At 44.5% G+C, this 144179-nt stretch overlaps 1 protein-coding gene across 5 annotated transcripts; it reads right to left on the bottom strand.

Moving 5' to 3' along the window:
- Positions 1–33017: 33017 nt before the first annotated feature.
- Positions 33018–112895, bottom strand: LOC129514475 (E3 ubiquitin-protein ligase RNF152). 5 transcript variants are annotated; one of them, XM_055333045.1, is made up of 3 exons: positions 112696–112895; positions 89335–89458; positions 33018–40767 (listed from the first exon to the last, which is right to left on the bottom strand). In XM_055333045.1, the coding sequence occupies exon 3, from the start codon at positions 40598–40600 to the stop codon at positions 39989–39991; it is 612 nt and encodes a 203-aa protein (XP_055189020.1). In that variant the 5' UTR covers positions 40601–40767; positions 89335–89458; positions 112696–112895; the 3' UTR covers positions 33018–39988. The 5 variants fall into 5 exon arrangements, with proteins under 5 accessions (XP_055189020.1, XP_055189019.1, XP_055189018.1 ...); XM_055333044.1 differs by lacking the exon at positions 112696–112895 and adding an exon at positions 89919–90094; XM_055333043.1 differs by lacking the exon at positions 89335–89458.
- Positions 112896–144179: the final 31284 nt, after the last annotated feature.

The following is a 144179-nucleotide window of genomic DNA, read 5'->3' as shown; positions in this document are numbered from 1 at the left end:
CTTTTCCCCTTTTTATCCTCCATGTACATGGTAAGAGACATGCGGATGGACTAGTGATGCCCCCAGGTGTTAGGGGTCTCTGGCAATAGGAGCACCTGAGAAAGAGCCCTTACCTTATCCATGGCTATTGCTGTGCTCAACCTCAATGTCCCAGAAGACCCAGAGGACCACTGTCGGTGGCCCCAATCCAATTTCTCCCAAGGGCACCCATGCTGAGCCCTGTGGTTCTCAGGCTCCTCCCCCATGCTTACTGCCTCCTCAATGCTTTTCTCACCCTTGCAATTATAAAGCTGAAGACTAGCAGGTCTACAGTGTCCCCTACATTGTGGCAATTGCCCTCACTCACCTGCCATGTACCGTAAAATGTTCTGAAGATGGGGGAATGAGGCTGTGACCCAAGGAACGTGAGCAGCCTCTGGTACCTGCCAAAGGCAGCAAAACCAGATTCTCCCCTAGAGCCTCCAGAAGGAACACAGCCCCACCGATGTCTTCATTTTAGCCCATGTTGGACTTCTGATCCCAGAACTGTTTGTGTTGTTTGAAGCCACTAAGTTTGTGGCACTGTGTCACAGCAGCTATGGTGAACTACGTACCACCTTCTCTGCTGCCTTCTGACTTGTCCACATTTTTTTTAAGATTCTGTTTGAGAGAGACAGACAGACAGACAGACAGAACGGGGGGGGCAGAGGGAGAGGGAGAAGCAGACTCCCTACTGAGCAGGGAGCTCCACACGAGGCTTGATCCCAGGACCCTGAGATCATGAACTGAAGGCAGACGCCTAACTGACTGAGCCACCTGTCTTGCCCACATTTTTAATGTTTCTTTTTCTTTACTTTCTAGACTTCTTTGTGATTATGTTTCAATCATTACATTTTCTTCTCTATAGTTTGGAGGTTCTATACTTTCTATTCTTTTTGTGGTTACTAAAGAACCCTAGGGGCAGCCCGGGTGGCTCAGCAGTTTGGTGCCGCCTTCGGCCCAGGGCGTGATCCTGGAGTCCCGGGATCGAGTCCCATGTCGGGCTCCCTGCATGGAGCCTGCTTCTCCCTCTGCCTGTGTCTCTCTCTCTCAATCTCTCTCTGTGTGTCTCTAATAAATAAATAAAATCTTTAAAAAAAAGAATCAGATTATTCTATTCATTAACTTTACACTCATAATAAATAATGTAAGAAACATAAAACCACCATACAGCATCACCTCCCTCCCAAATCATGTGCTACTACTAAGTAGTATTTTAATTCTACAGTTCAACCCCCCAGATTAAACACTACCATTTTTTCTTTATATAATTAATAATTGTTTCATCTATGCAAATATCTGCCATTTGCTTATTATTCCTTACTGCACCTCAGACTTTTTGTGTAAGATTACTTTCCTTCTAGCCAAAGTAAGTCTTTCTTTAGTCAAGGATTGTTGTGGCAAATTCAGCTCTCTTTTTTTTTCTTTCTTTTTTGATTTATTTTTGGTCTTAAAATGTTTTTCTTGCCTTGTTCTTTTTTTCTGTTTACTACTTGGTTAGGATAGGATTTCAGTACAGCAAATTGCCCGTATTTAGAATGTACGATTTGACGAGTCCAGGAGATGTAAAAACCTGCGAAACCAGCACCACAATCAAGACACAGAACATTTCCATCACCCCCAAGGTCACTTCATGTCCTTGGCCCTCCCTGTCTCTGGGCAACCACTTTGTTTACTGTAACTATAGAGGAGTTTCTTTTTTTCTGGAGTCTTTAATAAGTGAAATAATTCAGTAAATAGTTATTTGGATCTGGCTCCTTTGGCCCAGCATAATTATTTTGAGATTGATTCATGTCATTGCATTTATCAACAGTTCCATTTTATTATTGAGCGGTGTTCAATTTTATAAATATGCCACAGTTTATTATCGCTTCCTTTGCAATGGGTATTGGGTTATCCTGAGTGTTTTGACCACTATCAATATGCTGTGGCCCTTTATGTACACATCTTTGTGCAAACACGTTTTCTTTTTTTTTTTCCAAACACGTTTTCATTTCTTTTGCATAAATACTGAAGACTGGAATGACATCTAATAAGTGTATTATTTAACTATTTAAGAACGGCCAAACCGTTTTCCAAAATGTGTGTGCCATATTAGATCCCACCAGTAGTTCCAAGTGCCCCCTATTTTTGCTAACATTGACAATGCATTTTTAAAAATTCTGGCCATTTTAGTAGATGTGTAGCGGTATCTCATTCAGTTTTGATGTGCACCTCACTGATGACTCATGTAGGCAGTCTCTAAGATGGCCTTTAACATTCGTCACCTCCTGGCATTCACACACGTGTGTAATTGTGTAATGGACTGAACTTAGTGAATTGCTCCTAATGGAGAGCAGACTGCAACACTGGCAGGTTCTCACTCCAGCAACGAGGTTACTACCATCAGACTGGCTTCCATCTTGGGCTTCTTCTCTCTGGAAAAGCAAGCCACTGAGATAAGTTCTCAGACGTTATCTTTCCAGGCATTTCCTTGGTCCCTTTTTTTCCCTCTTCCCTTTCTGGAACTCAAACGAGATGAAATTAGAACTTCTTCCTCTCACTTCTGTGCATCTTAACTTCTTTAGATATTTTCCATCTCTTTTTTTCCTGTGCTGTATTCTAGATCATTCTTTCGAATCTGTCTCCTGGTTCATGCTCCCTCCTTGGTTGTGTGTACTCTGCTATGAAACATAAGAGTGTTTTTCATTAGGAGGGCTTTCATTACTAAGGTTCTACAGGCTCTTTTTCATTTTTCATTTCTTACTCTTTGAGCATGCTTTTAATCCATTCTTTTATTTCTTTAAATATTCGGCAAACTTATTTTCTGTATCCAAAGGAGTTTTATATCTGCTTCTGCTGTCTGTTATTCCTGCTACCTTGCATTTGTGCTTTGTTTCCTTATTATTTTGTAATTTTTCACTGTGTACTCATATTCCTTAGAACTTCATCTTTGAGAATTCTTGGGGCCTGCTTTGAAAATGATTTCCTTGAGAGAGGATTTCTATTTCTTTTGTCAGATGCCTGCAGCACCAACCTATCCTAAGCTACTTTAACCTATTCTTGCCTTAAGGTTTTAGGAATCACGAAGTACGGTAAATTTTGGCAACAAATATGCATGAAGGGAGTCTTATAATTTTGAATTCCCAAGAAACATTTGTTTTCCGCTACTCCAAGATTCAAGAGAGGCAGTTTTCTTGCATCCCCTCCCCTTCCTTAACATAGGTACAGATTTATTTCCAATTCATTATTATCCTCAGGAAACAGTCTTCTGAGTCTCAGCTTTATGCAAGGGACCTATAATTAGACACTCCATGGGCAGTCTTGGCTTTTGTCAAATGTCACTGTCCCCACAAGGCTTTGAGAGCCAAGCTCAAGTTCACTGGATTTCAGTAAGGACACTCAAGGCAAAAGGTTGATTTAGTGCCTTACCTACTTCCATAGGTTAAAGCTTCTACTTAGCTTGTGGCATCAGGGTATTTCTACTTTCTTGCTAGTTCATTGATGCATTTGAAAATAATTTTTAAATAGTTTCGGAGGCAGAGTTATCAAGTCCAGTGTGCTGCCAGAAATGGAAAGGTTCCTTTTAATTTTTACAGGTTTCTAATGAAGTGTGAATTAATTTAACAATGTTCAACCATGCATCTAGTAAAATAATTCAAAGCACTTTGCCTTAGCCATTTCAAGCTGCTGTAACGGAATACCATAGACTTGGTGGCTTAAACAACATAATTTATTTCTCAGTTCAGAGGCTGGGAAGTCGAAGATCAAGGTGTAGGCAGATCCAGTGACTGGTGAGAGCCCACTTCCTGGTTTGCAGATGGCCATCTTCTTGCTGTGTCCTTACATGGTGAAAAGCAGAGAGCAATCATCTCTCTCAAGTCTCTTCTCATAAAGGCACTAATCATATTCATGAGACTCTACTCTCGTGAGTTAATCACCTCCCAAAGATTCCAACCCCAACCCCCATCACATTGGAGATTAGGGCTTCACTATGAATTTGGGGAGAACATAAACATTCCATACATAGCAGGCTTATTGTTTTCCATGGAACTTTATAGTTTGATCTAGCAGCTGCATATGTAGCTTTAAGTCAAGATGTGAAAGGTCGAAAGGAGGACAGTTGTGTTTTCTTGTCATCTTAAGTAAATTTTCCACCAAGATACCAGTCCTACTCCTCAACTTCATCCCAAGTCCCTCCCCACATGGAAGGGCTATTAAAATATTTTTGGACATCCCTAACATGGACGGAATGACCTTGAATCCCTCTGTTTCACAGAAAGTGAATTTATGTAGGAAAATATAAAAGATATTAGTCTAAACCTCTTTGGACAGCTTTTTAAGAAACCTAGCTATCCAAACCACCCTCATAAGGCCCTTTTAGGCTGTGGAATCATGGAGGTCTAGAGCCGGAGGTCATTACTCCAACATCTCATTCAACAGTTAAGGAAGCTGAAGTCCTAAGACCTCAGCCGAGGCTAATCCTGTGCCTTGTACATTGCCTTGCTCAGAGGAAGCAGCTGAGTTTGATTCAAGGGGCCTGAATCCTGGTCCTGAACTCTTTCCTCCAAGCTTCACTGCTAATAGTATTATTTGCAAAATCCAAGACTTGCTCTTTCATTTTATTTTAAGATTTTATTTATTTATTCATGAGAGACACACAGAGAGAAAGGCAGAGACACAGAGGAAGAAGCAGGCTCCATGCAGGGAGCTGGATGAGGGACTCAATCCCCAGACCTGGGATTATACCCTGAGCCAAAGGTAGAGGCTCAACAACTGAGCCACCCAGGCATCCCAAGATTTGCTCTTTCAATCTTAGGGGTTTTGTAGTGCAAGCACCCTACTACTCCCCCATAACCTTCTTTCCTTAGCCTAATAAAACATGTGGAAGCATTGTTAATTTAAGATTTAACATGGATTTCAGCTTCTAATAAGTGACATCTTCAATTGGCCACTCATAATTTTTATGTGTTATTTGTGCACTGTATAGCCCATTGGAAGCCTGTTGTAATGTACACAGTACATTTATGCCCAATTTGTTTCATTACTATTTTAATTAATCGAAGAGGTTAATAGTTTTGTATATTTGATTTTATGGCACATATTTTGCATATCCACTACACATTCGATATTGCATTCTGGATCAGAAATGTAACCCCTAATTGTAACATGGTTCCCATGAGAGAATATAGCTTGCTTTATGACTGACAGTCACTTTATGACAATTTCTAGAAATGAATTATGGTCTACATATAATCTGTAGCATCAAATTTACGAGTAATGGAATTAGAACATGTGATCTGCATGCTTTAATTTGAGGAGCACTGTCAATGGCAGCAGGAATCTTGACAATTTTCCATGGAAAACCACCATTACTTCAATATTATGATTTTATGATAACCTATAGAGGAGAAGGGATGGAAAATAAAGCATTTAAAGAGATATTATACATTATTAACTAATATGACATAAAATGTTCCCATCCCACTAATAAAAAATGCTGAATTTGTTATTTTATAGCAGGCTGTCTCCTAGAGAATAGCAATATTGGTAATATTTTTTTCACGGGGGAACTGGAACTTTTTGGTTACTTACATGATTTACAAGACTACTTTAGGAAAGGAACAATAACCACTCAGATGTGGGTTTGCCCTAAACTAGAGTAGTTACATTAGAGATTTAGAATGGTGGAAAACGTAAAACCCACACATCCTCACAGAAAAGGAGGCAATATGAAAATAAGGAGAATCATAATTTGTTTAATGGAATTCAGTCAAAGGGGGACTTAGCATTAAATACTTCCAGAGATCTGTATTTGATTTTGCTTCTTTTGTTGTACCCACACTCGTAGCAAAGACTTCTGTTACCATTTAATGTTAACAAATCATTTCTCAAACATAGTGGCTTGTTATGGTAATCCACGTTTGCTTAGTCAGCTGCAAAGTCCTTAACATGAATCATGTCCAAGAGTAGGTGGTTACGGATGAGGTAAGTTCCTCAAGAAGGAACTTGGACTCAAATAGTGGTAAGCTTAATCTGATAACATTGGCAGCTGGTCATCATTGCAACATGAATGATTAAAACCCATTCTGAACACCTAATTATTCCTTTTTCTTTTTTCAATATTTTATTTATTTATTCATGAGAGAGAGGGAGGGAGGCAGAGACCTAGGCAGAGGGAGAAGCAGGCTCCATGCAGAGATCCCAATGTGGGACTTGATCCTGGGACTCCAGGATCATGCCCTGAGCCAAAGGCAGATGCTCAAACGCTGAGCCACCTAGGTGTCCCCTAATTATTCCTTAATCTGATTATCACCACTCACCACATTCCTAAAAACGTCCTATGAGACGTTCTCATTTAAACCTAGTTGACAGCTAACTTTCATTATCAATAAGGTGGCCAAATAACTTTATCTGCATCTTTGAGATCATGAGCTGCCCAGTGATGGAAGTATTCAAAAAGGAGCCAGAAGATCTCTAGGATCACTTTCAAGACTCTGCCTCCCATTATGTGAGGGAACGTGTACATGACAATGACGTGCTGGGAGATGTTGAGATGGCTGGAGAGTATGGGACACAAAAAGCCATCAGGGTTGTGATTGCCACTCCGAGTTGAAGCAAATTTGACCTGAAATTGCTGATTATACCAGCGAAACATTCACCCACGTGGTATAAAAAGAAAAGCAATGGTTTAAAGTCAGGAGTTCTGAATTCAACCCACAGCTCTGCCACTAAATAATTGCCATGTTCTCTTAGTGCCTGGGTGGTTCAGTTGGTTGGGCAACCAATTCTTGGTTTTGGCTTGAGTGGGGGTCTTAACGGTTATGGAATCAGACCCCACGATGGGCTCCACACTCAGTGAGGAATCTGCTTAGGATTCTCTTCCTCTCTCTCTGCTTCTCCCCCCTCCCCATTCTCTCTCTCTCTCATTCTCTCTCCCTCTCAAATAAATAAATACATCTTTAAAAAGAATAATTGTATGCTCTCCAGCAAGTTTCTTCACCTTTCTGGGCTGACGTAGGACTCACTAGCCAGCCTCAACCTTTTGCTTATTACTTGCCTGTTTAAGCCAACTTATTTCCATTCTCAAGGAGATGGTTGCCCACCTCAAGGCTCACCACCTCTCTCAGCTGTCCCAGGTATAGCAGAGAATGTAGGGAAGATATTAAGAGATATGGGACCTGCATTGAAGAACTTTATAATCCAGCCCAAAGGTCAGCTGGTTTTCACCCACAGGGAAGGGAGGGTTAACCTGCAAAATGTTAGGTATAATAACTGCTGGGAGAATATGGAGCAATGGAGATGACTTTGTCAAAGCACAGAAGGCATACGGCTTGGATAACACTTGGGCTGGACACTCTTGGATCGACAGAGTTTGCTCAGGCTGAGAGCACAGGGAAGTTTATTTGAAACTGGGTGAGCAGCATGAATGGAGCCAGGGAGGCAAGAACAAGCATGGCATGTGGAAGAAATGGTGATTTGCTTAAATGAGGGAAAGGAGAGCATGGGACATAAGGCTGATTGGAAAGATAACAATGAACCTGATTATGAGGACATTGAAAAGTAACTCCAAGGGATCCCTGGGTGGCTCAGCGGTTTGGTGCCTGCCTTTGGCCCAGGGTGCGATCCTGGAGACCCGGGATCGGGCTCCCGGTGCATGGAGCCTGTTTGTGTCTCTGCCTCTCTCTCTGTGTGTGTCTCTCATGAATAAGTAAATAAAATCTTTTTAAATTTTTTTTAAAAAAATAAAAATGGCAAAGATGGTCACTTTTTCAAAAAAAAAAAAAAAAGAAGTGATCTTCCTTAGTGCAAGGCTCTGGATCCCATCATCCCCAGCCTTCTCAGGGGCTTCATTTCGCTTGCCATCCTATTTCTTTCTCTCTCTCCTTCACCCTCAAGCCCTCCCTTTCTCTCTCTCTCTCTCTGTCAACTCTTTCTAGTCAATATTCTTCAAATATTCTTCAAATATGTTGTAGAATCTACCTTTCACTCTTCAGCCACTACCTTCAGACAAGATCTGAAGATCTGATCAGACAAGTGGTCAACAATCTGCTTCTAAAATTAAACTCCTACTTCTTTAGTCCTTACCTGGCTGGACCCCCAAGCAAGAGATTATCCTGTTGACCTCCTCCTCTTTCAAATTATTTCTGCCCTTCTTCTGTCCCACCAAACTCCCCATTTATCTGCCACCTTTGGAGTCACTCCCTGATTCCCATTCAGGTTTCTTCATGGTCACTCTTCCTGTGTGCACAGTGCTGGGCGCCCCTGTTCCATCTTAGATTCTCTTTTATCTTTTTTATCTTCACACTCTTTGAGTGATCATATCCACTCTTTGGCCTCAGGTACCATCATATGTTGACGATGCCTAAGTCAACATGTACAGTAGAGATCTCCAGTACTTTCCATGGTCACTGGCCTTCTGGACATCCCCACTTGGATGCCCCACATACATTTCAAACTCAGCATGTCCAAACTTGAACTCATTCTGGCTTCTCCCCACCACACACATACCAACTTCTCCTCTAATGTGCCATGTGCTGAAATGATAGAATTACCATTAAAAACCCACACCAGGAATCCTGGGTGGCTCAGCGGTTTGGCACCTGCCTTCGGCCCAGGGCATGATCCTGGAATCCTGGGATCGAGGCCCACGTCAGGCTTCCTGCATGGAGCCTGCTTGTCCCTCTGCCTGTGTCTCTGCCTCTCTCTCTCTCTCTCTCTCTCTCTCTCTCTGTCTCTCATGAATAAATAAATAAAATCTTAAAAAATAATATAAATAAATAAATACCCACACCAGAAAGTTCACATCATCTTCCACTTTCTCCCTTTCTCTCATGCCCAGTTCCATCACTTACAATCCTGTCAATTATACAGATCCTGGGAAACCAGAAAATTCCCAGGTAGATCTGTGCTCTGAGCAGAGACTTACAGTGCCCTTCCCATCTACGGGGCCATTGGAAAGCTTCAAGTGTCAAAAAGAAATATTTTAATGATAGTTTGATCTCTGTGTTAGGAAAAAAGGATTTGAATTTTCAGATAAGTTGACTTTCATTACTAGTAAATGTTCTGGGATGTTGTAGTAACCCTGGGTTTGGGCATACTCTTTAAAGGCTGCTTTTGAGGCATTTGAACTGCATTTGTCGTAAAACCATTTAATATCAGCAAATGTGATAAGCTACTTATAGAGGAACCAGGAACAACATCTGTTGTTAGAGGATAAGGCATCAGTTTTCATGCCTCAAAGCCCTGTTGAGCAGCGAGAAGGCAGTCAAGCTGGAATTCGCCTGGGAGGGATGGTTGAAGGAGACCCTATCTCCCCTCCCAAAGCCAGTTGGAAGTTGATCTAGATTTCCAGAGCCCCCTCAAAGTTCAAACTTTGGCTCGCTCACTTCAAATGGGAAGCTACATCATCCTACCTGCCAGGACCCTCCTTCCCACACCACCTGGAAGGAGAAGGCATCTGCGGGGTGATGGCAATTAACACTCATGAAAGTGAAACAACACTGTTGGCTACTGTACTGTCTTCGCTGTGCTTGAAATCTCACAAAGGGTGTTGTAGATCCACTGTGTTTCCCCTCCAAAATATGTTCAAGTCCTAATCCCTGGTACCTGTGAACGTGACCTTATCTAGAAATGGTCCTTGTAGATGAAATCAATTTAAGATCAGGCCATTGGATTAGGTCCTAATCCGGTGACTGGTTTCCCTACAAGAAGAGAGTAATTTGGACTCACAGAGACACAGGCAAGAACACGAAGTCAAGACAGGCAGCAACTGGAGTGATGTGTTTATAAGTCAAGGAATGTCAAGGGTTGCTGTAAGCTACTGTAAATTAGGAAGGACACGTGGCACAAATTCTTCCCTAAAACCTCAGTGGGAGTCTTGGTTTTGGACTTCTAGCCACCAGAGCTCTGAGAGAATAAATTTCTATTCTTCTGAGCCACTCAGCCCATGCTTTTTTGCCACAACAGCCCTAGGAAAAGATAACGATGGGGAATTCTGGATGAGATAGAACCAAGAACCAGGAGGGAGGCCTCCAGAATGTTCGCCCCAGGCTTAAATGGCAGCCAGTCAACACACTGTGTCTTAAACAGCTCTCAGATCTGCCCACTTCTCCAAACTAGGCCCCCAAGCCAGCCCTCTTGCCTGGCTTCCCCAGGGGTCTCCTAACTGGTCTCTCCACTCCAGTCTTACACAAGGGTAGGGGAAACCTAAGGCTACCCACAGTCACGTTATCCAGAACTCTGTTCTCAACATGGTCAGAAGCAGCTGGCGTGCTGTATAAACGTGCAGGCACACTCCTAATGAGGATCCTCATCTCCTTTTAACTAAATCTTGACAGTAGTTCTGTGATGAGTAATACTATAAATCCCATTTTGGGGCATAGAGAGACTGCAGCCCAGGAACATTGAGTAATTAGCCGGAGGTCACACAGCTACCATTTGAGCTCAGGCCTGGCGAGCTCAGCACTCTTTCCTGGGTTTCTGTACTGCCTGGGGAAGAGGATGGCAAGCCACGGCTCAGGGCTCGAGGAGCACGCAGGGCCCCAAAAGAGGCGGAGTGCTCATCTTGAGACAGTCCTTTAAAACTGGGATGAGGTATCATCATTATTTCTCAGGGGAGACACTGAAATCTGAGAAACCCCAGTCTGGGCTGGGAGTAGGGCCCAAAGAACCTCCCGATCTGAGCAGGTGCTGTTCACCACAAACTCCTGGGTGAGCCAAGGCTGAGGCTTGCTTGCTCACAGCTAGTGCCTTACCAGTGACTTGCCCAAGAGCGCAGTGAGAGTTAATGTTTAGAAAGTGCTCTGAAAGCCTCTGATAAAAGACATTAAATGGCATTAATAGAACACATTCTGCAGGCCCCGTGTCTCACTCAGGCTTGATTGATATGCATCCCTCTTGCGCAGTAGGTGGACTCTTTACTTCAGATGAATTGAGCTCATTAATTAGGATCCTGTGTGCAGTTTATTGTGAAGGATGCTCGGTTATTACCGTAATTAGGACCCTGAGCCAACCCCAGACTATCTCACTGTAAACATATGGGGGAGGGGGACTGTCTGCTTGAACCCATTGTGCACATAGTTGCTAAATTCGAGCCCATTATCTTGCACAGACAGGCACCCGAGGCTCTAATAAAATAGAGCGTCACTGATTTCAATGGGGCTCTTTCTTAGATGATTCTCCGGTAAGCACGTGATTGATGCATTGTTTAATAGTGATTCTCTATTTCCAGACATGAGCTCAACTCTGGTTCTGTAACACCTCTATTCATCATCTCCACTCAGCAGCAGATAGGCATTTTGAAGCAAAATCAAGCTTCTTTACCCATTTGCAATCAAGGGGCTCCTCCTATTAGCCAGAAAGGTGGCAGTAGTGCCCTTAACGCAAGTGTTCACAAACCCAGTTGCACATTAGAAGCCTCTGGGGAGCTTTAAGCAAATCTCAATGCCCAGACCCCAGCCTTAGAAATCCTGATTCTGATCCATGCTGGGGACTAGGCATCAATGCGTGTGTGTGCGGTGTGTGTGTGTGTGTGTGTGTTAGCATCTTTCTTTTTCTCTTCTTTCTTTTAATTAACAGACTATCTTTTTTAGAGCAGTTTCACATTTACAGAAAAATTGAGGCCAGTCCAGAGAGTCCCCATATACCCACACACATATACCATATAGAATATACACAGATTTTTAATGACCTGAGTGATTCAAATGTGGGGGCAGAGCTAAGAATTCAGTTTTTGTTCAATCATTACCTGCACAACTGGAACTCAACAGCTTTTTGCAAAATAATATCTGATTAAGCCACAGCCCAAACTGTTTCAGGTTTCCTCAAAACTTGTCCCTAGTGCAGCAGCCCAAGCTTGAGAACGGACTGGCGTTTATTCAAATAGAGATGACTCTGTTCATCATCGTGGTTTATGCCTTGTACAAAATGAATGGCCTTGTCAATTATTAGAAGCCTTGGAGGATTCTCTTCCTTGTTAGATTAAAAAGAATAGAAATAGAAATAATACAAGTTGTGGCGATCTAGACCTCTTTGGAATGGTTGATGATTTGCAGAACTTAAGGAAAATTAATATATTACTTCGAAAAAAAGTTATTTATTTTTGGTATTAGTAGTCTTGCTGTAAAGATAAGTAGAACAAAAGAAGTGATCTGTTTGATAGAGAACAGGAAATATGGGGCAGGGCAGGGGGAGGTGTGGTTTTTCATAATAGCCAAAAGGGAGCTACATACGCAAGCAAGTGTTTTGGGTCCATAACCATTCTTCATTAAACAAATTTTTATCGAGAATTTATTATGTTTCAGGTTCTAGGTGCTGTGGATAAACAGGAAATCAAACAGGCAATAGTGCTGCTCTTATAGGATTTATACTCTGGAGGCATATAAAAATATGTACTCTCCCACTTATCCAAATGCTATTGGCATTGGCTAACTAATAACAGTTGGATGCTTCTGGAAATGTGAAATATTATTTAAATTGTAAATACTATTGACACCACTACGGCTTTTCATTAGACTGGCATCAAGATAAAAGGAAACTCAAATTCACATGAAATACAATTAATTACGAACTTTTGACTTGAAAGAAAGTTGGTGTGTTGTAACAATTGAATTGTTGAAGTATAAATCATGAATCACATATAAAATATAGAAAAGAAATGAATTCGGGGCACCTGGATGGCACAGTCCATTAGGCATCCGATTCCTGTTTTCCACTCAGGTCGTGATCTCAGGGTTGTGGGATCAAGCCCCACATCAGGCTCCACACTCAGCACAGCGTCTGCTTGTCCCTCTCCCTCTGGTCCTCTCCCTGCTTGCGTGGTCATTCTCGCTTTCTCAAATAAATAAATAAATCTTTTTTAAAAAAGAAAGGAATTCAAGTTCCTTTCATAAGGTTAACAGCTTATGGGTATGTTGGGTCTATTTCAGTTAGTCATGTTTTAGAATTTTGTTAGGAGCAAATGGTATCTTTATCGAAGGGCACTGGTATCTATCACTTAGCTTATGATGCATAACAAACTTCTCTGAAATAGAGGACCATAAAACAACCCAATTTAGCTTTTATTTAGCTCGAGATTCTGTAATAGGCTGGAAGCCTATTCTGGACTGGCTCAGCTGAGCTCTGCTGGGGTCTCTTGAGTGCTATGGCTAGCTGATGAGATGGCCTCACCCCCTGATGGGTGGTCTAGTGCCCCCGCCCACCCCCACCCCAGGGATGGTTCATCTCTTCTCCATGTGGCCTCTCATCCTTCAGTCTCCTCCTGGTCTCCTTCACATGGTGACTGCAGGGTTCCAAAACACAAAGAGAGCAAGTTCCAATGCTCAACTAGTTTCCAAGTCTGTGATTAGGCCACATTTGCTATCATCCCCTTGACAAAAGCAACTCTCAGGGCCAAGCCCAGAGCCGGTATGGGAGGGCACTACTCAAGAGCAGAGAAGGAAATGATAGTGGCATTTGTGCAAACGATTCATTCCTCTATCCCATTGCTAGGTTTGGGTTTTCAGGTGAGACTCTCCTAGAAATTGCTATTTTATGAGAAGTTCTCCCTCTGATCGTGGGCCCCATATACACGCAGCTGGAACTGTGCGCAGTGACTACAGCCCAGGGAAGACGACGCCTTGCTGCCTCACTTCCTGCAGTCTGGGATCTGGAGTTGTGCACTCCTTCCCCTGGACCATGCTAGTTTCCACCTCTGGGGTGGCTTAACGTGGCTCAAATTAAAGTGGCTTCATAGATTTCCTATGCACCCCTAATTTCCACACAGACCACACCCCGGAATCTTTAAGAGAAGAGCAAGACATTTGTGACAGTGAATGTGCCGTGAATATCTCTCTCCCAAGACTTACACTCAAACTATCTTCCTCTTCCTTAAGCCAAAAGTATCAATGAATCATTGTTAGAACCACATGTCAGAGATTGGAGACCGAATTCACCAGACGTGGGCAAGAAAGAGGCTCAGGAAAGAGAGACTATACCTCCCTGGGGGGCAGCGGGGAGGGTATCTCAGATTGGACTCCCCCTCAGAAGTACAATAAAGGAAGTACAATAAAGAGAGGAAAGTCGGGGATCCCTGGGTGGCTCAGCGGTTGAGTGTCTGCCTTCGGCCCAGGGCTTGATCCTAGAGACCCAGGATCGAGTCCCACATGGGGCTCCCAGTGTGGGGCCTGCTTCTCCCGCTGCCTGTATCTCTGCCTCTCTCTTTCTCTCTGTCTCTCATGAATAAAGAAAATCTTTAAAATAAAAAAAAAAGAGAGAGAGAAAAGCCAGAACAGGTCTTATGGCACCTTATTTGGAATTTCATAAAATTCATTAAAAATTTTGTTTCAAGTTTGAATATAATTGCCGTGAGTAGCCCCTGTGGCGGTGCAAGAGGTAGTATAGACCAGTGGTTAGGAGAGCAGGCTTCCCTCAAGCCTTGCTTCCATCACTACTACCCGTGTGACCTTGAACGAGTTAGCCTAGGTTAGCCTCACTTGTTCCCTCTGTAGTGGTCACGGTTCTCCCAAGAAACAGAACCGATAGACAGAGATGGAGGCGGAGATCAATTTTAAGGAATTGGCTCCCTGAGTTGCAGGGCCTGGCGAGTCTGACGTCTGTAGGACAGGCAAGAACTCTGATAGTTGTTGACGTTGCAGTGTAGAGTCAGAGCTCCACAGAGCACAGGCTGGAAACTCACGCAGGGTTTCTATGTCGCACGCCTGAGGATAATTCCTATTTCTGGGGGTGGGGGGCATCAGTCTTTGCTCTTGATGCCTTCAAATGGTTGGATGAGGCTTCCCCAAATTATAGGGCATCATCTACTTTACTCAGAGGGCGCACTCATTTAAATGTTAATCATATCTTAAAAAAAAAAAACCTTCATGACACTAGATGAGTGTTCGGCATCATCGCCTAAGCCAGGTTGAGGTGTAAAATTAACTATCACACTATCCATTAAAGGGAAACAAATAGTATATATGTCATAGAATTGTAATGCAATGAAGCAGACGAAGCAGGGAGGAGGGCTCCCAGCATTAATCTTGGTTATCATTATTCCTACCCATACCCTGCAGAACCAGTAAAGGCTGGTCATCCACGTAAATTAGGGCTATCTAGTTTGGGGAAGCAGAAGGTTTGGTGGATTTATGGCAGATAAGTGGTTTTATTCCTTATAGAACCAGAGCGGGGCATCTGGGGTTAGTTTTAAATTGATGTTTGTTTTCAAAAGAAAAGGAATTTTAAAAGAGCTCTGATCCTTTAAGACTGAACCATTGCTTTGGAGACCCATCACCTAGCAACAGGAAGATAATACCTTCTCTCCTCCAACAGGTAAACCTCTGGCTTATCTAATTGAAATTTCAGGCTTCCTGCCACACTCCTGAAAAACCATCACTTTAAAGGGATCAAACTGTACAAGCCAAACAAAGTCAAATTTGAATGTGCTGGTTTTCAAATGGCAGGCTAATGAGATTTTCATTGGGAGAAGAGATTTGAAGCTTTACAGCTCATCATTTAAGTAGCTTTGTTCTATTGGCATTCATCGAATTTCACAAAAAGACGGCAGTAAAATTCCCTTTTTTTTTTTGACTCCTGTCTGGGGATCAAAGATAAGTGTTAGAAGCAGAAACAAAGTGTAAATTGTAAGAAAATAAAGAATTATCTAGACTTTTCACCAGGTGGAGTTATCTTTTATTCTTCCCTCCCTGTTCCCTGACCCTCCCTTCCCATGTTCGTTACACATGCTATCCATCCTACTTCTGCGATGACTGCTCATTCCATGCTTTTCCGTTTCACCGACACTGCCCTTTACAGTGCTCCTGATTGATCTCCCTGACCACACTGTCTAATCCATTCTTTATAGCATTGACCAGTTTATTTCTTTTAAGACACAGCCTTTCCTCCTTCTATTCTCTGCTCAAAAGTTTCAATAACTACTATTGCTTTCCTTTCAACAGAGTTCAAACTCCTCTGCTTGGCATTTAAGACCTTCTGTGATACGACCTCACATTATCTTTCCAAGATTCTGTCCATAACTCTATGCGCCAATTCTAGCCGAACACAAATTTCTGGCCCTGAGCCTTTTTGACTCCACACGTCTATTTATACTACCACCTCTTCAAGTGCCATCTGCTTGAATCCCAGTAGTTCACCTAGGCCCAGGTATGCCACTTCCTCCAAGAAGCCTTCCTTGATTTCCCTTCTCCCAGGCAGTAATAGATTCTCACCTTCAATCACATCTCTCTTGTGTATTTATCACATTTAGAGAAGTCAGTAGGACGTAGTCGTTAGGTGCCCAATTTTGGAGGCAGAGAACTGGGTGTGAGGCCCAGCTCTCCTGCTTCTTATCTGTGTTTCCTTGGACAAATTGCTTACATTCTGGGAGTCATAGCTTATGTTTGTCTTTTTGAAAAATGAGATAGCCAGTGGTTGGTGAAAGTTAAATAAGTTAAATCATGGAACGTGCCTGGCATGTCGCTGACAGTCAGTAAACATTAACTCTTACTTTTAAAAAATCACATTTAACCTTTATTATAGTCTATATAGTCCCCATCTCATTCCTCCCTTAGGAAATCCTTTGGGGATAGAATCTGTCATAAGCCCACTGTGTTCCTCTCCCCACAGTGCCTGACATGTATTAATATTTGAAAAAAAATTGTATACAAAATCAAGCTCGTGGTGGCCTTTCCTGGGTAGCCTTCCTAAAATGCCCCCTCCACCCCCACCAGTGCACCCCAGTCACATGGTGTCTCTTTACTAGACCTTATTTTGACATGACACTAATTCTCATTGAAGTTAGAGCATATGCCTGTTGTTTTTGTCATACATATATCTTATTGTCTTACCCTCCCCCCCAAAAAAATGCACTCTCAAAAAGACAAGGACTTTTGTGTGTTTTGATTATTGCTGAATCCCAGCACCTGGATCAGTGTGCAGAGTGGGCATTCAACAAATATTTGCTGAACACATGAATGAATGGGGATCTCCCTTCTCCCCACCCGCTCCCCCAAGTGGTATATCTAAATAAAGTGATGATGCCTATTGCCAATTCCTCAAAGCTAGGTTTATAAAGAACAATTAGACTTACAGCCAGATGATTTTGGTATAGAAGTGTCAGGGGAAGAAACCTGTGATTGGAAATGTGAGGTAGCAATGTCTACTGCTTACCCATTTCTTCTCTGCCTCTCCTGTGGGGCATGTGAGAAGAGAGCATGTCTCTGCTTCCCTTCCAGTTAGGCAGGACCATGTTCTAGAGCAGAAGTGAAGCAGGTCACTTCCAGACCAAAGCATTTAATTATCAGCGTGAGACCCTCTTTCTCTGCCTTGTTACCTAAGGAGATCACATGTTCCAAGAGGTACAGCCACGGGATGGTGGTCCCCCTGTTCAGCCTGGATCCTGCAATAGTGCATAGACTGAGTCACCTAGACCCACAAACAACTTTGTAAGAGTGAGAAATAAGCTGGGTGGTGCTCAGCCATGAGACACAGGGGTCGTTTGTTACTATGCATAACCTAGCTACCCTGACTAATACAAACTGTATTACGGTGGATTGTATCAAAAGCCAGAAGGAGGGTCTTGGCATTTAGAAACAAACTTATCAATGCAAAGTAGTCTTTCACCGGAAATATTAAGTAACACAACATATGCTCTTTAGTTTATTTCGGTGACCATGAAAATGTCCTCTCATTTTCCTTGATTGTCCCTCATTCTTTGTAGATAAGGTGAATGTACCAACCTTTACTGGACTTCAGTGGGGTCCTTGCTTTGCATGCTACCATATTTACCAAAACCCATGCATCTCAGAACCATACAGTCATGATTCTAACATGAATGTGGATCAATTAATGCTGTACCGTGCAAAGCAAGGACTGCCTGAATTTGACTTTACTAGAAAGCACTGAGCTATAAAGGGACAACACTTTGAAACTCAATTTCCTTACAGTTTTCTTTGCTTTTATTTGTTTTCTTTCCAGAACAAGAATGTTTTTCCTATAAATTACTGTGACTTCTCAAGAACAATGAACTTCACGCACTGTATCTTAATATTGCTGATTGACATGGTCTTCCTTCTTCATATCCAAACCACCGTTCTTCCCATCACATAAGTAATACCAGTTATTGAGTTATAATCATTATTTCATCATTGATTCACTCAAAATATTGCAGAATTAGTTTAAAAACGAATAGCTGCCATTTTCTTTTCTAAAAATTCCTTTACTGTCTGAGAGACAGCCTCCTTGTGCAAAAATAATAAGGCTGGGGATGCCTGAGTGGCTCAGTGGTTGAGTGTCTGCCTTTGGCTCAAGGTGTGATTCTAGGACCCTGGGATCCAGTTCTGGATCAGGCTCTCCGCAGGGAGTCTGCTTCTCCCTCTGCTTATGTCTCTGCTTCTCTCTGTGTCTCTCATGCATAAATAAATAAAAATTTTAAATAATAATAATAATAATAATAATAATAATAATAATAATGTCAACCCAGGAGCCATGAATTCTTCCCCAGGACTTAGGGATGGATTTGCATCACTCTTTCTGTCCTTTGAGCAAGAACAGTTTGGCCAGAGGATGAGGATGATCCATGTCCACAGGATGGGACAAATGGATTGACTTTCCAAGGGATGAAGTCCATGTTGTTGGCTGCATTAGCACAATACTCTCCACAGCTGAACTCATGAGTCATCTGTTTTGTTTTGTTCTAAGATTTTATTTATTTATTCATGAGAGACACAGGCAGAAGGAGAAGCAGGCTCCATGCAAGGAGACCGATGTGGGACTCCATCCCGGGACTCTGGTATCAGGCCCTGAGCCAAAGGCAGATGCTCAACCACTGAGCCACCTGGGCATCCCGAGTCATCTGTATTCTTAAAGAGGTTCCCAAACCTACTGATTCATTTTTGACACCGACCGAACCCCTGCTGGTGCTAGGAAAATCAGATGTTTTAAGGCATAAAGTCTATGGACTATGTCTTACAATCTAGCTTGGGTCTTGAGTGACTGTATCTTCTAAAGTAGAAAGTGAGAGTAGTGCAAAACATTTACATTTGCTGTTTCAGAAAATCTGGAACTTTCTGTCATGTCCATATTACATATAAAAGATAATCCACGATAAGGGCCAAGGATTGTGTAGGCCCAGTAAGTGCTGTAGGAATGCAGAGCCTCCAAGAGAGGGGATCGGAGGACTGGGTAGGCAGTTTTATTGAGGAGATGAGACGAAGGGCAGGTGAGACCTGCATCTGAGACAGGAACTCAAATGCCCAGGGAGCCAAGCAGACAACATGAGCGAGGGCAGTAAGAATGGGAAGTACTGATGGCTGTGTACGAGCATGAGGCCATGTTCCCAGGCCTTCAGATTTTTCAAGAAAAGTCAGAAATCCATATTTGTAAGAAATGTCCAGATTTTAAAATATTGGCAACCCAGATAAACACAATTGCAAGTCAAATAAAACCGTTTCTGGCAGGATTGGACTGCTGCCTTGCAACTCTCGCCCCAGGTCATCCAGGCAGGAAGCTTGAGAAAAATTTTCTTCTGCTCTCAGCCGACCTTTTGCATTTCGGATAACTCCACTTCTACTGTGTGCAGAATATAGTTAGCGCTGATTAAATTGATATTAGATATAGTGCATTTACTTTGCATAATTCCTTAATTTTGAAGAGGAAATTTCTATTTCCCCCCCTCCACATACATAATTCTGCTCTGTCAACAGTAATTGTCCTGAGCCGCTGCCACACTGGGGAGAGCTGCTGAAGAGGCCTTGGCCGTGATTAATTAAATTCTATTTGCTGAGAGCAAATGGCAGAGTCCTCAATCACGCTTCACGCCTCTTCGGCTGCCTCCAGAGGAAGCTGTTGTCAGGATTATAAAACTGCAACTTTACTTATTTTATTTTTTATTGTGGTAATACATACCCAATATTTACCATTTCTAGCATTTTTAAGCATACCGCTCAGTGGTTCGTTGTAAGTGCATGGACAATGTTGTGCAACCACCACTGCCATCCGTTTCTAGAACCTTTTCATCATTCCAAACAGACACTGTTTACTCATTAAACAAGAACTCCCTGGTCTTCCCTCCCCACCAGCCCCTGGTAACCCCTATTCCACTTTCTGCCTCTGTGAATTTGCCTACTCCTCACACTTCATGTAAGTGAGATCACCCAAGAGTTGTCCTTCTGGGTCTGGCCCATTTCACGAAGCATAATGTTTCCAAGGTCTATCCATGTTGTGGCAAATATCCCATTTACTTTATTTTTTTGTTTGTTTGTTTATTTCCTCCATGTCTCCTCATCACTTTCCCTGCTTTAGTGGTAAATACATGCAAAAAAAGATGATACTTAAAGCATAAAAGCCACCTAAGGATGCATCATCCAGAGCTTTAATTCTCTTAAAAAGAAAGGATCCTAATTTGTCCAAATCTCTGGCTTTCAGACTGTCTGGATTTGAATCCTGCCACCATTAACTATTGTATGGCTCCAGGAATGTTATTCAACCTCCCTGTGCCCTGGAATTCTCACATAAAAAAAAAACAGGATGATAATAATTCACATATATGCTAATATCCGATGTTAGGTATAATACAGAAGGAGCTACCTATACAGAGCAGCTTTAGTCATTTAATTTTTTGGAAACATAACCAGGGACTGATTGTATATCTCCGTGTGTGTGTGTGTGTGTGTGTGTGTGATCTAAATAATTTATTTAAATGAGTCCTTGGTAGTGAATGTGGCCTGTTTGCTCACCAGGTGCTGCTCAGGGATCCAGGACTATGAGTGATGGGAGGAGAAGCTGCCACAGAGCCTCTGCATGGTGGTCCTCACGACAGACCCCTGGTCAGGGGGGGTCCCATCCCCAGCCATCACACTGAAATTTGGGAGCAGAGGACACCCCACACAACAGGATAACAGTGGCAACTCTCAGTGGGGAAGTTGACCAAAATATTTGGAAGTTCTCTGAAAGAAGGAAAAGAGAAAAGAAGGAACAGACCAGGGGTGGGTGGAAAGGTGGGATCTAATCCATTGAACAAGCCCATTCGGCGTTGGCGCAGAAATCATGGCATACCTCCTTTTATCAGCCCCAAGACCATCAACTTTTCTGATAGTCAAGCACTGTTCAAGAAGCACAGGTGAAAGAAAAGATGCAAGTGAGAATGTTCTCTGCAGATCCTTTATGCAAAGGAACTAGGTAAGATCCCTCCCTAGAGGCAGATCACAATCAGGTAGGAGAGAGAGGTCTGTAAGTCAACGGGCTCTATGAGAGTTCCAAGCAGAAGAAGAAAGGTCCATAAGATACCAGGTAGCGCAGAGAAGGGAGTCATGAGCCCTCTCACGGACAAGCAGAAGCTTCCTGGCACATGTGGCATCAAGGTTAGAAAACTACGTAGTTTCTCAGTCCGACCAGAGGGAGGGAGAGACAGTGTATGGGCAGTTGCATTCTGGGAACGTTTAAAATTCTTGAACACTGGTGGAGTTTAACGATAAGCTGGAGAGGTAGGGAGGGGGAGGAACCAGGAGCCCCGTGTAAGATGCTAAGGTACAGGGACCCTGGTCTTATTGATGAGATGGACCCAGTAAAAGTTTTCATCAGCAGAGGGGCAGGCTCAGAGATCTGTGGTTTCTGAAAGAACACACGAGCCTTGGTCAAGAGGACAGTAAGTGGGTAGTGGAGATAAAGCAGAAGGCAGGGCCATTAGCCAAGAGTTGATTGGAGTTCCCTGATGAGCATCAAAACCAGGGGAGCGGCCAGAAGAATGTAGAAGAAAAATAAACAACCTTGATACTTCTTTTATTATTTTTTTAGTCTTTTTTTAAATTTTTTTTTTTCTGAGAAAGCATTTATTGGGAGCTATGAGAGACTCTTCTAGCGTTATTTTTAAAATATTTGTTTAAATTCAATTAATTAACATATAACGCATTCTTGGTTTCAAAGGTAGAGATCAGTGACTCATCAGTCTTATATAACACCCAGTGCTCATTACATCCCTTGCCCTCCTTAATGCCCATCACCCAGTTATCCCATCCTCCCCACCCTCACCCCTCCAGCAACCCAGGTTGTTTCCTATGATTAAGAGTCTCTTATGGTGGGATCCCTGGGTGGCGCAGCGGTTTGGCGCCTGCCTTTGGCCCAGGGCGCGATCCTGGAGACCCGGGATCGAATCCCACATCGGGCTCCCGGTGCATGGAGCCTGCTTCTCCCTCTGCCTGTGTCTCTGCCTCTCTCTCTCTCTCTGTGACTATCGTAAATAAAAAAAACAAAAACAAAAACAAAAAACCTTTAAAAAAAAAAAGTCTCTTATGGTTTGTCTCCCTCTCTAATTTCGTCTTGTTTTCTTTTTTCCTCTCTTTTCCTATGATCCTCTGTTTTGTGTCTTAAATTCCATGTATGAATGAGATCATATGATAATTGTCTTCCTCTGATTGACTTGTTTAGCTTAGCATAATATCCTCTAGTTCCATCCATGTTGTTGCAAATGGCAGGATTTCATTTTTGATGGCTGAGTAATATTCCATTGTATATATATATACCCCATCTTCTTTATCCATCCACCCGTTGATGGACATCTGGGCTCTCTCCATAGTTTGGCTATTGTGGACATGGCTGCTATAAACATTGGGGTGCAGGTGCCCCTTCAGATCACTACATTTGAATCTTTGAGGGAAATACCCAGTAGTACAATTGCTGGGTTGGAGGGTAGCTCTATTTTCAACTTTCTTTGGAACCTCCATACTGTTTTCTAGAGTGGCTGCACCAGTTTGCATTCCTACAAGCAGTGTAAGAAGGTTCCCCTTGCTCTGCATTCTCGCCAACATCTGCCGTTCCTTGACTTGTTAATTTTAGCCATTCTGACTGATGTGATTTGGTATTTCATTGTGGTTTTGATTTGTATTTTCCTGATGCCAAGTGATGTGGAGCATTTTTCATGTGTCTGTTGGCCATTTGTATGTCTTCTTTGGAGAAATGTCAATTCATGTCTTCTGCCCATTTCTTGATTGGACTATTTGTTCTTTGGATGTTGAGTTTGTTAAATTCTTTATAAATTTTGGGTAATAGCCTTTTATCTGATATGTTATTTGCAAATATCTTCTCCCATTCTGTTGGTTGTCTTGATTTTGTCAATGGTTTCAGAGTTGGAACAAATAATCCTAAAATTTGTGTGGAACCAGAATAGACCCCAAATAGCCAAAGGAATGTTGAAAAAGAAAACCAAAACTGGTGACATCACAATTCCGAACTTCAAGCTCTATTACAAAGCAGTAATCATCAAGACAGTATGGGACTGGCACAAAAACAGACATTGATCTATATCAATGGAACAGAATAGAGAACCCAGAAATGGACCTTCAACTCTATAGTTAACTAATCTTCAACAAAGCAGGAAAGAATCCAATGGAAAAAAGACAGTCTCTTCAACAAATGGTGGTAGGAAAACTGGAGAGCCACATGCAGAAGAATGAAACTGGACCATTTCCTCACACCATACACAAAAATAGACTCAAAATGGATGAAAGACCTAAATGTGAGACCCATCAAAATCCCAGGGGAGAACACAGGCAGCAACTTCTGTAGCCTCAGGCACAGCAGTTTCTTATTAGACACGTCTCCAAAAGAAAGGGAAACAAAGGCAAAAATGAACTATTAGGACTTCATCAAAATAAAAAGTTTTATATATATATTTTTAAATAATCTCTACATCCAATTTGAGGCTCAAACTAATGACCCTGAGATCAAGAGTCACGTGCTCCTCTGACTAAGCCAGCCAGGTGTCTTTAATTTTTTTGGCTATAAAGCCATTCATTTAATAGGTATTTAATGATCACTCACTGTTATCTGAAGCTTTTCATTATTACATGTTATATTTTTAAGCATTTTGAAACCTTTTCACAAGCATTTTTACCATGTTTGAGCCCCAGAGTAACTATGCAAGAGAGTTGGTTCTATCGTCCCCATTTTATAGATGCAGAAACCGAGGTCCAGAGAGGTGAACCGATTTTTCCCAAGGTGACACAGAGAACTAGCTGCAAAGCCTCAGCTGAAACCAAATCTTACCCCGAACCACATGTACTCTCTGCTCTCCACCCCATGACGTCAATAGCTCAAAACCATTTCCCTGTTTATGCATCCTCAGAAAATGAAAGTCTGTTGGGCAACGGGGTTATTGGTCAAGGGAATGGAAAATTTCAAAGAAAGCCAAAATTTTTAGTGAACTGTAGAATTCTTGGAGTCATCGATCTAGATACAAATGACCCAGCAAATGGGAAGGAATGCAGGGCTGTTTCTGGTTTGTTTTTGAATTAAGTGGGGAATCCACTTATCCATTCACCCAGCTCTGGCACAGTTAATAACAAGGATTTATGGGGTGCTTGACAGGATGCCTTTGCCTACCTCCCGGGGTAAAATCTGTAAAATCTCTGTGTTAGATAGAAAGGCGGATGGGGCCATGAAGACCTGTCTTGATTGCTAAGGAAAACCAAAAAGCATTTGGTGACCCATTTAGGCTTTAATTTGCTTTCAGACTTCTCCACCATCTGTGGATGCCGGGGGGTGAGCCTTGTTTAGCCCATGAACACACATGGCTTCTGTTTGGTGTCTCCATTCGCCTGTGTCCCAAACATGAGGCCTTCAAAAAGGCAAAGTCACCTCTTCTGTCTCTTGCTAAGTTCGTCAGGTATTTGTGGCTCCCAGACCTATTTGTTGAAAAACATTTTCCATTCAGAGTTAAATCTGGCTGATTCCACCACTGTATTTATATGGCTGTAAAAAGAGATTAGTCCTGCTGTAATAATTTTTTTCCACTTTGTGGGCAGAGAGGCCCATTCGAAGCCACAATGTTTCCCACTTTCATCAAACTCTAAAAATGACAGATAGGCTCTGGGCACAACCCCACAATCACCTGGTAGGGGGAACAGCCTTAAAGAAGGCGACGGTGGCAATCTTTTCCTGAACCCCCATGAGAGAGGTTGCCCACACCTCAAGTTTCAAACCAAATTAGAGTCAACCCAACTCATGGGAAAGGATTGGCTGGAGAAAGAACAGAAATCACCTTGGAAATCACCTAGAATAGTGATCATCAAGTTCATTTCTTCTGTAGAACTCTTTTTTTTTTTTTAAAGATTATTTATTTGTGAGACAGAGAGAGACAAGGAAAGCGAGAGAGCAAGGATGAGAGGGAGAAGCAGGCTCGCCACTGAGCAGGGAGCCTGATGCAGGACTCGATCCCAGGACCCTGGGATCATGATCTGAGCTGAAGGCAGATGCCCTAACGAACCAGACCTCCCCAGTAGAACTCCTTTTAACCAGGCAGAAATATATGAAGGACTGGTTGACACTGACCTACTGTCCTCCCCTTCCTGACCTCCCCTTAGCCGGGACCAGCATCTTTTCTTTTTTCGCCTTGAACCTAGGTTGAATGATCTGCCCCCAAGCCTTCCCCTTTGTGAATCACAAGAGACCTCCAGAGGACAGAGCCCAGGCCTTTGCCTAATGGTTGGGGGGCACCTCCCCTGCCTCTGGGACCCCCCTCACTGCCCTGCAAGGGGCACCTCTCCGCCCCATCTTCACCCAGGGACCTCTCTCTTCTTGTTGTGTATGTCAAAAAAAAAAAAAAAAGGCAAGCAATGTGAACATAAAATGTCAAGATCAGAGAAAACTGCAAGACCAACCTGCTTAATCAAGCATTTCTGGAAGGGAAGAGTCCTTTTGACTAATGTTTTCAGACGGTTTTCTCACTGTCCATTTATCACAGGTTCTTGTTTGCCAATCCCAAGCAGATCATTTATATGTGCCCAGAATCCCTGGGTAATGGGCATGCTGTAAAAATAAATAGAATAAATAAATTAGTTCCTGAGCTCCTCGAATAAATCCAGTTGAATTAAACGCACCTAAAGTCACTCAGTCTTGAAGAGCAAAGTGAAGACTGTAATGAAACAGGCTTTTTGTTTGGGAGAAAGGGAGACAAGGGGAAAAAAACTTCCCTCAAAGGCATGAAAAAATTTAAGAAACAAAGGGAGTCATATTTGCACAGAGAGGTAGTCATTGTTATTTCCTAGAGGCTTTGTCTCCCAATTGCCTTTTACCATAGGCTCAATTCACTTTGCATTTCTAGAACGTTCCATTGAAATTTGAATGCAGGTCTTTTCAAAAGTGGAGTCAGTGGCAGTCACCTGACAGTTATAGATACAGATATAGATGATATAGATATAGATATAGATATAGATATAGATATAGATATAGATATATCCAAAGAGCAGGTAAGATTGTTTACCTCAAAAAATTACCCCTCTGAAAGGAGGAAGTAGCCCAAATTTTCACATTCCTATTGTCTTTTATATTATGAGTTTTATATACTTTAAAATAACAAAGCTTTACTGGAATGTGCATGACATCCTCATCCTCGATTGAGACCTCACAGCATACCAGGCACTGTTCGAAGGCCTTTATTTCCATTAAATGTTTTAACCCTCACAACAACCCTGTAAATCATGTAATATTATGATCGTCTCCATTGAAAAATGAGGAAACTGCTAGTTTTAAGTTTTTATAGAGGTCACCTGATAGAATTTATTTTAGAAGGCAAATAGCGAAAACTCACCTAAGATTTAAAATATATTGTACAATTAAGGTAAATTATATTTAAAGCAGACATTTGACATCTATGCCTATAAAAGTTGATATATTCAAGTTGACTTAAACTGCTTTTTTTTTAAGATTTTCTCACTGGGAAGATAAAGTATCACCTTGTAATTTGGATTATTTTCTACTTGAGCATATGCAGTGTTTCCTGAGCCCCTACTGTGTGTGGAAGACTGTGTGACTGTTGGGGAAACCGATGTGTATCTGGTGCTACCTTAAATCCAGTTCCAGTCAGTACTCATCACCCTCACACACACTCACCTATGCACACTTTTGCTCACCCACACTCACATACTCATTCTCACAACCCCACTCTCACATAGTGATGTACACTCATGCTCATGCTCACACATCCATGCTCATGTTCACATACCCACAGTCACACACATATTCACACCCGTGCACTCACTGATGCACACACATGCTCACACACACACGCATGCTCATGCTCACACTCACATACACACACTCATACATCCATGCTCACACTCACCTATTCACACTCTCACACACACAGTCACACTCACACATATCCTCCCTTCCTCCTCTCAGAGCGGAGCCCAGGCCCAGGCGGCAGAGGCTGCTCAGAGCAATAGCCTCCTTACATGTCCCACCGCAGTGGCTTCACCTGTCTGTTCATACTCCCAGCCCTGTCCTCTTCCCTCCTCATGCACAAACACACACATGATAATTAAATACAACAAAATACAGCATGGTCCTGTAGGCCAGTGGACTATGGGGAATGCACGACATCTGTAGATAGTCAAGTGAGACGTGACATCAGTTAATTCTGATTAACAAGTGAAGTCACCAAAGCAGTCAGCCTCGAGCATGAACATTTTGAGGAAGAGGAAATGACTGTATTGCAGGAAGACAGCTGAACAGGAACAGCTCATTAAAATGGGCTTGATGGGCAGGAAAGAGAAAGCAAACTATTCCCCACAGCAGTAGCAAGAATCTAAGTGCAGAAAGTGATGAGATCTGCAAAGAAGAGAATCCCAACCCCGGGTATTCCAAAACTGGCAGTGCATCCGAACCTGACGGAGCTGAGATATCCCAGCAGACGAGCTGACTCACATCCTCATTCATTCAGCAAATACGCACTGAGCCTTGATCGCTCCTCTGAGTGCTGGGGGTGCAGTGGTGAATGCCAGGCACAGATAGGTCCTGGTCTATCAGGGGTAAATCCAGGGCAGGATTAACATGATCCTCGCTGTCAGTGGTACCATGCTCAAATTCTCTTGAGGGAGCCTTTTCCCATGTAATCCCACATCCACTAATTCTGCTTCTCCAACATTTACATATTCAGGCTATCCTTTTTTTTTTTTTTTTGAGATTTTACTTTTAAGTAATCTCTACATCCAACGTGGGGCTCGAACTTACAACCCCAAGATCATGAGTCACATGCTCTACTGACTGAGCCAGCCAAGCATCCCTATCTTTTTTTTTTCTTAAGCAGAACACCATTTTTCAGAATTATATAAACTGAAGTCATTCTGAAATTAATGATAATTTCCATAAAAATAAAAGCCACCAAGTATCTGCTTTGGAAAAGGCTAGAGGAGCTGGGATGAAATTTGAGAAAGTGCAAAGCTTCTACTTTGGAATGAAGATTACCCTTTTGATGGCTGGGGGATGAGACAGACTAGAATGGGGTAAAATAAAGACCATTTCTTGGTTGCCTGATGTAAATCTAGGAAGGAGGTTTGATTTGTCCTAAATGGTGAAGAGCAGGCGATGTAATTTAATAGGGAACTTAACTGCACAGTGGGCCCAATTGTATTTAAAGTATAAATAAACTGATAGAAATCCATAGAAGCATACATTGTCATTATATTGCTTATATATTGAGTATATTGAAAGTAATTATTACATGAGCGCCTGAATGGCTCAGTCTGTTGTGCGTCTGACTCTTGATATTGGCTCAGGTCATGATCTCAGGGCTGTGAGATTGAGCCCTGCATCAGGCTCCATGCTTAGCAGGAAGGCTGCTTGAGATTCTCACTCCCTCTCTGCCCCCTCTTCCCCAACACCCCCCCTCCATGCTCAAACACATGTGTACGTGCTCTCTAAACAAATAAATAAAATATTTTTAAAAAAGTGATTATTACAACTATTAATTTCATTCCATGAAATTTACATTTCTATTAAAATGATAAAATAATTATTTTTAATTTGTGTTTTGCATGTATTTGTAAATTCCTTTATTTGTTTGCCTAAATCCTCTATGCAGCAGTTCTCAAAGTATGGCCCTCTGCCTGCTGCAGGGCCAACAAATCCTCCCAACAGGTTGCCCTTGACAATCCTAAAACTTTTTCTTAAGTGCCTGAATGAGATCAACTCATTAATAACTGTCTACGTATGTTTTGCTACATTTGGCATTTGGTATTTTTAAACTAAATTAGTGCTTTTTTAGACTTTAGAGAATTTAGGTATGGCTCCAATTCAGTATTTTACTAACACTGCAGGCTCCAGTTGCATGTGTGCATATGCAAGTAGTTGGATTCCTACAATTTGGGGGAAGGATACATATTAATTATCAGTACTGCCTTGAATAATCATGTTTTTTTAATTGCTGCTCTTCTTGCTTCTTAATAGCAAATTATTGTTAGTTTTGTTCATAATTATCAATTTAGTTTGTTGTGAGTTGTTTTTAACCCCATAGCATGTAGTAATGAATATTTATGAATTTTTAGGCTATAATTTTCCAAAATTACTCTGGTATGTATGCACTGTGTTCAAGTGTGAATCATCCATTCCTTTATTACTAAAGCAGATGTACACATATTTCCCCCATAATTTGCTAATATGAGAAATTTCATCAGTAATGTGTGTAGTGCATGGAGTTTTAGCATGCAATTTACAATAAAACATGAAAGTAAATCTAATATGAGCATTGGGTTTACATTTACGTCTTAAAAAGGGGAACATATGAGTAATGATTTAATCTTATTACATAAAAATAAGCACTACATATGTATATATATATTTTGGGGGCATCTTTTGAATAACTAGAGTAAGACAAAATTGTGAATCATTATTCAAGGTCAATAGTCTCCAAATTGTGTTTTACCAGATGTTAATAGGTGTTATGCAAATGTGGATTCTTTAGTCACATAAATTGGGAGAAAGTGATATCTATTATGTTTTATTATGTTTCCTTTTTCCAGATTTGCAAAGCCCTTTAGCATATTGTGATGGTGAATTTTATGTGTCAACTGGGATAGGCCTTGATGCCTAGATATTTGGTCGAACACTGGTCGGGGTGTTGCTGTGAAGGTAAGTTTTAGATGAGATTAACAGTTAAATCAGTGGACTTTGAGAAAAGCTCATTGTTCTCCCTAATGTGGGTGAGTCCATGCAATAAGCTGAAGACTTGAAGAGACAGAAATGCCTTTGAGGATGAGGGTATCCTGCCAGCATTTTGCTTTGGACTCAAGCTGTAACATTAACCCTTCTCTGGGTCTACAGCCTATGGCCTGCTCTGAAGATTGCCAGCTTCTACAGTTACATGAGCCAATTCCTTAAAATAAATCCCTTTATAGATACATATATGAATATGATAGATTTATATAGCTATGTGTATAAAGATACATCCTATGGGCTCTGTTTCTCTAGAAGACATGCTACACATGCTAAAGCCTTTAAAAAGTTCTACAATTCAAAAAAAAAATCCTCATTTAACCCACCGTTTTCCTGGTTTATTTAGCCACAAAACATTTTCACATAATACTTACAACTATCTCAAACAGAGCTTGGGCAAGGCTATTCCCAAGACTTGACCTCCCACAGACCTGATCTGTAGCCTTTGTCGGCAATATCAGACCCTAAACCTGTTCGATGCAGAAACTAATAGCATAACTCTCAGAACAAAAGGCTGGACATGGCTTTTGCTTCCACACCTGGCCCGGAGGGAGGGAAATAGCCACATTTTGTGGGCACAGGGAGGTGAAATATTCATTGTGGAACTGGTTCCACATAACGGTGACACTTGATGGAAATAACTACTGGTGGAATAGACCTCATAGCTGTGCTTTTGTAAAATGCTCTATTGTGGATATTTCTGGGGATTGGCGAGTCATACCAAAATATCATCAATTACAGGGCAATGTGGCATAAGGCAGGGCACGAATGGCAGGGAGCCCGACAAGAAAAGCCGGCTCTGCCTCCCTAAAAGGCATCACGCCTCCTCTGTCTCTTATTGTTCCTTCTTAAATGTGTTTTCATAACTGGTCCTCACTGACCCCAATTTATCCTTCAGATCTTATTCTAGAAGCCATTGCCTTTTCTGACTAATCCCTTACCCTGGATCCACCAACCAGCCTGCCCTCTTCCCTGTTATATGCATTCAAACACCGTGTCCCCCCGCATTGGACATAAACAGTGTTTATTAATGCCTGTCTTCCTTACAGGACTGTGAGGGCCAACAGGACAGGGGCCATTCCCATCTCGTTCATCTGGGCAGCCCTAGTGCCTAGTGGGAATGCTGCATGAAGGAACGCATGACCTGTGGAGGCCTTCCCAGGTGAGTCTATATAAATTATCCTTCCTTTGTAGCCCAATGGGTGTACTTTACTTTGATTTACCTCCAAAGATCTTCACTCTTTCAACCTTTAAAAAAATCTGTGCCAAGAGTCCATGAAAGGTTCACATGTATGTGTGCACACACATAATACAGACATGTGCACGCACGCACACGCATGCACATCTCTACATTCACTTACTCTTGCAAATAATAATACATTCATTTATCAAGCAAAGTAGTGTGGAAGTGATGGGGAATGCCAGGAACAGGCAGGAAGAATGAGAGACTGAATCCAATTACAGCTATATTATTTTCTGGGTCAAGCAGAATTGTGCAAAAGTCTTCAAACCTATAAAAAGAAGAGCAGAGACTCAGTCTGATTCCAGGGCCAGTTCCTCCCCTCCCCCCCACCCAGCTGCCATTTACCCCAGCCTAGTGCTGCTACGCAGCCTAGTGCTGCTACGCCATGTACACCGAACATGGGTATTTCTTCAAGAATTGTTATTGGAAACAAAAGCGTTGAGGAAGAAAAATTAATGCATTGGCAGATAAACAGGCTTTCATCTCCAGAAATCAGGCCGAGTATTTGGAGGGGACACATATTCAACGACTGAGAATGAGGGTGGCACGTGGTGGACGCCAGGCCTGGTTCCAAGGACTCCCTGTGTAGCCTCCACCATCCCCTCTAGACCGTCAGTTACTCACACGCAATATCCTTTTGCTGAGAGGGGTTGGAATGGCAAAGACCTTGGAGCTGACATAGACCCTCCCACCCCCTACTTCTTGCAACCCTACACCCAGAGACAGAAAACGTGTGCTATCCAAACAGTCTCATCTGAAGAGGTTGCCAATGTGGGCACCCCCAGGCAAGATGTGCGAGCAGGACTCGCCTGTGGTTCCCTCCCATTCACCCTAATTCCCGCGATGTCTAAAGAGAAGTCTCTAGATAAGGTTATAGGTACACCCAGCCCTGACATGGGAGGAGCTGAGACCTAGAAAAGCTAAGGTAGGTATTTAATAAATGCTGTAAACGCCTTTAGCCTTTCCAGTTAACTCCTCCAGCTGAAAGAAAAGCTCAAGCACGAGGAAGCAGTTATAAGGGAATCCCTCCCCAACCCACACATGTGCCTATTTACCCCAGCACCGGGAAAATCCACACAAGAAATTCTAAAATATGCCAAATAAATTTCACATTTTCAAAAATCTGGACTCCCTAATACAAAACTTGCTTTTTTGGTACAAGAAATAGATTTTGAATTACAGTAATCGCACACTTTTAAAACTATGGGGATTATTTTTTAATTGCCAGACAGAGCCAGGTCATGCTTATACTAGCATTGCATGCATGATCAGATCATTGATAACCCTTTAATTAGGATTAGGCCACTAGCTAAACTGAATTGAAATTCATTGCTGTAATCCAGTTACTGAAAGACCGGTTGATTAAAAAAAAAAAAGTCTCTCCCACTCTGTCCCACTGATGAAAACACATATTGAAGGATACCTTTCCAGATTCAGAGCCAAGAGGCAGATCACACTGCCTCTCACTGCACAGGGGCCACTGTGAATTGTTCTACACGTAGTACAATGAGATGGTCCACCTGGGGTCTGACGCATCCAATGCCATTTCTAAACAGTAGAAGGAGAAAGGTAGGGCCACTGGAAGCCATGAAAACCCAAGTTGCAAAACCATGCTTGGGCTTACTCATTACAAATGCGTTCTTTGGCTTCTCAGAGAAGCCACTTGAAGGTCACCTCCACTTAAAATTCTTGGCTCGGGAGCTCCTTGTTGCTTTATTACCCAAGTCTATTAAAATTCTTAGAGTAGCTGATGATGAAAATTCTAGCCAATTTTTTTTTTCATGAAGAGGAAGGAAAAAAAAAACCAACGCGTGAGTCTATTTGAAATCGTTTTATGAATTTTAATCATAGCAAATGTGTTTTAACAGTAGTCATAAAATCAACATTACCACATATACAAAGGACAAGACACCAGTTTGGCATACAAAAATACCATATATTAAAATTGGGTTCATTGGAAAAACTCAGGACTTGCTAAGACACCATCTACAACAGAGAGAGCAAGCAAGAATGCTTTTAAGACATTCAGATTTATAAACAGCAGCTTAATATCCCCCTTACAAAGTCAATTATTTGGCAACATTTGAACAATATTTTCTACACAGCCCAGCAGCTCATTTATCTGTAGGGCTATTTGGCCCTTTAAAAGAAAAGCTCCTAAAATAAATAATCCACATACTTGTAAATGAAACATGTCAAGGACTTGAGTTAGCCTCTAGAGCAGCATTAATCTAGCCATTTGACTGGAGTATTAGTTATCAAGAGGGCCGGGGAACCCACCAGTGGGCCTGGAAGAAATGGCGGGAACCCTGTTCACCAGCTGCATGGCTTGGGTTGGGGAGTTTGTACCCACCCCAAGCTGAAACCAGCCTCCCCACCTGCAACTGTCAAGTGAGGCAAACAGGAATAAAGAAAATAGAAGAAATGACAACAACCAGGATTGAAAAACGAAAATATTCTTGAATGAGTCTTCCAATACTATTGACCTACTCAGTTGGGAAACATCCACAGGCAGGGGCACTGCATTTCACTGGTAAGAGGGTGGTATTAGTTTGTAATGACTCAGCAACCAACTCTAAAGCGTCTAGTGTGCAGAGAACGCTGGGGGGCCTCCTTGCATTCTCTCATCAGCTGAACCCATTTCCCTATGTCTTCAACTGAAACATCTGGAATGGAATTTGGCAGGCTGTTCTAGAAGGACCAATTGTGCTTGTCTACATTACTCCTAGTCATCCATGACAGCTCTTTAGCTCCTATACATTTTGTCTCGACTTGTGATCCCATTGTAGATTTCTCTCCTTTTTGGCAAGTATCTTCTTACTGTCTTGGGCACTCTGCCTATCTATTTTGCTCTAGACCTGAGGCCACATCTCCACTGCTCCCAGACAGAATTTTTCTCTCCAGTTGTTTTCTGAAGCTCGGTGCATGGCAGCAGCTATTCTTGTCCTCCCACGATTTAAATACAGATGACATAGATTGAGGTTGCTATTTGCTCCCCCTTTAAGGGGGCATTTTTTTTCCCTCTTATCTCCTCCTTCCTACTGCCCATGCTCCTTTACCACCCTCACATTCAATTATCTACTTCCAGATTCTCAAAAAGCAAATGTCAAATTAAAAATTGAACATTCCTTGGAACTCCTGTTAGAATAACCCAGTAACTCACAGGGAGAATACAGAAAACTTGCACATGGGCTACCAGCCCTACATCCCATGGTGATGAATTTAGAGCAGTGTTCTAGAAGAACAGGATAACTATAAGAGAGCACCCCAGAAAAACAAAGAAAATGCATGCTGTTGCAGACTTCAAGAGACTCCTCTGTACTCTGCCCCAAATATTACTGATTGTCCCTAAAAAGATCATAATATGAATAGTATCAAAAATCTTAGACTAGAATAATAAAGTCCAGCTAACGAGATGAGGGTTTTCAAGCACCACTACATCATAAGTGAGATATACATAGTGGGATACCCCAGGCAGTGAATCCTGAAAAAAAATACAACAACCCATTGGCCCAACTGTGCAAGGAAACTTGTGCAGAAAAATTGGAGCCATGTTGCAAGAGTTCAGGAATAACGGTACTCTACCCATGATGCTTGAGCAGAGTCAAAAAACAAGCCATTTGGAAAATGGAAATTAAATGCCCCACTTACTTATGCTCTTCAATCATCAATGGCTTTCCAATAAAATGTACACAGTAGAACCCACCTTTTCATATGTTTGAAGTCTCAAGAGTTTATTTATATAGACTTTCCCAAAGGTGGTTGGTTTGATATAATGTATGCAACCTATAGCATTTGTTAAGAAATTAACATCTAAAGTCAACATTATATAACCCACAAATTGGAAAACATGACTAACAACATTTTTTACTTGATATTTAAACTCCTGTTACAGCTAAGTCGTGTGTGTATCTACATGTCTATACCTATGTGAAGATATAGATATAGATCTCTATACAGGGAATCATGTCAGAAAAAAAAAAATCAATGGCTTGAATTTCCACTTCTTTTTTAGAAGTATTTCATGCTTAATAAAATTTAACTGATCTTCATTGCCTTTGAGATAGATTACTATTTTCAACAGTTACTGAATTATCTGGATTACTTTGTTCTTTTTTGGAGTTTCTCTTTTGGTGAGGGTTACCTTGTAAGTGATGTTTTACTGGGAATGACGGAAATGGCAAGGAACAGTCTCTTCTTCCAGGTCAAGGATGACAGATCAACTGACTCGTGACACTTCTTATGTGGAAACAAAACACTGATTGATTGGCAGCATCATTCTTTTAAGAGAAGATAGAAATTCAAACCTTTTCGATAGTACTCCTCTCATACCAATAACCTCTGGACCTCTAAATTCCTCCTGAGTCCAAAGAAAAACTACCATTTTGGCAAAAAAAATATTAATAGTAATTTCAAAAGACAAGCTAAAAAGGTCATGCCCACCGACAAGTTCTAGAAAAAAAATTTACTCAATTGGGCTAAATTGAAATGAATGCAATGTTTACCTTATATTCAGAAGCAATGAAAAACAGACCAGCCAATTTTGACACAGCACAGGATTTCAGATAAAGCAATGGGAACTCTTCAAACCAAAATCTAGACTAGAATACACACCATACAGTCAGGAAGAGTCTCATCTTTCTATGAAAATATATCACAAACCAAGTCTTCTGCTTTCCTTTACTCACTTAAAAAGCAGTTTTAGTAACTTTAATAACCCTGAAGTCTTTAAATTCCATGGGCAATGTTTTTTAAGCCAAAAAAAAAAAAAAAAGCTTCTGTGCAAGGCTGCAAATTTCCAATTCGTTCAGTGATAAAGGGATAAAAGGAAAAACCAAACAAGACTAAAACAGTGTCAAATCTCACTCTAAAAACAGTACCTATGTTATAGTCTGGCATCTGAAAAAGGATGCCCACATATGCCCACACCAAACACAATGACAAGCCAGCAGACTTCAAGGGCAAACAAAAACCCTCTATGAGCACTGCAAAACATGCCTGCTTTTACATTTCACACCTTACTGATGCAGTGATGAAGTCTGGGGAAGATGCTGGAAGCAAAGAGGAATTTCATTAGGCGCTTTTTTTTTTCTTTTTTTCTGTAACATTTACTTTTTGGCCATAAGACCCTAGACACAGTTTCACAGTACAGGTCATGCATAGCTTGCAAGTCAAACGTTTTACAGCTACTGTCTAACTACTATTTTTGGACAACAGATTCACATGCAGCTAATGATCCCAGAAACGGGGCTTCAGAAAGCGCTCTTTAAGTTTCACTGACCATTCTTTGACCCAAAGTATGTAAGTAATAACCCCAAAGGGCAACAATGAATTTTTATTGTCACACTTGAGATCATATACTTTTTAAGCCCAGAAAGGATTTTTCAGCCAACTGCATGTAACTAAACCACAAACCGTCTTCTTAGCCTTATTCCATTAACACTGATGCTAGATTCCCCTGCACAACCCTCCAGAATCCCATGGTCCAATATGGTAGCCACTAGCCATGTGAGCGACTATGTTTAAGTAACTTAAAATACAAAATCCACCTCCTCAGTCGTACTAACCCTGCTTCAGCTGCCCACTAGCCAATGTGGCCAGTGGCTACTATATTGGACAGCATAGGTTATAGAACATTTCCATCATCCGAGAAAGGTCTACTGAACAGACTAGATCTCGAAGGCTGCACCAGCACATGGGTTAACCTTCAAGGGACCTACTCTGAAGTCATGCAGAAGATTAAACTTAATTATATTCTCAAAGAAAGTACCTTTTAGCTTTCTAATCATAAAGTATGACTGAAACTGAGAACCAATTTGCCTTTTCATCACAACTTATGCCCCAGGTCATTATATGAAAATTTCCCAAAGACAACGCTTTTCGATAGCATACTTGGCTCAACTTAACATATTGAGCATTCTCTTGTTTATGTCAAGATCATTAATAAAGATGAAAATTCATGCTTCTTAAAGTTAACTATTTACACAACACTCATTGTCCTTTACATAAGGGGGGGGGAACCAATGGTGTGCGATTTTAAAAATTCAAATCACATCATTTTTATTAAATGTCTCTACTCGTCTTTTAATCAACCCTCCTTTCATTTCCCAGAGAGGTAGTGCTAACTAAAAGGAATATGTATATATATTAAAAACAACAACAACAACAACAAAAACCCACACAACCTAAAGCAATAGTTGAGTCAGTAAAGGAGTAAAGGGTATGCATCCACCCTCCAAAGGCTCACAGTCCGACAGAGATGTCAACAGGCATAAGAAGGAGCAAGAGAAACTCTAATGCAGTTCTCATCTCCCTTTTGTTGCAGAATTTCAAGGGGCCACCTACCTCTGTGGGCCTCCACGGGCTCATGTACGAAACAAATCCACTGGGGATTGCTTTCAGCTCTGACTCTGTGCTTTCAGTTGTGATTTTTTTCACTCATGTGCAACTGTGAATTCCGGTTGATTGGGTCACTGGACTTTTGTCACACGGGGTAGATGAGTTGTTCATGTTGTGAGGAAATGCCAGAAGAGGCCAGAGCAAGGGGATGCCAGCTAACAGTGAAACAGCCAGTCGACAAAAATTCTATCTGTAGGCTGAGGTATGACACGCACAAACACACGCGCACTTACACGTGTGCACAACGGTGCACCGTAAGAGGCAATGTACAGGTAACTGGAGGCAGAATGCATTTAAACAATATTTCTTAGGTCAGTAAGACTCACACAGGAAATTCTGATCTTGGTATTATTGTTACCTTAAATTGAAAAGTCAAGAATCTATCACAGAGCCGATTAATTTTGCACTCTCACCTGCAGCTCTAGCATGGGATTGTTTTTAAGTTACGTGGACATTTTTACTCTACTGCTTTGCACTAAGAAACACGGGGCTCTACGGCCACACGCATTAGTGTCTACATCTAACCTACTTAACACACAGAACTCGAGGACATACTACACTACAGGGCCAGTCACTTCATACTGTACATAAACAGATGCAGATATCATTCACAAAATTAACTCAAATATGGCCTGGCTGGAAATTGCAAAGGGGAAAGTCTATTTGAAATGTAGCATTCTTAATGCAACATTTTGGTGATTTTTTTTTTTTTCCCTCCAAGAGGAATAGAAATGAGGTCAGACATGCATCACGGCAGCCTGGCAGATTTTGAGAAGTTGACACTAACCCAACAGTATATTATGTTACATAATAGAGGATAGTATTCAGCTAATATGATACCTAAATTATTAATACCAAATAAATCCTAGATTATTTGTTGTATAATGCCCAATAGCTTACACAATAAAATGGCATTTTAACCTAATTTCTACTTTGAGCTTTCAAATATACTTGCTTCATGAATTCCATAAAAGAAATTGGAGAACTGTAAAAGCTCACAGCTATTTCTGAATGCACACACATTCAGGCACAGGAATTTACCGCTTAACGCCAGCAGATCTTTCTTCATGAGCATCTGTAGGCCACTACACATTTAAGAATATTTGAGAATTTATGATGAACTGATCCATTTAAATTGGGAATGTGAGTTGTTGGTTTACCTTGTCACTTTTCTCAATAAAAACATTTTGAAATACAAGAGATCGTCTCACTTATACCAGCAAGAGGAAACTAGAATCCTAAACGGTTTAATTCTCACAGCGCGACATCTTTTGAAAAGTAATCATGGACTGTCTATTAAAATGTCAGTCCGGGTTTGTCATCGACGAACAACACTCATATCTACTACGACTCCTCCAAACCAGGACAAAAGACAGAGTCTTCTGTTACTTTCCATTTGTGCCTCACAGAACACAGGACTTGAATACACAGAAGAGGAGCAAATGTTGGAAGTGACGAGTGGGTGACACTTCACAGAGCGGGTCCCGGTGCCCAAGAGGTGGCCACTGTGTCAGACCCTGGACTCATTCGGGCCAACAAAGTCTTACTCCTGGGATTCTTCTGAAAAGATTCAAAACCTGAGGTAAATCAAATGACACACACTCACACACACACAAATACACAATATTTACATTTAAAATCCTTATCTCATGAGATGGCTTGAGAAAAATTGGCATATAGGGTTCCTGTAGGATTAGGTATTTCTCATGATTACTCAGTTTATTGCTCCCCCGTTGGGCTTTCAGTTTAATAAACACGTAGCGAGCTCTAATTACAAGGGAAGAAAAATGAAGGTGCGTAACAAAACACAACACACCGGGAACACTTGTTCAAACATTTTCTTCAAAAAAAAAATGACAGTCCACTTCACTTACTTTAATTTGGGTGCCATTCAAAAGGTATAAAAAGCCTTAGCAACTAAACGAGACTGGATTTCCATTAAAAAGGGGAAAGAAACCAGCACTGCATGTCGTCGCTGAATTTTTACATGGATTCTCAGGTTTAATTCTACTTGTATACATAGCATCTTTGTTTTAATCTACCACATTTAGAGAAGATCACATTGTATGCACTTGCACGGTTTAACGTCTAAGTAGAATACGTCTATCTCGTAACATGATTTTGAAAAATCAGAAATTACAGTCCATTTAGTAAATGATTATGAGGATGCATGCAATCGTCTTCGAAGCTGTTGCCACCAACACTCAGAATGATTTGCCTGGTATCCTGTGGAGACCTCACGTCTGCCCTCCGCTAATCAAGTGGCAGCCCCGAGGCCAGCGCTGGCACCAAATGATCAGCGTCGGCCCCCTCCTTCTCGCTGCGATCCCATCACCAACACCTGCTCAACCCCTAGTTGGCACCCACGAGAGACTTCGGCAGGCCCGCTCAGCCACAGGATATCACAGTGAAGCGCTTAGAAATGCAAGACATGTTGTGCAGCACGATGCCCAGGAGGAAGACCAGGACGCAGGCCACAAGGATCACAGTGCACACCCCGGACCAGGTGGAGCTTTTCGCCGCGCCCCGCCTGTCTGGCTCCTCCTCCACCGCCTCCTGGGGCGGCCCCCCCTGCAGGGGCTGCTGTTCCCCGGGGATCGTCACCACCGTGACGGGCTTCTGCTGGCTCCCGGGCAGCAGGCGGCAGCCCAGGTCTCCGGGCAGCAGCGCTCGCTCCTTGGCGATGGGCAGGGGCAGCATGTAGCACCCATTGCTGGGAAGTTTGATGAAGACCGGGGTGTGCTCGGACGCGTGCGGGATGGCGATGACCGCCAGGACCTCGGGGTCGTCGGGGAGCTGCGACACGGAGAAGCCTGGGGGCAGCTTGGTGATGCCCCGGCACCACGGGCATCTCACGTCCTTCTGGCTCGTCCTCATCTGCTGGAGGCACACCGAGCAGCAGGTGTGTTTGCAGTCCAGCAGCTTGGGCCTTCGCCGGGGGCTGTAGTAATTGAAACAGATCTGACATTCCAGCAAAGAATCTTGGGAGAGCGTCTCCATCGTGGCCCGGTGGCGGGGAGGCCAAGGCCAAGGCCAAGGCCAAGGCCGGGCGGAGGAGCTTGTTCTCAGAGGCCGGCAGGCCCACGCCCTCCTCCTTCTGGTCTTTCCACGGTGGCCGGGTGACCCGGGAGCTCACAGGCACAGAGCATACTCAAGTGTGTTCATTTCTGAAGAAGACAAAAAAAAAAAAAATGCGGAAAAGTTAATTATTTCCAACAAGCTCAGATGTCAGCACATCTGATGGGAGTAGTTCAAAAGTCCTGATGCTGGGTTAAAAATAAATAAATAAATAAATAAATAAATAAATAAATAAATAAATAAATAAAAGTTTCCCACTCGAGATTACAGGATTCCCGCAGGTAATGCCCAGTGGAAGGTAGACGGGTTGTCTCAGGTGGCTTCTTATGGTAAATACTTGGTTTGTTTCTAAAGGGAATGACTTCGTGGGGGTACATAATGCCCCACAGTTCATAAAGAGGGAGTCTTGATTCTGTTTTACGTATTTTGGTGGACCCTGGCTTGTTCTAAAATCCACTGGGGAAATTCTCAAGCTTCTAAGATGCTTTGTAAAAAAAAAAAAAAAATTTTTTTTTAAATGCTTTGTAGCATCTCCTAAAAGTAAATTTCTTTCCTTAGACCCTCTGGTCTTCTTTTCCTGACTCAACTTACCCTCCTGTAAGCATTCATTGCCAGATTCAGGCAACGTCCCAAACCTAGGGATTCATAACGAACTAGTTCGCCCATTCTATACGGGTTAGGACTATTCCTCTCTCTCATCGGAAATTAAAACGGTGCTGCCCAAAGGAGCACGCACAGGCATCTGTTATTTTTTTCCGATCAAATCACTGAAACAGTAATTCTTATCATCTGGTTTTAAGCGACAAAAACTGGAAACGACAGCCTCAAAAGGCAGCAACTACAATGAGCCTTCAGGCAGCGGGGGTCACAAAGGCACACGAGGACCATTAGTATTTTTTCAGTCCTTTTAATCTCATTAATATTTAGGCTTGCACCAGATAATGGGACCATAAGCAAATACTATTCACTCACTAATCCTAATCAAGTGCGGTATAGCAAAAGGCTGCCAGAGAAGACCGGCAGGCAGACCCCACCATAAAACAGTAAGAGCAAAAATAACATGAGCCTCCAGGTATTGAAAGGCAGCAGAGTAACTCAGATGACTTAACCCGGGTTTGAGGAACCCCCTGGTGCTCTACTGTTTCAAGGAAGGCCGCCCAACCAACCTTTCAATGGTTTCCTATTGAAAGCATCCAAATTTACTCTCTCTGGATGGAGTCACGATACTTTGGAGAGAACTACCCAACCACTATTGTAGAAAAAATTCCTAGTCATTGAATACCAACCCACTCCCAGAGCCAGGAGCTAACATGGAAAAGAAGCTCCAACACATTTCTCTTAAAAAGCAAACCACCTTCTTCTAACTTCCTTTGTGAAATTACGAATGTACTCCTCGCCAATGATATGATTTGTTAAAATCAAAATTAGAAATGCAGGGGGCGCCTGGGTGGCTCAGTTGGTTAAGCAACTGCCTTCAGCTCAGGCCATGACCCGGGGTCCTGGGATCAAGCCCCACAGTCGGGCTCCCTGCTTCTCCCTCGCCCTCTGCCCACCACCCTACCACCCCACCACCTATACCCACTGCTCGTGTTCTCTGTCAAATAAATAAAATCTTTTAAAAAATTAGAAATGCAGCAAAGTTTAAAGTAAAAAATAATCATTGGCAAAAATTAACAATGACAGTCCAAAAGAGAAACACGGTGTCAAATATTTTAGCTGTAGTAAAGGTGCCTAAATTATCGAAAGTCAAATATAGTAATACAGCATTCAGAAAGTTCGTATCATAATCGACTGCTTATCTCTCTACTAATTCAAGAAGTGTTTGTTGAATAAATGAAATTTGGTAAAGGTAGAACTCAAATGTTTTCACTGGAAAAAAAAACATATGAGGTGATGGACATGTTATCAGCTGGAGGGGGTCCTTTCACAATGTACACGTAGCAAATCACCACCATGCACGCCTCAAATAATTTACAATTTTGTCAACTATACCTCAGTAAAGCCGAAAAAAAGTAAAAAATTAAAGACATAAGTATCTGTGGGGCATCAATCAGGCACAAAGCACAATGCTAGCTACTATAGGGCATAAAGATGAATCAGATCCAAATGCTACTCTTAGGTAATTTAAGGCTAGGTAAAAAAGAAAACGTGAATAGATTTCTTCTTCCATTCATTTATTCATTCCAGTTCTTATTGGACATCTGCCATGTGTCAGGCATGATGGTATTTGCTTTTGTCTCTTGTAACTAAGACCTTGTCACTGCCTATTAAGAGACTCCCAGCCTAGCCATAACCAGTTATGCATGCTAACAGTCGTAATATAAATATAGAGTGATACATGCCATACAGGAAGGGAGGAATCGGGGATGGCTCCATGAAAAATCTGGATTATGGAGAGGATTTAGACATGTAAAATTAGGGGGCACTTTTCTTTAGGTTCAGAAATCACTGTGAGCAAAGGAGAGAGGGTGAGTCATTACAGAATTACTTCTAGACTCTACCTGTGGCACTGGCCAGAGGATTGTTTTTTTCGTAATAAGAGAGTAACTCAAAAAAGCCCACCCTTCAGTTTCATAGTTTTAGCTTTTATCTTTAGGTCTTTGAAACGGATTCATGTTTTTAATTATCTTTTTTAAAGTTTTTATTTTTAAGTAATCTCTACACCCAACGTGGGGCCCAAACTTACATCCCCAAGATCAAGAGTCGCATGCCCCACGGACTGAACCAGCCAGGCGCCCCCAGATGCCTGCAAGCACCCTTCCCCTGGCCCAGCCGGGGAACCCAGTCCTGCAGGGAAGGAGAGAGAGGAGTGTGGCCAGGCCCAGACCACACACAACATAGAGAGCTTCGAGTGCCAGGCCAAGAATATGGGACTTTTTTTTTTTTTAATATTTTATTTGTTTATTCATGAGAGACACACACACACACACAGAGAGAGGCAGAGACACAGGCAGAGGAAGAAGCAGGCTCTATGCAGGGAGCCCGATGTGGGACTCGATCCCAGGACCCCAGGATCACGCCCTGGGTTGATGGCAGGGCTAAACTGCTGAGCCACCAGGGCTGCTTGGATGTGGGACTTTGTAATGGGCAATGGGTAGACCCCAGAGAGGGCAAGAGTATGGGAATGAGCAGCGCCTGGGTTGTTTACCTTCGGCTCAGGTCATGATCCTGGGGTCCTGGGATGGAGCCCCGCATCCGGGTCCCTGCTCAGCAGAGTCTGGTTTTCCCTCTCCCTCTGCCCCTTCCCTGGCTCATGCTTTCCCTCTCTCCTTCTGTCCAATAAGTAAATAAAAATCTTTAAAAAAAAAAGATTATGAGAATGACTCATTAGTCATATTCAAGATAGATTGGAAAGACCTGCTGAAAAGCTATTATAATATTAGACAAGAGGTAGCGAGTCGTTGAAGGAAAGACTGGCAACTGGGATGAAGATGAGAAGAGGAGGAGGGTGGGTGGCATCCCTAGGAGAAATGGGGATCCCGAGAGAGTGCCCCTGTCTGGGCCTTACTCCAGTTGAGATGTGAGGAAGATCCACGAAATGAGTTCTTCAGGGAGACATGGAAGAGCTGGACAAAGGCTGCAAGCGTGGAGCTGATGCTGCAGAGCAGAGTCGGGCTTGGACCTGAGAGCCAGGCGACGGCCACGGAAGGCCCATCGGCCGGACGACACAGAACAGAGGGACGGCTTGGGGAGCACACCGCTAAGTCCCCCCGAAAGGAAGAGCTGTGGCAAGGGAAGCCACCCCCGTGTCCCCGCGCGGCCCCGGCAGCAGGAGGCCAAGCAGCGGGAGGGCACGGAGGGGGCCGTGGGGCTCCGGGGACAGGTGTCCCTCAGGGCAATTCGGGTGGAGTAGGGGGTGCGATGGAGTGTGCGGGGCCCAGGATGTGGGCACCCGAGTCCCCACGAGGCAGTGGGGGGGCCACGGGGCAGGAGAAGGGAGGCAGGAGCGTCCAGGTCCCCCCAGGCCCAGGGGGCATGTGGGGCTGGGAAGGGGGCCCATAGGCCCGCGGAACGGAAATTCCCCGTGTCTTGGCAGCCAAGATAGAATCTTCTAGAATGGGGATGCCCGGGGGTGTGTGTGTGCAGGGGGGGCTCAGAGGTTGAGCACCTGCCTTCAGCCCAGGGCATGATCCTGGAGACCCAGGATCAAGTCCCATGTCGGGCTCCCTGCATGGAGCCTGCTTCTCCCTCTGCCTGTGTCTCTGCCTCTCTCTCTCTGTGTGTGTCTCATGAACAAATAAATAAAATCTTTAAAAAAACAAACAAAAAAAAGAAGCCCCTGGACAGAGTACCAGGGAACCCAGGGAGATGAGGGTGCGGCCGGGCGGGAGGGGGGCTCTGAGCTCTGGTGGTGGAAAGGATGAGATGGGGGATGGGTATGAGAAAAAGCACAGAGCCCTGCAACCCCTTCCTGAATTTGGAGACCACTTTCCTTCACAATGGCCCTCAGGACCACTACCTCCGAAGATATATGGAGCCGGGACATGTTTCCTGACCCCAGTACCGAAACAATGACCACCGATTTATTAACCTTCCTTCCTCCCTTATTATTTATCTTCTTTCCATATAAAAATGTGGGTAGCAGATTAGCAGAGTGGGAAGAGCAGGGACTTTGGCCTCCAAGAACCTTGGCTCAAAACCTTGCTCTATCACTACCAGCTGTGACCCTAGAACAGGTCATCCAGCCTCTGGAAGCCTGTGGATCACCAGCCAATGGGGCAAAATGGAAGTGTAGCTGAAGTCCGGTAAAGGGTGCAAGGAGCACAGGTTCTCTCTCTCTCCCTCCCTCCTGACTCCGCCTCCTCCCCGTGTGCCACCTGCCCAGAGAGCTCTTCCTGGCTCTCAAAGAACTGCCATGTTGAACAGCTTGGGAGGAAGAATGCAAGTGTTCTCCTTGGCCCTGCCCCAAGACTTGCCATGCCATCATTTTTCAACAAAACCAACATCCAATTTTATTCATGAATTTATGTTCCAAGTAATGTTCACTTAATTGGTGTTAAGCTCCCTTAAAACTACATTACAGTACTCAATTTCCAACTCTATCCAAGTAAGTCTAGGCCCTACAGTAGAGGCTGAACACAAATGCCAGATGGGAAAACAGTTCCTCTCTTCCTTGCTTAGCCACTCAAGCCGTCTTGACGGTGGCATCTCTCATTTATACATGGACTTGTTCTATCTTAAGCCAGCCTATACTGCATTCCAGTTTATTTTCTGTAGCATAATTAGTAAGGATGATGATTAGTTAGGTAAAGAGAAGGAAATTTATGAGCCTGTGGACCGAAGCTAATGATGAATCATCCCTTTTCCCTTTCTTCAGAATCTGGAAAGGTGTGAGTCAACCATAGAAGAAATGGTATGCGAACAAGGAAGGCCCACATAAGCTGAAAACAAACTCGGGTGCCCAGTCAAATGCATCATACACGAAGCACACGTTGGCAAGAGCCTCAGGAACCAGGGGTTGATGTTATTTCCTCACGGGAACAAGATACGGCATTCCACGGAAGCACTCGGGACACTTAAGGGGAAACGGCCCTTCGGTAGAATGTGTGCAAACAGGTGTATAGTTAAATACATTAGGATGATTTATTTTGAAAGAATCTGAAGATCAGAAAACATCAGAAGAAGAGGAAGAGCAGCTAAAGGAAGTTATTCAGGAAATAATTATGGCCTAGAAGACAGAACTTCTTTTCTTTTTTTTTTTTTTTTAAGATTTTATTTATTTATTCATGAGACGCAGAGAGAGAGGCACAGACACCGGCAGAGGGAGAAGCAGGCTCCATTCCATGTAGTGAGCCCAATGTGGGATTCGATCCTGGGTCTCCAGGACCACACCCTGGGCCGAAGGTGACGGCTAAACCGCTGAGCCACCCGGGTTGCCCCAGAACTTCTTTTCAAACATATTTTCATAAAATGGTATTTAGTTTCATAAATGATGTTAGTTGTACGATCAATGAACGAAGTAGTAATGCATGCCTGGGTTTAAAATGCCTTTTTAAAAAATATATATTTATTTATTTGAGAGAGCGAGAGAACGAGCAGGGGGATGGGCAGAGGGAAAGGGTAGGAATAGGAGCAGACTCCCCACTGAGCGTGGAACCCAATGTGGGGCTCAACAAGGGCTCAATCTCATGACCCTGAGACCATGACCTGAGCCAAAATCAGGCATCAGGCATCCAACCAACTGCACCACCCAGGTGTCCCTAAAACACTATTCTTGGTTTTGGCTCAGGTCGTGATCTCAAAGTTGTGAGATGGAGCTCCATATCGGGCTCTGTGATCCTCTGAGTGTGCTCAAGGTTTTCTCCCCCTTCCTTCCCCTTGTCCCCCTGCTCAGGTGCTCTCACTATCTCAAGTAAGTGAGTAAATAAATAAATAAATAAAACCTTAAACAAACAAACAAACAAGCAAACAAGAAATAGATTGAGATTTGTGTTAGTAGAGGGAGGCATGATTTGGGGAGGAAATGCCAAAAACTAGAGGCTTATGCATGTTGCTGTTGTTTGGGGGCAGTGGATATTTGATGCTTTCCAACACTGATATATTTTCACAATATAAAATTTTCCCCCTTTTTAAAAACCATGTAATTTTAAGCATCTTTATAAAAGTTGTGGGCATGATAAAGTGCTACTATGAATTTAGTGGGTGGTAAAACAAACAAACAAACAAACAAACACAGGTCTCCAATACTGAGTTTTTTATTTATATAAGTCCCAGTTGCTTTTAGAAGCCCAGGCATATGAGGATAAAAAAGTCAATGAAATAAATAATCCACATAGTTTTACTCTGCTTGTACTCTTAAGAAGTTTCATACATTCTGATTTAGATTTGTGACCGTGACATTAATTGGGAAGCCTCGCCTCAGAACCGTGGTATGAACTGATAGTTATTATATCTGGCTGACCTTGAACTGTTCCATCTGATGCTCCCCATCGTGATCTTAAATTTAATGATCATGTTGAGAAAGATCTCAAAGTCAGAGATTAAAGTAGACACTGTACTGGTGCTTTTCTTACTCTATTGAAATAGCATGTCTTTCTGATGCAGGTCATTTGCTTCAGTCTTCAAGAAAATGTAAATATTTGAAATGAGATTAAATGAAATAATTACAATTCCATTTAATGTGGTATTTCAGCGGCCAAGACCACTTAGTTACATTGGATCTTAGCAAACACTCTGATTAGTGGCAAGAATGGGAATTGCCTGGCAGTGACAGATGTGTCGCTGACTTCTGGTCCTCTGGTAGCCGAGAGCCATCCTTTCAGGACACGATTGCGTAACACATGCAGAGGCCAACTGGTGTTAACTACTATCTCTGATTTAATGGAGAAGGCAGTGGATTCTAGGACTCTGACAAGTTTTAAGTAAGAATTCCATCGGCCCAAACTCTAATGTTTGCATTGTCTCCTCCTATGAGCATCCCTGGTTTGCTGTATTTAATGATGTCAAGAATCTAGAAAGTGAAAGCTGTCACTAACGAGTCTTGGATGGCCAGGGCCATGCAGCAGGGAATGGGGACAGTCTAGACGCAGAGTGGCCTCGGTAGCAGGGCAGGCGGGGGGGACAGAGAGATCATGGCTAAACAGGCAGAGGGCAGCAGACCAGCCAGATTGCCATGGTCAGCCCCAAGGACATGCCACACAACCGAAGGACTAGCCCTGCCCACTGGGATAACTGCAGTCCCGACGGACTGGGCCACAGGACAGGTGCCAATTCTGCTACTCTGAAAACGCAACTAACCAAGCAGCTGAAGCTGAACCTTGGTCTCCAGAAAGATTATTTACTCAGAAGCATTTAAGTCAAGTTAGGAAAAAAAAAAATGAATGTGATCCATCCATAGTTTGGCAATGCATATTTAAAATCCAAATATATTGGAATCAAGACATTTTTAGGAATTCAAGTCAAATTTCAGAATGGCCATGAGTTGACAGTAACTGCTGGGTTTTGTGGGTTTGCTTCTTCGAATAGCTATTATATTAAACAATCATTGCTCTTAGGGGTCAGAAGATGAGGATTTTAGCTCTAATTCTGCCCTAACCAGATAGGCTGACCTGAAGCAAGTCCCCTCTCCACGAGCTGCAGCGTCCTCACCTATGAAGACACAGGACTAGATGGACCTCTAAAGTACCTTCCAGCAAACATAGCTCCTACCACGCGAACACAGTGCTGGGCTTCTGACAGCATGCCAGAGCTGTCCGGCTCTTTGTTCTGTGCTTATGATACCCGACAGATAATTTATAAGTATCACATTAACAATCTCACAACAATGTGCATCTATGTGCGAGAGTGGGCAGCTAAATAAACAGGAGCCCACTTACATTAGAAATTTCTTCCTTTGTGCCTCCGGTTCAACGAATGAGTCTAGGTAGAGCTAACGGGCTAACAGAAACAGCCACAATTTTGATTTGTAGCAACAACCCAAAGAATATCAATAACCTTAGATCAAGTAAGATATCGCTATTACCCAAACCTGTTATCAGGCGATGGTGGTCCCAACTTTCCCTTGAAAAGAAGCCGGCCCAGCTGTCCACCTCACACAGAGGTGAAATCACAAATCAGACACACCGCTTCACCTTCACTTCTTCTGATCGCCCAGTAATGGTGAAGAAAAAGTTGCAGATGCTCATAAAAGCAGGGGGAGCTAAAAAGGGCTGTCAAGGGACCCCCAGGCTCCCTGGAGAAAAGGGATAATAAAAGATGCCATCAGACAGACAGACAGGCAGGCAGGCAGAAGCGAGGGAAAATAATCAATTACCCCAAATCCTAGAATTCCGAGCACAGCCAAAGGAACTGACAAGTCAGGTATATAAGTAAAGCCAAAGAAATGAAAAACAAACAAAAATCCTAAGCCTTCCCACTGGCTGGACACCTACTGAGGCAAAACATGGGGTCGGTAAGCCAGTATTTATGGGGAATCCATCATGGGCCAAGCATCAGCCAAGACACGGAGACACGATGGCAAACTAGCGCCTTTGCCCTCAAGGAGCCTGGATGTGTTCCTGAGAGAGAAGCTAGGAGAAGGGAACCACAGAAGGGTTGGGGGGCAGTCAGAGCACTAAATGAGGGGCTTCTTCAAGCGATCCTGTGTGTTCAATCGATCATACACAGAGCTTAGACAGAACTAAGCAAACAACTAGCACTGCCCATGGGAGCCAGAGAAGATGCTAGAACTGAAGGCGGCTACCACCAGCTGGCCCACTGCTCTTTCTACTCCAATGACACTGCAGAACAGGAAAACTCAGAGGGAAGGACACCAACATTTCCTTTTACGATTAAGCATCACATCTGATCCATGCGGTCAGCACCCCAGACAGCAAGGTGGGCTCTGAGCCCACACACCCCAAGAGAAGCAGGAGTTGAGGGGGTCTATACCTCTAGGCAGTCTAAAGACAGCCCCAGGCCAGGGAGCACAACAGCTCTTCGCTGGAGAGAAGGGGCTGGAATCGTGCGTTCATGACTGTGAGGCTCCCAGTAGGCAAGCTCCCTGGAGGGCAAAGGCCCCTCTCTGCCGTGGGTCCCCACTGCCCTCCTCTTCCCCTGCAGGGTATAGGGGAACTCTGAAGGCCCCAGACAGACTTCCTATGTGTATATTTGCATTTCTATAATATGAGCCACGCATGTGCATTCCCCACTTGGTTTTTTCTTACCCAACCACCAATTCCAGCACAAAAAGAAACCTTCAGGTAATTTGTCTTTTAATTTTCCCATTATATTTTATCTGTATCAGGGACCCTCAACCTTCTTCTATAAAGAGGCTGATAAGTATATTAGGCTTTTAGGCTCTGTGAGTCATACAGCCGTGTTCACGAATACTCACCTCTGCAATCAAAGTGTGAAAGCAGTCATAGACAACAGACAAGGAACAGTGCCTTCACCAAAACAGGCTGAGGCTGGATTTGGCCAAGAGGCTATCATTGGCCGACCCCAGCTCTCCATCAGTTCCTCAGCTCTGCTCTTAAGCCCCTAAATCCAGTATTTTACTCCGGAGACATCCATTCCCATATCAGGGGTGGGTCCTTGCTCTAACATCTCACCTGCTGTCTTTCTGTTAAGCTCCAGAAGGCAAAATACTTTCATAGTCATTTAGGGGAGACAACAAGAGAATATTGGCTTTATAGATGCAACACCTTTTTAAATGACCATTTTCAGACCACAGGAAGAAAGAGAGGTGAGCAGAGAACATTGACAATGACCATCATACACTCATCTCAGCAACAGTAGGTACTATGACCATTCGTGAGAACATAAAGCTAGGGTTCCAAACTTCCTTCATACTTAGAAATATGGATCTATTAGTTTGACAAAATGGGCAGTAACTCTAGAATTTATTGTGACCACTCCAGGTTAAAGACAATCTCTAATTTGATGGAACTTCACAGACACAATGGTAATGCCACCTGTCTGAACTTTGGATACAATCCTGTGTTCATCTCCACAGTTATGGCAAGCCAAGACGTAGTGAATAAATGTAGATCTGGTCAGGTTAATCTCAGCTTTATGCTGCTATCCCATGGTGGTTCACCTTTATCAAGAAGGGACATGGAGATGGGGGAGGCACCTGGATGGCTCAGTCGATTAAGTGTCTGCCTTCAGCTCAGGTCATGATCTCAGGGTCCTGAGATCGATCCTCACAACGGGCTCCCTGTTCAGCAGGGAGTCTGCTTTTCCCTCTCCCTCTGCCCCCATTTTCTCTATCTCTCTCTATCTCAAATAAAATCTTTAAACAAAAAAAAAAAAGGAGAAGAAAAAAGGACATTAGGTAAATTTCCCAAACACATGAGAATTCCTTCAAAGTGCCACAGAATATGTATGATGATGAGAATCCCATTAATCTGAGGCACCCTGAGATAGAAGGAGGTATAAGACTGGAAAATCTTAGCTCAACTTTCTTTAAATTTTAAAGATTTATTTATTTATTTATTTATTTATTTATTTATTTATTTGAGAGAGAGAGAAAGTGCACGCACGCGCGCAAGTGAGCAAAAGAGCATAATGGGAGGAAGAGGTCCGAGGGAGAGGGTGAGAGAGAATCTCACTCAAGCAGACTCCACACTGAGCGTGGAGCCTGACATAGGGTTCGATCTCACAACTCACATCATGATCTGAGCTGAAACCAAGAGTCAGATGCTTAACCAACTGGGCTATCCAGGTGCCCCTTGGCTCAGTTTAAAAAAAAAAATCTAAATGTTAAAACTCATTTCCTTTTTGCACATTTAAAAAATACATATTTCTTCAGATTACCCAGAAAACCTAAATTAAACATTTGAAAAGAACAGCACATGAAAATCCTGGTGGGCTTTATGGATAGCTCTTTAAATAAATCTATTCAGAAGCCATTCATAAGATTATTTTCCTTGAGCAGAGAGTGTTTATTGCTGCAGTCTCCCCACCTAGCATCAATTTCAATGATTCATGACATAAGTGAAGTCTCAAACTGAAGTTGCAAAGGATCCCTACAGACACTGATACTAAACCAAACCCAAGAAGCGCCACGGGGAGCACGGGGGAGTCAGCTGTCCGTCTGCTTGTTACACTTCTGCTTTTTCTGATATCCAGCTGCAGTAACTCAACAAGACTTGATTTTCCACTGAGTCAAAGTAAGAAGAAAAAAGCACACCCCCTCCAAACTGGGTATCGAATGGTGGTACAACCAAACACCATCAACCATTAATCCATCTTTCCTAACCTAACAAGAAATCCAAAAGATCTCTCTTTTGCTTTCTTAGATTTATTTTTGAGTCAGCTCTGAAATTATATTTGACAATAAAATGCGCATATTTTAAACATACAGTTCAACGAGTTTTGACAAATATACACAGCTGTGTAACCACCATGCCAATCAAGCTATTTCCATCGCCCCAGAAGGTCCCTTTGTGCCTCATCCAGTCCACCCTCTCTGCCCCCTGCTCTGTTCTATCTTTGAATCTGTTTCTTTAAAAAGCTTAGCTGTAGGTATAGGCGTAGGGGAAGAGGCAACGTTCTGAGGGTACCTTCAGATGACCTAGGGCCATGTGTTGGGGAATAAGGCGTTGAATCAACCTCACATTCATATTTCCCAGAGAAAACCGTAGAGTAACAAATAGTACTCTGAATGCGTTCATTCAAATATGTACTGAGTACATGGCACTATTCTGGGTTTGGGGGATCCAAAAAGAAAAAGATGGGCCCCTCCCAGCAAAGATAACCATGTGATACGGTCTGGGCCTAATGCAAGGTAGGAGACAGCAATGGAAGAAAGAAGCCCCTGTGTCTGTCTGGGGAAGTCCGGAAAGATTTTTTTCAGGAAAAGGTGGCATTTAAACTTCAAGGATGAGGACACGGCATAAGCAAAGGCACAGAGCCCTAGATGGAGGCAGTACCAGTGGCTTGGAGCAGGGATCAGAACCTGTGGCCTCCAGCAGTACTCAAATGTCTGTAAAAGGTGGTAATAACAGCACCCACCTCATAGGTCGTTCAGATTCAAATGCGTTAGAACACACGTAAAAAGTCTAAGAACAGTGCCTGCCAGCCAGCTGGCTCTTCCCGGTATCGTCACTACCTGATGAGGAGGGAAAGGCGGGCATTGGGGTCTGAATAGTATTAACTCATCAATCAATTAAGTCCAGTGCTTCCCTCCAAGCTCTGAGCCCAATGGAGAGGCAGGCAAAGCAGCACGTGGGGGTTAAAATATAGCCGTGGCCACACTGCTCTAAAGCCAGACCGGAGGAAGGCCCCAAAGCCAAAATGGCACTTCCTGTTCCTCACATTCTGGTTCCAACGAACTCCGCAGCTGTCCCTGCTGAGGGAAAGGCCAACTCATGGGGGGGGGGCGGGGGGGCACAGGACATGCCCCAAGGAGGGCAAATAAGTCAGTGAGAGAGGAAGGGAAGAGAAAAAGAGCATGAGGAAGGAAAGAGGAAGGAGAGAAGAGGGGAAGGAGACAGAGGGCCCTTACCTCCTTCCAAACCCTCAGCGAGGGGCACTGAGAAACGCCCAGACCCCACTAACAGGCAGATTTTGTGGGAATCCAAGGAACAGAAGGGCAGGACCCTCCCCTTCTTATTTCTCAGGGTTTGGATTTGATCCTGGGAGTGACAGAGCTCGTGAAGACTCCAGTGGGGAGGAATATTACAATCATATCTGCACAATCTTTTTTTTTTCCTTCCTTTTTAACCACTTTAAAGTCCACCATTCAGTGGCATTAAGTGCAATCCTCATGTTGGGTAAGCATCATCACTACTTCCAGAAACTTTTTCATCATCCCAACCACAAACTCAAGTAGGGCCAAAGGCACCATGCTCCAAGATGGGCCACTTTGACATGAAGATTACTTTGCATTAAAAGCAATTCAAGGGCAGCCCAGGTGGCTCAGCGGTTCAGTGTCACCTTTGGCGCAGGGCCTGATCCTAGAGACCCGGGATCGAGTCCCACATTGGGTTCCCTGCATGGAGTCTGCTTCTCCCCCTGCCTGGGTCTCTGCCTTTCTCTCTCTCTCTCTCTCTCTCTCTCTCTCTCTCTCTTACGAATAAATTAAAAAAAAAAAAAAAGCAATCCAAACCCAGCAGATTCAGAAAAAGCTCTTTACCTCACCCTCAACTGTCTGCCTGTACCAGGAAAAGAGGTATTCAGAGACTTCTCTTTACCGAAGAAATTTCTCTGTATAACAGAGCAACCTTTGTTTTCCAAACATCTCCTCTCACCTCCCCACTAATGGTCTTTCTCCCCCTTTGAATCCTCAGAGTCTACCCTTCTCCTTAGCTCACCTAAGCCCCATGGCTCCTCACTGTCTTTGGGATTCCATGTCTGTGCAGATTCCCCATATGTATAAAACTACATTCGTTGTCTCCTGTTCATCTGTCTTGTCAACTTTTTTTAAAGATTTTATTTATTTATTTATTTATACATGAGATACACACAGAGAGAGAGGCAGAGACACAGGCAGAGGGAGAAGCAGGCTCCATGCAGGAAGCCTGATGTGGGACTGGATCCCGGGACTCCAGGATCATGACCTGAGCCAAAGGCAGACGCCTAACCTCTGAGTCACTCAGGCATCCCTGTCTCTTGTCAATTTGATGCTCAGTCCAGCTAGAAGGATCTTGAAGGGCAGAGGAATTTCTTCCTCCCCTACACTTGGTACTCCTGAGTAACAGTAGTAACTCCCCACAGCCCTTGGTAACCTCCATCCTGCTTTTGTTTCTCAAGGAATTTGCCTTATCCTGATGCCTCATGTAAGTGGAATCGTGTATTTGTCCTTTTATGCCTGGTCTATTTCACTAAGCATGTTTTCAAGGTTCACCCATGTTGGAATTTCATTCCTTTTTATCGCTGAGTAATATTCCATTGTGCATTATTTGTTAAAGCTCCTGGGGCAGCATCTTGGGGAATGAATGGGGAGGGGGAGGGGTCACTGCTGGAATGTAGGCAATGGGGATGAAGGGAAAGGGGAAAAGCAAAGAGAACTTGAGGCTTGTTAGAATTAGAGAGGAGTGTCAAGGAGCCCTCGTTCTCAACTATAGACCCCAACAGTGAAAACCAGACAGAGACAAGGCTGCTTAACTCATGCACTAACTGAAACCCATTATGCTTATTTCTTATCGCACTTCCTTGAGGTATTGACCACGCTGTTTTGCAATGACTGGAACTTTCTAACTGCCAGGCCAGAAAAGCCCAGATAGCAAGGTCATGCCTAGGAGACCACACCCTACAGGCCCCCTTCCGTGCCCATGATCATGTGCTGGAATACATACCAACCCCACCCGTGATCACATGCTCTCTGCCTGCTTTCTTGCACGTACCCTCCTGAGCCTCTTCTATAAAACTCTAGAGTCCATCTTGCAGGCATAGAGGCCGGCTATTCAGGTTTGAGCCTGCCACGTCCCCTGGCTTCCAGCACCCGAAAATAAATGTCTCCCCTTCTGTTTTCCATACCCTCATCTCTTGAGTGATTGGCTTGTCTTGCAACAAGTTTATCCAAGTTTGTTTGGCAACAGTGTTGGCCAACCCAGCCAGAAGCTACACTTTCAATTTGCCTGGCCTCTTTGGGTTCCCCGGAATGGAGCAGTTGGCCACAGCAGCGCCAAGGCTCATCTGTGGGTTTCCTGAACTAGTGACTGTGATAGATCATTTGGTAACATGAAGAAGGAGGGACAGATACCCAGGTTTCTGGTTCAGATGACTGGATGGAGATGAGATTTCTGAGGAGGGCTGCTTAATGAAATGCAGCCAGGGTCTGAGGATTCCAGAGATGGCCAATACATTCTGAATCTTGACATGTTCTAACCGCTCAAGTCCTGACTCTGGATGAAGTTAGGTAACCACTGGGGAAACCAGTATTACCACACACTTTTATTTCTATGAAGTTATATTTCACCAAGTCAATTATTAGACAACAAAGAAATGAGTATTTTCTTTTCTTTTCTTTTTGTTTTGTTTTAATTTTATCTATTTACTCATGAGAAACACACAGAGAGAGGCAGAGACACAGGCAGAGGGAGAAGCAGGCTTCCTGTGGGCGCCTAATGTAGGACTTGATCCCAGGACTCCAGGATCATGCCGTGAGCCCAAGACAGATGTTCTACGGCTGAGCCACCCAGGTGCCCCAGAAATGGGTATTTTCATTTCTAGGTCCTTTAGAAAAAACAAGAGAGGAGAAGTGACTGTGAACCACAAATGTTTAAGTTCACAGAGATTAAGCCTCAGCACTGTTCAAATTCTCATCTCTGCAAAGGCCCAGGGTAAAATACTTGTAAGAGGTTCTGTGGTGCAAGGCTAGAGCTATTAGGACATCACATTGTCAAATAATGACTGCCACCAGGCCTACAGCCATATTTTGTGTCTAAATTCCTCACTCTCTAAATCCTGGCTGTAGTGCGAAGAAATGCTCAGATTCACCACCTCTTTTTGTTGCTTATTCAGTCTGAGCTCCCCGCCACTCTTCAAACAGGCACAGCTTTACCGATTAATAAAGTTTGCCAAGTCCAGTAGATGGTATACAGTGGGTGCTCATTTATTAAGTAACACCCAGATAAAAGAGCATGTCTTCCTCTCACTGTCGTATTATCTCGATAATAAGAATATTCAACATCACAAGGAGCCCCAATCTGAAATGTGAGGTTATGGATCATCCAAATTTTTATAGCCAAGACCACACACAAAGTATTTAAGCTTTTAGAGAAAAAAATTAAGTAATTTTGGATGCCATGTTCACCCCCTACTCTAAGTACCCTTGAAGAAAAAAAAAAAAAACACTGTAAATTAAGCCTGTTTAATCTTCCAATTAACTTATTGAATTTCAGCTTTCATATCCTTTGTGAAAAAATTTCTCAGAACTTACCCAGAATAGTCACAAAACGTATCTAAAAGCAATAAGTTAATATTTTTATATTAACCCAATTCTACTTTTGAGTTTAAAACACAGAGCTGTAGCAAAATAGGAGTAAACCAACAAATACAGATTTAAATGAAAATAGATGTCTCACAGGCCATTAGCTAATGTAGGTCATGGGAATCAGATTATTTTGGTTTATTGAGACAGCCAGTCTATTTCAGAAAATAATTCTCTAATGCTCTCAAAGTTACTGAGTAACTTAGAATAAAACAAGGTCAAATTTAACCTACATTGAAAGGAGGGAAGAGGTAGCAAAGCCTCAAAGAAATTCCAATCTAAGGTGATTTACAGCATAGGCCCCGCCCAGCACCCCCACCCCTCCCCCACCCCACCCACAATCCAGTTCCACTCCTGTCCTTGGCTTTAACTGTCACAATCCCGCTGTGTTCCCATCAATGGAATACCAATGAGACCACAGAACCACAGACTCACACACAAATACAATTTCCTGAGGAAGTGATTCTAGAGCTAACATCACTGAACAAGAGGGCGGTCTGTTAGTCTCATCTGTTTGTTTTTCTTTAGCTGATGGGAAACATTCTAGGGTTCTCAAGGCCAAAGGGACTGTGCATTTTTTAAATGCCATCTATCCCTGAAGCTGGATTATAATAAGCAGATAAAGAGACAGAAACATCATGACAACAATTCGAAGAGGTTTTTCTTTTTGTGCATCAATCCAGAATGGGGCAATACATCATCCAGGTGACCCTTCCCAATTATGGCTACTTTCAAATCTGATAGCCATTTGCATTAAAAAAAAAATTCATCCACAAGATAAAATACCAAATACACTGGAACTACTGACTCCTTTTATTATGGGTGCAAAATGCTAATGCAAACCTGCTTTATTCCACAAATCAGCAAGTCATCATTCACACAATCAGCCATCCATTGAATTATTGAGTACCTACTCTCACCAGGCACTGGAGCAAATGATGTGGCCTTTGGTTATTTATCCAAGTACTTGCCATGCCCTGGCTTGAAATCCACCCTCCAGACACTCTGAGCCACTTGCACTTCTGTAAAAGCAACGTGCCTCTCTGCCTCTAAGCTTCTACACACACATCATTCTCTTAGCTTAGAACTGTCGTCCCCTTTCCTGGCCTGGAAAAATTCAGCCCAGATGTCCACCACCAATCTAAGAAAGCATCTCTTACCCCTCCAGCTAGGTTAGGTGCTACTCTTACATTATCATATTGTTTACTTGCGTCTCCCCCACTGGAAAGAGTGGAAGAAACCTACACACACAGTGTGTTTGACCAACTGAGGGGTTCAATGGATTCCTGTTTACCTGCATCTCCCCCAGCCAGAATGAATACCCAAGGACAGGGATTTGGCCTGTCTTCTAGTCTTTCATTAACAACTGCCATCCAGTAAGTGCTCAATAAATGCTTATAAAAACCATAATGGCTCTTAATCATAGGAAATGAATTGAGGGTTGCCGGAGGAGAGGGAGGTGGGGGGATGAGGTAACTGGGTGATGGACGTTAAGGAGGGCACGTGATGTAACAAGCAATGGGTGTTATATACACCGGATGAATCACCAACCTCTACCTCTGAAACTAGTAATACACTATATGTTAATTAATTGAATTTAAATTAAAAAAATAAATGCTTGTAGACTGAAAAACTAACTGAAATCAGGCCATTTTTTGAAAAATTAAGGACATGTGGGAACCAGTACTGTAGGCAATTCAGAAATCACAAACACAGTAAGATTCATGCATTAACAGTATGCTTTCATTTACCTCTTCCGAGAATGATACGTTAAAGGAAGGAGTTACTATGTAAATAAATGAACTCGGATGTTAAACTAGTGTTTCTATAAAATTATGTGAATCCATGCCTCATAATGTCCACTGAAGACTGAATAAATCGGTGCCTGGCAGTGGGGTCCCAATGTAAATATGTGCAAAAACCTCCCTGAATGATTGTCCTTCCTGTCAACTGAGGCTTGAGAGCCACTGATAATTCCTTACTCTAACTATGAAGGACTCTAACATCTACCCCACAACAGGCACTCTCACACACTGCTCTTGAGAGAACACAACAGCAGGAGGGAGAAGTGTCATTACCTAATAAACTGTATGTGATTTACCTGTCCACCGAGTAATTCCACTTCTAAGTATTCACTCCAGAAATACACCTCCATTCATACAAACTAAAACATTCACAAGTTAATGCACATCACCATCGTTTGCAACAGCCATATGCTGAGGAAAAAAAATATTTAAATTCTCATTCATAGAAGCTAATTGGTGTCTTATCCACTCAGTGCAGCAGTATGGGTATGTGGTCATACAAAAGAATGAGGAAGATGCTATGAACTGCTTTAAAATGACAGCCTCTGTGTGTGTCTCTCATGAATCAATAAATAAAATCTTTAAAAATAAAAATAAAAAATAAAAAGTAATTAAATCAAAAAGGATGAACAAAAATCAAACCCTGAAATTTAAATAAACAGAAACAACTGAATTGAGCTCGGATAGACAACATAACCATCATAACATCAACCAACATAATCAAAAGGGGGGAAATGCAGAACAAAAAGAGAAAGAGAGGAAGGGGCAGGGAGTTCTTTTTTAATGGAGAATCCCAAGTTGTATATGAAAAATGACAGATTGTTTTTAAAAAGATTTTATTTGAGAGAGAGAGAACACGAGCCCTGGGGAGGGGCAGAGGGAGAGGGAGAAGCAGACTCCCCACTAAGCAGGGAGTCAGATGTGGGGCTTGATCCTGGACCCCGGGATCGTGACCTGGGCCAAAGGCAAACGCTTAACGGCCTGAGCCACTCAGGCGCCCCAGCAGATTACATTTTTAAACCATCATTTTGCCATCTCCAATGTAGCGACTGATTTAGGCGAAGATCACTAATAAATGCCAAAATCACTGGGTGAAAGGTTGTGGAAGACAGCATAGTGTATCTATCTACTCTCCTCAAAAACCATTTCACACTGGGCAGCCTGGGTGGTTCAGTGGTTTAGTGCCGTCTTCAGTCCAGGGTGTGATCCTGGAGACCTGGGATCGAGTCCCATGTCAGGCTCCCTGCATAGAGCCTGCTTCTCCCTCTGCTTGTGTCTCTGCCTCTCTCTCTCTCTGTTTCTCATGAATAAATAAATAAAATATTTAAAAAAAACAGTTCACAGACTGCTTACTAACTGGTGAAGACAAAGTCCTCTCTACAATGGAGAAATCTGGCAGGTATCCCCTTGGCCAAGGATGTAGCTTAGCACCTCCCCATAATGGCACAGGCCAAGGGCACGTGCCTCCTGCAGGGTGCCCAGAAGAACCTAATTTTGCTTGTGAGGTACCATGCCAAAATGTTCATCTTGACTTTTGATCACAAGGAACAAGATGCGTTGGACTCCTAGGGCTCCTCAAAACTGGCAATGTTGTGGAAAGGAAACCAAAAGCAAGGAGACTGTTCTAGATTGTAAGAGACGGAGAAGATGCCTGAACCATGTTGGGATCCACAACTGGATGTGGGGGCAGCGGGGAATCTCTATGGTGATCAAGGGCGTTTTTAAATACGGACTATGTATTAGATGATATTCTTGAATTAATGGTGAATTTCTTGGGTGTGTTGATAGGATTCTGAAGGAGAATGTTCTCCTTGTTCTCAGGAGAATATGCCAGAATTATTCTGGCAGTGAAGTGTCATGACGCCTGAAAATGTGGTCAAGTGTGAAATTCATCTCCATTCCACCTGTTTAGTTATTCCTTCTATTTCTAAGACTATAGGTGAGAGGAAGCTAAATACAGCTATAGCAAGCCTCTTACGCTTTCTGAAAAGTTGCCTATCACCCTTCAAAAACATGTGAGGATTGATGAAAATAAAACCTCCTGACTGTTATGGGCTGAACTGTGCCCCCCATCCCATAATTCATACATTGAAGTCCTAACCCCAGGACCTCAGAATGTGACTGTATTTAGAGATACGGCCTTTAAAGAGGTGATTAAGCTAAAATGAGGTCACTAGAGTGGCCCTCATTCAATATATCCATGTCCTCATCAGGAGAAATTAGGGCACAGCCAGGTATTCCGAACACCACAGCAAGATACAGGGAGAAGGTGGACGTCGACTAGCCAAGGAGACAGGTCTCAGAAGAAGAAGCCAACCCTGCTGACACCTAGAGCTGAGACTTCTAGCCCCCAAAATGGTGAGAAAATAAACTTCTGTTGCTTAAGCCACCCAGTCCACGCCACTTTTGTTATAGCAGCCTAAGCAAACGAATACACTGACTTTGTGCTTTTTTTTTTTTATGATCCTTTTTTTAAGTAATCCCTACCCCCAATGTGGGACTTGAACCTACAACCGCAAGATCAAGAGTTGCATGCTCCACCAATGGAGCCAGCCAGGCACCCCTTGTGCTCTTCTTGATTAATTTTTCTATTTAGCCAGGCAAAGTGTCTAGCAGTGTTCCTGGCCCACAGCACCCAAATGCACTCTTTCCTTCAGATTTCACAAAAATGGTACCCGAGGTCCTTCAGTCCCATCCCCATTAATCACACAGCCTCCATGCCCGTCCCCCACTCTCTCCCCTAGGCCCCAGACACCCTCAAACTCCTGGTTCCTTGCCTTTGTGCCTTTCTTTTGTTATTTAAAGATTTTATTTATTTATTCATGATAGACACAGAGAGAGAGGAGGGTGGACAGAGACACAGGCAGAGGGAGAAGCAGGCCCCACACAACAGGGAGCCCGACGCGGGACTCGATCCCAGGACTCCAGGATCATGTCCTGGGCCAAAGGCAGGTGCTAAACCGCTGAGCCACCCAGGGATCCCTGCCTCTGTGCCTTTCTTTGAAGAAACACGCACCCTGTTCCTCCTGACCTGAAGGCTTCCCTCTACAGCCCTAACAAGGTTGGAGGTTGTCTCCTCCCTAGTTGCTCAGCTCTTTAGCAGCCCCTATGAAACCCCTTCCCATGTTGCCTTGTAACTAGTTGTTCATTCACAATTCTCCCCCAGCCTTGCCCCCAGATTTGATCACTCTAGGGCAAGAAATAAGTGTTCTTTATCTTTGTAAACCACAGCATTTAAGCACATGCTACACACCCATGTCTTTGGTGAATTAAATTAATTTGAAACATGAACAATCCTATATATTTGATTTTGGACTCCTAACTTTTCATGGACTTGGCATGTTCAAGGGAACAGAGAGAAGCAATCGCAAAAAGGACTCCACAAAGTTCAGCCCTATAACCAAAGGCAGAGGAGTAATACTTAAATCCTCACATTTCAGCCTGCGCTTGAAGCCAGCCTCATTTTCATTCCCATTAGCAGAAATGAATCTCAGAGAACCAAGATCAAATGAAATGTGCCTCGGTGTGAGCTTAAACCAACCTCTCTTTCTAGAATAAACTGTTGTAATCCTTCCTTAGTCCCTGGCAATCCACCTCTCCTGCCACCCCTCCCACCCAACTTGGCCGCAAAGCATCTACAAATAGCCACGGAGCATCCTCAGAGAGCATTAATATTCGTGGCTGGAGAGAGATGCAAGAGCCACCATGTACTAAGATGGCAGTGGAGGGTGGGCCAAGGACAGCACGGAGATCGACGCACGTCTGCTGTCCAAAGCCCCACTCAAGGTCCTCGCTTTCCCCTCCCCATCCAGATCAAAGTCTTACCTATCCTATTCTCATGACTCGCCTCCTTGCCTCCCACTAACTCCCTCCTGGGGGTCTTTCACCCTTTGTAGGTTGATGCTCCTTTATCTTAAACCACCTATACTTCCCATCTGTTCCTTTCTGGTCCCTACTGGTCCCTGCTTCTCTGCTAACAACATCAGCTGCAGACTTATTCTCAACCTTCCTCACCCATCATCTTCCACAACCTAACTATGATTACTCACTCGTAGGACCCCACTCTGTTGCAAAAAACAGCCTTCCCCATGACGTTTGATAGTAAGTTGCAGACCAGAGGTCCCATTATTGCTGTATGTTCAAAGTATTTCCTACCTAACTGCAGTACAACCATGAAAATCAGCAAATTTCGCCAAATGCCCCAACAATGCAAAGGGACGGGATCCAGGGTTACATGTTGTATTTACATGTCCTGATTCCTTATTCTTCTTCAGTCTGGAACATTCCCCAGTCTTCTCTTAATTGTATTATAACCCTGACGATTGGAAGATCACCAGGATAATGTCTGAACACCCCTCAGTCTGGGTTCGTCTGATGTTTTCTCATGAATAGATTCAGCTTATACATTTTATTTGGTGGGGAGAGGAGAGGGATTACAGAAGTACTTCTGGCAGGTGGTTATGTTACACTAAGTTGATCACTTGTCTCCCAGCTTTCTCCACGATAAAGTTACTCGTTAATCCCCCTCCTTTTGTATTTAACAAGCATTTCGTAGAAAGATATGTTGAGGCTATCTAAATCTTATTCCTTATGAAACTTCCATCCACCCATTTCAGTATGCTTTAAAATTTCTTGCATGAATTAACTATAACATGATGGTTGCCCGATGGTGATTTTTAATTCTGTCCTTTCTTCTACATTTATTAGCAATATTCTGTTGCAAGTAGACCACCATTTTTTCCTTATTTATTTTATTTATACTAGTATGGGCTCATTGATTTTATATTATTCAACCAGCTGTGACCCATTACTACTATATTATTTTGATGCTGTAAGTATTCTAGGTTTGGCTATCGGGGGCTCCTTCAGGCTGGTTCCTATGTCCCCATCACTCTTTGAGCACTTCGTGACACAGAAAGATATTTTATGCTCATCTGACACTTCCCTTGCCCCAGAATCAGCCACTTCTCCCAGGAGCCCATTTCTTTTACCTGCAGAAGGGCATTTAGAAATCAAGATCTTAAAAAAAAAAAAAATAGAAATCAAGATCTTAGTGGGGCGCCTGGCTGGTTGGGTCGGTAGAGCACACGACTCTTGATCTTGGGGTTGTGAACTTAAGCCCCATGTAGGGTGTAGAGATTACTTGAAAAAAAATTTTTTCTTAAGTCTTAAAAGAAAGAAACCAACATCTAGAAACCACAGGTTTCTAAGCATTATGGCCATCAGTGCTCCCAGGTCCTGTCAATAGACATAGCTAGGGCTGCGCTCCACTGGAGATGTCCAACATCTTGTTCTCATGCAGCAGACAAGCCTCAACATCAGTTAAATTGCCTAGGATCCTGCAACTTGGACCAATCTGCCTTTTCTTTATAGCCGACAACCCAAGGAGCTATGCCTACAAAATGGGAGTCCAATCCTGTTGCTCACAGCTCCCCCTCCTCTCCTAAAGTTTCATGCTCTGGTCTGGGAGCTTCTAGTCCTATCTGACTGTGTCTTCTTTGCTCTTTCCCCTTGTCGTACCACTCTGAGTGTTCACTTCTAACTTCTTGGCTTTCCATGGAGACTTTCAGAGTGCATGGATTCCAGGCAGCCCAAAGCCAGCCCTGCCCTGTGTACAGTCCATCCCAGATCCCAGAACCCCAGAAACATGTTTATTCCACAGGAGAATTCTCCCACTGAAAAACAGCACCAAAAAAATAATAATAAAATATTTACATTCTTCATGGTGATGATCCATCTTTCCCTACATTAACTTCTAATGGATTAAAGAAAAAAGACAAAAACATTTTAGATGGTATAGTAAAGTGATATGTACCCTTTTAGATTTGTGGAGGTGATATTTAGGTTCCAAAGTCAGGGCTACTCAGCTAGGCCTGCCTTTCTGAGCTTCTTCCCTTTCTCTACCTCTGACATCACAGTTTTTTCTAAAAGCACCATTATTATTCCTTCCTCTACTGCTCTGCTCAGCTTCCATCCCCAGAAATGTGTCCATCCAGGCAACCTGGAGATGAGGTATAAATCTTCTGATTCCTACAACCTACCGTAGTAGCCTAATCTGGGATGAGAAAGAGAATACACGAAGCAACACTCATGGGAAAGGCGATCAGAAGTCAGCCCCAGCCCGCTATACAGTCCATCTTCTGCTTTTTGGAAGTTTCTACAGGGTTCCATACATGATGGATATTTAATAACGTTGTCAGGCTAACTAGCAGTGATTTCTAGTGGCTATCCATAAGAAGTCACTAGAAAGGCCTATAATTTTGGACCTCAGAGCTTTCATTTTTCCAAATGGGATAGGCATGCAATAAATATCTCCAGAACCACAACGTGATATGACACTAGCTATTAAGGCTCAAGGAACCAATATCCATGAAACAGTCCCTTATCCATTAATAACAGTCACAAAATGTCATGCCCCACAGCTGTGCTGTGCTACAAATCTTATATTCTTTATTTAAGAATAGATAAATAAATAAGCAAGGGTTGGTCTGATGCTTCCGGGTGTAGGGAAGTGAGATCTTTGTAGTCATCACTTCAAACATGAATCCATGAGTTCTGAGTCAAGGCCTCCCTCTTCTAGACTAATGATTCTTTACTCTTAGGGGCTACAACCCTTCTGGGAAAGTGATAAAGGGCACAGACTCCTCTACGCCTGAGAGGGTAGAGGTGCAGAAAAACCCACATGTCTGCAAGCAGACGTGTGCCTATAACTGCATGGACTTCGATCACTGAGTCCCCAGCTGAAGAACTCCTGCCCTCAGCCAGTGTTTCTCAGACATTCATGTGCCAATAAATCACCAATGCTGCTTTGAGTGGCAAACTTCTAGAACAGAGGTCAGCATGCTTCTTCTGTACAGGGACAGATGGTAAATATTTTAGGCTTCATGGGCCACGCAGCATCTGCTAGAACTACTCGACTCCGCCATTGCAGTAGAAAGCAGCCACATACAATACCCAAGCATACGGATGTGCCTGGGTTCTAATAAAACTTTATTTACAGAAGCAGGAGACAGGCTGGATTTGACCTGAGGAATATGCTAGAAGGTATTACTTTAGACCCAGTAGAAGGACTATAATAGCAAATTACAAGACCAAACCCAATTCTGATCTTTTGAGGGCTCCCACTTATTTTTACTGCAAGTTTATCACATGTTCGCTTTGTTCTAAAACTTAACCAGCAACCCCCTTCACCACATTTTTTTTCCTACTGAACAATTTGTTATGAAGAAGCCATTGTTCTGTTTTGCAGGCGACACAGCAAGGGTCAGAATAACTCCACATTATAAACATTTCCTGAAAGACCCTCCTTGGCCTGCTTTTCTAACTCACAGCGCAGTTCTATTAATTGACAGCTGACCACACGCCAGACATAAAAGCAGAACACATTCTTTCGTGTTCCAAGCTGCCCGTTTCTCTTCTGAATCCTGCTGTCATTTTAACAAGCCTGGCAGCTGTCAGACTCAGGCCAACAGTCACAAGGGCTTTGTTTCCACAGAGACTTGTTTTCACAAAAATCAAGCCCTGCGCAAGGCTCTTCTCTGGCCTAACCCCGTCCTTTGTGGCAAAAGGGCAAATGCTGGACTATGGGGCATCTTCCTCCCAGGTAACCTGGAGCTACCCCGAATCCCTCCCCTGTCTCCTGACCACTGGTGGCAAGCCAAGGCCCTTCCACCGCAGCCACCCACCTCCCCAGAATGGAAGTGGCTTCGATGGGTTTGCCTCCCAAGGGTCCTGCACCTGTAGTTTGCACCTGGCCAGGTGCCTGCCCGCCGTGCTCTAGAGGAAGGTTTGCAGAATGACCTGTGTGAGTATGTGGCCATGTCCTTTTTTCTTTTCTTTTAAAGATTTAATTTATTTATTCATGAGAGACACACAGAAAGAGGCAGAGACGCAGGCAGAGGGAGAAGCAGGCCCCACGCAGGGAGCCCTATGTGGGACTCGACCCCAGGACCCGGGGATCATGCCCTGAGCTGAAGGCAGATGCCCAACCACTGAGCCCCCCAGGTGCCCCAGTGTGTAGCCATTTCCAAGTGACTGACAAAATGGTTTTCTTTTCAGCTCACGCACACCCTGACAGGAAAGGCAGCTCGAGCTAGAAATGATTTAGGTTCATGGGCATGTTTCTAGCCATTTTTGCTGGTTTCCCAAGGTAAGCCTTGCCAAATTAGATATTAACTTCTTCAGGATTGCCAGCTCTTGTCTAAACACCGAGAGCATGTAGGTGTCTAAACAGCACAAAGCATAAAACTCTACAAAGCACAAATGCTGGGGCAGCTGGCTGGCTCAATAGGTTAAGCATCTGCCTTCAGCTCAGGCCATGATCTCAAGGTCCTGGGATCGAGCCCCATACTGGGCTCCCTGCTCAGCGGGGAGTCTGCTTCTCCCTCTCCCTCTGCCTCTGCCCCTTCCCTGCTCATTCTCTCTCAAATAAATAAATAAAATCTTTAAAAAAAAAAACCCACAAACGATGCTTTTTCTTTTGCATGCAAGTCCAAGTCAAATCCCCAGCCTTTTGTAAAATCTCACACACTAATGGGAAATGAGTTATGAGTAACAGACCACTGGACATCATAAAAACAATATCCTGCTGCCCACCTCTCACTATGGCAAAGGACGTTCATCACCGGATCTGATGGAATAAGTCACAGTGGCTCTGGCGTTTCTCAGGTGTTTGTTATTGTTGTTTTTGTCTGAGAAAACACGTTTGGGACTGTAGGGCATTCACAGCAGCATTTCTTACCTGGAGGTCACACTCTCACTCTAAATCACTTGCACAGGCCGTCCCACAAGTTATTCATCTTGTGTCTACACGAGAACTCTACAGGTTAGCAGGGAATAAAAGTAATAATAACAGGAGTCTGTAGGTCATATGCACTTAAAACCTGTGTCTCCAATGAGGGCAGGGAATCTGATTTCTTAAGGGAATGAGCAAAATACATTTCACCTTAGTTTTTAGAGGCTGTGATGACCCTTAGCTCGTCACGGTGGCCTCGCAAAAAAGGCATTTATTCACCTACTCCCCTCGTGATGAACAATTTATGGAGGGCAAGTGACAAAGAGGCTACTTCGTTCACTTTATTCCCTGTTTCTCCTGGGGGCCATAAGTGGCTCCAAGGGCAGAAAAATGTTGGTGATGCTCTAGGATTTTTCTGAGTGAGGAAGCTGGGTTAAGAGGACTTGCTTAGTCTCTTGCAGAGGTGACAGTTTTGACTGTGCTGTATAAGAAGGGAAGGTTGGGGATCTCAGATAAAACCTAGTGAAACAAGGTAGGTGGCTGGAGTGCCAGACCTCCCACCAAGCCCACAGGCCTGCCCAGGGCAGCGGGGCACACAGCGCGTGCCCACCAAGCCACCTGCGAGCTTTGTTTTTTTTTTTTTTTTTTCACCTGCGAGCTTTGTGCTAGAAAACATCAACCTTCCATCCACGTAGGTGCTCAGGTGTGAAGCGGATAGTCGAAAAGGTTTCTTCCCTTACATCAGAGTTTTTCTTCTCTTTCATCTTACATGGGGTAGGTACATGGATCCTTTAAGACCCGGCCGGGTTTACGTGAGCACCCTCTAATGCACTCACTCCCCACCCAAGACACCAGCTGCCCAGCTGACATTCCTCCCAGTTAACACTGTCCTCCCAGTAACCACACTGAGAATAAACCCGCTCCAAATGCAGCCAAGCCCATGTGCTTGTTGCCTGGGCTTGCTCTTGTCTTTTTCCCAACCTTCCCCCAAATTATCTTTTTTTTTTTTTAAGTAGGTTCCATGCCCAGCATGAAGCCCAACGTCGGGGTTTGAGCTTATCACCTGGAGCTCAAGACCTGAGCTGATGGGCAGCCCCGGTGGCACAGCGGTTTAGTGCTGCCTGCGACACTTGGGGAACCGGGTTTGAGTCCCACATCGGGCTCCCTGCATGGAGCCTGCTTCTCCCTCTGCCTGTGTCTCTGCCTCTCTCTCTCTCTCTCTCTCTTTCTGTGTGTCTTGTGAATAAATAAGTTTAAAAAAAAAAAAAAAACAAAGAAAAGACCTGAGCTGAGGGGTGCCTGGGTGGCTCAGTCGGTAAAGCGTCTGCCTTCAGCTCAGGCCATGATCTCAGGGTCCGGGGATCCAGGCCCACATTGGGCTCCCTGCTCAGCGGGGAGTCTGCTCCCTCTCTCTCTGCTGCTCCCCCTGCTTGTGCTCTCTATGTCAAATAAATAAATAAAATCCTAAAAATAAATAAATAAGACCTGGCCTGAGAACACAAGTCAGGCCCTTAACCAACAGAGTCCCCCAGATGAGAACCCCCAGGGGTGATCTCAGATCTGTGACTGCTGTCGGTGTTTAAATGGCAATTATAAGGTTTCATTTTCAAATCATGTTACCCTCGGTGGCTGCCCCCAAAACTACCTTGAAGAGCAGCCATGGTATCATGAAATAGAAAGTCAAGAAATAGAAATACCGCAGTCGTTCAGGACTACAGAGCAGACCACTTCAGTCTACCCTAGACCCGCTTCTTTTCCCTCCCTGCTGCACCTGTGCAAGCCCCTCTAGCTGGTCTCAGCCCTGCGGCCTTTGCTGCCGCCGTGCCTGCTGCCAACAGCCTTCTTCCCACCTCCCTGGCTGGATAATTCTTTGGCTCAGAGGCTGCGGGGGGTAAAAGTGGTCCCCAACAGACCGATGCACACTCATGAAGCACCTGTCCCTTCCTCCTCACACTCTTCTCCCTCGTAATTCCTCACTTGAGGTGTGCTCCAGTAGAAGCCCTGGAGACTTGCTGCCCCCTGCCAACACCGAGCTCGCCACAGTAAACCTGTAGAAACATTTATGAAAGGGGCAGCAGGTGCGGAAATACGAGCGCTTCTTCATGGATAAGAAGGCCAAAGCAATGCACTCGCATGGAGAAGCACAACTGCCTGAAGGGAGGACTTTGCTTGGGCAGAGCAAAGGCCAGAGACCTTGGAAAGTCACTAACTGGAATCTCAACTCATCACCAATTAGCTACCGTGGCCTTCGGGCCAATCATTTAACCTCAGAGTTTCAATTTCCTCACCTGTCAGGCAAGAACAGTCAAACCTATCTCAAAATATTGTTTTTTGGATCAGAAGGGTACTTGGTAAGGTATCCAGCCCTCTACCCAGCACCTAATAGCTGCTCAGTAAACGCTAGTATTCTTTTCCCCTACTTGTGGTCTAACTTCACTTTGGGAGCAAACGTGACCTTGCCAGCAAGGAAACAGAATGTTCAGAAATAAATAAAAAGAAGTGGAGAGGAAAGCACCAGAACGAGGGAGCAGGATAATATTTAAAAGCAAAAAATAGATCTAGGAGGGCAGCAAAGTTTTAACACACAAGCAAACAGGAACTTTGCTAAATGTGCTATTTCCATTTGCATGAGGTCTGCTTCTGTGGCTGACTTGAGACCCTCACTGCATCGTGCCACCGCACACAGCTCTGCTCTAAAAAAGGTTTGGTGCAGTTATCGCAGGAGCTGGTAAAACAGTGCCAGAAGTCTCTTGGCTCAGAATAAATTCCCACAAGTGCCCTTGAATCTGTGAACGATGCAAAGACGGCTTTGCATCAATGGAAAATACAGGCTGTCTTAAGTCTCTCTCTCAAAATCACTATGGCCCATGGTAGAAACATCGCTTTTTCTTAAAACACACCTCAGAGAAAACCAGCCACCGAGGGTAACATAATTTGAAAATGCAACATTATAATTGCCATTTAAACACTGACAACAGTCACACATCTGAGGTCACCACTGGGGGTTCTCATAAGCTTCTCAGAGTTAACATGTCCAGGATGGAATTCTTGGTCTCCTCGCAACACACCCCAAAATCTGCTCTTCCCACAGTCCTCCCCATCTCAGTTACCGGCAACTCTATCCTTCCAGCAGCACAGGCCCAAACCCTCAGCATCACCCAGGCGTACCTCAACCTCATATCCTACCTACCCCATCAGTTTTGCTCTTTACAGGTGTCTGGAATCCCAGCACTTTTCCCTCCTCCCCTCCCACACCAGGGTCCTGGTCACCCCCTCTCCCCCCAGGAGCATTGACAATAGGGTGGTCGGGCTCCCCGCACCTCCTTTGCCCCCTACAGTCTACTCTTAGTACTGCATCCAGAGTGATGCTATTACAACAAAAATCAGAGCAGAGGACTCCTCCCCAAAGCCTAGGATAGCCACACATGGCTGAGAAGTAAAACCAAAGTTCTCACAATGGCCCGTGTGTGTGCCATCACACCCCCCCCCCCGGGGCCTCCCCTGGCTCACCCTTCCCAGGGCCTGCGACCTCTTCTCTCAGATACTGCTGTGTCTTTCCTCCTCGCCTCCTTCAAGTCTATGCTCAAATGCCACTTTCTTAAGAAGGCCTTCCTTGATTGCCTCTTTGCGAATTGCAACACCTCCCAGCATCCCCTCCCCTCTCCCTTTGGTTATCTTTCTCTAGACACAACATCCTCTAACACTGTAGGTAACTTACCTATTCTATTTTGCTTGGTGTCACCCCCTCAGTCCCCAGCACATGAGCTCCAGGTCTTATCTGGTGCTGCGTCTGCAGCATCTAGAACTGTGCCTGGCACATACCAGATGCTCCACTGAAAATCTGCCTCTGGGCCTCTATCACATCAGCCAACTAAAGCTCTATGGGGGGGGGGGCGGAGGCAGGAAGAACATGTTATCTTACTGACTCTGTTCTCTCTCTCTCTCTCTGCCACTACATCAAAGTTTTCTAGGTTTCCCAATATTTTTGCAGGAGACATCAGGCTTCTGTAATTATTCTGACCATTAATAATTACAACCACATGTTTGAATGATTCCCTAAAAAAGAAGTATGTATGTCAGATATGGTAAAAATTAAAAATAAAAATAAATTACTACCCTTCCTCTGCTATCACCTTCCTCTACTTAAACTGGAAGCTCGTAAGGGAATAGCAAGCAACACTCACATGCTTACCATTCTAATACACAGAGATCCAGTCTACATGACCTCAGCTGGACATTGCTACATTATTCTTGAGGGGTGTTGGAGGAGAGCTAAGGAAGGGACCATATGCAGGTCTGGGCAGGGGTGAGGGTCCTCTCCAGGCTGCCAGGGATTAGCGACAGAAGACCCAGAACTGAAAGGCAAGAGAAGGGAGCTGTCGCCACCATCCATATAAGCTTGAAGTTTTGGAATCTGGAAAATGGGCCTGCCCAACAGGAGCTGGGGGGAGAGGGGAGGGAAATGGGGCTCAGATGGAGAGGGATCATGGGTATGGGAAAGGGGAGGAGGGATCTGACTTCTCTCTTCTCTGGCCTACCATCTCCTGCCAGTAGTCAACCCCAACCTGAAGCCAAGAGGCAAGGGAGGCAGGGTGATGCAGCCCAACAAGGTCTGGGGAGACAGGAGATTGATCTGGAGGGAAGAATGGAGAATGTCCAGCACACCCGTTAGCCAGGGGAGATCCTGGATCTTAACCAGTCTGGGGAAGAACACAGAAGGGGAGGGGAGCCTGGATAGAGGTAGGAGCCTTCCTTACTTCCTGTTAGCTGTTGATCCAGGGAAATGCTGCCCTGGGTGGAAGGTTGGGGGGGGGGGTTAACAGCTCATAACCTAAACACTAAGTCCTCTGTCCAAAGCAAATGGTCTCTAGTACCCCACACACAAAAACTGAGATGCAACTGCTACGTAGTATGGCCAGAGGGTTTTTTTTTTTATAGAAAAGCTCCATTTCTGCTGCCTTGAAGTTGACCCTGAAGAATTTCCCTGGGCCTTTGACTAGTTTTGAGAATCCTGCTCTCTCTTCTAAAGTTCTTTCTAAAGCATAATAAGTAATCAATCACTGAGCAACTGCAGAGAACACAGACCAAGTTCTAGGTGCCCACTCCTCCCAACAGCCCCATAAAGGGAAGTATTCACCGCTGAGTTGGCAGTAATCTGCCCCAACAACCCACTGAGCAGATGCCAAAGCCTGTGCCATTTTCCAAAATATGAAAGAAGTTTTAGAATTTAATCCAAATTAAAAAATTCTCAAACTTCTGATTTCGGATGACCCATAACAAAATGGATCTCTCCTTCATCGATGTATTTGAATTGATGTAGGTGGTGTAATCAGTTAGGCTGAACGTTCTTCACTGGAAGAGTCTGAAGAGCCGCTGGTTCCGGATTAAGTTCTATCAATGATTTACTTTGTGACCTGAAGCAATACTCAATTTCTCAGCAGCTCAGTGTCTCTATCTTTTTAAATACAATGACCCTTCATCCAAACCTGTCAGGGACATAGGGAGGTGAAAGACTTAATAGACCCTTCCCATCTCTTCTAGAGGCTCTTCTTCACCACCCTCCTAATGTGGATTTTGCCCAAAGCAATAACACAGTAGCATAGAAAGCACATCTGTCAGACCCATCTGGAGTCACACAGTAGACCTTTCAGTGGTGAACCATTTGAACTTGGACAATTTATCCAACCTTGTTGTGCCCTAGTACTCTTCATCTGTAAAATGTGAACACTAAGAAAGCATGGGCTCACACAGTTGCCAGGTGATAAAAGGAGAATATGTGTGCAAAGCCCTCAGGGTAGTATCTGGAATAGAATAACCACTTGAAAGCAGAATGTAATCATTATCATCATTATAATCCTCATTATCATTTTTCATATGTGGTTCTAAGTAGCATTGGTGAAAATACAAAATTTCTTTGAGCATTCTCCAGAATTATTCTATGATCTTAAAATAATTCTCCTTTTCCGTCTTTACAAGCAGAATAGAAAATAACACAAATGGGGGGGTGAGGTGCATCTGGGTGGCCCAGTCAGTGAAGCGTCAGACTGATAGGTTTCCACTCAGGTCATGATTTCAAGGGTCATGAGACTTAGCCCTGTGATGGGCTCCACACTCAAGGGGGAATCTGCTTGAAGACTCTCTCCCTCTGTTCCCCTACTTGTGCACACACACAATCTCTCTCTAAAATAAGTAAATCTAAAAGAAAAAAGAAAGTAACACAAAGGGATATCATGATCACCACCAAACTTGATTAATAGCGCTCATCGAGAGTAAAACCCATGATACTGAAAAGCAGGATTAAGCTACAGAGACTTGGTTAAAGCACAAGCAATATGTCCTGAGGGAAATCTTGGGGACAGAGGATTTCATTTTGGACTACTCTCTATGAAAAAAGTCTAAATCCATGACAACAAAGTAAACCTGTTTGTGAATGAATGGTACCCAAAATTTGGGTTAAAAAAAGAAACAATTTCATGAACCACAAAATACCCCAAAATCTTCTTTGAGCTCATAGATGTGGTGCAAACTCCCTGAAGCTCCCACCCAGCATTCACTCTACGTAAGCACCCCACTCCTCAACTGTAAAGTCTTCTGATACTCAGGAAGCTCCACTCGCAGGGACCAGGCCCCCCAGGGCAGCTGGCACAGTGCCAAGCACACAGAAATGCCCAACCACCATGTTCGCTTTGATAAATGACTGATTCTGTAGCAAAATGGATCAGAGCCTTATCAGCTTCCCAGGGAACCACTCAGAACATCAGCAACACGCCAATGACCTTCCTCTGTTTGGTCCCCAAGACCATCTACTGTTACCCACAATTACGAAGAACATCTTCTGATCTGAGTCGGGTTGGTACAGATAAGCCACGTGAAGTCTTACATTTCTGATCTAACAGAACCAGACAGGCTTTACTCGCCCAAGTCCCTCCCCCATCACCACTTTGTATCAATATTTAAAATCAAATTTTTAAACCATTAAAGTTCTGGACCACAGCGTCTACTCTGCATTAATACTGTAGCCACGGTATAGTATCTAGTAGGTATCCAATAAACGTTTATTGAAGGGAGGAGAAAAGGAGGGAAGAAAGAAAGGTGGAAAAAACACTGACCCAAGCTCCTAAGCTGCCCCAGATTCAAGGGTGAGGAAGTGGACACACCTGGAAATGGTACCAAGTTTTCTATGGGCCTCACCTAATCCTTGCAACAGTCCTATGAGAAGGTATCCCGTTTACCCATTTTAAGGATACAGAAACTGAGGTACAGAGAGATTAAATAGTTTTCTGAGTGTCCCCCAGAGAGTAAGCTTCAGAGCCAAGATTTAAACTGAAACAATATCATCCACAGCTCCACTTGAGTCCTGCCCTACTGTCTGGATACCTAAATTCACCTAAGGCAGCCTGAAGAAAGCCAATCATTAATGTTTTCATTTATAGATAAGAAAATTAAACCCAACTGGTTAAATGACCAATAAAAAAATATATCACATACCATCTAGAGGTACCAGACAGTGCTTCTATTTGGTCACTACCTTAGAACCCAGAAAATAAGGACCCTCATCTATTTTTATACATGAATATAGTAAGTTTATGCTATGCGCTATCATCTTTTTAACTTCAACCCAGAATCCCCACTGATAATACAACAGCAACATTTGCATAGCATCTTGTGATTTATAAAAAACGATTTTATCTACGATACCCTCCCTGTGACATACACAATGCAGATGACTTCACCTGCTGTCAAAGACCAGGGCCATCTTAGCGACAGGCAGCCCAGAGAGGCCCTCAGCGACACGACTCAGCTCAAAGCACCCAGGAACACAGGGAGATAACTTTCAAAGACCACAGCTTCTACCAACAATGACTGCCAAGGAAGAAATTTCAAAATGATTACTTTTTCCTCCAGACTGGAAACTTAAGGATGCAAAATATGAATAAAAACAATATTTCTCAATCCTCATGGGGATCAATCATTTAAGGAAAAGCTCTCCACGTCTTTCTTCTCTCTGCCTCACTAATACTTTTTAAAACCTTTGGGCAATACAAGGAGAAAGGTATTTACTTACTGAAACTGTGTCTGCCATCGGGGCACACCAATCTGTTTGCCGAACATCTATCTCAAGAGTTGTTGGCTCACTCATACTTTTTGCCTTTCTTGCCAGAATTATACCATAGCTCATACATTGGGAAGTCAATATCATTGAAAGATGTAACCTACAGTCCTTGGAAGAGCATCTTCCCAAAAACTCAAAAGAACATCTGGATCATCAGACCTCAGAAGACGAATTTAAAATCTTACTTCAGCATACACAATACCTCTGCAGCGGGTCTCATTCTTGGCTGAACACTACCAAGCTTTTTAAAGCTTGGATGAGCTTTAAAAAATACCATTGCTCAAGTGCCACCTGCAGAGGTTCTGACTTAATTGTCCTGGGGTGAGGCCTGCACACTGGGACTTTTAAAAGCTCTGCCAGTGACTCCACAACATGCAAGGCTGAGACTCACAAATACCGAAAGGAAGGCATACACCTGCCGGATCAAAAAAAGTGACTCACTTTTGACCTAATGACCAGGAACAATTTCACAATTTAGAAATCTTTGATAACATGGGTTTTACATTTTTAGACCCAATCTGTTTGTTCACTGCATAATGGAAGCTGTCCTCTTGGTCTTCCTGACATAGCTAGCCCACCTTCACCTGGAAATCTAGATGAATATAAAAATGCATTTTGAAATTACTAACACTTATGCAGCACTTTGAGGTTTATAAATATATAAATACAAAGTCACATTTAATCATTACAAGAGCTGTGAGACACGCGTTTTCTATTGCTGCTGTAACAAATTATCCCAAGCTTAGTGGTCTAAACCACATGAATTTATTCTTATAGTTCTGGAGACCAGATGTCTGAAATCGGTCTCCCTAAGCTAAAGTCAAGGTGTGGGCATGGCTGGTTCCTTCTGGAGGCCCGGAAGGGAAAATCTATTTCCTTGCCTAGAGGCAGCCTGTGTTCCTTAAGCTATGGCTCCTTCCAAATATTCCTCTGCTGCCTCCCTCTTACAAGAAAGGACCCTTGTACTTACTTTGTACAGACCCAAATAATCCAGGATAATCTCTCCCATTTTCAGATCCCTAATCACTTCTACAAAGTTCCTTTTGCCATATAAGAGAACACTCACAGGTTCCAGGGATTAGGACAAGGACATCTTTGGGGGGCCATTACTCAGCCTGCCACAGAATAAAATAACTGTCACCACTATCACCATTATGCCCATTCTCCCTGCCCATCATCCTCATTTTTTCAATTAAAACTAGGCTCAGGGTTGCATGACTTAACCAGTTCCCATGTCTGAGACAAGGTTGAATTTAAAACTGACCTTATAACTCTAAGTCCCACTTTCCCTCTGCCACAAGTGTTGGTTCCCCACGATAAGGTGATGTCTGCAATATTACTTTCTTTTCCCAGTTTTCACCACATTGTTAACAATAAGTGTTTTCACTCAGCTTCAATCATTATTTCTGTTCCTCAGCCAATACAGGCCATGCACTACTACCCCTGGTAAACAGGCCTTGAGCCAGACCCGTTCTCTATGGTGCAGAAAAAGCAGCAAGCCTCCTGAGGCAGTAATTCGTTATACAGACTACAATGTCACAAGTATCTGAGCTGCACAAGAAGTACATGGGGAGAAAAAGCAAGCTCTCGGTTTGAAGAGAGCAAAGCGATCTGAACTTGCTAAGGCACACTTACACACAACCACCTAGAGAAAAATTTATAATCCGTGATGTCCTTATCCTGCCTACTTCAAACAACCTATTCAGAATTACTTTCTCTCTTCTTCTCAACTGAGGAGGAGGTAGTGTGTATTTAGAAGCTCGGATGGCGTTCTTCTAGAACGTGGTATTATTTTAGTGGGGGTCATCAGGAAGCAGTGGGTACAGCTTTCAACACAAAGAACATTCTAATATGATGGTCATACTTCCACTGATGCTTTGGGATTTCACATACCCCTCCTCCCAAGCACATCAGGGAGAGAAGAACCTGGTGCTGAATCACAGCCACTTCAACAATGGGAGAAGGTAAACAAGCCAAGCAAATCTCACTCCCAAGCTTATACCTTGCCTGAGTCTGTGTTCAACCTGATGTGAAAATGGTAGGGAAGGAGAACGAGGAGAAGGAGGGGAAGGGGGAGAAAGAGGAGGAGGAGGAGGAGGAGGAGGAGGAAGAAGAAGAAGAAGAAGAAGAAGAAGAAGAAGAAGAAGAAGAAGAAGAAGAAGAAGAAGAAGAAAGAAGAAAGAAGAAGAAGAAGAAGAAGAAGAAGAAGAAGAAGAAGAAGAAGAAGAAGAAATCCATACCCCATCAGAATGCAAGTGGTATAATATCAGAAAGTCACATGATTTTCCAGGATTAAGAGAACTCATTGACTCTGTCTCCAGAACTATAAAATAACAGCAAACAGGGTTTTAAAGGTCATGTGGAATAAGTCAAATAACCAAAATATTATATTTTAAATAAGCTAATGTGGCAGAGGAGAGGAGGAATGCTGGAATATATTCTGTGGCTTGTATTCATGCCAAATCCATGTTCTGAAGCTATCATTTTATAGGATTACAATGAATATTTGCAATGATTCTTGGGGGAACCAAGATTCCCCGCCATCTAAGAGTCAGCTTGGGCCACTAACTCAGAAAAGTAAGTCAATGCATTTTTAAAGCTTTACAACAAGGTAGCATTACACGGGAATTCTGGTTTAGCAGGAGCCAACCATAAACTTGTAATAAAATTAGGACATTCTAGGGCAGCCAGGGTGGCTCAGCGGTTTAGCGCCGCCGCCTTCAGCCCAGGGCACGATCCTGGAGACCCTGGATCGAGTCCCACGTTCGGCTCCCTGCATGGAGCCTGCTTCGCCCTCTGCCTGTGTCTCTGTCTCTCTCTATGTGTCATGAATAAATAAATAAATCTTTAAAATAAAATTAGGACATTCTAATCCACATAATTTGGATATAACCTAACTAAAAGAGAGCACATCTGCTAAGTATTCCTTACTCCATGTCTCCCTAGATCCAGGTAGTTCAAGAGCCCTGGGTTCCTGTCCTGGCTCTCCATTCATTCATCTGGACCAGTCACTCAGCTTCTCCGGGCCTGAGTTCTCATTGGTAGGCTGGACAAAATGACCTCTAAGGGCTCCTCCAATTCTGACTCTAGAAGCTTCCAAAAGATCTATTAACAAAGTTTACTGGCTGCTTTCTATTTGCAATTAGATTCCAGTTGAGCTGATGAATAAGTGAAGATCATGAAACTGATGGTTAAGACTCCAAACAACTAGAAGCTAGAGAAGACCCCTAAGCTGGAGAACAACATGATGAAATATTAAATGGGTCCCCCTCCTGGGGAAAGCCTCAAAGCCTAGGGGTCCCAAGAGTTTATTTCAAAGACTTCTGAGGGTCTTATACTTAACTACAGGAGGGTCCTGCACTTTCATGCCGCCTCCAGTACTCAGAGCCTCCCAAGCACAGGCACAGAAGGGATGGACGGGAATGGGGGGAGGTGGTCACTCTTGGGACGGGAATTCCACACAAAACATCATCAGAGCATCATCACTAGGGCCCTTCTGGCCACATAGGGTCCGGCAGAGCATTCAAGGTTAGTCTGATGCAGGGATGACTATTCATTTGAGCTGGAGACTGAGTAGTTGGAGATTTGCTACACCTCTTTATCTGGGGTGGAGATGGGGGACAGTAGAGCAATCTTCCTCCTCTTTGAGGGTCTGCAAAATTAGCCACAGCAAATGAAAAGTGGATTCACAGAGCTGCTGAGCTCTCTCAGGATTCAGATCCCTGAACAGCTAGTTCCATGAAACAAATGTGCTTGCCTAAGTGGGAGAGCCCAGAAAAAAACTGACAGGAAAATTGAAGACTTGCTATAAAACTCATCTTCAAAAAGCCATAATTATCACAATCGTGTCACCTAAGCATTATTTACAAACATCCTTCTGCACAATTTCTCCTCTCGGAACAGCCCTTGTCTAGATATGGCTCCATTACTCAGGGTAACATTTTAGATTAATTAAGTAGTAAAACACGGAAAAACAAGCATTTTTCCATCAAAATTCTGGAGTGAATTTAATTAAAATAAGATGCAGGGGGACAGGCATAAAATAGAGATTCTGACTTTTTACCTTTATGCTGATCATCCCCGCTTACCAGTTGAAGAATATGTCCATTACCAGTGCTGTGTACACTACTCAATGGATTACCCCCAACACTGGAAAAGAGAGTGTAAAAGAAATTTCCTACTTTGCAGATAAGAAAAACTAAGACTTTCAGGAAATTAAATGATTCATCCAGAGTCGACTCACAACAAAAACCCTGATCACCAAACTCCTAATTTCGATGCCTCCCTCAGGACATCAAACACGGTCTAGGGGATTTCATTTTCATGGGGAAACTAAAATAATTTTTACATCAAAAGCTGCCACATATTTTGTCCGGGCCTTGCTTTTGACCCTTTTGGGCTTCAGAATATTATGGTTTGGGTCCTGGCAAAATGAAGCCAATCTTCAACAGCCACACAAACAGGGTTTTCTCTCCAAGCAGAGACAGGGATGCTCCTCACGGTCTGTTACACGTTACTGCAGTTCTTCTCATAACCTACTATTCCTTTTTTCACATTTCTATAACGCAAGTATAACTGATATACGGTGTTATACTAGTTTCAGGTGTACAACATAGGGATTCGACAATTGTATACATTACGCACTGCTCATCACGATATGTGTCGTCCTCATACAACATTATCATTCCCTGCGCTGTACTTCTCATTCCCGTGACTTATTTGTTTTATAATCAAAAGTCTGTACCTCTTAACCCCCTTGTCCCTCCAGTTTGATCTCTGTTTTTATGACTATTTCTGTTTTTGCTTGTTTTATTTTTTGGAGTCCACGTCTAAGTGAAATATGGCACTTGTCTTTCTCTGACTTGTTTCACTTAGTCTAAGATCTTCTAGATCCATCCATGTTGTCCCCAGTGGCAAGATTTCATTCTTTTTTTTTTTTTTTACGAGTGAGTAATATTCCATTGTGTGTACAAATATTTCTTTTAAATGCCAGGCCTCATGGTTCATGGCCGCATTCTGCTTGGACCAGGTACAGAAGTAGCAAACAGATCACACGATTTTCACGTCTTCTAGGCCCTGGCCAGCAATCAAACATAGGCCTGGGTGGGGACGCTTTGTTCATTCTGTTTGGGGATGGCAATATTAAAACAAAACACTTCGCAGTCCCAGCTCCGTTCATCAATAGTCATTTTAGGTACATTTGTCATGAGGTATCTAAACATCTACGTTTGGGTGTTTTCCAAAATAATGCACTTGCCCCATGATTTTAAGGAAGGAGACAACTAAAACAGCAGCAGCAGCAGGAAAAACAACTCTAGCTTATGCTCAGGTGGTAGAGAGGAGTTAAGCTTTATTCTGGGATTTCTGCTACTGAGCCTACTAAGTCTACTCAAATAAATGAAGCAGGGAGGATGATGGCTCCATCCCAGAAGTGGTCTGTCTCAACCTGGGGTCCAGCTGCTCCAGCCCTCGTTTCTCACAAATGAATCCCTCCCACCTACACCAGTTTCTAGGACCAACCCTAACCCTAGTGGAGACATGTGGGGACTTTTGGGGCAACCCCCTGGGGCCCCACCCAAGTCTCCCCAGAATGCCAGCTTGGCTCTGACTTCCTGCCCCAGCTCCCCTACCTACACTTGCGTTCTTTCTTGTTCCTTAGCCCTCAGGTCTGAAGCTCACCGGACCCCTAGCTGCCTCTCCCTCCCCCAAGCACCTGGACCTACCATCCCTTAAACCCCATTCCCTAACACCAGGACTCTGTCCCTGATACTGCCACTTCTGGCAATATTCCCCAATTTTACCTCCTTCAACTTCCCATTGCAACCCATCACCCCAAGGGGACACCCCAAGCCCCCGGCCTTCCCTCGGCCCTTCCATCGTATCTGGCAGGCGGGCTCCCACCCAGGGCAAGTCTCTCGCACTCCTCCTGGGCCTGGCAGGGCCCTGAGATACAAGACCAGCAGCTCCTCAACCGACCCTCTGCATTTCAGACCATGTTCTTATTTAAACGCCCCCGTCTGAGCCTAAAATCCATTTACTGGTGGAGACAGAGCTAGTGAATGACTGTCCTCATGAACAACCCCTATTTCCTTGAGGTCGGCCAGCGGCTTGCACACAGCAACCCATTAATTGCCCTGCAGACATCATGATGCAGCAAATTTCACTCTTTTCACACAGAGATGAGACACCGAGGATCCTGCTCTGGTAAGAACCGGGCCTAAGTTCCCTTGGCAAGACGGGGGCAAAACGAGGACTAACTCAGTCTGCTGGCTTCGTCCTGACAGTATGAACCCCCCTGGGGGCAACCACGTTTCTCATGCCGAGTTATGTCAGGCACCCAGCCCGGGATGGCCGAGCCCCTCTTCTGGCCAAGCTGGAGCTCCCTGGGTCCCAGCCACCTGCGCGCACAACGCCGGAGCCCCCGCGTGCCCGGCCCCGTGCATACGAGGGGCCGCCGTATGCACTTGCCCAAATTCCCAACTCAGTACTTCTGATAAAACTGATCGTTTCAAATAAAACTGGAAGGGGGGATCCCTGGGTGGCTCAGCGGTTCAGCGCCGCCTTTGGCCCAGGGCACGATCCTGGGGTCCTGGGATCGAATCCCACATCGGGCCCCCTGCATGGAGCCTGCTTCTCCCTCTGCCTGTGTCTCTGCCTCTTTCTCTCTATCATAAATAAATAAATAAAATCTTAAAAAAAAAATGGAAGGCCTTTCGCACTTCCCACTGGTACCATCGAGGCTTCTTGGTTTCAGGCTCAGGAGACGCCAGTCGTCAACAGAGCGTGAGAGAGGGTGGTTTGGTGCTAATCCGACCTCTGAGCTGCTTCCGAGGTGCAGCGGTGCTCCCAAGGACACACAGCCAGCAGGTCTGGAAAGATCGGGGGGCTACCTCTCTGTCCAGGGTGGTGAATGCGGCCCTTCTGCAAAGGAGCTTAAAGCTGTGGTGTGAATGAGTAGCAATCCACCTGTGTGTGTGTGTGTGCACGCGCGTGTGTCTAGGGGTATCAAAGAGGGTCTCCATGGCAGCCCGGGTGGCTCAGTGGTTTAGCACCGCCTTCAGCCCAGGATGTGATCCTGGAGACCTGGGATCGAGTCCCAAGTCAGGCTTCCTGCATGTAGCCTGCTCCTCCCTCTGTCTGTGTCTCTGCCTCTAATGAATAAATAAATAAAATCTTTAAAAAGGGATGCCTAGGTGGCTCACTGGTTGAGCGTCTGCCTTTGGCTCAGGGCACATGATCCTGGGGTTCTGGGATGGAGTCCCATATCGTGCTCCCCGCAGGGAGCCTGCTTCTCCCTCTGCCTGTGTCTCTGTGTCTCTTGTGAATAAATAAATAGAATCTTTTAAAAATAAATAAAATAAAATCTTTAAAAACAAAACAAAAACAAAGAAAGTCTCCAAAAAGTGTATGCTCAGGTCCTAGTCCCCTGTACCTGAGACTGTGGCCTTGCTGGGAAGTAGGGCCAGTGTACAGGTAGTTTGCTAATACAAGGTCATACTACTGGGAGGGCCTTCAATCTACCACTCATGTGCTGTCAGGAGAAGAGGAGACACCTGAGGAAAGGGGGTCATAAGACGACACAGGCAGAGAGTAGGTACATCTGCAAGCCAAGGGCCGCCAGCAACACCAGGAGTTGGAAGAGGCAAGGAAGGTTCCTCCCCTACAGGTTTCGGGGGGGCGTCGCCTGCTGACACCTTGAATTCAGACGTACAGCTGCCAGAGCCATCAGAGAAATAAATTTCTGTTGTCCTAAGCTACGCGATTCCTTGTATTTTGTTAGGGCAGCCCTGGGAAATTAATATAAGGTAGAAATGAAGAACTGAGGAGTCACAAATACCTCCTCTTCTTTTAAAGATTTTATTTATTGGAATGCCGGGGTGGCTCAGCAGCTGAGCCCCTGCCTTTGGCTCAGGGCGTGATCCCCGTCCAGGGATCGAGTGCGCATCAGGTTTCCTACAAGGAGTCTGCTTCTCCCTCCAGGTCTCTGCCTCTCTGTGTCTCTCATGAACAAATAAATAAAATCTTAAAAAAAAAAAGATTTTATTTATTTATTTGACAGAGAGAGAGAGAGTGCAAGTGCAGGGGGAGCAGCAGAGGGAGAGGGAGCAGCAAACTCCCAGCTGAGCAGGGAGCCCATGGGGGGCTTGATCCCAGGACCCAGGATCATGACCTGAGCGAAAGGCAGATCCTTCACTGACTGAGCCACCCAGGAGCCCCACAAAAACCTCTTGATTTGGAAGCAGCACCAACTAAGAAAGAGAAAATATATGGCTGTGCTCCGTGAAACCTCTTCTGCCCACCTCATGGAAATGGAGGAAGAAAGACAAGGCCCTGAGTCCCTCAGAGAAACCTTCCCTCCCCTAAGAAGTAAGACCTAATCAGATCCTGAGGGGAGGTAGGAGGAAATCCTGTTTCCTCCATCCTGAGCCTTTTAGCACCTCTCTGCCTCCCATACTATAAAAGGTACTAGACAGGTGTTTTCACATCCATGATCTCATTTAATGGTCACGACCATCTGTGTGACGGAGAAAGAGGGCAGGTATTATCATCCCCATTTTACACACAAGAAAACTGAGGCTCAGGGATCCCTGGATGGCGCAGCGGTTTGGCGCCTGCCTTTGGCCCAGGGTGCGATCCTGGAGACCCGGGATCGAATCCCACATCGGGCTCCCGGTGCATGGAGCCTGCTTCTCCCTCTGCCTGTGTCTCTGCCTCTCTCTCTCTCTCTCTCTCTCTCTCTCTCTGTGACTGTCATAAATAAATAAAAGAAAAAAAAAAAAAAGAAAACTGAGGCTCAGATGAGGTCACGGGCTGCCCATGGACAGGATGACCCTTCCAAAAAAAACTTGAGTGGACAAAGCAGATTTTCAAAAGAGGTGAGATGGGGGTGAAATCCCATCTGAAAAACAACAACAACAACAACAACAACAGTAACAACAAGTTAAACAAAAGTGCTAGACACCTTCCGTGTCCAAACCAAATCAAAGGGGCCTTGAAGCGCAGCCCCTGTACCTTTTTCTGAAGGTAGCGGCATTCACGCAACGTGGATGGAGACACAATCTGCCAATTCTCTGGCCAGCTTTTGACATTCAAGTATCTTTGAGTAAAAAAAAAAAACAAAAAACAAACGAACAAACAAACAAAAACCAAACCAAACCTGAACGTGTCTTCCAGGCCCGGGATATAAGGAGTCTGCGCCCCTCTCCCCATGTGCTCTACACTCCTCAAGCACTTGCTGTGTCACCACGCGGCCCCCGCCCAGTGGTCACCTGCACCGGGATGTGCTCTCCTGGAGCTGGACTCGAGGGTCCGAGAGGCTGGAGCTCTCCCAGGCTGTGTTCAACGGCCCCGATGACCGAGTGGGCTATCCCAAGGGACGGCAGGTGTCCCGGAAGAGGACGGGACAGAGAGGGTTAAGCTGGAAAGCACTGGAGATAAGGACTCTGGGCGGAGAGCTGGGACTCTAATCAGCTGCCTTTTCCAAATATTTTAATCTTTCCCCTCTGGAAAACACCCAGTCGCTGGCCACCGAGAACACTCGATTTCTTCTTTGCAGCCAAGATCTCAGGCACACAGGCCCCGGGACCAGCCACCAACCCCTCCGGGGTGGGGACGCCAGGCCGCGGAATGCCAGTCCACATTTTGTCAGCTTGAAAATATTAAACACCACTGAACAAAATGTAAGGTTTCTTTTTCAGACTTAAACGTCTACTTATTTCAAAATGAATTAGTGGTTCTCTGGGTTTCATAATGTTTAATTCATTAATGATAACTACAGCTCGAGAATTTGAAAGGAAATTGCTTCCAGGATAAAATTAAATGCGAAACTCTAAGCAGTGATTCATGGCTGTTCCTATCTAAATTACTAATCCGTGTGACAAACCTGGTTGGCAGCACAAAAAAAGCAATACTATTTCCCCCCGTTGCCTTTATAGACTTTGCTGAATTGTTTTGCAAACTGCCTAAACCCAAGTCCTAGATAATCCCCTGCTGGCAGCCTCCATTCCAGAGTGGGGTTCCGTACCCAGAGTCCCCGCTGCCTCGGAGAGGCTCCTAATGGACTAATACTTTCGTGTCTCGGAAAAGAGTTTTCTCAACATTAGGGTTTAGACGTATAATCCAATGGATTTTAAAAGAAACTCATTTTAAATTAAAGGCAAATATCCCCATGATATCTGTCCGCATCTCCCCGAAGAAACCTGCATAAAACTAAAAATGGCAATTTTCTTTTAGTTTGCAAGGAAGCCTAGCCAGCTGAGATCCAATTACGTATCTCCCCGTTAGAACAACTGGGGCACTAGAGTCACCGTGTCGCCCAAAAGACAAGATAATAGAAGGCTTCTGAAGTTGCATCAAGCCCAAGCTCCTCAGCCTCCTGAAATTTCTCTCGTGTCTCTTCCTGCCACCACCGCCCAGCAGGCCAGGCTCACGACGTGGGGTACAGAGGAGAAGCAGGCAAAGATACTGCTGACCACACACAGCCCCCCTCCAAAAGAACTCAGGCGACCAGCATCCCCCAGGGCACATCTCTGCAAACTGCTGCCAGACTGTCACATAAAAGCCCTGCAAACCAGGTCCCCCGTCTCCTGGCTGTGTCACACGCCAACCATCCTGTGCGCTGCTCCTCCGTGGCAGGTCACATCCCCACCAGCCCTCAGGGGTGCGATTCTGTGCCAGGGATTTACATATGGTGACTCCTTTATCCTTGGGACAACTTGGGGAAGGTGTCCTCATTGTCCTCATATAGCAGAGCAAGAGATGGTGGCAAAGACGTTCAAAATACCTGCCCAAGTTCCAGAGCAAGTAGTTGGCAGAGCCAGGATTCACACCCACGCTTTCTGCCCAATTTCCCAGGCTTTGAGCCATCTGATGGGGCCACAGCACAGCTCAGAATATTCTACTCACTCCCTACTACCAAGGGAGCAGGGCCCACACGGCCACCAGGCTCTATGGGTCCTTTGGGGATTCGGCTACATTTCCAGCCTCGTCTCCAGCTACCTCCCATTCCAGCTTTTCCAATCTATGGCACATGCTCTTCCCTCCACCTCTTCTCCTGGGACAGCCGCCAAGTCTCCCTTTGGGGTCTCTACTCCCCGCCTTTATGCCCTGGAGTGCCAAGCTCATTCCTTCGGCTTCCTACTGACGCTGGGGGTGCACGTTCCTCTCCCAGCCACAGCTCTGGCTTTTCTCCGACCTGCCCCCTGGGTTCCCACAGCTCAGCAGGGCCACGGTGACGTTCTGGAACCTTTGGAACTAATGAATGTGCTACAGCAAATCAACAGCAACACCTAAGAAAGAAAAAAAAAAACCCAAGCAGCAGGCTCGGGGCTTGTCCCAAAATGACTCAGTTAGTTCCCTGATGAGTGAAGGCAAGGAGAAGGCAGGACTTTCGTGAACTTTGTAAAAGCATATTTTTTCCAATCAAGCATTCAAACGTTGCAACCACATGAAGGCTAGAAAACCTAGCTATCTGCTCACTAGCTAGTGGCTTTCCGAAACAAGCCTGTTTTGGATTTCAAACCAACAAGAGATAATCTTCAGAATGGGAACTCAAGAGTTACCCACGCAGGACAAAAGCAAGGAGATGGCAAACTGAATCCACGACTCAGACTGGTTTTTATGGTTGCTTCTGAGCAGCAGGAGGGGGAGTGAAGAGACGTGTGAATTTTTTAATTTTAAGGAAGGAGTGTGTGCAACCCCTGCAGCTCTTCTGTTGCCCCCACCATGGGGTGAAGGGATGTAAAGCGGGCTCGACTGCCCCTATTCAAGGTCTTACCAGGTGGGCACCCATTCCTGACCATGAACTGGGCTTCACACAAACCCCAATACCATCAGCAATGCAGCATGAAAAGCGAACAGTAACTCACAGCAATCATTTAAAATATAAAATAGGGCAGCCCCGGTGGCTCAGCGATTTAGCATCTGCCTTCTGCCCAGGGCCTGATCCTGGAGACCCTGGATCGAGTCCCACATCGGGCTCCCTGCATGGAACCTGCTTCTCCCTCTGCCTGTGTCTCTGCCTCTCTCTCTCTCTCTCTCTCTCTCTCTCTCTGTCTCTCATGAATAAATAAATAACATCTCTTAAAAATAATAATAAAATAAAATATAAAATAATACTCCTAAACCCCATACAATGCTTAGGAATGTCCAATGCACACAAACTCTCTGGGGAATCCTGCAGTACTGTGAAAATACACAAAATGCACATAAAAATACAACTCTACTGTTAGGTAAAATTAACCTAAAACTAATATGCTAGCTAAAACACAGTAAACATTAAATCAGTTTTGCTCACCTTCTTAGAACTCAATGGGCCCCAGGGGGTGGTGGCAGGTGTGAGATTTGGATGCGGGAGCCTCCTTAACAAAACCCAAGGAGATTCATGGTAATGGGTGGAGCTGGGTTTTTGTCATCTCTCCCCATTTCCCTTGTGGCCAGCACAGGTGTTCAGAGGGGGCCCGCTGACTACAGCGGGGGGGCTCCAAGTGTCACTGCAAGTGTACAACACTGGGTTCAGAGGTGTTTTCCTCCCAGGGAAAAGTTGTTTTAAGATTTTATTTATTTATTTGACAGAGAACAAGAGAGCACAAGCATGTGGAGTGGCAGAGGGAGAGGGCTGAGCAGGAAGCCCGACGCGGAACTCGATCCCAGGACCCCGGGATCATGGCCTGAGCCGAAGGCAGGCGCTTAACCGACTGAGCCACCCAGGAGCCCGGGGAAAAGCATTTTTAAAATATTTTCTAATATTTCTCTCTCCCCCCAGCTTATTCAAGGTCTCAGACCCCACAGCTGCCCAGTGTCAGCTCAGAGAACACAGGATGGAGGCGAGCAAAGCCCGATCACCATTAGCTGCCCCTGGAGGGCACTTAGCTGCCCTGGGCATCCGGAAAAGCCACTTCAGGTCACAAGGAAAGGTACAGGCTTTACAAGCAACTTCGAAGCTGTCCACTAAATGAGTGAAAAAGCATAAATCAGCATTGTGCCCTGTAGTGATGTGGAGGAAAGAGGCAGAGCAGGAAAGCGTGTAGGAAAGTCAGGAGCAGGCCTTACAAAAGCAGCTGCGTGAAAAGGTCAGTGATATACAGGAGGCTTCGCAGGTGACTTACAGCGGGTTGATAAAGGACTGCCTATACCTGAGGTTCTCAGGGTTCCCGCTCTATTTTGGTTTCCTAAATAGAGGAACCAAAAGTTTTCACTGTTTATAAAAAGGACAGGTCTTGCATAAGCATTTGAAATTTTAGAAAAGATTTTTTTTTTTTTAGAACATTCTAACACCTTGCAGGTAATCTTTAGTTCTTAAGTTCTCCATTTCTTTGTAAGTAGGACTAGCTAAAGGAAGCCCCGGTCTTCACCATTTCAACTACCACAAAATTCTAATTAGTGAAATCCGCAGAAATGGGAAATCTCGGTCTTCAAATTTTAACTGCTAACTATACCATAATGATAGCAAGACGAAATGAGAAAGTTTGTAAGCATAGGACTTCGAACAGGAAACCACGACAGTGACAGTGTAACCAGGGTTCACTAGAAGCATTTGTATTTTCTGGTAGAGACATGCGTGGAGCTTGTTGACTCTGAATTTAAACCACGGGGAAAAAAAAAAAAAAAGAGGGCAGCCCGGGTGGCTCAGTGGTTTAGCATCACCTTTAGCCCAGGGCGTGATCCTGGAGACCTGGGATCGAGTCCCACATGGGGACCATGGATCGAGTCCCAATGGAGCCTGCTTCTCCCTCTGCCTGTGTCTTCCATTCTCTCTCTCTCTGTCTCTCTAAAAAAAAAAAAAAAAAAAAAAGAAAGAAAAAAAAGAAAAGAAAAGAAACATGGGTAAGTCTATCAACCCAAGGAAGGCCTCATCGTGTATCTTGTCATCTCATATCTTTCCATTGCTCCTAAAAAACCTTGCCTGGTCTTGGAAATAATTTGGAAATACGGAAATATTGTTTTATTGGACCTCATCTGACACTAATCCCCTGCTTTTAGGATTATAAAGAGGCTGGAGTGGGGGAGTGGGGCTCAGAGCGCAGCGGGAAGCCCTGGGTGGCCAAATGTCATTGCAGCCATGGCTTGGCCTACACACTCCAAAAGAGAAAACAGGCTTTCCGGATCAGTGTCTGAGGATGGGATTTATCACCACAAATAAACTCACGGATGGCATTTTTAAAAATCTTCATGTCAGACATTTCATCTCCTCGTCTCCCACACCGCTTTTTTCTATGAAGTGACCTCACCTGCTCGGGTTTTCTTCTGCCCAAGGAAGAGAAGTGTGCAGTGTTCTCACGGTCAGGGCCCTCGGCCCCTGGCTCTCCACTGCCTGCTTGCTTCCCCTTCAGGAAAGACTTCCCAGCCCTGCCTTCTGCACGGCTCCAGAGCCCAGGCTGGGGTCTGTGGCTCAGCCGACGATGACCCCAACGCCACTACTCCCTGTAGGCTTTGCTTTGGGATGTCACTCTTCTTTCTCTCCTCCTCCTCCTTTTTTTTTTTTTTAAGGAGGTAGATAGTTGAAGAGTTCTTTTAAGGTTAACCAAGAAGGAGTAAGGACCAAAGTCCTATTTTCCTGCCAGCATGTTTGGAGACCTCACGTCCTCAGATCCAAGAAAAAGAAAAGTGAAGCCAAAGTAAGGGGCCAGCTCCATACAAGGCAAAAACGATCCAGGTTAAATTGAGTGCTTCGCGGCCTGTGTCTGCGCCTCCCCTCCTGCCCTGGTTTCCTGCTCAAGTCAGTCTTCCCACCACCCCATCCCCGTCTCAGTGGGGCCAATCTGCCTGGATGATGTTACAACCTGTGGTCTTCTTCACGCTCCCTCCATCGGGCCCGCCCACTCCCCATCTGCACCTGCTTCCCAGCAGGGCTGGCGGACACTTGCACAACACCCTAGGGAGGTGATTGTTTTCCTTCACAAGGGCGCTCGCATTTTAGCAAAGGATTCAGGGACATGAAACCCAAAAAGGAAAAGGAAGGGATTTATAATGAACTGTCTACGTCCCAGCTTCAGAACCGAGACGCAGCATTTAATTTTTCTGGGCCTGCCTCTGGCTCCTGCCTCGGAGGGTTGTTCTGATAATTAAGTAAGCAAACCTATACGGAATACTTAAAACAGCACCTGACACCTCGCAAGGGCTTCTACCCACATCAGTTTTAGGAACCTTCTCCATGACCTTCTGAAATAAATACTACTGGTCTCGTCCTACATGAGGACACAGAATGGCCTGCTCAGGATCACAAGGCAGATGAATGAGCAGAGTAGGGATATAGCCCACAGTCTACCGAGCGACCCACAACCCCTGCTGTTTTTATCACAGCCCAAGGAATGAATCTCTAATGGTAAGACCATGAACACTCTGCAGGCCTGTGGGGCGAGATCCCACTGAAGGGGTCCTGTGGTGTGCTGATGGGGGACTATCAGAAGGAAAGGATGGGGCGCTGGGGGAAGTATTGAACAGCGCAGCCTGTCCTGCCAGGGCTAACACAAAGCCCACCTCTGAACCCCAGACCTCGGTCTACCAGTTCACCTCACTCAGGCTCTGTTTTTCCTGACTATAAAATGGGACATAAAAGGTACTTGGGATGTTGCAAGCTCCTGACCCCTGGGGGTGCTCAAGGCAGAAAATAAAACCTCTTGTGAAGGAAACTCCAGAAAGGGAGTAAGTCCTACAAGTGAGGGCAGCAAATCTGGGGATTTAAGTTACTTCCAATGTTAGAAATCAAGGCTTTGGGCAGCCCAGGTGGCTCAGCGGTTTAGCGCCGCCTTCAGCCCAGGGCCTGATCCTGGAGACCCGGGATCGAGTCCCGCATAGGGCTCTCTGCATGGAGCCTGTTTCTCCCTCTGCCTGTGTCTCTGCCTCTGTCTCTCATGCATAAATAAATAAAATCTTAAAAAAAAAAAAAAGAAATTGAGGCTTCACTGAACAACAGGCTGAAAATTAACAATGCTTAAAAAAAAAAAAAAAAGGAACAGAGCCAAAAATATTACTAATAGCCCTGGTGATATCTGGTTAAAAATTCTGAATTACGTCTGGGCAGTCTAATTTTTTATCTCCACAGTATTCCTGAAAACTCACCTATTTCCATTATAGGTTACAAATCCATAATTAGGCCTCTTTCCTTTCTGGCTGTTCTACATTTGAAAAGCATTCACTATTCATTCCACTGAAGCGGACTTCCCTCAAAATAACCTCATTACTCTATACTTGCACAATTATGTCACGGATGTAATTACCACCATCATGATTCCAGCGGCTATTTGTTGCACCATAATTTCCAGATGAATTTCTAGTGTAGAAATAAAATAGCCACAATAAGATAATTAATTACAACTCAATTATGACTACAGCACAGTGACCAAAATTAAAACTCTGAAAGTTTTAGTATTTCGTTTTTAATATCATGTTCATCTTTGTAGCCAGCAAATAATTACTATAAAGACGCTTATTGTTAGTATATTTTGTTTCTGATAGCAGCTGCTTTCTTCGTGTACTTTTCTATAACTACTACTGCAAAGTTTGGAAGGACCACCATATCGCGATGGTTGGAGGACCAATGCTACTACTAATCAGATTCAGGGTTTGCATGCTCCTTTTGCCCCTTGGGAGCATAATCTTGACCAAGCTACCAACTTTTTTGGGTCTCAGTTTGCTCACCCAAAAAAATGGGCTACAAACAGAACTTACAATTATTGTGATAATTAGGTTAGGTAGCTTATATAGAGATTTGCAAAATGCTTTGGATTCAGCTACTGCCAAGTAAAGTTAGAAATTCTTTAACATATAAATTCCATTCAAAGATATTCAAAATTTAAAATTTTACTCAAGAAGAGGCACCTGGGTGGCTCACCTGATGGTCTACCTTCAGCTCAGGTCATGATCTCAGGGTCCTGGGATTGAGCCCTGCGTCAGGCTCCCTGCTTAGCAGGTAGCCTGCTTCTCCCTCTCCCTCTGCCTACTGCTCCCCTTGCTTGTGCTCTCTCTCTCTCTCTCTCTGTCAAATAAATAAGATCTTTAAAAAATAATAAAATTAAGGGCAGCCCCGGTGGCGCAGCAGTTTAGCGCCGCCTGCAGCCTGGGGTGTGATCCTGGAGATCCAGGATTGAGTCCCACGTCAGGCTCCTCCATGGAGCCTGCTTCTCTCTCTGCTTCTCTCTCTGCCTGTGTCTCTGCCTCTCTCTCTCTCTTTCTCTATGAATAAGTAAATAAAATCTTTTTTAAAAATTTAATTTAATTTAAAAAAATAAAATTTTACTCAAGGGGCACCTGGCTGGCTCAGTAGGTGGAGCATGTGACTCTTGATCTCAGGATCCTGAGTCTGAGCCCCACATTGGGCAAAGAGCCTACTTAAGCAAGCAAGAAAACAAAAGAAAAGAAAAAAGAGAAAAAAAAAGAAAAGAAGAAAAAATTTTACTCAAAATGTTGTCACCTCCACACGTAAACACAGGTAGGCCTCATATGGTACAAGAGCAGGGCCCCCACCGTTTGCTTTTTTTCTGCCAATTGTACTCAATTCGTTCTGAACATCAGTCCACCTGATGTAGTCTCTGAAGGAATAAAGTTCCTTCCCAGAACCCAGAGAAAGCAGACTCATTTTCCGAGACAGTGGAACCGGCTAGAGCAAAGCGCCAGGCAGCAGATCTCAACTAATTGTCACTGATGATACTAGAGTTTTTGAGGCCGATGGCGCAGAGATTGTATTAGTAAACAGACCTCACAAACAGAAATGAAAGCCTCTCCCATCTTCAAAGTATTTTCCTAATCTACCTAAACAAGTAGTTTTATTCTGTGTATTTGTGACCACTCCTCGTGCCATACTAAGAGAATTTTGTCTCACAATATTTAATTTTAGAATATAAATATTTTATTTCTAAATATTTATTTAGAAATATAAAATTTTAGAAATAATTTTAGAATATATATATATTTATATACTAAGGCCTCCACTATTTGACCCACTTGGACTCCCAGTGTATTTTGGTTCCTGAAAACCTACGCCCAACTTCTTCCACGAAACCAAAGGCCGAACTACAGGCAACTTGCCCCAATACCGTCCCCTTGCTGCTAGTTTCAGAGTGCATTCACAGGCCAGAGAGAAGAATCAACCAAGACAGTCAATATGTCTTTTGAATAGCAGAATAGAAACAAAGCTGGTAGCCGTGACTAACATAACATATTTCTGATTGCCAACACAAAACTCGGCTACCAAGGCAGTGGCCCCCAAAAAGAAAACTTCTCGATGATTAACCGACCAGTAGCATGAAGATACCATATGCAAGATAGCATGGGATTATAAAAAAGTATTAATTATCGCAGTCTTTAAGGAGATTAAGAGCCAGTTGGAGATATAAGATAACAGGTTATGACAACATTTACTGGTAAAAAAAATAAGCCAAGTCCCTAGATGCAAAGATGCGTAAGGTAGGCATGGCCCTCACACAAGCCACATGCATCATCACTCAGCAGCCGGCCACCCCCAGCCCTACACTAGGTCTGAAGGTGTAGGAGGTGGCAAAGGTCTGCATCATCAGGGATTCAGAGATGGGCTTTGAGCACGGTACCAAAGGACTGGAACTGAGGGGCAGAGGAAGAAGAAAGCAGGCATCCTAAAGGAAGCCACAGGAGGAAGGCAGGCCAGCCTAAGTATGCCCAGGGCCCGGTGAGGCAGACCTAGCCACCAGTTCAGGTGAGCAGAGCATCATCCAACCAGGTTCCCAATATTCCAGGCAGGGCCCCCTGATGGAACCCTCTTCATTCATGGTCTGTAAAAGATTTTAAATATCTTAAATCTAGAAGAAATCATAATCGATTTGTGACTAATAAACATAAATTTAGCTACACTATAATATGAAGTCACACATTACCTTTTAGTTTTCAATACATGCAAGTGTCCTTTGTTCCAGAAAACAAATCTGTTTTCCTTGTTCCTACCTCCCTTTCGAGCTGCGTCCTTTCACAGAGCTCTCAGAGGCACTCTCTCCCACTTGGCAACATGGTTCAACCTCAGACTCACGATGGCCATCTGGATGTGGATTACTCTCAAAGGTACGGCTCCGACCTCTCTTCCAAATGCCATTGCCAAAGAGCATTGACTTCTTCCAAATCTGGACGCTTCCATGTAATTTTATATTTGTTACTATTATTCAACCAGTAACCCAGACTTGAAAACCTGTTTAGCTCCCACCTCTCATTCAACTGACCTTCAAAATTCCAGTAATCTGGTCTCTGAAACGCCTCTTGCATTCATGCATCCTTTCTATCCCTGTGGCCCTCCCCCTGGGGTTCAGGTCTGTGTCATTACATCTTCTTTGGAGCCCAACTGGTCTCCCCACCTTTGTCCTTTCCAGTCCATATTGACTGCTGCTGGATTAAGCTTCCAAAAGCACAGCTCCCCAACCTCCAAACCATCAATGACTTCCTGCCAAATAAATCCCAAAGGCCTCCTTCCCACCAGCTATTCTATTCCTTTTCCTACCAGTCCGGCTTGCATACTGCCTGCTGTAGTCATAAAGCATTATTTGTGGTCCAGAAGACAAAATTCACCCTCCCCTACCACCTGGCTGCTGCCCACTTCACCACCCACATGTCCAGACTACTACCCATGCTTCAAGAGCATCGTCGAATGCTACTTCTTGCACAAAGCCATTTTAAATCCTTTAGCAGGAAGGAATCTCTCCCCTCCGAATTCTGGTACCACTTCATCCACTACCACCTGGCATGTGAGTTCCTTGGGTATACATATTCTTACTTCTCTGGAGGTGACCTCCTAAAGCAGCATCTCTGTAGGAAAATAATCAAACCAACGTGCTAAGTTAGTGCTTTCTTATGCGGAAGCATTGTGTCAAGAATTATGGAAGACACAAGAGCATCAGTTGACAGCTAAATTGGGAAATTATGCTCAAACAATCCAAAAATAAAGCAATAATATCAGTAACTCTTTTTAACCATCATATACAGATGTTCACTGAATTCATGAAAATACAGAACATCTCAGAGAAAAGGAGTCTCCGGAACAGAATGAAGACTCCGAGGCAGCATACTGCAGAGGCTTATAGCATCAACTCTGGAGCTGTTTGGTGGCTGAGTTCTAATCCAAGCTCTGGCATTTACTCACTTGTGACCTTGGGCAAGTCATTTAGCCTCCATTTCTTGTAAAGCGACAAATTAAAATGGAGATATTGAAAGTGCTTCCCCTTTCAGACTGTAGTAAGAATTATGCACGCACTATATGCAAAATCACTTAGAGACTGGCATATATATAACTGGTGCTGTCCATCCCGCTGGTCTTTTTTTTTTTTTAAGATTTTATTTATTTATCCATGAGAGACACTGAGAGAGGCAGAGACACAGGCAGAGGGAGAGGCAGGCTCCATGCAGGGAGTCCGATGTGGGACTCGATCCCAGGACTCCAGGATCACGCCCTGGGCTGAAGGCAGATGCTTAACCACTGAGCCACCCAGGCGTCCCCATGCCACTAGTCTTATTACTATGAAAATGTTCTATCTGGGGGAAAGAAAACCAAAAAAAACAAAAAAACAAAAAACACAAGCATCACATATTTGGTAGTTAAGATGCCTAGCAGGATTTTTACTAAAAAAGGAGACATTACCATCTTAATATGGTCAATCTACATTTGCTCTACTTCCTGACAGGTATTCTCTGACTGACTGATGGGTCCGTGAAATCACTAGGGGTAGCTCTTTGCACCACGGATTGAATGCTGTGCAAACAGAGCAGGCACCTCGACCAATGAGTCACGCACAAAGCCTTCAGCCAGCCAAGGGCTCACCCACAAACAGGCATTGTCTCCCACAAACAACCCTGCTGTTGTCATCCAGATGGGGGCCAAACAAAACCATTGGACTTAGGCATTTTGGCCAGTGGCTGAGTGCGGATACAACCATAGATACAATTCATTGCTGCAAAAGAAATCTAGAACTATGCACTGAATTTGCTCTGATAAGCAAGCTTCAGGGGTCAGATTTTTAGAGGACACTAAACCACAGCATCCAGCTGGACGATGCACGTAGAGTCTGTCTCAAAGCCCATCACATCATATAGTGACTTATTAATTAATGGTGTGGGGAACAGCTGTGACTCTAGGGTATCAACATCTGTCATTTTCCCCTCAAAATGTTAAAATGCATTATACATAAATTGCCACAAGTATTCAACTTGAACCTGCATTACAGGCGCAAATTCATACACGGTGAAGTGAAACCTGCTAGGGAACATTTGATGTTTTATTACGTTTCACTAAAATTATTTATAGCTCAAAATTGCTTGTTATTCACATGTCAGAGTAGTGGAATAATAACAAATTCACATTTACCATCATCTTATTTTCTGACGAAATACAGAAATTAAAAGAATTCTAGCACTAAGGCTGAGGCTATACAAGAACAAACAAAGATATCTTGTCCCTTTTTCCATGGTCGAATGTCTGTTTTTACTTCACATGACCTGGAATACGGCATGGCAGCTTCCACGAGGTCTTTCATCCAAATGTCAGGGAAGGTTAGGCAGGGGCGACTGATCGCCAGAACAAATACCCTCAAATCTCACTGGCCTAACACAATACATGGTGTAACCTCTTCTTCAGGCCTTTTTCCAACGCCGCTTGGTAAGCGAGGTTCTGCTTCATGCAGTCATTCAGGCTTCTTCTATCCATCCTGTGGCTTCTTCCATCCATCCAGTGGCTTCTTCCATCCATCCTGTGGCTCCTTCCATCCATCAGTGGCTTCTTCCTCCCATCCTGTGGCTTCTTCTATCCAACCAGTGGCTTCTTCCATCCATCCAGTGGCTTCTTCCATCCATCTTGTGGCTTCTTCCATCCTGTGGCTTCTTCTATCCAACCAGTGGCTTCTTCCATCCATCCAGTGGCTTCTTCCATCCATCTTGTGGCTTCTTCCATCCTGTGGCTTCTTCTATCCAACCAGTGGCTTCTTCCATCCATCCAGTGGCTTCTTCCATCCAGTGGCTTCAGCATAGCCCAGCCATTCTACCCCGCTCCCCTGCAGCTGGCCAGCAGACCAGAAAGAGAACAAATATGGAAAAGCACCCCCACTCTTAGCAGTCTCTCATTTCCACACATCCCATGGTGAGAATCAGTCACATTCCCCTCCACCCACACATGGAAGGTAGTCTAGGACAGTGGTTGTCAACAGGAGGCAACGGGAGACACTAGCAACGTCTGGAGACATCTGTGATTGTCACAACTAGGCAACTGGCATCTCGTGGGTAGGGCCCAAGGATGCTACTAAACACACCACATGGCCCAGGTCAGTGTCCCCACAACAAAGGATCATTCAGTCCAAATGTCAATAATGCCGAGATTCTGATAAGCATCTCTCCGGTCACCACAATCATATGACATGTCAATGCTCAGGTCTACCACCGTTTTTCACTAAGATACACTCTAAACAATCCCGACCAAAAAAAAAAAAAAATCCCGACAAATCCACACTTCAAGTTTGTTCATTCATTTGCTCACTCGTTCCTCCATCCATTCATCCAAACTCCTGAACAAGACAAGGTCCCTGCAGGCAGAGAATTCTCAGGTGGAGCAGGGAGGCAACCACATACAGGGTTATCACACACAGAGGAAAGTGGGATTAAAAAAGAACAAATGGAAGGAAAGCTAATTCCTCCTGATATAGTTGGAGGCGACTCCATAAAGCAAGTAGAATGGGAAGGAAGTCTTGAAGGAAGCATATAGTTACAGCTTTCCATCAAGACAAGGTGTTTTTGTGGGAAGGGGAAGGACATTCCAGTAAAAGGAGCTACGTGAACAAAGGATTGGCAATATGAAAACACAGGATTTATTCTCCTCTTGGTATAGGGCAAAGCAGAAACTGGGAGAGGAAGGGTTGTAAGAAATGCTTTTTTTTTTTTGTTCGAACAATATTTTTTTAGTAGTGCATTCATGAAAGTCTTAAGCTCGCAGCTACATACTCTGGCTTTCAGGTAAGTGGCCCTTCAAGAAACAATTCACATCACCCAGCTACATAGAAACTTGTTAGTACAGGGCAAAACTCAGCTAATAGTCAGAAATCTCACTGCAAATTTCCCAACAGAGCTCATCACTGACTCTTTCAAACCACAGGACCTCAAAGTCAACATCACACTGATTCAGGGAGATGTTGACCAAAATCACCCATCTTTGTTCCCAGGAACAGTGCAGAAGTCAGATCGCTTATATTACATCCAACCCACTTTTTAAAAAGGACTTATTGCTTCTTTCAATGCTGAACCCAGCTGTGAATGTGGCTCCCAGGCTGCGGTTAAGAGCCCAGACCGCACAGGTTCGTATCTCGGCTCTGGCATAGACTCGCCATGTGACCTTGGGCAAGTCACCTAACTTTTCCAGATCCAGTGCCTCTCAGATAACACACTTAAAGCAGTTAGCACTGAGCCTGAAGCACATAATAAACGTTGCCTGTTATCTCTGTACTATAGTTACCCCCCCACCCCTCCCCCAGAAATACACTGTGGAATCCAACACAGTTTGGGAAGGGAAACATCTGATAAACTTCCATGTCATTTTGTAGAACATGCATTATTAATAACAACGTCAGTTTGCTTTGGGCAAGATGCTTTTAATTACGAAGTCAATATCACCATGTAAACAACAGTTGTTCTTAATTCTGAAGCTAAAATTGAGTTCAAAAAAATACCACACTCCTACACAATTATTTACCCCACTAGTCGCTTAACTCACTTTTCCTCCCTCAAACCATTGTCCCTCTCTCTCCTTTTCTCATTTTCGCTGTGATCCGCTCTGGGAAAACAAAGTGTATTTAGCTGTTAAGTACTATAGATTATATCGAACGACACCAGTCACCTAGCACTAAAAAGCCTCATAAAGGAAAGAAATTTGTTTCTTTCCAAGTCAGAATCTCAAAGGAGACGCTAAACCGAGAGAAGTGGACTCTGGAACCCGAGGAGCATCAGCCGGTGCAGAAGTGCTCCCTCCTATGCTGAGAACTGTGGGGAACAACCCACTTTTGGGGTGTCCCAAAGTGAACATCTGCATGAAGCCCCATTCACCTCTACTCAGGGTGGCCACGGAATCGAATGGCTCTGCCCTCTGCAGCAAGTCAAGGACAAGGAACAAAATGAAAGCCAAGGCAACCAGATGACAGAGGCCGGATCCCATTTATGCTTCAAAATTGATTATCACTGCCCTCTTAATTTACAAGGAATTCTAAATTGTCCGGACAGCATCTCTTTTTCAATTTCCATTCCCAGACTGGCCTTGATTCCTGCGAATGTTATTTTAAGAAGCACATTAAAGAGAGGGTTTGACACCTCCGTGGACCGGTTCCACAAATAAGGTGTCATAAATCTGGGGTAAAATCTAACATATTCCTTTTAACTTCGTAGTGAAGACATTTTTTCTTGCAAATCAAAGAACTTCGTGTTGGGAAGAATGACCGCCCTAGATGCAATTCTCAAACACTTTATTATTTTGACATAAACTTGGAGGTGTGTGAACAAGTAATTTTTGATAGCTCTGACTCTGCCATTGGGGGAAATAAAAAAAGTAAATGAGTGATTCTGCAAAAAAACAAAAACACAAAAGAACCCCACTAACTCCTGTCAACTAATATTTAGCCTTTGTGTGTAGAAATAACGGCAATTTATAAAATGAATTCTACTTGCTTGTGAGTTTCCCCTTCCGTAGACAAACCATTTACCTTTTTCTCAGGTGAAGCAACAGGCCCTGAAGAAATCTGGCTTATCAGGAACAGAAATGAATATGATTTCTTGGTGTGCATAGTGATTACACAGGAATCCGAGTTGAAAGAGTGACGTAAATGTCTAGCAATTGCCCTCAGGTGCTATGTGCATGGGGTTTGCAGAACTAGCAAACTAATTACTGTTTCTGGCAATTTGCTGCAGGTCCTAACATCCCCAGATAAATAGTTACACTTCCCAAAAAGAAACAGAACACAAAGGGTTATCATTGGAGCCATCAGCTAAAGACCAGAAAAATCTGTGGCTTATCCAAGGGCCTTATCAGTTGCCTTCAATCCCATGTGTTAGTAATGGAGATTCAGGAGGAGAAAATGCCAGCAAGTTGGGAGTCGGGGTTCAGTAGTATGGAGCTAGGCCTGCTTCCCTTCCCAACCCCCCCTTGGAATGAACAGACTCATCAGGAAAAAGCTCCCTTAACCGGAGGAGGAACGCACTGGGCACTGTGTACACAAGCACTCCCTTCACACAACCGTTAGGTTCACAACACGTGCACGTTCCAGAAGCATCCCAGCTGCAGACAAAAGACAAGGCGACTCATCGGCTGGTGTCACATGGTTCCATCAAGAAGAAGAAAAAACCAAAAACTGTCAAGAAAAGCATAAGCTTCAGGCGCCTGGGTGGCTCAGTGGTTGAGTGTCTGCCTTTGGCTCAGCCCATGATCCTGGGGTCCTAGGATTGGGTCTCACATCCGGCTCCCCAAGGGGAGCCTGCTTCTTCCTCTGCCTCGCTCTGTCTCTCGTGAATAAATAAATACAATCTTTAAAATAAATAAATAAATAAAGCTCCTACATAATTACACTCCAGATATCAGCACAGTGAGGAACCCAGAGCAGATACAGGGTCATGCATTTTCAACTTAGCCATCAGAGGGACCAGACTGAAATCCTGCAACGATCAGCAGCAACCCAGCTCTGAATTGGACCCTAGCTCTCAAAGTTATTTCTCAAAATTAAATTCCACCATTCCTTCAACAAGTATTTATTGAATGTCTATGGTGTACCAACCAAGCCCTGTGCAGCAACCCTACCAGGCACAGCAAATACTACAGCTTAAAGAGCATTTTTAAAAGATCCCCTTAACTTTATGGTTATATTGTCTAACTCTAGTTTCCTCTCTTGCCTTTGCTAAAGAAATCTCTTCTTTAATAAAAATAACAATAATAATAAAGATCCTATCCCCAAAAGCACATTCATAAGTCAAAGGACTGACAAAGCCACGTGGCCTTCTGCAGGTGTCTCCATCCTGTTCTCTTCTGCCTCTTTTCGGATGGTGATTGCATCTCTAACCATGTGGAATGTCCAAAAAGCCTGCTTCGGGAGGCTTAAAAACAACAACAACAACAACAACCACCACAGAACAAGGAAGGAGAGGACCCCTAAATAGGGTGATCAACTCATCTTGGGTCTCCTGGGACTGTTCTGGTTTTAAAACAGAATGCCCCTCAACCTGGGTATCCTCATAGTCCTGACAAGTGGAGTCAGTGGGTCATCTTACCCCGCAAGAAACCAGACCCTTGCCTTGGCTGGGAGGAGTGAGGCCACGAAGGAAAGGAGGTTGGTGCTCTTTGAGGAAGAAGGCCCGATCGCCTGCAGGCTGTCCCAGAGCCTTTCGGCATCCTCCAGCTTCTTCCCCAGAAGGCCTATCATTTTAAACTCCACACCATTTAAGCAAAGTTTTACAAAGACTCTCCAACAACAAGACTCCGATGACATGACATACAAAGCATATCCTCATAAAAATGCCAAGGGCTGTAATTATTTGGACGTGGTTATCTTCATGGCTAGTTAAAGAGCTTCTTCAGGTTAGAGCACAGCTACTCATCCCAAGATTTCCAGATTTCAACACCATGACTGGTGGGTGGTAGATGCTGAATAAAAGGGACATTAATAATAGTTGCCATTATGCAGTGTTTACAACGCACAGGGCAATATGCTAAGGCATCTTATGTAAATGATTCAACTTACTCTCATATAACTCAATGAGGTTGACTGTCCTCCATTCTCCAGATGAAGACACCAAAGCCCAGTCAGACTTTGTTTACTCAAGGTCATTATGGCAGAGCCAACACTTGAACCCGAACCCATCTTGCTTCAAAAATTCCATGTTTTGGGGGGCTCCTGGGTGGCTCAGTTAAGTGTCTGCCTTTGACTCGGGTTATGATCCCAGGGTCCTGGGATGGAGCCCCACATTGGGCTCTCTGCCCAGGGGGGAGCCTGCTTCTCCCTCTCCCTTTGCCTGCCACTGCTTGTGCACTCTTTCTCTCTCTGTCAAATAAACAAATAAAATCTTTTTTTAAAAATTCCATGCTTTTCATCACTCAATTGAATGAGGATCAAGTAAGGTGGGTATGTATGGTAACAGATCAAGAATTGAAAGAGAAAGGATCCCTGGGTGGCGCAGCGGTTTAGCGCCTGCCTTTGGCCCAGGGTGCAATCCTGGAGACCTGGGATCGAATCCCACATCAGGCTCCCGGTGCATGGAGCCTGCTTCTCCCTCTGCCTATGTCTCTGCCTCTCTCTCTCTCTCTCTCTCTATCATAAATAAATAAAAATTTAAAAAAAAAAGAATTGAGAGAGAAGAGTATCAGATACATTTCTTTTATTCTATTCCCTTTTAGCTTTGACATTGCAAAAAAATAAAAAGGCAGAAAACCAAACTAATTAGAAGTTTGTACGTTAACCTAAGGCAAAGCAAGGATTTTACTTAGAATTGTTCTTAGCAAATGGTAAGCACTGAATTTTTTTTATTTTTTTTTAATTTTTTTTTAATTTTTTATTTACTTATGATAGTCACAGAGAGAGAGAGAGGCAGAGACACAGGCAGAGGGAGTAGCAGGCTCCATGCACCAGGAGCCCGACGTGGGATTCGATCCCGGGTCTCCAGGACCGCGCCCTAGGCCAAATGCAGGCGCCAAACCGCTGCGCCACCCAGGGATCCCAAGCACTGAATTTTTTAATAAATTTAATATATACAATGTTACACCTAATATGGAGTTTAAATCATTGATTCTCAGGGTTTCTTTTGTTCAGCTCATTGTTTTTTCTTTTTTCTTTTCTTTTTTTTTTTTTTTTTTGATTCTCAGTGTTTCAAATGTTATTTTACCCATCACCAGAGGTGACTAGATTGATTCCTACCTTAGATTTCTTAAGTGTTAACATGACGAAGTAGGACCAGATGGCCAAGCACTTACCCCTGATAAAGGTGGTTCTCTACCTATGTAGTTGAATTAGCTATTACTCACTTAAAATGACCATAGTCCTTATGTCTCATGCAACAAAAGGGCATTTTCTCTAAACAAGGTACAGAGATCCATCCACATTCTCCGCAACCACCTTTAACCTCATATTAATCTGTAAGGAAGCAATTTACAAACCCAGCCCAGAGCAATGCAACTGGAAAAGACTATCACACCAAATACTTTGTTTTTGAGACATTTATGTCAGCTCCACTCATTATCCCTCAAACTGAGAACATTATTTTGATGTTAATGTATTCGTGGCCATTCTCTCCAAGCAGCTAAACACATTTCCTCTTTCATAATAATGCCATTAGTAATGATCAAGCATTCTGAGGGTTAGAGTTTCTATCATGTGAATGAATATTCCAAAATCAAAAGAGGTAGAGCAAACCAGATGTCTATCACAAAGGCATTTATGGCTACAAGCTAATTACGAAGGGAGCTATGCCAGCCAGTGGTGGACAATTGTCATCCACTGGGGTCAAGCCCAAACCGCACAGTCTGCTTCTTGAGACTGTGGGATGTAAAGTCCCATATGTCCCCAAGGAGAAGATGTTTTTGTGCGCTGTGCTGTCATTTTGGAAGAAGCAGACAAACTGAGGGTGAAAAACAGATTACCAATAACAATTCATTTTGTTAGAAGGATGACCCTCAACAAGAATATTCACTTCCCAACCACTGAAATGCACACTGCAGCCTGGCAACTCCCATTTGATCCAATATTTAATCACGATTAATGCAAGTAGGGGAAGCTCTTAAAAATAAGTTTCCCCTTGAGTTCTTTGGTGGTTCGGTCGTTTGGGTGGACAGCTCTTGATTTCGGCTCCAGTCATGGTCTCAGGGTCCTGGGATAGAGCCTGGAGTTGGGCTGTGCGCTCAGTGGGGAGTCTGCTTGTCCCTCTTCCTCTCCTCCCAACGCACCCCCCCCACCTCCACTTGTGTGTGCTCGTTCTCTCTCAAATAAATAAATGAAATCAGGAAAAAGAAGTTTCTTTCTTAACTTCCTTTTAAGTCTACGGCCAAAAGCATCTATAATTCCTTTATCACTGTAGGTCAAAATCATTTCTGTGCTGTCAAAGATTCATCAATGATTGAGTATTTATTGAGCCCTTATGCTGTACACACATGGTGGGGAATATAAAATAGGTTCAAACCTCATCGAGTATTCATCTCCAAGGAGCAAGAGAAATGAGATCTTCCTGGTTTCAGTCCCTATATCCTCCAGCTCCAAGGCCCCCTTTGAGGAAACTGGATCCCTCACCCTTTCCTCCAGCTGAGCAGTGACTAGAAAAGTTCCATTCACATCCTTTTGTGAACTAGCTTGAGTGGGTTTCTGTTCTTTGCAAGTAAACATAAAGAAAAAGACTGGGCGCCTGGGTGGCTCAGTCGGTTAGGCATCTGCATTTGGCTCAGGTCGTGATCACGGGGTCCTAGGATCCAATCCCATGTTGGGCTACATGCTCAGTGGGGAGTCTGCTTCTCCCTCTGCCCCTCCCCTCCGCTCATTCTCTCTCTCTCTCAAATAAATAGATTAAATCTAGGAAGGAAGGAAGGAAGGAAGGAAGGAAGGAAGGAAGGAAGGGAGGGAGGGAGGGAGGGAGGGGGCCCCTCAATCTTAGGTGATAATACAAGGCCATCTATGTATGATAAGTGCCCTTTGTAGAATGAATGACTTTCTTGAAAATGAGAGATGAAGGCAATTCTGTCAGAGAACTTTGGAGGAGCAAAGGATTGCTATGGGCTAAAGCTACAGAATTAATATTTTTTTAGAAGACTTAAGACCCAAGTCACACCTTTAATAAAGCAGAGTATAGGGAGAGGATGTTGTAGGCCACAGAATATTCCAGAACTTTAAAACAAGCCATGCAAAGCATTTCTGGGAAAGAGTGGGTTAACCAGCCCAGCGAATGTGGCATTTTAAAGTCGGGCAGAGCCAAAGCCAGCAATGGACAGGAAGCCTGGGTCCAGGTGGGGAAAGCTTTCAAGGGAAGGCTACAAAATACGAACTGCATCCCCAAAAGACAGAAGCCACTGAGAAGTATCGAGGCAGAGAATGAACAACTAAAATGGCCTACTGTCCTCAGGGTATCAGCGTCGTAACAGGGACCGTGGGGAAAGCCAGGAGGTAAAGGTACCCACTCACGGTCCAGAGAGAAATAAAGTCCTCAGCTGAGATGTGGCAGGAGGGAAGGGAAATGGAGGGAGACAGAGGAACTGTCACTAGAGAGGGACAGTTCACCCGTTCATCAGCACAATTCCAGTATTGTTAAGAATGCTCCTGGGCAGCCCGGGTGGCTCAGCCGCTTAGTGCCAACTTCGGCCCAGGGCATGATGCTGGGGACCCGGGATCGAGTCCCACGTAGGCTCCCTGCATGGAGCCTGCTTCTCCCTCTGCCTGTGTCTCTGCCCACCCCCTGTGTGTCTCTCAGGAATAAATAAATAAAATCTTCTAAATAAAAATTAAAAAATGGGGCAGCCCGGGTGGCTCAGCGGTTTGGCACCACCTTTGGCCCAGGGCCTGATCCTGGGGACCTGGGATAGAGTCCCACGTCCGGCTTCCTGCATGGAGCCTCCTTCTCCCTCTGCCTGTGTCTCTGCCTCTTTCTCTGTGTGTCTCATGAATAAATAAAATCAAAAAACAATAAAACAAAATAGAATGCTCCCTATTTCCATGGTATCTATCAATGCTTTTGCCAAAATCTCCTCAATGCCTGTAGAACCCCAGTGAGGAGCGTCTTAAGCGTGCTGATCCGGGCTTATAAACGGAAAGCGAGGCTGGGAAGTTACATTTCCTTGGAAGGTAGGAAAGAGAGACTAGAAAGAAAAATCCCAGCACAGACCATGGCCCCACATCTTTGCCCCTCCCGGTGGCCCCCCTGCATTGGGTCAGTACCTTCTCTGGTGAAGTCTGGCAGCCCAGCAGCCTGTGTGACGTCAGAATAGCTTTTATCACGCAGGATGCTCGCAAGGACTCTCCTGTGTGCACGAAGAAGTGGATCCAGTGGGAAAGAAGGCGTCCTGGCCTACTCAGGGCCTCCGCTCCCAGCAGATCATGGGAGCCCCCCAAAAAAATTTCCACCAAACAAATGGACTTCAGGCCTCCGCAGCCACATAGGCTCTAGGCCGGAAAACCACAGGCTCCAAGGACCACCCAAAGGAGAAATAAGTCACCTTGTCTGCAAGTTGCTTGGCCTTGCAACGCTGCTGGCCTTCAGTCTCCCCATGACAGCAAGTCAACCAGAAATTTTCCTAAAAATCCTTAAACATGGGGCACCCGGGGGGCTCAGCGGTTGAGCATCTGCCTTTGGCTCAGGTCCTGATCCCAGGGTCCTGGGACCGAGTCCCGCATTGGGCTCCCTGCAGGGAGCCTGCTTCTCCCTCTGCCCATGTCTCTGCCTCTCTCCGTATGTCTCTCATGAACAAATAAATAAAATCTTAAAAAAAAATAAACTATAATAAAAAATAAAAATCCTTAAACCTAAAAGGAGTATTCTTTTCATCCAAATGGTGATTTCCATCCCTAAGGCGGGCGCTGGGACACAGGTAGCTCACGAAGCCAGGAGAGGAGCAGGAAGGCCCCCGCCCGCCTCCCTCCGGGCTTCTAGAGGTTACTTCGGCCCGAGGCCGGGCACCTCATTCACCCCGCAAGTGTCCCCCACCTGGTCGGCCAAGTTCGTTATGAAGTTCAAGGGCCGAGCACTCGGAGGCCAAACATAATACAGAAGTGTCTTCTGGAGCTTCCCAAATAGATTTCAAGACTAGTTCCTCTGGACTTAATGCCCTCAGCCCAACCCCACGCCGCTGAACCGCCCCCCGGGTGGCTCGGGGTCTCCGATGGGCTCTACGAGGTGCTCCCGGTGGTGCTCCCGGCTGGCTTCTCAGCCGCTCGCTTCCAGCTTTCCCTCCCTTGGGGTGCAATGTTTTGTCACTCGAGGGGAGCAGAGGGCAGCCTCCGCATTCTTAGACGAAGGCCGATGTCCCCGAGTCACTGTGACTCGCTCAATGTCCCCTAGGCACTGTAACTCGGGCCCGCTGTCATCCCACCCTACCACCTGGCTAGGGAGAGCTGCTTTATAAAGGTGGCTTCAGCAAGGTGATCCCTGAGCCAGAGCCATTCTATTCGGTTAAATTCCACGCTTCGGGGGCAGCCCAGGTGGCCTAGTGGTTTAGCACCGCCTTCGGCCCAAGGCATGATCCTGGAGACCCGGGATGGAGTCCCATGTCGGGCTCCCTGCATGGAGCTGCTTCTCCCTCTGCCTGTGTCTCTGCCTCTCTCTGTGTGTGTCTCTCATGAATAAATAAATAAAATCTTTTAAAAAAATAAATTCCACACTTCGGCTGAAGGTACTTCTCTAATCCTAAAAATTCCAATCCATGCCTGCATTTATCACAACATGAACAGAGCTGTTTGAGTAACCAGCCCCTCCTACAGCCAAATCTCTCTAGGAGCCACCAACTACTTAATCCACCGACCCTCGCAACACCTATTCTTCAGCATCCAAGTATTTTTAGGGACAAGGCAACATGGAAGGCTTGAAAACTTATCACCCTGGTTGTCAACAGGATTTGCTGATGGAAGCATGAATGTCCCAGAACTCTGGGTGTTCTGCTGAGCCTGTGACCAGAAAATGTCCCTCGTCCAAAATGCTTTTTTTCTAAACATCGGAGTAACAAGGGGGAGACCCAAGGCCACTCTACACACGTTCCTGTCCCCTCGTGAAGTCTCCTCTGTGGCCCTGTGATCTTTGCTGTGGGAGGCCGCCCCCCCCCGCCCCCGTGTGACACTAGGCCCACTGCCACTCCTTTTCTACCCCAGGCTGTTCCAATGAACTCAGGAAGTCTTAGACGAGAGGCAGATGGTGAGGGAAAGAAGGTCTGTAAGTACCAGCTCTCTATTACATAATGCTAAGCACAGAACCTCCTAGAACTAACCCTAGAACGATCTCCTGCCCTAGCACTTCAGAATAAACAACTACTAAAACAGGCAACAAGAGAGAACACTGTTAATTTTTTTTATTTGATGATCAGTGTACAATCATGCTAGTAAATATAATACCAACATATCAGTAAATACCACATTGGGGTAGGACCAGAGCCTTGAAGATATTTATCATTCATTCTTTCACTTGATACTCACGTAATATCCAGTGTCTACAAAGCATGAGCTAGCCCCACGGGAACACACTCTATAACCTCATCTGGGCCGCGTGACCTGTAGCAGTCATTAGTGATGCTCACCTATATCCAGTGCCCCCTTTTTCAGGACAAGAGAAACTGAACTGTGACTGAAATGGGGTCACAGGACTAGCTGTGCAAAGCAATGCAAGTCACTTCTGGGTCCGATCGTGTCACTCACACAGCAAGATCCTCCACAGTTTCCTTTCCCACACTGCACACTCAAGATCATACCTCCATCGATTTGGGTCTTCGAGTGACTACGATGAGCAGGGCCTACCTGCTGACCACGCTGGACACACAGCCGGGGAAAGAAAGAAATTGTATTTAGCCACTGAGATCTGGAGGTGATTTCTTACTGCAGCATAACTGAACCTAAACTGCCAATAACAGCACTGTGGAGAAAAAGGGAGAAGCCTGCAAAAAGTGCCTCTCCCCCAGCTGTTTTCTCAATCCAATACTAGAAAAAAAAAAAGCAGAGTTTGTTTCAAAATTCGAGTAATTCTTTGAAATGCAGAGGGTTCAGACAGGACAGACGGGTTCAAGCAACTCTGAGGGAATAAGGAACGAAACAGAATGACCTTTCAACAATGGCGAAATCTAAACATTCCTGTGGAATTCAGCTGAAGAGTTTAAAGACCATGAAGAAAAGGTCACCTTCTGACAACAGGTCCAGTCACTTAGGAAGTAGTGATCTCCCCGATGAAAGAGGCATTCAACAATCATATGCCCCTCCCTCGGAAGTCCAATACCACCCTTTGTTCCTCTCTCCCCAGCTTCCATGGAACTTAATTAGAATCAAGTCTTCAATAAGCTCCCTGAAGGTGGTTCATATTTATGTCTCCAGACAGCACCACCCCGCACCCCACCCCTGGGCATCTCTCACAGAGCTTATTATTTATCAGGTGCTTGATAAACATCTGCTGAATGAATTAAACAAATAGTGGAGAAAGGACTCGGGCACTGGAGGCAAAGGTTGGTCTAATAACCCTTTGGGCTCCCCCAACCCACAGCTAAACACACTACGGCAGACGTCTGGGGGTGGGGAGCCTCCACCTAAAAAAAAAACAAAATAAGCATCAATACAACACTTTATTATGATTTATTACTGCACACAGTCTACAGCCACAGTGAAACCTAACGCTGCTGTATGGTTATCTTTGTTCTTGGACGTGCATTTACATGTGCGGGCAGCTGTTTTCCCATGTGGAATTTTGTGTGTGAGGTATTTATTTTTTCTATTAAAAAAAAAACCACACCCTTTGTTTCTATTGCATTATTACACTCCTTATTATCCCATCACGTGGCATTTCCTCTCGCAGGAACACAGCACACACCCTGCATTACTGCTGACAAAAAAAATTACTTGTCAAAATACCTCTATCCGAGCACCACTGCAAATCTGGTCTTCCCAAAGCGGCGGTCTTTGTCTCAGCTGGGACCAGCTAACTCCTTTACTTCTCCTAGTGATTCCTGGATGCTCTGAGTAGAAGGACACATGCCAGTGGCACTTGGGCTTTTGTAAAGTCACCTTTCAGGACTCCCCTAGAGGTGAATGACAAACCCTTCAAGTTTTTTAATTTTATTTTTCAAGGGCTTGGGGTGGGGGTGCAGGGGTGTTGGGGGGGCGGATGGCGAGGGGACAGCCTGCCACAGACACAGCGCTGCTGTTGCTGCAGTGCCAGAGAGAGCACCAGGAGCCTTGGGCCCCCAGCGATCCCTTCTTCCTACAAGATAAACCTTGAGTCCACCTCCATAAGCATCCTCCTTCCCGGCTCGGCGTGCGGGGTGCCAGGACTCTGCCCTCTAGGAGACAATGCCAATGCCAAGGTGATCCGACACGTCTGAAGGTGACGTTTTCATTGTGCTCCATCAAGATAACCCCAGACTGAGTTAGGCTGACATGGAAACAGAACTATCCTTGGAAAGAAAGGGGCAGGCCAGAGTTTTTGGACAAGAACCAACAACCTAAAGATAAAATGCAGACTGAGAGCCTAATGGTTCATGGCTATGTAAATGGAAACTTAACTAAAGCTCTGCTTCTGGTGGCTTTCTGCTCTCCCCGCCGCCCTCGGTTCCACCTCCCAGTAACTTGCTGCTGGCACGTCCCTCCCGAGATTGCAAACACTATTACAATGAAGGCTTGCAGGACAGGCATTATTTCATAAGAAGGTTACTACATCTGACCAATGCCCTAATTGAGCGCTGGTCAAATTTATAATCGGCCTGACGATGATACCTTTTCAACAAGCGATAGCCACGAACAGACCGAAGCCAAAACATATCACTACAGATAAGAAAGCCGGCATCTATCCAAACCCCAAGCTCGGATACAATTGCCTCCGTACTCCACGCATCCAAATTCCCAGCAGTGCAAACCGGGTGGAACGGAATCGAGCCCAAAGGCACCCCTGCCCTCAACGACTTCTCCCAAAGCAAGGTTTCGAGGCATTTGCAATCTCCTCCTCAGCACCGGGAGTCAGCGGCAGCCCCCCGCTGTCCACACGGGCAGGAAAGCGACGGGGTCGTGCAGAAAGCAACCGAGCGGCCGCGTGCAGACGCCGTTGGCCCAAATGACCCGAGACACCCCGGCGGCTACGCAGGCTGCTGGGGGTTACCTGAAGCTGTCACCGAGGCCCTTTCACCCCCTCCTGCGTGATGACATCAAGTGGAAATGGTAACGCGTTTGGGAGGCAGGAGGCTGACAAGCAGGAAGCACAATTGAGCTTGAGCTTTGTTCAGCCTGCAGTGAAACCCGCGCAGGAAGGGTCAGGCTCGCGCAGCCGGGGGAGGCATCCAGGCAGCGTCCCCGGCCGCCGCGGGGGGGGGGGGGGGTGCGCGGGGCCCGCCGGCCGCCGAGGGGCCGCGGAGGGGGCGTAACGCCGCCTAATTGCCTCCCGGGGATAAACACCCCCTCCTCCCCCTCCGCTGCAGTCCCCCCCGCCCCCAAGTTCTCCTCCGGCGGTAGAGCCTCCACCGGCAAGTGTAGCCCCGCCGGAAGAAAGCCGCGCGAGGGGGCGAAGAAGAGCATCTCGGGGCAAAGACACACGAGCGAGATGTGCCAGCGCACGGGGCTACGGCCCCCCACCCCGACACACGCGCCGGCGCCGCACCGCGCACCTGCCCGCCGCCCCCGGGCCGCGTCCCCGCCCGGCCGCTCTGCTCGGCCCCACGCCGCGCGGCGCCCCCCGCGTCCTGCTTTGTCCTGCCGCTGCCCTCCGGGAGCAGGCGCCGGGGCACGTGGGGCGCACAAAAGACCCCCAACCTCGGGCCCGCCACCGCTCCCGCTCCCCTACCCGCCCCCCAGAGGGGTTCCCGGGGCGCCGAGCGGCGCGCGAGGGCAACTTCTGGGGCGTGGGGACCTGCTCGCCCGCGGCCGGCGGGGGGCGGCGGGGGGCGGCGGGGGCGTGCGGGGTGGGGGCGCGGCCGGGCGCGTGCGGGGTGGGGGCGCGGCCGGGGCGCGCGCACGTGCACCCTCCGGGGCGCGCTCGCGGGGCTGGAGCTCCAGGGGGCATCCGAGGACTCCGCCGAGCCGCCGGCAGCGCCGCTCCCCCGCCCGGCCGCCAGCCCAACTCCGCCGGCGCTCGCGAGGAACGCAACTCGGGGACCCCCGCCCCGGCGCCCCGGGGCCGCCCCGCCGGGCCCCGCAGCCCCTCCCCGGCCCCCCGCGGCCCGCCCCCATCCCCTGCCCCGGGGGAGCCCCACGCACCCGGCGGCGGGTCCCCTGCCCCGCGCCCCCGGCCCCGGCGCGGCCGCCGTGGGGGCGCAGGCATCCCTCCCCGCGCGCCCCTCTCGCCGCCCCGGCCCGGGGTGGGGGGTGCAGAGCCGAGAGCGAACCGAAAGTCACCGACCTCTCTCCGCAGCGGGCTCGGGCGCTCCCCACAGAGGCGGCGGCGGCGGCGGCGGCAGCATCGCGGGGGGGACCCGGCGCGCCCGGCCCCGCTCGGGAGGCGCCCACCTGCCCGCCGCCCTCGGCGCTCCCGGCCGGACCCCGCCGCCAGGCGCTCGGCTGCGACCGGAGCTTTTTGTGTCGCCGCCCAGGCTCCGGCACCGAGGGCGGTGGGGCGGGAGGCCGGGCTCCGCGCCCCGCGGCACCGCCCCTCCCGGCGGCTCCGCCCCCTCCACCCCCCTGCGGCGGCCGGTCCTGGACGTCCGTCCGTCTGTCCGCCCGCGATCGCACCCCCACCCCCACCCCCGACGGAGGAGCCGCCCACCCCGTGCCCACGTGCGCCCTCGGCGGGACCTGGACGGGGCCTCCCCCGCGCGCGCGGGGACCTGAGCCGCGAGCAGGTGCGAGAGGAGGCCGCGAGCGGCCGGCGGGGCGGGACCGGAGGCCCCGGAACCCGGCCCGGGGTCCAGTCCACGCGTTGCGGTTCCAGAACCTGCCCTGGCATCCGCGTCGCCGCTATAGATACTTTTTGGCTGCCCCTAAAAGTTCGCATCATCCAAGCAGGGAGCGGCCCTGCTTTTGCGAAGGGGAAGACCGAAGGGACGCCCCACCCCCGGGCTTCCCGGGGCGGGGGAGAGGTGCGCGTCCTGAGGTGCTGCGGCGGGTGCGACCACGGGGCCCACCTTCTTCTCCACCCTGACACCCAATTCCTGCCGAGGGAACATGCTTAGAATGACTAGTTCCTCCTAGAAAATGTAAAGACGTGGGTCCCTTGCCTCTTGGGTTGACTGCAAAATTGAAGAATGGAAGACAGGGGGTCGCTGGCAGAGGGTGGTACCCATGCTCCTTGGTGCCTTGTTAGAGGATTTCCTTGCAGAATGAAGATCCAGAACTCTCTTCTGTGAGTCTGGTAAAGCTAAGCCTACCAATGTGCCTGGACCTCCAGCAGCCCGGTTAACCGAGTGGCCCTGAGTCCCAACAACAGAGCTCGCAGCCTTTTCCCCGGCGGCTGGAACGGAGCTGGCTCCCCGTTCTGCTGTCTTGTCCACAAAGAGCGAGCTCCCGTTCTGACCTTTCCCAGCAGCTCACTGAAGTGCTTCTGCCAAGAAAATGAAAAGAAAACCCCGCCAACCCTCGGGGGGCTCTGATGACCCAGTAAAACTCAAAATGTACTCAACTGGCCGTCCTTGTCTTGTTCCACAAGTAAAACCTGTTAACAGTGTTTCCAAATGTGTTGTCACCAAGCACCTACAGAAATCGGTCACCAAGAGACAACTTTATAGCTTTATAGCTTGATGGGTGTCAGTCCTCTCTTAAGCTCCAAATGAAAGTGTTCACTTGGCCAACCTGTGTCCTTTTGTCCTCTGAAGTCATATCCTCACTGTGCACCTGGCAGGAGTGAAAGCTAGCTGCGTGTCTGAAAAGCCTCAGGTATACTTGAAGCAGAAGACCATAGAAGTCTTTATTTTTGGCCTCCAATTTAGGGCTTTTTTTTTTCTTTTTTTTAATGAGAAGCTAATGAGAGTATTGAAAACTCTGATGTTGACCAGGAGCTTGGAATAGGATGGTGAGTTATCACACACCGAAATTTCACTAGGACAGTTTAGCCTGTAAATATTATGATGATACAAGAGTGACTCTAAAGACTACTTTTAAGAAGCTAATTTCAGGGACCAGTAATTATTCCAAAATATTTAAACTCTCTTTTTTCTCAGCTGTTTTCAAAACAATCCTCTGGGAGGATTCAAGCGTTCAGCCTGGTGTGGGGTAACTTCCATCCTTACTCAGTCAGTCCCGCTGGCTGGTATTTTGATTCACACAACATCATGGGTGTTCTCTGCCTTCCGTCCAGTCTTGTAAAGCCTTCACGTAGAGAAGGTTAATTAACTGGGACAGACTGGGATAGGCCAGTTCTGAGACTAGTTGGGGGCAGGCAGCAACCGATCAAGTCAGGGGAGAAACAGGCAATGACATGTCTGGACAGATTCTTCGGGGAGGCAGTCCCGGGAGCAGGGCAGCTGCAGCCGGGCAGTAATCGGAGCTGCAGGCTGGCAGGCAGCGTGGCCGGAGCTCCTGGCCTCCCACTCACACCAAGTGGGAGTGAGATGGGGCCAAGGCAGCGTCCCAGGTCTTGAAGAACTAGGGTGATTGGGATGGGCTCCGGCACTGGGGAGCAAGATAAAGATCAGTATTCATGAATTCATTCAACACATTATTCCTGGAGTATGGACTGTGTACCAGGAACTTGGCCTCATGATCAGAAGAGAGAAGAAAACAGACCCAAGGTCCTTCCCTCACAGAACACACATTCTAGAAGAGAAAGCAGAGGGGCACCTGGGTGGCTCAGCGGTTGAGCATCTGCCTTTGGCTCAGGTTGTCATCCCAGGGTCCTGGGATCGAGTTCCGCATCGGGCTCCCTGCAAGGAGCCTGCTTCTCCCTCTGCCTGTGTCTCTGCCTCTGTGTGTGTGTGTGTGTGTCTCTCATGAATAAATAGATAAAATCTTTCTAAAAAAAAATGAAGAGAAAGCAGAGACCATACAACAGAAGGAATATAAGTAAAATAAACTGTGTGACGGGGGGTGAAAAGGGAAAGGGGAGCAAAGCAAGCAGGAAGGAGGGTGATGAAGTCTCTGAGTGGGAGGGAGGCTAAAATTTCAGTTGGGTGGGCACGGAGGGCCCCCGGTGAGGAGGTGCCCCTTCGGGAGCGTGCTGCAGGAAGTGAGGGAGCTAGGCAGGCCCTAAACGGGGAAAGACTTGCCCTTATCTGATGGGGCACAAGAGTAGGTCTGTACTTCCCACGGGCAAAGGTTGAGATACTAGGACTGGGTCGCAAGGTCAGTCAGATCAGAAACATTCACCTGAGGCTGAAGCAAAGCTGTTTAAATGCAGACAGGGATGAGCTCTCATCTTTGTACCCACAATGCATCGAGCACAGGCACCCAACAAATGTTTTATTGGCCTGGGCCCTTAGACCTCTGAGAACCTGGGAGGCTCTGAGATAAAGATGACCCCATAATACCAGGAACAGCCCTTCTATTAGGGATGACACTTCCACAAAAGAATGTGATGATCTTGGGGCACCTGGGTGGCTCAGTCACTTAAGCGTCAGACTCTTGGTTTCAGCTTGGGTCGTGATCTCAGGCTCATGACACTTCTGGTCACCAAAGGTGTGGGTTTTTTTCCCCCACAACAGACAATGCTCTGTGACACCAGCTAGGCGTCCTACAACTTAACTCAATTCTGACACTACCTGGATGACGGGCAGATCCCACAGGTTAAGGGTTTAGTCCTACAACACTGCTGCCCTGTCCCCCATGCCGATTCCAAGTCCAGGATGTCACCTGTGCATCTGACCACCGATGGGACATAGAACAGAGGTTCCCATCACCTCCTCCCTAGGTTTAACTGATCGGTTAGAGTGACTCACAGAGTTCAGGAAAAGTTTACTTACTCTTTATCAGTTTACTATAAAAGGACATGATAAAGGATCCTGATGACCGTCCAGATAGAAGAGATGCGTAGGGCAAGGAAGGTGGGAAGGGGCTGGGAGCTTCTACGCCCTTTGTACGTCGGGGATGTTTTTGGAGGCTTCATCACACAGGCATGAAGGACCATTTATTAAATCCATGTCCAGCTGCTTTTCCCTCTCTGGAGAAGGGGAAATGGGGCTGAACATTCCAAGCTTCTCATCCCAGTCTGGTCTTTCTGGTGATCGGCACTCACCCAAGGAGCCCACCGAGAGCCACTTCATTAGAACAAAAGACATTCCTATCACCCAGGAAATTCTCAGGGGTGTAGGAACTCTGTGTCAGGAACTGGGGTCAAAGGCCAAATATTAGAATAGATGATGCTCCTGGTGCTCTTATCACTTAGGACATTACAAGGGTTTCAGGAGCTCTGTGCCAGGACCTGGGGACAGAGACCCATAGATATATATGTATGTTTTCTGCTATTTCACACAAATCAACTTGGTTTAAACATCTATTAGGAAGGATGATAATGTGTTTGGTTAAATATGCTTCCTTGGCTTATCATTGACACCATGTGAAAGCTGGCTCACCATGGGGTGCTCCCTCAATATTTTCAAACAACGTTACTGGGGTACAATTTACAAACAATAAAATCCACTTGTTTTTAAGTGCACAACTATTACTGTAATTTGATTTCAAGCTGCAGTTTTAACATATAAAACTCAGACATGTGAAGCAGAAAACTCACCCTCATCATGGGGCTGGATGAAGATCTTTAGAGGTTGCAAGCCCTGAGTAGGGTTTGTTTCCTGTTCCACTTCCCTCTTTCCTTCCCTTCTTCTCTTCTTGCTTCTCTCCTTGTCCTCCTCCCTCGTCATTGTATGTTAGGGGCTCGGGGTAGAAGTTAAAAGATCTTCCCTGCCTTCAAAGATGGGCAAGGCAGTCACAAGAAGCCATGAAAGAGATCATCTCATAAATTTTTTTAAAGGTTTATTTATTTGAGAGAATGAGAGAGAGAGAATGAGCCAGGGGAGGAGGAGAGAGAATCTGAAGCCGGCTCCGTATTGAGCTCGGAGTGGATTGTTCTATGTGCAAATAAAGGACAAACCCCCGGGAGCCAAGAGTGAGTTTCTCTTACTTTGCAAACTTACTTTTCCCTTATGTGATATTTGCCACCTTAAGGCATGTATAATCTTTTCAAAAGTCTAGAAGAAAAGTCTTAGACTCTATATAGTCTAGATAGTTTAATAATGATTGCTAACAGGAGTGCTAACATTTCAAAACTGGTTTTTATTCTGGGGCCCTACTTAAGCCAATTCTGACAGACAAGTTATTCCAATAATGTGTCCTAAGTGAGAAAAGTAATATACTTCACACATTGTGTAATCTCTTACCTACTTAGAACCAGGTACTGTCTACCCAAGGACAACGAAGCCTCATCTGGAACAAAATCCTGAAGTGTTCTGGAAACCCCAAAATTCACAGGATCTACATCTAGATTGCTTTCTAAAAGTGGTGAGGGATTGAACAAAGCCGTCTCACTTTTTTTTTTCCTGCCTCATCTTTGACACGCACACCCGACATGGCAAATCAGCTGCCGAGGATGATGGGAGCATAGTCAGCGGTAATAGTCAACATTACAGTTTACATTACATTACATTACATTACAGTTTCAGCAGCTGTAAGCCCAGGCATCTACCAATTCATTTGGATGATGACCATTAACAATATGGCCATTCTGTGTGTCCTGGCTGAATGTCAGCCTTAGACTAATGATGCCAAAGTCCTTCTAGACACCCCCGCCCCCTCAACAGCAGGTATCACATTAACAGTTGGGGTTGAGCAAGATCCCCACACCCACCAGTCAGGTGCTACTGTATGGTGGAGGGAAATCACTGTAAACTGAGCTCAAGTCCTTGTACTGTACAATCACCGTGAGACACTGTTCTCACTGCCTACTGGGCTGGGGTGACTACATCTGATCAGCCAGGGAAGGTCTGGAATGTGCAGTTCATGTCACTCAGGGCCCCTCCCCCTTCCCGATGCACCTTCATCCATACCCATCAATCACTGTTCTCTCTTTGCTTTCCATCAGCTGTCAGGTTCCTGGAACCCACTTGGCTCCCCTCCTTATGACCAGATAGATGTTGCAGTGGTGCAGCTGGGAGATAGGAGAAAAGGGAAAAAAAAGAAGGAAGTTCCATCTCCATTGTTCAGACCCAGGTCAGAATCTCAGGCTTTGCCCTACTGGTCCAAGAAGCTGGCTCCCATCCCTCTGGAGTCCAGGCTGTGTACTCCATTCCTAGCCTGCCGCTTACTCAACCTGGCACCCCTTAACCTGATCCACATCCAGACCCGGCTTTACCCACCCCCTTCTCCCCACTGTCTCTGCTCTGAGCCACAATCCTGAGCTGCAGTCTTTCCAACACAAGGGAACCACACATCTGTTTCTGGCCCTTTTGGATGGGGAGGGTCAAATCAGGGTACCCTCTAGCAGTCAGGAGGAGCGATGACACCCCGGCCTGCATCACCTACAGGGCGGACCCTTGTAGAGGTCAGGATAGGGCCGTGGGGAATCGGATGTTCTCCACTTACCTTCTGCCTCTTTTTGCTTTACTGTCCCTCCTCTGCTATTACCTCTCCCCCTCCTGGGAGTGGAGCGTGTTGGGAAGGGGGATGGTGTAAAGCACGCCTCACTGCCTTCTCAACCTTCCTGCTTCAGTTGCTTCCCCTTCGCACATCAGACCGTTTGGAAGAACACAAACCATTCTACTACAGGGCAAGAGAACTTCGACGTATCAGTGGAGCCCAAAATCAGTAAATAGCAACTTCTTTTTTTGTTAGTGAACGGTAGCTGGGCCGGTGTTGACCAGAGAGTGTTGCTGACTATTACCAGAGTATTTCCATTCATGCTCTCAAGAACCTTAGCAATAGTATGATCACCCCCACTCTACAGACAAGGAACCCAATGTCTACACCATTTACACATCTTGCCCAATAGCACAGGACCTAAGTAATGATGAACACAAACTAGACCCGGGTCTACCAAACCCAAAGTACTTCCCTAATAGCTGCACCAAGATTCCCACCAGAGACCACGCGCTCCAGGCCGTTCTACTTGATTTGGCTTAAATGCATCTCAGCCTCTTCCAAGCTGCTCCTGCGGTAGCTCCAGGTCAGCAAGTGCCTTCTAAGGCTGACACTGTGGCTTGCAGGGCTGCAGGGCCTCAGGCCTCCCCCAGATTTCAAGGGGATCTGCTCTTCCCTATCCTCACCATCACACTTTCTTTGTACCTTACATAGCCACATGGTCTGTATTTATGATTGTCGATCCCCAAAGATTTGGTGCTTTTGGTGCCTTCAGAGTTTCCAAGGGCATTTATATCTCTGTCTCTCACCATGGCCTTGTGTCCCTTCAAACTCTCTCAGGTTTCTCCAACCAGATTCATTTTTACCTTTGTGAACTCTTTTTTTTTTTTTAAGATTTTGTTTATTTATTCATGAAAATACACAGAGAGAGGAGAGAGAGAGAGGCAGAGACACAGGCAGAGGGAGAAGCAGGCTCCATGCAGGGAGCCCGACGTGGGACTCGATCCTGGGTCTCCAGGATCATGCCCTGGGCTAAAGGCGGCGCTAAACCATTGAGTTTAGCTGCCCCCCTCTGTGAAGTCTTGTTTATTTACGTCGTCCACCCATGCCCACAGGTCCCAGCAACATAGAGAAGAGAGTGCTCATGCCTTGCACATAGTCAGTGCTTAATAAGTATTCATTTTGGGGCACTTGGGTGGCTCAGTTGGTTAAGCATCTGCTTTCAGCTCAGGTCATGATCTCAGGGTCCTGGGATCGAGTTCTACATTGGACTCCCTGCTCTGCAGGGAGTCTGCTTCTCCTTCTGCCCTTCCCCCAACTTGTTTTCCCTCTCTCTTTCTCTTCCTCTCTCTCTCAAATAAATAGATAAAATCTTTTTTTAAAAAAATAATAATAAATGTTCATTTTAATGACTACTCAGGAGTTTCTATTTTCCCTTCTGGAATCATGCTTCCTACAGGCCCTCTCAGAGGCTTTTTCTCTAAGTTCCTCTTCACAAATGTGTTACAACCTAGTCACTCCAGCTCAGCCAAAGTGGGATTGAGGGTTATTTCCAAATCCCGTTGGAGAGACAGGTGGGTACAGGTGGGATAAAGAATTATGACATAGCATGAGAACTCTCACTCTGGGCCTCACAGGAAAATAGACTTTCCAATAGCTCTTCTTACTGAATGTTATGGATTGAAATGTATTCTTTCAAAACGTGTATGTTGAAGTCTTAAACTCCAGTACCACAGATCATACATTTGAAGGAGACTCTTTGTAGAAGTAATCAAGTTAAAATAAACGTATTAAAATGGGCCCTAATCCAATATGACCAGTGTCCTTGTAAGAAGGGGAAATTTAGACACGGACACCTACAGAAGAAAGATGACGTGAAGACAGGCAAGAGATGGCCATCTACAAGCCAAGGAGAGAGGCCTGGAACAGATCCCGTCTTCACAGCCCTCAGAAGGAGCCAATCCTGCCAACACCACAATCTTAGCCTTCTAGCCTCCAGAACTGTAAAACAAATTTCTGATACGTAAGCACCCAGTTTGTGGCCCTTTGTTATGACAGCCCTAGCAAACTAACACACCGTCGGACTCCTGCTCACATACACCTGGATACCACGACCCATGGGGGTATATCCAGGTGCCATCTACTTCCTGAGTACTTACCAACCTTGGCTAAGTTAAAAAAGAGAACCAAGCAAATGCTCATTTAAATGTTGGGGAGAAGAATAGTAATGATGGCTACCATTCATGAAGCACTTATTGTGTGAGTAATGAAATAATGTCTAATGCAATAACGTGAATAATCACCGTTAGGTACTTTGCAAACATCATCTCATTTAATCTTCCCATCCACCCAGTCGAGGGGGTAGAAATTGAGATTCAGAGATATTTATGTAAGTTGCCTGGGATCATACTTCTTCTCACAGGATTCACTGCCTACTACAACCTGTTCATCTGTTTTGCTCTTCCATGGAGCATATCCTGTCTTTTGTTCCAGCATCCAGCCTACTCCACAGTTTTTCAACAATCCTGCCTCGTCCAGTGGTCACTCGTGGGGATACCATTTCTCTTGCCAGGAATTGGTGTAGGGATGAGTATGTGACACAGTTCTGGACTATGAGTCACAAGAGGAAGTTAGCTGAAAGGCTTCTAGAAAATAGTTTGTCACTCTGGGAAGAGGTTCCCATTTTTGCTGCGGGATGTTACCTGACCTCCGTATGATGTCAGAATTGGGGCAATTGTCTCATAACAAGGGGAGTTCCCCCAGAGGACACTCTAAAGGTGGGAGGAGGGATCCCTGGGTGGCGCAGCGGTTTGGCGCCTGCCTTTGGCCCAGGGCGCGATCCTGGAGACCCGGGATCGAATCCCACATCGGGCTCCCGGTGCATGGAGCCTGCTTCTCCCTCTGCCTATGTCTCTGCGCCTCTCTCTCTCTCTCTCTCTCTCTGTGACTATCATAAATAAATAAAAAATAAAAAAAAATAAAGGTGGGAGGAGCCTAAAGGACAGGGGTGATGACATCCCTTGTCTGGAAGCTAACCAACCCTATAGTGCTCTCCCTCTATGTGTACCATTCTGTGAGGTAAGAGTCCCCTGATTGTGTAAGACACTTTCCATCATTTTCTCCCCAAATCACCCCAACACGCCACTTCTACACAGATGCTTTGATTTTCCACTATAGAACAGTCTTCACATCATATTAAAAGAAACTAATAATGCCAAATTGATTGTCATGCAGAGTTTCAAAGACCTAACAGAGAGAAACAGCATTTTTTTTCTTATTGTGATAACATACACATAACATAAGATTTTCCATTTTATTGTAGCCATTTTTAAGTGTCCAGTTCAGTGGCATGAAGTACATTTACATTGTTGTGTGACCATCACCACTGTCCATTTCCAGAACTTTTTGTCATCCCAAACTGAAACCCTGTATCCCTTAAACAATAATCCCCCACTCCCCCTCCTCCCAGCCCCTGACAACCACCATTCTACTTTCAGTCTCTATGAAAATGACTTCTCTGGTACCTCATATAAGTGGAATCATACAACATTTGTCCTTTGGTGTCTTATTTTCCTTAGTCTAATGTCTTCAAGGTTCATCCATGCTGTAATATGTATCATAATTTCCTTCCTTTTCAAGGCTGAATAATATTCCATTGTATGGAATTTAATACATTAATTTATCTGTTAATTTGTCCATTCATCAAATAAACATTTGTGTCGTTCTCACTTTTTTCCTATTGTGATTAACGCTGCTATAAATGTGAGTGTTCAAGTATCTGTACAAGTCTCTGCTTTCAATTCTTTTAATATATACCTAGAAGTGAAATTGCTAGAGGCAGCTGGATACCTCAGTCTGTTAAGCATCTGCCTTTGGCTGAGGTCATGATCCCTATATCCTGGGATCAAGTCCCACATCAGTCTCCCTGCTCAGCGAGCAGTCTGCTTTTCCCTCTCCCTCTACCTCTCTATCCTGCTTGTGCTCTCTTTCTCTCTCTGAAATAAATAAACAAAATCTTAAAAAAAAAAAAAAAAAGGGAGCAGCCTGGGTGGCTCAGCGGTTTGGCGCCTGCCTTTGGCCCAGGGCGTGATCCTGGAGACCCAGGATCGAGTCCCACATCAGGCTCCCTGCATGGAGCCTGATACTCCCTCTGCCTGTGTCTCTGCCTCTCTCTTTCTCTGTGTGTCTCTCATGAATAAATAAATAAAACCTTAAAAGAAAAAAAAAGAAGTGGGATTTCTGGAGATCATCTGTTAATTCTATTTTTATTTTTTTGAAGACTATCCATACTGGTTTTTACAGCAACTGCACCATTTTACATTCTCACCAACAGCATACAAGGGTTCCAATTTCTACATCCTTGCCAACACTGTTTCTATTTTTCTTTTGTAAAAGGCCATTTGAATGGCTGTGAAGTAGTATCTCACTGTAGTTTTGATGTGTACTTTTCTAATGATTAGCGATGTTGAACGTCTTTTCACGTGCTTATTGGCCATTTGTATATCTTCTTTGTTGGAGAAGAGTGTGTTCAAGTCCTTTGCCCATTTTTGAATTAGTTGTTTGTTTTTGTTTTTGTTGAATTTCAGGCATTCTTTATTCTTCCGAGATTACATTTAACTAAAACTAATCATTTCCATGAGCTTCTAGATGGTCAGCTTCTTGGTTCACTTACCTCTGGCTCATCTTTGGATTTCCCCAAAGCTCTAGCTCAACGCTGTCATACAATAGGACCTCAAAACCTCTGTAGGCTGGCTGGCTAGATAGGTGGTGGTTGAATGCAGCAGAATCATATTTAGGAAATAGAAGATAAGGTTAGAAAAGTAATTTGGGTTTCAACTTGAAGATGTATCAGTTTGGTGGGAAATGGAAAGCAGAATCGTTTTTGAGCAAAAGTGTGATTTAGAAGAGCTGATGTGGTCTCGGTGTGTAGGATGAACTGGAGGCAGAGATCCTGGAGGAAAGGGTCACAGCCAGAGAGAGCCCTAGGGTCTGTGAAAGTGATCGGGGCTAGAAATCAGACTAGCAGCAGCAGGAGTGTGATAATCATAACAGTGCCTAGCTCTTTAGTTACCATGCCTCTTTACACCACTATTTCATTTGCCCCTTCAATAATTCTGCTAGGAAAGTTTTAGCGCCTTCTATAGAATTTGCAAATTGATTCCCAGAAAGTGTGAATGATTTTCCCCAGGTCAGAGCAATCGAAGGCCAGGTCAACATCAGCCCCCCAGGCAATGCTGTTTCTCATCCACCAGCACCATCTGACTACACTTTAGAGTCACTGGATAAACTTCCGAACAGTGGAGATGTCTAGGCTCCAACCCAGATATTCTGGCTTAATTAGTCTGCAGTGACACATAGGTGAGGGAGTTTCTGAAAGCTCTGCAGGGATTCTGACTTGCAGTCAGGCTGAGAACCTCTCGAGTGGGGAAAGGGAGGCACAGTCGATGAGACCCAATGACTAACTGAAGAAAAATACCAATGTGACGCCCAGGTTTTTACCCCGAAAGACTACCCTTCCCAACAACCCCAACTTACCAGTGCAGAATCGTATGTCATACCTGCTACAGCTGCATTCAAGGTTAGAATAAATGGAAAATGGCTGCTTTTGGTGGGATCCCAAACAGCCATCCACAGGTGGTAGCAGGCAAGTGTACGACAAGGACCAGGGAGTAGAGGTGGACACCGTTAAAGGTAGTGATCTGAAAAAAAAAAAAAAAAAAGGTAGTGATCTGGACAATGCCTCCTCCAATTGTTCCACAGACTTCCATCCAATGGCATTAAATTGTGTCCTTAGAAGCATTCCACAAGAGACTTCCTCTTTTGGGTTCCCACAACTGTCTGTGTTAGTGGTCCATGGGAAGACAGTTGGTCCTGGAGGATGGCTGGCTGGGAAGAGGGATTTAGGAGCCAAAAGCATTTGAGAAGCTGGTGGCCTATCCAGGTGGAAGAGATCAGCAAGCATTTGGATCTGAGAGACGGAACCACTGAGGTTAGGTGTGGGCTAGATTTTAAAGCAAAGCAGGTAGAAACTGGTTAAAATGTAGATGTGAATGAGATCACCAAGGAATTCCATAAATAAAAAAGAAAGATCCAAGGACCAAATCGTAAAGAATGACTGCCCTTGGAGTATAGGCAAGAAAGAGGATCCACACAGGTGTCCCACGGTGTAGTGTCAGCCCACTTTACCTGCCTCGTCTCCTCCCCGTCTCTTACTTGCACCATAGATGCAGATCGTGGAGACGGTCCCTTGCCCTGAACATGACCTTCACTTTCCCATCTCCTAGTCCTTTCTTCTGAAATGTTTCTTCTCTCTTCTCCATACGCACATATATGCCCAGTTCTCCACAAGACCCGTTTCAAATGCTGTGCCCCTGTTTTGGAGGCTTTTACTATCCTCCCATCTCCCATGGGGATATGACCTCTCCTTCTTTTAATCCTCATTTGCACAACTATGTAAAGTTCTCCTGCACTATAATGGTTACCTACTGCTGTGTAACACATTACCTCCAAACTTTTTTTTTTAAGATTTTATTTATTTATTCATGAGAGAAACGGGGGGGGGGGGGGGGGGGGGGGGGGGGCGCAGAGACATAGGCAGAGGGAGAAGCAGGGTCCATGCAGGGAGCCTGATATGGGACTCAATCCCAGGTCTCCAGGATCACACCCTGGGCTGAAGGCAGTGCTAAACCGCTGAGCTACCCAGGCTGCCCCATTACCCCCAAACTTAGAAGCTTTTAAAAAAGCAAATATTTATTACCTCTCACCATGCCTGGGGGTCAGGAATCCAGGAGTGCCTGAGCTAGGTGGTTTAGGCTCAGGATCTCTCACGCGGTTGCAAAGTGTCAGCTGGGGCTGAAAGGGGCTGAGGTAGTGCCCCCAAAATACTATTTGTAACACAAATAAGAATTGTGTGCCAAGGCAGGGGATCCGAAGTACATAAAAGAGTGTAGTATGTCTCCATACGTAGGTGGAAAGGACATAGCACCCCCACCCTGGTTAGAGGACCTGCCAGGTACAAATAACCAGTAAAGCTTCCTTTTCTCCTTCTCTGGTCCCCACTACACCCCACCAGAGAAACAAAACCTCTCTGCAGCTTCCACCTCCCAGCTTCATGGACACGGTCCTGGGATCCAGTCTTCTGCCCTCAACACCAGAGCTGCCAGGTTTTCCCTCCCACTCTTATTTTGTTGGTAAAGGCAAAAAAAAAAAAAAAAAAAAAAAAAGGAACAATGTAAAAGAGCCTCTACTCTGAGAATACAGCCATTACTCTGCCCTTCGCTCTCCATTCTTCCGAACCAGCCTTGGGATAAAGCTGACTTCTATCGAGCCACGTCAAAGGCCCTCGATGTGAGCTCTGGAATTCAAGCCCAGTGCAAGCTCTTTAAAGTCATGGATCTCGTCTGATCACACCTCTACACCTTCTCAGAGGAGGTCATTCAAGAAGTTTTTTAAGAAAATAAGGAAGGGGTGAGTAGTGAGGTGCTGGAGTTGGTAAGAGTAGCTGACACTACTGAACACTTAAAAGTGCAGGGCAGGTGAGCTCGAGGACTACCATGAAGGAGTAGCAGCACTGAAAATCTCTAAGGCTGGTAGGGATCCAAATGTATGTGTATACCTAAGAGGAGGAAGATCCTGTAGAGATCAGAAAGAAGTCTAGAGTTAAGAAAGAATTATATATTGATTAATATATTTAGAAAGGTTGAGTTAACAACCATATTTGTTTAAGAATACTAATTTGGGGGCACATGGGTGGCTCAGTTGGTTGGGCAACTGACTCTTGATTTCAGCTCAGGTCATGACTTCAGGGTTCTGGGATTGAGCCCCATGCCGGGTCCACTCTCAGCAGGGAGTCTCTACTCCAGGATTCTCTCTGTCTCTTTGTCTCCCTTTGCCCCTTCCTGCCACTCACAAGCACACAAACTCTCTCTTAAAATAAATAGATGAAATCTTTTTTTAAAAAAAAGAATGCCGTCTTATAGGTATCCATGGAATATACACACACATATACATACATGTACATTTATGTATGTATACACACACACAAATAGTTAAATATGTAGCAAGAAAAAAAGATAATGTCAATAAGTTCCAGATAGCAAAGATTATATAGGTCACATTCTCTTTGAACAATCAATTCAAATTAAAAAGTAATAGAAGTTTAAACAAAAAACACTCTGCCATCTCACAACTAATACACATCCTATTATGTTATCGTAAAAATACAAACTATTTAGAAAAAAACAAAAATTAAGACCACATGTATTAAAACATGTATTTGGCTAAAATTGTGCCCAGAAACAAATTCTACCTTTTAAAAGCTTTCACTGTTATTCAAGAAAGGTTGAAAAAAGAAAATTTAATCATTTGTATGTGGAAGCTAGAAAAAGATTTTAGGATACCTAATATAAAGAAAAGAAAGAAAATAATAGAGGTAAAAAAAAATCACAAAATTTTAAAATTAGGGACTGGTCAACAAAGTCAAGACCTTTATACATGAGAAAAAAATAGCCAAAATGGCCTATACCTGAAAAACTAAGTGAAAAAATAAAAACAACACAAATTTAGAATAGGTAAAGTATGCAACAACTAATATGGAGGGCAATCTGAATAGATTAACATAGACTTGCATATGCAATACTCATACCATATTCAACTCTATGCTAATGAATTTCAAAATCTGGCAATTTTCAGAAAAAAAAATGTAAATTTCCAAAATCAAAACCAGAAATTCGGGACGCCTTTCTGGGTTATTGGTGGCTTATTGGTTGAGCATCTGCCTTTGGTTCAGGTTGTGATCCCGGGGTCCTGGAATTGAGTCCTGCATGAACCGATGAGTCCATGCATCGGGCTCCCTGCAGGGAGCCTGCTTCTGTGTCTCTGCCTCTGTCTGTGTCTCTCATGAATACATAAATAAAATCTTAAAAAAAAAACAGAAATACTATAATGCACTAGTAGAGCAATAATAATAATAACTATCAAAAAGCTACTTCCTAGCAAAGGCTCCAGAACCAGATCATTTACTAACAGACTCTGTCAAATTCTATTCTGTCTATTGCAAAGGAATAAGATTCACATTCTCCATAATTTGTTCCGGAGAATGTAAAAATGGCAATTACTCCATTCATTTCGTGATCCTTCCCTTTGCTTTCTTTTGCCCCTGTCTTTCGCCATTTATTTATTTTATTGGTCTTTTACACTCTGGTAACCTCATATTCTATCAGACTTGCAGCCTCACCAAAGTGGTTTAAAGTATTTTTTGCTTCTGAGGAGTTTTGAATAGGCTGTGACACAGGTTTCTAGGTAAGAAGTAAACAAGAAAATTATTTTCTCATTCTTTTCAGAATCCAAAAAAAATTTTAAAGATTTTATTTATTTATTTGGGAGACAGAAAGAGCACGAGAGAAAGCATGAGCAGGGTGGGGGGAGGGGGGGGAGGGTGGCAGAGGAAGAGGGAGAAGCAGACTCCCCGCTGAGGAGGGAGCCTAACATGGGACTTGATCCCAGGACTCTGAGATCATGACCTGAGTCAAAGGTAGCTGCTTAACAGAGCCACCCAGGCACCTCCAGAAGCCAAACTTTCAATAATATCTATAAAGCAGGTGACCCTATCCTGCTTTCTTGAACACAAATGGTTTGTGATTTTTATCCTGTCTTTGTATTTTCATTTCATTTTATTTTATTTTTTTTGTATTTTCATTTTAATACATGGTTTTTTGGGCTTAGTTTCACTTATTTAATGTCCTTCCCTCTTAAAAATCTCTGCTTATACTCAAAGTTCTAGCCCAAAATCTTGATGTTGCGATTCTTATATTTGCAATGACTTTATAATCAGGAATGCTATTCCTTACCAATTTTTTTTTTCTTTCTGAATACCAGCTCTTTAATATTCAGGATCATCTCAAGGCATCTGGGTGGCTCAGTGGGTTAAGCATCTGCCTTCACCTCAGGTCATGATCTCAGGGTCCTGGGATTGAGCCCCGCATCAGGCTCCTTCCTCTATGCTAAAGCAGGGAGCCTGCTTCTCCTCCTTCTCCCTCTGCCCCTTTGCCTCAGCTCAAGCTCTCTCTCAAATAAATAAATAAATAAATAAAATCTTAAAAAACAAAAAAGGATCATCCCTCAATAAACAAGTCAGAGTTATGAACAAATGAAGAAAACCACTAGGCTCCAGGAAGAAGGTTGCCATTTTGCTTGGCACACTTGCTGGAAGCTTTAACAACCTGGAGACCTCAGAAATATTTCCAATATGCAGAACTGTATTCACCAAGTTCAAGGGCAAAACTAGTGAAAGGAAAATTTTGCCACCATACTACTCTGTTGTGCTTCTTCCATGGAGGCAGGTGGGAGGAGTCCTTTCTCTACCCACCCACAAAGATTTGAATCCTTCTCAAGGGAAAGGGCCCAGTTTTGCTGAAAGCTTTCAGTTAACTCAATGCAATCAAAATCATTCATTTTCCAAGTTGTCAGCACCTGGAACACTGATGCGCATTCCCTTCCATCTGCTTCCTTTGAATTTTGTTGTTACTGGGGAATTAACTGCATTAAAATTAAAAGAAGCACATGTGTGCACACGCACACACACTTATGCACACTCTTGTGTGATGAAAGGTGCGACTTAACTTATTGTTCCTTGGAGCCCAGCCCAGTAACTAGTACCTAGCTTTCACTTAATAAATGTTATTTGAAACTAAATCAAATCAAACTGAATTGAATTGAGCTAAAATCAAGATATAAAGACAAAGCTATGGGAGCAAAAGAGGAGAGAAATGTCTAAGTCTGCTTGGAAGCATCAGAAAAAGCCCAAATTAAAATAACACCAAATGTGTTTGGAGGAGTCAAACACACCATTTTGACAATGCAATTTAATTGCACGGAGCAAACATTTATTTAATTTTAATAATAAATGCTTACACATTTTTACACAGCATTTTAATCTTTGAAACCCTTCCAGGCACTAAATAATTGAATTTTCTAGATTACATTCTTCAAAAATCATCCACATTGATTTAATGTTCCCTACAGAGTAGTTAAACGAAAATGTAAACAAATAAAGTAGAGACAGCACAAAGCTCAGGCCTCCTCTCTGCATTATTCGGACCACCCACCACCAAAGAGGTGGAACGAAGATGAGACAGATGGCCCTGATTTTGTCTGTGAGCAATGGGAGCCACCCATGTCAACATGGACACCAGGGTCACCTTATCATGCACACAAGGGAGATAACCAAAGAAGACACTAGGATCCTCCAGGCCCTTTAGGGCAAAATGACGACATCGAAAGCTCAATATGGGCTGTTCTCAACGCTCACTTTCTATAGTCACTTCTTTCCCCATAAACTAAAAAGCTTCTAGGAACTGTGTTGCTCTTTGAAGAACTCTCTAATCACACGAAGTGAGGTTTCTACACTGGAATGTATGCGTGCTGTGATATAAGTGTCTGTAAACAGATGCTTAATGGGATTTTCTTGTTGACCTAAGTCCATCTGCAGCTTATTTAAGAAAGACTAGAAACAGGGGCGTCTGGCTGGCTCGGTTGGTTAAGTGTCTGCCTTCATCTCAGGTCATGATCCCAGGGTCCTGGGATGGAGCCCTGAGTCATCCTTGGGCTACTCACTCAGCAGGGAGTCTATTTCTCCCTCTCCTCTGTGGTCCTCCAACCCTCAGCTCATGTGCGTGCGCACTCTCTTTCTCAAATAAATAAATAAAATCTTAAAAAAAAAAAAAAGACTAGAAACAAAAAAGAGTAACTGGAGAAAGTTACCAAATGAAAGAGGGAAAACTTCCTTCCACTCCAGGCCAGAAATGGGAGGGCACTCACAGGGGCTGGGGTTGTCTTCAAGAAGACAATGGGGGGGGGAGAAGACAATGGGGGGGCAGGTAAAATAAGGCAAAAGAAGAATGAGGGTACCGTCCCTTTCCTGCTGAGTCTCTGAGCCAAGAGGGTGAGGCCACAAGTAGGGAAGGAAGAAGCTCTGGATTGAATGGGAGACTGAACTTTTAATTTAGACTAGAGGAGGCACTTTAGCTCTTGAAAACAAGTCACAGTTATCAAAGCGATATTATTCTTATAACTGAAAGCCACTTAAAAGCAATGAGACATGCCTGTTGTGCCATCGTGGATAAGGGAGCAGAGATCTGGCAAAGCCATGAAAGGAAAAAGAAATAGCTCCATGTCCTGTTTGTATCCACTGAAATCATTCCATTTAATAAACTAGTTACACAGCCTTAAAACATCACCTCATTTGTCCTAACAGGGCCAAAGAAATATGCTCTTATGCAGCTGATTCTGTAAGCAGCTGTAATGACCCAGCTGGCTTAACTACATGGTAATCCAAATAATTGTGCAAAAATCAAATAAAATAAACAGCCGCACGAAAAGTTGACTGAATGGCCACAGATAGTTGTAACTTTAGACTTCTCTCCCTTTTTCCTCACAACTCTCAATAAAACCGAATAATAAAATTTAGACCAAGCTGTCATTAACATGACATTATGACTTGTCTGAATAATCAAAACCTGGCAGCCATTCAGTGTAATTGTTGTTTTAAGCAAACACTTTCCCACTCAGAAACAGGCCAAGGGACCAACCTCAATGACTAGTAAGGACCAAGTTTAGCTGGAGAAACGCATTTCAGCCTCGCCTTCAAATGTCCCAGGCTTAAGTAGCTTAAGCTACTTTTTATTTATTTATTTATTTTTTTATTTTTTCGTAAGCTACTTTTTAAAAGGACAAGACGCATACGTGACAACAGCCCACCCAGATTATTATGAAAATGGTCTCTTGATTTTGAATCACTGAGATGCCACGTTCTCATCCATTACCTGCAAGGAACCTGGAAGCAATCTCTCTCACCATGAGCGTTCATTTTCATTTCCACGTGTTGGAAAGGTCAGTCATCTAGACCAGAACAAAAAAAGAAAACAAAAAAATTAAACTGGTCAGGAGATCGCTGAATGAATCAACCAATAAAATTTTAGAATGCTTTGTGATTGTATGATAATGAAAGAATCTACAATAATAAAATGGCTCTCAATTTGAATTTACAATCCCTACTTACTTCATAAAGCCCCAGCATTTTAGAGGCGAGATTATCTTATTCACGAGGCTTCTGCCCGACTCATGAAAGAAGACTCTATCGTGGTTAAACTGGAGATAAAATGGGAGTTTTAATATGATTATAGGTCAGTGGTTTTTGAATTGTTAATGTATAAAAGACCCCAGAGGCATATGCTGAATATATAGTCCGTGAAAGACAAAATTAAATAAACAAAAAGCAATTTACAAGCTAGAAAACATTTTTTTAGTTCTCATGGTGCGTTATAACACATGTCCTCTAGCATCCAACTTAACAGGGCTGAGCTGACACCACAGAAAGGAGGCAAGTAAATTAATTTTGCTTCAGAGGCCCAGAACTAGGAGAAAATGGTTTGTGGAAAAAGCTTTTCAAAATGGAAAATATGAACCACAGGAGTAGACACTTGATTCCCGCAGGCATGGAAGTTCCTGAAGATGAGATTCATCCTAGTAATGTTACAAGATAATGAAGATGAGATATATTTATTTATGTGCTTATTTATGTTTGCTCTAGCCTACTTCCAGAAAGAATTGTAGTGAATGAGAAAATCCTAGAGACTAAGGGGGATATTTTCAATCTGGGTCAGGCGGTCATACTAAGTATGGTACCTATGAGGGGTCTTACACACGGCTTCCCCTGTAGCAGGTCAAGGATGATGTGGGCTGTGGCAATTCACTTCCCTACTTTCTTGACCCTTGGCCCCTCATTACTCACTTAGGCCACCTATTTCTCACCCTGAGATGCCCATCTGATAACGGCTCTCCAGAGGAGAGAGACGCCCTTCCCCATCAGTGTCATTGCACACACTCCACGGAGACTCCAGGAAGAAACATATGCTTCTCCTTTGCAGCAGCCTAGAAGCATGAGAAATGTTGTCTCAGCTACTCCTCCTAGTTAATGGTTTGAAAACAAGAGACACAGGTGGATTTGGTTACAAAACTTATCAGAAATGGTCATTACAGACTCTCAGATTCCCGGGTTCTCCAGCGCTAACTGGATGTCCCAACAGTTCAATACGGTTCTGACACTAACCACCTGGAGTGGTTAGTACAAGACCACTCTCACTTCAAATGCCAGGTGTGAATGGAATGCCTCGGCTGCTCACCCATCCTTCTGACTTGGCTACAAATTCTAGGGTTCCCATGTTCCCCTTTCAGTTTTGATGGTTATCTAGAACAACTCACAGAACTCAGGAAAATGCTATGCTTACTACTACCGTTTATTATAAAGAGTGCAAATGAACAGCCAGATGAAGAGGTACAGAGGGTGAGGTCCAGAGAAGCCCCAAGCACAGGAGCCTCTTCCTCCTGCAGTTGGGATGCACCATCCCCCTGGCACATGGAGGTGCTCACCAACTTGAAACATCCCTAGACTCATTGGGAGTCTGTGTGGAGGTTTCGTCATGTCAGCATGACTGAATAAATCCTTAGCCATTGGTGACTGAATTCAAACTCCAGCCCCTCTTCCATCCTCAGGCAGAGTCAGAGAGCGGGGCTGAAAGCTCCAACCTTCTGATCATGGCTTGGTCTTTCCTGCCACCAACTTCCATCCTGAAACTATTGAGGGACTCTGCCCAAAGTCACCTCATTATAGCAGAAACTCAGCTTGAGTGGTGAAAAGGAGCTTATTACAAATAACAATAAATGCTCCTTTCACCCGGTAACTCAGGAAATTCCAAGGGTTTTAGGAGCTCTGTGCCAGGAACCTGGGACAGAAATCAAACATACATTTCTTATACTGCATAGACTCATCTAGCATTCAACCTCAAAGGGCCATGAGATCCTCCAATTTAAACCAGCTATCCCACAGTAAGATCAACTAAGGCCCATTTCCTTTTCACCCCCAGAAACTCCCAGCCTATATAGTAGAGATTTCGATTTTGTTCCATAAACATTTCCTATAAGCCAATTCTGACTGTTAATCATTGTGGGACCTAGAAGAGTAAGACCTGGTTCATACCACTAACACTGAAGAGTGCTGTCCCTGCTGCATCCTGTTCAATCCTGTTAACTACCCTGTGCAATAGGACCCACTGTATAGACAAGGAGGACCTGAGGGTTCAATAGTTGAGGAAGGCCAAGGTCACAAGCAAGTAAGCTGTGGAAATGTCATTTGAGCTCAGGTCTAACTCCAGGGTCTGAGTTCTTGGCACCACTCTGCCTCCCAGCCACCGTGAGAGAGCAGACCACAGTGAAAAAACCACTGGCTCAGGATTAAAATAACCTGTAATCATCACTAAGAATGTGAGTCGGGCATGTCTGATATTGTGGCCCTGAGTGGGGGTGGCATCTCCGGCTCCTGTGAGTGGAGTTACTTTCAGTTACGGATGACATCATGGATGCAAGCACAAAAAAACGTTATATAATCGAAATAAATTGTTTCAAAAAGTTAAGTTTCACTCGAAATAAAACCTCATTAATTCAGATGCCACTAATTCATAATCAGTGCTATATTAATAGGAACCCGGCTGAATTTTACCTTTGCAGACACTTTCCTAATAAATCAGGAAATTAATCACATAGTTGTGTGAGATTTATTATACTCATTATCAGGTTCCAGAGCACTATATTATTCTCAATTAAAATTCTGCAATGCTACTTTGACTATTTTCATGATGACGATGATGATTTTTTTAATCCATGCTTGCAAAGCTTAATGGAAGGGCAAAATATAGTTCCTAGTATATGTAATATAGAGTTTTGAGATTAGAAATATTTATGCAGCAAGCATTTATTTTTACAAAATTTGCATAATCAGTTTAGCACGTTTATATTGTTTAATGCATATATACAGAAAAATCTATACTTTTGAGATATATTCTGTATAATCCTTACAAAGAATGTGGTTCAGGTGGTTATTGCCTAGGTAATGACATCATTCATAATAAAAACTACAACTTCTAAGACTCTAGTAGCATTGGGATTTAAAAGTTATTTAGCAATAAAATTCTAGGGGAGATCCTAAGGGTTCTTCCAAGCTATAAATATGTCAAATGCTTCATATGTATGAAACAAATAATCTCCTTTATGGAGTATTTGCTGGACAAAAGGGCTTTTCCCTCTTATTATTTCAGGTCCACATGAGGTGTGAATCTCTAGGTCCACTGTTAAGTTGTTGAACCACAGGGATGTCAACTGGGATGACATGGGATGGGATGGGATGAACTTAAAATAAATACATTGGAAGTCCCCTATGTGGGCTTTCCTACCTGCTACTCCCCTCCAAAAAATCTGGGTCTCTGATCCCAGCTCTTAATAGTGTTCAAACGTTGGGGTGCCTGGGTGGCTAAGTGGTTAAGCATCCAACTCTTGATTTAAGCTCAGGTTATGATCTCAGGGTGGTGAGACTGAACCCCAAGTCCAGCTCTGAGCTGGGCATGGAGCCTACTTAAGATTCTCTCTCTCTCCCTCTGCCTCTCCACACCTGTTCTCCATCCTCACCCCTGTGCATGATCTGTCTCTCTCTAAAAAAAAAAAAAAAAAAAAAAATTAAAGGGATGCCTGGGTGGCTCAGCGGTTAAGCATCTGTCTTCAGCTCAGGACATGATCCTGGAGTCCTGGGATTGAGTCCAATATCGGACTCCCTGCATGGAGCCTGCTTCTCCTTCTGCCTGTGTCTCTGCCTCTCTTTCTCTGTGTGTGTGTGTGTGTGTGTGTGTGTGTGTGTGTCTCGTGAATAAATAAATAAGATCTTTTAAATAAATAAATATAAATTTAAAAATACAAAATAATAGTGCTCAAAAGTTGCCAACAGGGGTGCCTGGGTAGCTCAGTCAGCTGACCATCTGACTCTTGATTTTGAATCAGGTCAAGATCTCAGGGTCGTGAGACTGAGCCCTATGTAGGGCTCTGTGCTCAGCAGGGAGTTGGCTTCTCTCCCTCTCCCACTATCCCTTCTCCTGCTTACATGTGCGCGCGTGCTCTCTCTCTCAAATAAATAAATAAATATTTAAAAAAACACAAAAGTTGCCAACAGTAGTGACTAAAATACAGCTTGACCCTAGAGCAACTTACTGAAATGGAGGCACATTTTGTAAAAATCAAAATGAAATTTAGTCTGAGTGATTTAGAATGAAGAAAAAAGGGGGGAGGAATAAGAACAAATTTTGGTGGGAAATGAGCCCCCGTGGTTTGAATGCAGCTAGCAAGGAGCTGTTCCTGGGGTGTAGAGGAGGTAAACACCAGAGGTAGACCCCATCCTGGCTGATGCCACGGGACTCAGCTGTGAGGCCCCTGTCCTCCTTCAGTTGTCTCAGACCACCATTATAGAAGAACCTCAGGAATTCAGGTTTAGTGGATTTGGAATCTGAGAGACTTCACAAAATCATAAAACGTTAAGACTGAGAGATCTAAGCAAGTGCGTTACCCAAGCTCCTCATTTCACAGATGGTACAGATAAGGAAAGTGAGGACAAAAGATCTTAAGCGACTTGTCCAAGGCTATACAGTAAGTTCCCTAAGAAAACCTTCTCCTGGGGATCCCTGTGTGGCTCAGTGGTTTAGCGCCTGCCTTTGGCCCAGGGCGCGATCCTGGAGACCCAGGATCGAGTCCCACATCGGGCTCCGGGGATGGATCCTGCTTCTCCCTCCTCCTGTGTCTCTGCCTCTCTCTCTCTCTCTCTCTCTCTCTCTATCATAAATAAATAAATCTTTTTAAAAAAGAAAAGAAAACCTCCTCCCTACATGGTCCTTCTCCAACCTACATGGTCACTATAGTATAGTTGAATTGTGTCCGTTCCAAAAGATGTGCCCAAGACCCGAGCCCTGGTAACTATGAGTGTGACATTATTTGGAAATAGGGTCTTTGCAGATGTAATTAAGTTAAAATGAGGTCCCATTGGATTTGGGTGGGCTTTAATTCAACGACTGATGTCCTTATAAGAGGAGGGAGATTTGTTTTGTTTTTTGTTTTTTGTTGTTTTTTTTTCTTTTCTTTTTTTTTTTTTTTTTTTTTTTTAGAGGAGGGAGATTTGGATACAGAGGAGAGAAGGAAAGAAGGTGATGACAGGTGGAGGTTGCAGTAATGTAGCTATAAGCCAAAGAGCACCAAGAATTGTGAGAAACCCTGAGAAGCTGGAAGAGGCAAGGAGGATCCTTCCCCAGCGCCTTCAGAGGGAGCATGGCCCTGAAAACACCTCTGAAGGATTTCTAGCCTCCAGAGCAGTGAGATAATAAATTTCTGTTGTTAAAGCCGCCCAGTTTGTGATAACTTGTTACAGCAGCCCCAGGAAACTAATACAGTCACATTCACATATAACAGCATCAAAACCCTGTCTGTGCTTAGGTAGCTTACAGGGACCTAAATCTCCAGGGAAGATTCATAACTGACCACAAACACACATCACAGAAAGTGTGTTTATTCAGCATTTGCCATTTTCTGAAGTGCCATACCTTACTTCATTTAATCCTCATAACAACACAATATAATGTATAATTCACCCATTTTCAAGATGAACAAATAAGAGTCTGGAGAATGTTAAGGAATTTGCATAGAGTCAACAAACTAACTAGTAAATGCTGAAGTTGGGAATCAATCTGGGAGTGTGCACCTCAAAACCCAGGTTCTTAGCACTAGCTTAGGCCAGCTGCATGTGGCGGGTCAGCCTGGACACTGAATGTACCAGAGTTGTGTAACACAGCAGCCCTGCACTCGTGGGATTTCAATAACTGTAAACAGTTGTCTAAAAGGAAGGGCCAGACATGCCAGAGTTGTTTAATAGGCCACTAAAATGTCAGATAGCAATCTGACTCTACGAGTTCACCTTCCTATCAAGCATTCCTCTGTATCTGGGCCTCTGCGTTCATTCATTCTTTCCTCCAATAAACATAGGCTACATGTCTTCATATGCCAGTTGCTCCCGTAAGTGCATTAGTGGCCACTCAGGGGATGAGACATTAGCTTTGTCCTGATAGAGCTTATAGGGAAGTTTTGGTAAAGTTAAAAAGACTAGTTCTGTGCTGTGGTTTGCAGATGCTTGCTTGCCCTTTAGTGAATTTAGAATTTTCCCCTTAGTATTAAAAATGTAGCTCAGAAGAGCACCGGTTGGACCCTTTGAATTTCTTCTCACTTGCCCAAAGGCATGAGAAAGAAAGCTCAGAAGCAGGAGACTGAAAACAGAGGAGCACATTTCCCAAGCATGCTCCAAGGAAAAGAGAATGAATTTGGTTTCACGCTCTTCACAGCTAGATTTTTGGGGCAAATAAGTGGTTTCAAGGCACAAGAAAGGCATGAAAACAGCAAAAGCAAAGACACAGGAGGCATGAAGTTTCACAGAATATGTAGGATGCTTTGAGATTAATGCAGCCAAAGTACTGTGTGTGTGTGTGTGTGTGTGTGTGTTCACCTGCTCCCAGGTACATACGCACAGACGTGCACAGACAGGTGGTTGTAGGGGCAGTGTTGGCTGGTGGTGTTGGAAACGTAGATGGGTGCAGCTGAGCTCAGGTGTTTACCAAAAAGGCACACAGAACATGTAGTTGGAACAGAGCAGCTTAGAAGGGTGACCTGGGAGGAAGCCCTCATATGTAAACTGAGACTTTATTTCACGCAGAACCAGCCCTGGGGGGATAAGGGGAAGCTTTCTCTATTTTAACTGCAGTTTTAAATAAGGAGGCTAAAAACTTTCCCAGGTATGCTAAGACCTGATGCCAATTAATTAAAGCCTTACTTTTAAACCTCATCCTTCCCCTCTGCTGCAGTCATCACCAGTAGCCTGACCTGAATAGAGAAGCTTCACAACTTTCACTGACAAAATTTTTTAATTCTTAAATTCTACTACAAAATTAAGATCTCGTTCACTGTGATTTTTTTTTAACAGGGTAAGAATTATTCCCCAAACATATCTATGTTACAAACTGCCAAAGAAAGGAATTTTGTCCAGCTTGAAGATTATCTCTCGACCAGAGGCTGGTAGATATTTTCTATGAAGAGCCAATGAGTCAATATTTTAAGTTGTGCAGGCCATTTGGTCTCTGTCATGCCAACTGGGAAGTTTCAGTGTGAAAGCAGCCATAGACGACATAAATAAGTGAATGTGGCTGTGTTTCAGCGAAACTTTACAAAACGAGGCAGGAACAGATCTGGTTTATGTGCAATAGTTTGCTGACTCTTGCTCTAGCCACATAACCTTCCTCTTTTGCAGTCAAAGAATGTTTAATCCACTTTTATAACTTGCCAATTTTAATTATATTATTCCATTTTCTCCTCACTTTGATCGTTCAGATTCATATTCTCATACATATTTGTATAAGCAGTGACTTTCTTCATCCCTGGGGCAGTATCATATGGACTGGAAAGCATTCAAAAGAATGGCTTTACCATTTCACTTTCACTGTTATCAATAACAGAGTCCCTTTAGTTCACCTGATTCTTTGTAGAAATGTGAGTAGGCAATCAAAATGATGGCCCTCAGGGCACCTGGGTGACTCAGTTGGTCAAGCACCTGCCTTCAGCCTGGGTCATGATCCCAAGGTCCTGGGATTGGCCCCCATGTCAGGCTCCCTGCTCAGTGGGGAGTCTGCTTCTCCCTCTCCCTGACTCCCACTCATTCTTGCTCTCTCGCTCTCTCTCTCAAATAAATAAATAAAATCTTTTTTTGAAAAAAATAAAAAGCAATACCCCTCTAAGGGAACAAGGTCATAGCACAAATAGCAGAGGGTATCACCAGCCTTGACTTTGTATATTAAGATTTTATTAAAACCATAGCTGGGAGGGGCTCCCAGCTGGCTCAGTCAGTAGAGCATGTGACTTGATCTCGAGCCTGAGTCTGAGCCTCACATTGGATGTACAGATTACTTAAAAATAAAAATAGATAGATAGATAGATAGATAGATAGATAGATAGATAGATAGATGATAGATAGATAGATAGATGATAGGTGCCTGCCTGGAAATCTCTAGCTAGCTCAAATCTATGAGCTAGCAAGCCACACATCTCTTTAATCCACTCTACAAATTACTCCTAATCAGATAGTAAACAATATGGTTACCCTTCAACTCATGGTAACAGAAAGAATCATGACTCAGAATCTCAGAATCAGGGACACTTGCGTGGCTCAGTGGTTGAGCATCTGCCTTCGGCTCAGGTCATGATCCCTGGGTCCTGAGATCGAGTCCCACATCGGGCTCCCTGCGAGGAGCCTGCTTCTCCCTCTGCCTATGTCTCTGCCTCTCTGTCTCTCTCGTGAATAAATAAAATCTGTAAAAACAAACAAACAAAAGAATCTCAGAATCAAAAATTATCTCAGACAGGGGTAGGTCCCAATTACATGTGTGTCCCTTTAAGTAAAAGGAACAGAGTGGGGGCACATATGAATGCAAAATTGGGTACAAAAGTGAATTTTATTTCAAATGAGAAAACAAATTTCAACAACTATAAACTCTAAAAAGCTGGGAAATACTACAATCATTTATTTCAGATTACCTTTAGGGTTTCCTAAAGGTAATACTAAGATAATTCCTTTCTGTCACATTTAAAATTCTGGCTGGGTTTAAAGAGGACACTTATCACAATGAACACTGAGTAATGGATAGAATTGTTGAATCACTACATTATACACCTGAAACTAATGTGACATGATGGGAACTATACTGGCATTGAAAAACTTAATAAAAAATAGCAAAATAAAATTTGGGTTGGTTAACAGTTATGCAAAAATATTGAAAATTAATCTAAAGTCAAAGAATACACAAATGCAATTTGAATACTTTTATAATTGATGTTTCATTGAAGGAGTGACATAGCGTGTCATCAAATTATTCTTCGTGTAAGAGCCCTGTCACTGGGCTTTCTCTTTTGCCTTTGTCACTTGTTTTTTCAGGCTATTCTGCTGTGTTGTGGCAATTTTGCATGCTATTTCATCTGGAACCACCAGACTTTGTCAGGACAAGACGTGTCAGATATTCTAAAATTCAATCCGATATGCTGGAATACATAAAAACATGCAACTTCACAATGAATTGTACTCATTTCCAGCACTACTACACATGTGTTTTCTACAAACCCTGGAATTCTGATAAATTCTGTTTCAAGAAATTCCTAGAAAAAATATTAAGTTGCAGTCAAAAATAGTGGTGGGGCAGCCCTGGTGGCTTAGTGGTTTAGCGCTGCCTTTAGCCTGGGGTGTGATCCTGGAGACCCGGGATTGAGTCCCACATCGGGGTCCCTACATGGGGCCTGCTTCTCCTTCTGCCTGTGTCTCTGTATCTCTCATGAATAAAGAAATAAATAAAATCTTTTAAAAAAATAGTGGTCAGGGTGCCCGACTAGCTCGGTCAGTGGGGTTTGAGACTTTTGATTGTGGGGTTATGAGTACAAGCTCCACGTTGAGTGTGTGGAGATTATTTAAAATCTTAAAAAAAATTTTTAAAAATGTCAGTGGCCCTAATTGATCATGATACAGAGATCTGCATGTTTATGGAAATGTGTGCCCATGCAACACATTGAGAGGCCTTGAAAAGGTCTGTGAAGAGGCTCACAAGTTTCAGCTGCATTATTATCATGGTAAGCCCACCTCTGACCTTCAAAAGCACTTAGTTTAGGTTTCATATCAATCACGTATCCCTGGTCGTTAACCAGCCTCTATAAAACACGCCCTATGATACTGAGTCTATTACATCCTAAACCAACCCATTCCATTTTTAGGCATTGTATTAGGGTTCTCCAGAGAAATAGAACCAATAGGATAGATATAAATATGGATGAAAAGAAATTTATTTTAAGGATTGGCTTGGGATGCCTGGGTGGCTCAGTGGTTGAGTGTTCAGCTTGGGGTGTGGTCCTGGGGTCCTGGGATGGAGTCCCACATCGGGCTCCCTGTGGGGAGTCTGCTTCTTCCTCTGCCTGTGTCTCTGCCTTTCTCTCTGTTTCTCATGAATAAATAAATAAAATCTAAAATAAGAATTTTATTCAAATCCAAGTAGTTCATCTGGGATGTGGTTCTAGGAAGCACCAATAGGGAGGGGAGTGGGGAATTGAGAGGGAAGAGAAAGCAGCCAACAGGGTGTTACCAAGCCAATGACCACTATGAACAACCTGCGCTCTTTCCTTGGGTAACTCTGGAAGCCTGTGTAGAACACCAGCCTCAGAGTTATCCCACTTAAAGAGTGAGGAAGTTAGGGATTTATACAGCAATGCCCATCAGTTACTAGTTGAGGGCTGCTCTTGAGAGAGACTGGGCTCCAGCTTTCAGAGAAAGTCCTCGAAGAGATGCATAGGCTAGCAGCTAGAACTCAGCCAGCCTGCACTTCATGGTCAGATCTAGGGCAATATGGGCAGCACATTCTCCAGGTCAGAATGCCCAGGAGTCTTCGAGGTTCTGCACACACAGAATAGCTAGGGGTCTTCTCTTCCATTCTGTTCTATCAGATGGTTTTGCCTTTTCCTTTGTGTGTGTGTGTGTGTGTGTGTGTGTGTTTTGACTTAGAACTGAACATTATGCTCCATGTGTGGTCTTGCCTTCTCATTCCCTAAATTTCTGGCCCACAAAGAATATACACAACATAAAATAGGCAGCATCATTGATTAAGAAAAAAAAATAATAATCAAGTTCAGCCATGAAAACACCCAAGAGAATTTAAGCACATTTGACAACAGTGGAGTGGGCTTGGGATGGTTCTGATGCAGTGTGTCTACTGGGGCCCCTGTGTGGGTTTTACTGATGCATCCCCCGGGCAACTGGGAAATTCTATTTTCTTTAAAAATTCCAGACAGATTCACTCTTTCCTTGTCACCTGTCACCTAAAAGGATATTCTTTAGGGCTGTCATGTAAGCAAGATCTAAGTCTGAACTATGGAGAATGCATAAACAACTGTTTTTAGTAGATAACCAAAAATAGTAAGCTCTTTGCCATAAAGTGACAGAATTATGTACGGTGATTCATTACTGTAGAGGTTTATTTTTTAAAGATTTTATTTTTAAGTAATCTCCACACCCAGTGTGGGCCTTGGAATCACAACCTCAAGATCGAGTTGCATGCCCTATGGACCAAGCCAGCCAGGCACCCCCATTACTGTGGCAGTTCTAAAATACACTTAAAATTCTTTGCTATTCCTATGTTATAAGTTGGTTCTTAATTGCCTTCCCTTTGAGTGTGGGTTATATTTGGGTTCTAATAAAGAGAATGTGACAGAAGCAACCACTTAGGAATTCTGAGTAAGCCGTAACAGGCGTTGTGGCTTCCTCCTTACTCTCAGGCTACTCTCTCAAGAAAGCTAGCTGCCATGTTGTGAAAACACTTGAGCAGCCCCATGGAGAAGTCCACATGTCAAGAAACTGAGGCTTCCAGCCAAGGAGAGCAAGGGGAACAAATCATCTTAAAACAGGTCATCTGGGCCTAGTCAAGCCTTCAGATGACGCCTGTTCTGGTTGACTTCTTGACTGCCACCTCATGAGAGATCCTGAGCCAGGATCACCAGCTAAGTCACTCCTGGATTCTTGACCCTCAGAAATTGTGAAAGAGAACACATAATTGGGTTTTCCTTTTGAAGCTGCTATGTTTGGGTGTCATTTGTCTCACAGTGATAGAGAACTGCTACATGGAGAACACATGCACGGCCGATTGGTCTTGTTAGATAATCAAAACTTGCCTGCTCTTTACCTGAAAGTCGTAGAGTTCCATCTTGTGATTCATTGCCATAAAACTTCCATTTTCCTCTAGTTCTTAATGAAATTCTAAATCATTTATCAATAACCTTCCATTACCATTTCTTGAATTGCACACGTTTTTAACCTATCGTACCCCACCCCAAATCTCAGCAATGTAAACGCTACTGAAGACTGCACCACCAGCACTTAAATCCCATCATTGGATGGCCCTGCCACCTGGCCCCAGGAGCTAGAGAATAAATGTCTTACTTAGAATAGGGCAAAGGTGGTGGGCATTAGGGCAAGGTTTTATTTTGATATGTTTCATTGATTAACTCTTTTATCTTTCTTTTCTTAGCTCCTTTCACAAATGATTTTTTAATAGCAACATGTGAAATGCAACTGATTTGGCTCTAGCCCATAAAAATGTCTTCCTGTCTTTGGTGCCTTGCAAGCAAAAGCCAATCCCATGGACTCTGGCCAATTAGTGTCTCAGCAGGGAAGTATTTCTACGTAAGGCAAGGGTTCCCTGTGCCTTCCAGGCTGCTATGGGGAAGTAATAAAATAGTAAATTATGGCTGGGTGGAGAGCTAGCCTTTGGTCCTTGATCCTGCTTCTCTGACAATAGCCAATAGGCTTCTACTTGTGGTAGACTGAACTTACCTGGTTTCCTTTTTTTCCCCCAAACAGCTGCAGTTGCAAGTTATTGCTTGCCAGAACTTATTTCT

The sequence above is a fragment of the Nyctereutes procyonoides genome, unplaced genomic scaffold (assembly GCF_905146905.1).
Source record: "Nyctereutes procyonoides isolate TBG_1078 unplaced genomic scaffold, NYPRO_anot_genome, whole genome shotgun sequence".
Taxonomy (NCBI): domain Eukaryota; kingdom Metazoa; phylum Chordata; class Mammalia; order Carnivora; family Canidae; genus Nyctereutes; species Nyctereutes procyonoides.
The sequence above is the reverse complement of the archived record's forward strand: the minus strand, read 5'-3'. Positions and strand labels throughout refer to the sequence as shown.

Excerpts from the sequence above, each read along its gene's own strand:
- LOC129514475 (XM_055333045.1), bottom strand. The coding sequence starts at position 40,600 with ATGGAGACGCTCTCCCAAGATTCTTTGCTGGAATGTCAGATCTGTTTC.